Below are 125,797 nucleotides of genomic sequence, written 5' to 3'. Positions count from 1 at the left end.
ATTACTGTAGCGGAAGACAAATACAAATACAAACACCGGGAGAAACCATTAAAACAATAAGCACAAAAGGCTGCCCACAAGGCTCGATACTCGGACCCTTAATGTGGGATGTTACACTACAGCCATGTTTAATTCACTTAAATAATATGCAAGAAACAATCGGTGTTGTGGGTTATGCTGATGATCTGGCAGTTGTATTTTCAGCATCATCAAGAAATGAAATAGAAACAAAAGGGAAAATAGTATTAACAGAATTAGATAATTGGTGCAAAGAAAATAAGTTAAATTTATCAGCAAGTAAAACTAAATACACGGTCTTTGGTCAAATCTTAAAGAGGGATCCAATAATAAAAATTAATGATAAAAAAATTGAACACGTAAATGAATTCAAATATCTTGGAGTATGGATCGATAAAAAATTAAACTTTCATAAACATATAACAGAAATAACAGAAAAAGCAAAAAAGGTAGCCAACAAATTACCAACAGTTGCAACAAAGGACTTTAGATTGGACAAGAAGATTTTCAAATTATATAACAAGACAATTTTAATGGCAATCTTACAGTACTGCGTGGGCATATAGGGACACCGAATTTTTATGAACATTAAACTAAAAGAAACATTGACAAGAGTACAGAGACTTATTTTAATAAGGGCAAACAACATAATGAAGACAATCCCAGCCGAAGTACTGCAATTACTTACATATGAAGAACCGATACATCTCCAAATATTAAGAAAATGTATCAAGACTTGGATCCAAAATAAAGAAATGACAAAGATATTAGAAATCACAGGAGAAATACCAAGCTGCGATGACGATATTGAAAGAATCATTCGAACAAAATGGGAAGAAGAATGGAAAAATTCCAGGAAAGGTGCCAGGACTAGAAATATTATACCAGATTTAAAAACAAGAGAAAGGATGGGAAATATAAGTAAAGATGTGATAGAATATATATCAGGACATGGACCATTTAAAACACATTTTAAAAGACTAAACTTACAAAACGATGATAAATGCTTTTGTGATCTTCACACTCCGGAACATATTTTCTGGTCTTGCGACAGATATATAACAAACAATACAATAAAAGAAATAAGGAATGAACTGAAAGAAAATAGCATAAAAACGATCATAGAAGAAGAACATAAACTAGAAAAATTTAGTACTCTGGCAAGGCATGTTTTGGAAAACCTTTGGAAAGAAAGACGAGAAGAAAGAAGAAGAAGATAAATTTTGTGTGATACACTAAAAATAAAAATAAAATTAAATAGATTTGATATCAAATAAAACAATCAGCTCTGAGGAAGCCAAGAGCTAAACACTTTATCTGCTTAGTGTTTTAGTGTTAGTGTAGTGTTGTAGTGTAGAATGTGTAGTGTTTGTGTTCTGTCAAGAGGCAAAATTCAAATCTAGATAAACAATAAAGATAAGTTAATATGAGAAAATTTTTGGGAAATCTGGAGTACCGATTTCCTAACAAACAAGAAGAAAACTTTAGGAAGTCTGGAGTACCGATTTCCTAATAAACGAGAAGGAAATTTTTGTGTTTTTACTATCATAACTATCACTTTTATATATTATATTAATCATTTTTTATTTTTAGTATCTTTTCAGCTCTGTCTCTTTTCAGGTTTTATGTCTGTGATCGTCTGTGTATGTACTTTTGTAAAAAAAAATAATAATAATAATTGTAATAAATATAAATAGTAATTTTAAAAAAAGAAGAAAATAAGGCATGGTTTATATAATTAGGTACCATGCCATAAAACAGAGCCTCACCTCAAATCTGTCGAGGACGAAAGCCGAATAGCAGAGAGAGAAAAACTGAAATAAAAGAGTATATGAGAGAGAAAAAAAGGCAGAGGCAAGTTGCGACTGCCCTATAATAAGACCGTAAGAAATCGGCCAAGGCAGGGGGAAGTGGAGACTTTAAAAAAAAAAACAGAAGTCGGCCCTGGATCCGCCCCTGTCTCGTTATAATCGATACTTCTTTGGGAAGCCTAAATAGAATGTGGATTTCTTCTTCGGAGAAAAGATTCTGCAATTTCCAAGAACTTTTAACGGAAAGTGAACCTATGTGCGTGTTAAGATCGAGCTCTGCCCGATATATGAAACAAATGTCTCGGGAGAATTGTGAGTGAATTGTTTCAAGTAACAAGACAAAGAAAATTAAATTACTTAAAGATGAAACTGCACTTTTATAACTATGTTTCTTCCCCGCTTTAAATATACCCCGATTACATCTCTGAAAATAGGGGAAAATTTATAATTATTTTTAATGTGTTGTACTGTAGTTTAAGTACATACTTGTGAAACAAAATCAACGACTTGAAAAACATACCATGCTAATCTCTTTAAAACCTAAGAAAAAAGCAGATGTAAACAAACCCGGTTGACTATTGTCCGTTCACTCTAGGAGGGAAAATTGTTTACAAACAACAATTGTAGAGCGAGCGTCAACACCTTGCTTCTCACCCCTACATGGTTAATTCATGGTTGCCAGGCACATGAACCGCCGAACCGAATGTACCTGCTTCTGCACAGTCATAGAACAATTATTATTACTACATAAATTGTTGCTTTTGTGATGACTGAGATATTAATGTTATGACAAATCGAGTTAGTTATTATGTAATACAATCTTACATATAATGCACACTCAATTTTGTACAAGTGTTCTTGTTCGAAAGTGTGCGAAAACCTTGTACGTCTGGCAATATTGAGAGAATACAATTTGTGTTGCAAACAATAAACAGAGACACCAAAGACCGTTAGGTTCGCTGGACAGCATTGTTTTTATCATAAGGCGACAGAAACGTATTGTACTGATTGTAAACAGGGGCTGGGAATTTCGATGCGAGTATAGGTGGAAATATTCTCGCCACATATTGCCAGTTGGTTAAGGCTTGCAGTGTTGCTAACTGCTGAGTCTAGAATTTCATACTAATTGAACAAGCTTTGAGAAGGATTAGCATGATGCAATAATTATAATTACTAACAACCATAGACTTAAAGTATTAGGAAATAAAGCATGCTGCTATAAAAAGAATATAATACATATTGAATTACGTGTTCAAAGTACAGTATAAAGCCCCCAGGATCCGCCACTGCTGTATGGCCAGAATTGGGCCAAACACTGAGGCCCCAGAATTGGCGGGAAATATATTCCGCCAGAATATTATGTTGCCAACACGGCCCAAGGTTTAAAGAGACCAACCTGATATAGTTAACTATTAGCAGAACTGTACCAATAAATTCACATTAGAGACAGCGCCGTAACTTAGATTTTTTTCCTGGGGAGCAAGCATTAATACGTCTATTTGGGCCTCCTAGAAAAAGTTTTTTCTCATTCTTGGGCCCTCCTCTTTCTATTTTTCTCTTACTATTTATGTCCCCCCGGAGCCTGTGGGCCCTCCCTAACGGCAAGGGTTGCGGGGCCGTTACTTACGCCCCTTCCATACATGACAAATTAATTCAGGAGACAATATTGACAAATCTCAAACCATACGAATAAATGTTATTTCTAGGGCCCCTAATAGTAGACGTTTTTTACTGAAGTGGGCCCACGACTCACTTTTGTTTTATTTACCTTTTGTGCGCTGCTTTATGTAATGTAGTGAAACTGTTTGATGCTTCATTTATAATTTCATGTTCGTATCGTATATGGATTAAGAAAATTTTGTCTCAAAATGGGCCCCTTCGAACGGCGGGGAACTTCCCTGGGGATAGTTGCCCCTCCCCTGCCCCACACAAGTTACGGCCCTGATTAGAGAAGAAGTAAACTGTTTAGAAATTTACGCAACTTGCAAACACCAAACCCTACTAGTGCTAAAGTTGATGAGTTAGTGCCACTGTTACCACTGCGATGAGGGGAAAGAAGGGGAAGGACTGCTAAGATTCGCTAGCCAGATTTTGTGTCAAAACACAACGCCAAGCTACAGTAAACGGACTATACCAGTGGGTCGATGACCAGTGATTGGTTGTTGTTCTCACTGCACTAGTATCCTACCGCAATATAATCCCTACTAAAATAATAACTTCAAATAAAGATTCTGAATTTATCCTGCATTTTGTGATAAGAAACGCAATATATACAGGGTGTTTGAAAAAGAACTCCCTAGTTTTAAGTATAAATTTAATTGGGAAATGAATGAAAACTTACATCAATGAGTACATATCATGAAAGAGAATTCCTTCAAGTTTTGTTTAATGTTGGTAGACATCAACGTGGGATCCATTTGTGGCCCTGCACACGTCGAGACGATATTCCATTTCTCGCCACGTATTCACCAATATTTCAGGTGTAACTGTCCCAACCGCCGCGACGATTCTTTCCCGTAAATGATTGATGTCCTCTCTGATCTTTTCACTGTACACAACATATTTTATGTGGCCCCAAAAGAAAAAATCCAGTGGGGTTAAGTCTGGGCTTCGTGGTGGCCATGGTATTGGGACAGCCCTGCCTATCCACCTTCCTGAAAAGCAAATGTCAAGAGCCGCACGCATAGTTACTGTAATGAGGTGGGGCGCCATCTTGTTGGAAAAACACAAGCTCATTTCCCGCCTCAATATCGTCCATTTGGGGAAAGACGTACTCTATCAGCATGTCATAGTAAACGTCCCCGTTTTTTCTACAAAAATGAAAGGACCAATCACACTATCTTAAGTTTGGGAGAGTCACGTTGATTATGAATAACTTCATGTGGATGCTCTGCCCCCCAAATTCTGCAGTTATGACGATTAACTGTTCCACTGACATGAAATGTAGCCTCATCAGAAAATAGAATCTTTTTTAAAAAATTGACATCATCACCAATTCTGTGTAGAAAGTCAGCAGTAAACTCATACCTTTCGATTTGATCAGTAGGTTTAATTTCATGTAGCAGTTGCAATTTGTAGGAGCACAATTTAAGTCTTTTACGCACATCATACACAGTACCTTTAGGCACTCCTAATTGTAGACTACGTCTCGCCGATGACTTCTTCGGGCTCCGAACACAAGAAACACAGATCTGTTCAACAATATCTTCATAAGTTCTCGGTCTACCTGGTGGTTTTGCTTTTAAAACACTACCGGTTTCCTTGAAAGACTTAAGCCAATGACGGATAGTTTTTGCTGTAGGTGGTTCACCACCATACTGACGTCTAAAATTACGTTGCACTGTTATAAAAGACTCAGTTTTCACAAGCCAAATAACACAATGCGCTTTCTGTTGAGGAGTACACATTGTTGTTGAGTTGCTCTGTACTGCACGCCTGCCTGGATTGAACTGAGGAAACAGAGAGAAAAAAACAGCACTGGTGCCGTCTCAAGGTCAAGCAGACCTGCCAACTGCTGGGGAGCCCAACTTGGAGAGTTGATAAATCAAACACCACAAACTAGAATAGTGTATGTCACTTTGTTCAGATTCTAGGACATATTAAAACAAGGGCGTTCTTTTTCAAATACACATAAATTTAACAACAGATGTAGCTTTATTTCAACCTCACCGTATTCGGACATACTGCGCATCCGTATGCGTTCGCGAGCTAACCCCGCTCATTTGAAATCGTAGAATGCAGAGTTTCATGGCAACGATGAGTGACAATAACCCATCTTCGTCTCGAGTTACAAAACACACACACACACAAAAAAAAGACAACAGAACAGAGGCAATCTCGTTTATATAACGATTTAAGAAAATACATATTTCCAACATAGCAGTAGTCAGTGTCAGTGCGTTAAAACCAACCGTAGCCTTACACTTTGGAAATTATGCGACTACAGTAAGCTAGCAGACTGCAATCTTGATGTTCACGTCTCTCGCTGCCGAAGCACGTGTGAACCGCGGAGTAATACATCTCGCTTTGTTTACATTTACTTTGTTCTAAGTCTGGAAAGACTTTGTCCAATTACAACTTCTTCTAACAGATTGCCAAAATGCATTAAATTAAAACATTCAATATAATTTATATATTCATACCTAAGTGTTTAATATTTTTTGGTCTACTGTATAAACTAGTAAGAAAGAAGTAAGTTATTTATTAGGTATGCATGAAAAGAAAAGGAAATGAAATCTTTAAGTTTTACGTCCCACGGTTATGCCGGTTAGGCTAAAGGAGACGGTGATAATGAGAGATGAGTGAAATGGTGGAATGAAGGAAGTGGGAGGAAACGGGAGAACCCCGAGAAAACCCACGAGCACGGTGTTCGTCCACCACAAAGTTCACTTGGCGGGGGCTGGGAACGAACCCGGGACCCCAAGCACCAGAGGTGAACGCTCTACCACTGAGCCACTGTATGAAAAGAATTTCATTGTCTTTTCTTTAAAAGATTTTTTTATAAACTACCATAAAAATGTTTCTAGGTTTGTTTGAATACTGTTCATAGTCTAAATTCAGTTTTTGCAAGTCATTGACTGTTTATGTTCATTATTGTAGATTAGATTTGAAATCCAATTTTTTGAATTTATTAGTGTCAGTTCCAAACATTCCCGGAACAAACTAAATTTGGTTGTTCGTATGAGAAAGTGGAAAAGGAGGTGGGTTAAGTGAGTAGTTGACTCTCAAAGTAAGGTCATAGTCTCAGAGATATGTGGGGTACCAAGGGAAATAAGGAAACTGCTATAGGTAAGAAGCTAGAAAGCCTCCTAATTATGCATTATTTGGTATTGCTTTCCTCGTGTCGTTAATCTTGACTCACAATTGGGCGGTGTTATGCAACAACCATTCAACCCACAAGGATTCAGTTTTGGGGAAATCGCAGTTAGAGGTTTCTCGACGCCATAAGATATTAGCGTATCTGGGTTGACTTTTCTCTTCATAGATAGCAGACCGATCGCAAACGCGTTACCAGGATTTTTTCAGTATGTTCCTTACATATGTTCGAACCCTCCAGCAGGGTTAACTATTTTTTTTTAATTTTGTGGGTTGACTAGTTGTTGCATAACACCGCCCAATTATCTTTTCCATTACGTTTTCTGGATATTAGAAAAAGGAAAATAACTTTGAGGTCCAACATAACAGAATAATTACAGCAGGTATTACTTTTATTATTCTATACAGTAGTTGTTAACATGTTAATTTAGTAATTTCATAAACCGAATAAATAAATATAACTCATTTTAGTAACCTAACAGAAAAAGGTTCTCTGTGATTAAAACAATTTAAACAACATTTTGTATTGCCATATCAGTGTATTGGCTTGAAGATCTGTAAGTCCATTATGGAATAGAAATTCCAGTTGTTTCTGAGATCCAGTCCAAGTAAGGAGTGGTTTTAGTAAATCCATTGGGAGTCAGAACAGGACATCCTCCACCAAATGACGTTACAGCTATTTGAACGAGTTCACCGTCATTCTCAAATAAAAGAGGGCTACCACTGTCACCCTGAAAAAAGTATATTTAAAAAAACATATATGGTAGTTTAGTTAGTAGTAAAAATATATTATTTCGCAGTTACTAGTTCTGTAGTTAAGAGGCCTCATCCCGGCGAAATTAAAATACTGCTAATTTTACAGTAATTATATGATATCTTCAAATAGATAAAAGATAATCGAAATGTGGAACAAGAGCGCCCTAGACAATATCATTTAACATGAGATACCGTTATCACGACTCACTTATCTGCTTTCGATTTCGAGCCATTTTGAAAATCGGCATTTATTTTCGCGTTTCTAAACGGCTGAAAACGGAAAGCCAATAGGTGACTTGTTATAACGGTACCTCACGCAAAATAATATTATCTAGAGCGCTCTTGTTTCACACTTCAATTATCTTTTATCTATTTGAAGATATCACATAATCACTGTAAAATTAGCGTTATTTTAATTTCGTCATGATGAGGCCTCTTAAGAATCAATATTGGCTTTATGGGATGTGACACCGGTGAAAATTTAAGCTTCATCGCTACCAACCTAAGACAATGATTCCTCATCTTTTTTACGACACACTTTACACAGATTCACGATATCGCGATACAGTTATTAGATTTATTTATTAATCTACAAAAAAAAAGCTCTTGGTGTAACAGAATATTTTATGGGCTCAAGCATGCTCTAGCGCCATCCTGTTCTAGCAATCAGCTGAACTATGTCTCGCGTAGCGGCTAGCACGTGGTTAGCACGCTGCGATGCCCTGTCGCTAACGGGGGCATCAGTAGCTTTCTAGACTTACTGGCCGTCACGTCTTGTTTTCACCTGACTCCCCACTTTGCGTCACGATGCTGGGTAAACGCGAAAACAATTCGGAAGCATCGACCGGGGATCACACAGACGTGAGACCAACGCTGTAACCACTCCACTAGGCTGTAACCATTTGAAACGTCCTACTTTTACGTTACTTCAGAATTTTGGCTGGTATCGCCAGCTTGAAAAGAGCTAATTTTCCCCTTAAAATCCTGGCTGCGAGAGCCAGCTTAAAACGTAACATCCCAGGCTACGGGAAGCCAGCTTGAAAAGAAAGGAAGAAAAAAAAGAAAAACTATTTATCTTAAGATGTATCCGTAGCCGACGTTTAGGGAAAGGGAAAGGAAAGAAGAAAGGGAAAAAAAAGTTTGGGTCGCCGATATTATTCCTTTCTTACGCTATAATTATAGACCAGTAAACACAACGCTATTCAACCCCAGACTCTTGCACACTAATGGCATCGCCGATTATGAGGAAGAAGAGGAAAGAGAAAAAAAACATTCAGGACAACACCACATATCTTGCAACTCTGTTTATTTAACTCTCCTGTAATAACGTATAATATTGAAACTCTCGTTAAAATTAATGAACATGGACAGCTAGACTCAGTTGAAAAAAAAATCATCTGTATTCAGTTAAAGGACTCTACAAACTTCCAACGCCAACACAACTCAAAGACGAGTAATAACAAGGTTTAAACAGTACCCTTAATAACAGTGAGAGAGTTGTTTACATTTTTCCAATTTAATATTAGCACAAGATCCTCGGTAGGTTACTTCACAGAGAGGAAATTACCAATTACATTACTGCTCGTAAACATCTCATTGCAGAGAGAGAGTAGACCTACGGCTGTGTCGATTGACCTCCCCCCCTTTTGTACATAACATTTCCACTTCGTCCGCACCCAGCTGTTTGGAGGGCATGTCCCTCAACATAATTTACAATCAACAGCGGCGGTAATAACAATACACACTGTAGGAACATTATGGGAAGTACAAGACCAGCCAATGAAATTTAGACTCAACTCCTGACACTATCGCATCGAAGTACGAGCGGTATCGTATACCCACCGTCTTGTCGAGCCTCACTGAACTAGTGAGCAGCATTATAGCTAAACATAACACGAAGACAACTCGAGGATTTACACAAAATTTATAGTGCGGCGACTTAATACTTGAATTGTGATATATATATATATATATATATATATATATATATATATATATATATATATATATATATATTAATAGACAATATGGAATGCCCGCTACTGGACAGACATGAGCTAGCCATCACTAATCTCTCTTTACTTTATCAAACGGAGCATTTAAGAAAATAGACAATACGGAATGCCCGCTACTGGACGAACATGAGCTAGATGGTAGCGAGTAATACATTATATACCTAGGCAACTCTGGGAAATGATTTTATTCAAAGCAAGAAAGAAACGGTGTTGATATCAGACTACCCCGCCGGCGTATGATTCGACTTACTGGATAGAGACTCACTTTCGTTTACTCGGACATGTTACTGACAAGACTCATTTTTGACAATATTATAGACATTGTGAATTGACGCAGATAATATGTGAATACACTGGAGAACCAAGAAATTTATAATGTATATTATTGTTTGCTTATAACGATCTGTAGCAAAAAAATGAACACACGAAGATAATAATATTATGACATTAGATATTGTGATCAAAAGCGACTTGAACAAATGTATAAACGGTGGACAAATTTCTTTCACAACTTCCTGGACGATATCGGTTTCTTCACAGGACGGAATAAAGAATAGTAAACATAGTTACCTGGAAACAGTGACCAAAGCTCACCCGACCTCATTCCCACTCTACGAGTAGGAATGCTGCAGAAACATTGTGGAACAATGTCCTAGGGCGGCAACCGGTCCCGACAACTTCTCCAACGTCCCACCATATAGCAGTCATGACCATGGCTTCGGCGCAGGTTGACCAAAGGATGAAACCTCCTTAGTTAATGCCAAGTAAGCACATTTCACCGCTACTTTCACCAGATAGACAGAAGTTCGCTACAAAGCTGCCACAACACTGTTGGTGAGTGAATAGGCGACGAATCACTCAAGAAACTTCAACAAAATTGGAGGAGGACCGTTTGTCCATTGGCAGTCCAGGAACGTTTAAATTCCACAGAAGCAGGTATGACCAATAACCAGTAACATAGGACGGAGTCCCTTATTAAGAAATTTGATGCCACAGAATCACTACGTCAAAGGACGAGGCTACGCACGACTAAATGTAGTCCTAGAGACGAACTTGGAAAGCTCACTGAACTTCAACTCTCATCACAGCAGTGATTAACAAGTATTACACCAATCCCAGTAATACGTCAGACACGCACATGCTGAGCAGGTTTAGATGAAGTCTTTATAATCCACTACATGTTCACTCCCCCAACACACTACTCGACCACAGCAATGCTTAAGAGGGCATTGATAATAAAAAGAACGACCGCTTACTGCACAATTCGCTGTAAATTTATGTCCAAAGACATGGACAAATTATGCTTCTCACTAAACTTCCGCCATGTTCGTTACAAGAAGCTAAGACAAAAGAGGGAGGGCTCCGCAGCCCGCTCGCTTCCTGATTGGTCATTCCATACTGCGCATCAGAGCATAGTATGGAAACACAACTTTAATAATAAAACAGATATAACTAAGTGGGAATAAAAATTATATAAATAAACGTTTATATATGTATGTTTATAATTAATCCCTCTGTTTAAACAAACACAAAATTCAAATTATTTTTAAACAGTCAGAGCTATTCTCAAAAGCCGCTCAACGCAAAACATAGACATACAAAGAAAAGTAGCACACTATAGCTACACACACTGGCCCAATTGTCGACCATCTTGAATCCTTCATCAGAGTCGAGAATTGAGAAATATAAAAGAAATAACATTAACTAAGAGCTGATTAAACATTTCCACAAATAATCTCTTTGAGAAAATGTAACGCTCAAAGAGGAACGTTACACATTTATTACTCTAATATAAATTATAATTTCTCTAACGTATCTAAGTATCCGCAAATAGAACTGACGATTGTTCTTGACTGATACACACTGTCTCAAAAGTGATTTTAACTCCTATTAAAGGCATCGTAGTAAAAATAACGTGTCATGTAAAGTCTAAAGGTATTATGAATGACAATACCATATTAATTTTTTGAAAGCTCTAAAGTTTCGCGCGACACGCGCAAAACATACATCCACTTTGTGTATTAGTCCAAGTTATTACAAATTAACTATCTTCAAAGATTTTTATGTATGTAATAAAATATATAAAAATGTTAACACTTATCTTCTCAAGGGCTGCACGAGAGGACCTCGCGAGCCGCATGCGGCAAGTTGGCCCGTAGTTGGCCATCGCTGGTCCAGGACGCTCCTGTTCCACATTTCAATTATCTTTTATCTATTTGAAGATATCACATAATTACTATAAAAATTAGCGGTATTTTAATTTCGCAGTGATTAGGTCTCTTAAAGGAAAACGTTTGGAAACCATTTCTGACATTAAGAGGGCCCGACAGAGCAGCTGAATGTGCTTCCAAAAGAAACCTTCCAGAAATGCTTCCAGTCATGGATTCAACGTTGGGATAATTGCATTGCTAGCCAAGGACAGTACTTTGAAGGAGATTAAATCAAATTGCATGTAAGCTTATTATTTGGTTTTTAATAAAAATTATTCGCCCTATTATTTGCTCATACCTCGTACTTCAGAAAGCTGCATCAAGAATTAGCATTTAGGGAAGATTTCTTATCTTAGTTGAAAGGGATAACATTTTAATTTTCACCGACGTAACTTCATTCCAGAACTGCCACTGTTAAGGATTTAAAGATGTAAAATGCAGAAAAGGTAAGTTGTAGATGATTAACATTACTAAGCAACACTAAATCGCATGAGTAAACAGAGCCACAGAATATTTATATCTTTATAAACAGAGCCACAGAATATTTATATTTTTATAAACAGAGCCACAGAATATAGGACTAGCTCAGGAGAGTAATGCTCCCGGAAGTAGGAACGGAAAACACAGTTCTGATTGGTTGGCGTTATCTATGTCTTGCCACGTTGCATTCAAATAGCAGAATTCAGACGATTGTTATTGTCGGTCCTCGTGGCCGAGTGGGCTAGCGCTATATGCTAGTTACGAACTCTCTTTTGGCTCTAGTTCAAACCCGGCCCGAGGAAAGTTTTTTTAAACATTTTTTTTACATTTTTATAACACTTTTTAAATTAAAATAATACGAAAATAATACTCGAAAATGTGATTTACTTACTTTTGTGCAGATAAGTAGTAGTAGTAGTAGGAACGGGTTAGAAGTCCGCAGGGCTCGTTTTGTTGCCCTTGTACTCCATGATATAAGGCTCGTTTTGTTCCCCTTGTACTAAATGATATAGATTTTGTGACCCACTTAAAACAACTGACTAGGATAGCGCGTAAAACAGCTGGCTAGAGTAGCGCGCGAAAAAACGTACTTCCGGGAGTATTACTCTCCCGAGCGGGTCGTCAGAATATTTATATATTTATAAACAGAGCCACAAAATATTTATGTCATCATAAACAGAGCCACAGAATATTTATATCATTATAAACAGAGCCACAGAATATATTACTTAATTATTAAGGTTATTGACTATATTTTATGTTTATTGATTTAATATGAAGAAGCAGCGGGGTACGCAGAATTTTGTCAAGGGAGGTTCAAGTACTCAATTACATTTTCTTTTAGTACAAGCGTAGTTTCTGTATCTATATCTTAATATATTAAATATTTCTCTTTCCTAATAACTTGTTCAAGGGGGAGGGATGAACCCCCTTGTGTATGCCACTGTGGGATTTTGAAAAAATACATGTTTCTAAATCCTGTGCTACTCACGTAATAATTTTTAGAGCGATAGTTTGGCTACATGCATATAATTTGAAGTACTCACCAACTACCTCTATAAAAATAATTGCAGAAGTACCGCAGGATTCTGAAACTTGAATATTTGGATAGGCCACATATTAGTTCCTAAGTGAAATCTTGACCCGACTATGTTAGGTCCCATAGTTTTAGAGCTATCGACATTCAAAGTTTATTTATTTATTTATCATGTTTTCGGCAGCCTATAAGTCTGAAAGGAAACATTTGTGCACCCAGGTTGGTCTATACTTTTTTGTTTTATGTTTGGTGTCGGTGCTGCTTTGAAACACCTTCTATAAATATTTATCGCTAAAAATTTTTTTATCTCTGAGAAATCTGACAACCATAAAACCGGAACACTTGGTAAATAGTCGTACAGTGTGGAAGTTCAATATAAGAATGACCGTTTTACTACATCCAACCTTGATAGAGAATTGTAAAAAAAAAATAACTGGTTAGTTCAGTTAGCATACCTTTCAAGACCAAAACTGTATGAGACAAAAACCTATGATTGGAGGTGAAACCGAGCCTACGTAATATATTAGAATTTCAAGGCTCTCCACCGGGAATCGAACTCAAGACTCTGTGTAAAATAAGAGATTATAACGAGAATTCTAGTTATAGTCCCAACGAATTGTTTCTATTATTCCAAGATAAGAATTCCTCTAGAATTCTTATCTTGGAATAATAGAAACAATTCGTTGGGACTATAACTAGACTACCAAGAGGTTTTCCTCATTCATACCAGGGAAATGCCGAGATGATACTTCACATAATGGTCCCAGTCCGGGTTATTTTTTTCCCGTTTTCTCTCTTCCTCTCCCAATTTTCCGGACAGTGTGCTCGCCGAGGGACATAATCCCTCGTACGCAGTGGCGTGTTTTCGATTTTGTTTCGGGAGGGGCTTTGCTAACTTTCGGGGGGGGGGGGCTTTGCCTGAAAATGTGAAAATTCTGCAAGATATTTCATATACTTTACTATAGTAAGTAAGATTTCGGGGGGCTTAAGCCCGGAAGCCCCCCCTAAACACGCCACTGCTCGTACGTGACAGGCTAACATGACCATATATGCTCAGAGTCCAAAAATCTAATTCCTAATCCTTTTTTTTTTTTTTAAAAAAAAAACAATCTTATTATCATTGTATAGTTCTGTTAAACGCTGGTTCCTGTTTAATATAAGTTCCGTTAAACATAACTATCATTGCATTTCCGAAAATAAAATGTTTCTGAGACGTGTTTACACAGAAACTAATACTCTCTGGCATTGTTAGATAACACTCTGTTATGTTTATTTCGGAAGTACAATACTTACACTACATGGACTTTTGCCATCTCCTGGTTCTGTACACATCTGCGTTTCATCCGTTGATGGCCAAGCTTCGTGGCAGTCGTCAAATGGTGCTGCTATCAAGTTCACCCATTTCAAGTAAGAATCGTTGCTCATGTCATCTGCATAGTACATGGAAAATTGTCTTAAATTATACAAAATTATGTTGACAAAAACAAAGCATTACGGGATGATTTGGCTCATTTATGACGTGGATAATCCGGCTAGAGTTGCAAGATCTTACGTTGTATCCATTAAGTTTTACATTTTTCTGTTACGTTTTACTATGTGTAACTATTTATAAATATATCGCAAAAAATTCCTTTTTATCTCTAAGAAATCCATTAAGCTTCTTTATATCTAAATACTTAAAATTTAGATATTTTTTTCTAAATATCTAACTCCTAACGTAATTGGTATAAATATCATATATAAATTAAGCTTCTTTAAAACAGGAAAGGAGTTCATTTTCGTAACATTTAAAAAAATATACACTACTGCAATTGGTACGAATGAAGAGTAATCGACAGATATTTGTAAAATTTCTTAAAAATAATCCAAACCATACTTATTTCCGGTTATTACTTGGCAAAACTGGTGCCAAAGAAGCCAAAAAGTCTAAGATGGCGCTAATACACGCCCAAAATATCCAGAACGTTTGTTGGTAATCTATATTGAAAGGATAGAAATGAAATGTTTTGTTATTGTCTGCAAAATAGAGATTTGTCATACAAGCTGTAATATTCTCATCTGTAATTGCTGTACAAAGATAATTTATACGTCATTCTTTTTCCTTAAGGAACAGTTTTTAACGTCATGTCGACGTTATAAAGGCGTACGATCGGAAGGTATCAAACATTATTATTAATCCATGTAGCAGGGAGTGATGGAATGGAGTAATATCAATAAGACGCCTCCGTTGCACTAGGTTACTTATTTGTGCAATCGTTTACCTTTTTAGTATCAAAGAATATTTTTGAAGTGTTAGAACACTGTTAAAACTCCTAGTTTCTTCCATGTAGCGAGAATGGAAGAAAGTAGGAAGGCTTTCAGAATTTTAACAGGAAACCTAATCTAAGAAAGGCCATTGCGAAGATATAGGTGTAGATGGAAGGACAGTATTAAGATTGATCTGGTAAAGATAGGAATACAAAGTAAAAACTGAATCCAATCGGCTAAGAACAGAAATCAATGAAGAGCTTTCGAGAATGTGGCCTTGATCCATCGCATTCCATATGCCATTGAGCTACAATGAGAAAAAAAAAGGAATTATATTTGTGGTTGCACCTTTTACCCTTTACACCCTTTACATATTTGTGGTTGCATGTGCGCTGCAACCGCGCCCAGTAATATTAAGCATATTGGAGGGGTTCTTATTGTTTGGACGTGGAAAAGCAAACCTGTATCGACATTATCATCTCATGGCAAGTGGTTGCAGCCACTTGAGAGTCAGGCACTAGAGTCTACTTCCATAAAGTTGCCAATTTCTCCACTTAGCACTGGTTGACTAATTTTTAATTAACCCCTTGTGGTCAGGCGTTGGAGAAGAAAACATAGCATTAACGACTGAGAAACATGTTTGACAGAAACTAATATAAGCGTGATTGTGGTGCATAGAATTGGATTTGAGCTATTTACACGAGCGCAGAGAAAGTGTTGTTCCAAATGCTCCGATCGAGTCTGATTTTTTAATGCTCTTGTAAGAAGTTGAGTACCATGTATTGTTGTATTATTTTGTTGTCTCGAGAATGTGATAATGCTTTCAATTCTGTAAATGAAATGTAATATATATAATTACGGAAACATACTTTAAGTCTTACAATGCTTGCTACATTTCAGTTAACAAGTGTTTTATCAGGCTGACGTAGTACTTTTGTACAAAAATAGTTTTTAAACTTACATTGAATGGAAATTGTTCCTTATGTTTCAAAGTAGCTGAAAGTAGCTGAATATTATAGCTGTAGCTGAAAGAAGCTGAATATTATAGCTGTAGCTGAAAGTAGCTCAATATTATAGCTGTAGCTGAAAGTAGCTCAATATTATAGCTGTAGCTGGAAGTAGCTGAATAGTATAGCTGTAGCTGAAAGAAGCTGAATATTATAGCTGTAGCTGAAAGTAGCTGAATATTATAGTTGTAGCTGAAAGTAGCTGAATATTATAGCTGTAGCTGAAAGTAGCTCAATATTATAGCTGTAGCTGGAAGTAGCTGAATAGTATAGCTGTAGCTGAAAGAAGCTGAATATTATAGCTGTAGCTGAAAGTAGCTGAATATTATAGCTGTAGCTGAAAGTAGCTGAATATTATAGCTGTAGCTGAAAGTAGCGGAATATTATAGCTGTAGCTGAAAGTAGCGGAATATTATAGCTGTAGCTGAAAGTAGCTCAATATTATAGCTGTAGCTGAAAGTAGCTGAATATTATAGCTGTAGCTGGAAGTAGCTGAATAGTATAGCTGTAGCTGAAAGTAGCTGAATATTATAGTAATAATGTAAATGCAATAAATATGAGAATAGAAAAGATATTTTCGTGTCTGAATTTTCTAAATTTTAAAGTAACATTTGGAAGCAGGAGCAACCATTGCTTTCAAAGGTTACCTACCGCTACTGCTGCCGATATTGTAAAATTTCTTACGTGTGTCTTTCATTTAGCATCTAAAGTACTACGTACATTCATATCCAAAATTAATGCCGCATGCCTATAAATGTGTTGTTGTAGGAATATAATTTGATAACGAATTCTCCCGTATTTCTTAAAACGTTAGTATGTGTATAATCGGCAAAGACATGTACAATATGTGGCAAATTTCATGTCAAAAGAGCAGTAAATAAGAACAATAAAACGAAAATAAAACTTTCTTGTCCATTTAGCAACAATTTGTTTTACTCATTCTAATTTTCGTATTTATAATTCTTTTCCTATGAAATTTACCACAAATATACATTTCTTTATTATACATATACCGTACTTTCTCCGTAAAAAAAAAATACAAAAACTTGATTTTAGGGGCCGTTCAAAAATTTTGTGGCCCTTGATCCAAAAAATCCAATATATTTAATTCCATCAAACATTTTCTTGTACGACCCATATCTGGAGAACTACGGGTCGTACTGGACCTTATAGACTCTGGACCAGATATTCTTCTTCATTCTCACTGAAGGAAGTGAATGATGCACTGCATGATATATATTGTACTACAATACTATTCGGAGAATTATTCATGATATAAATGCCTTTATTCCGCGACAGATCAGAGCTTTTCTTTAGCAGGTTGACGGTAGTTCCATGCAGTATTAAGTATAATTAAATTTTTTAGGTGTTTCCATTATTTTGATTGCTGTTTGTATATATAAAATATTTTCCGATAATTTTATTATATGCTTTGCGAAGAAATATGGATACCAGCTACTTTAATAATAAACTGATAGAAAGTTACAAACAAGACAGAATACTTACCATCAGCATCTAATCCCCATCCAACAGCTGTAACTGTTTGACCTGCTATATCTTCGTCTGCTAAGGATCGAGGTGGAAGCTTCACCGGCTGAATGACATCTGGTAAAAGAAGATAGATTTACGACACAATTCAATTTTTTATAGATCTCTTTCTGTATATTGTAAAACTTTGTCCCATATAGGTATAGGTAGAGCGTTAATAAAAGGAGTGTCCGGAATCGATCTCCCACTACCAATTTTATTAAAAAATTTCCTTATAAAAGTATTTTCACAAAATACTGTACAAATTAATCTTTCTAATATCAAAGGTTAGATATAGGCTGTCTTTGACCGTAAGGTCGCAGACAGGATCTCCAACAGAGCCCCGAAGCAGGTAAGAGGAGTGGATTTTAGGTGCCCAAAGCTCCGAAGCAAGCAGTGGGTAGGTTAGATGGCCAACAGAGCCCCGAAGCAGGCTAAGCGGCTGAGGTTAGGATTCCCAGTAGGAGCCCCGAAGCAAGGCTAAGCCAGGAGATAGGATAGGCGTAGTCCCGAAGCAGACTAGAGGCCCTGGGATTAGGTTAATCCTAAAGTCCCGAAGCAGACTAGAGGAGGGTCATTAGAAAACTGGTACTGAATTGCCTTTGCCCATCCAATTTATAGGGTCCTTAGGGTGATGGTGGCGCTGCTGCTCCGATGTCGTCTTCTGGTTCGTGGGAGGGGCTAGAAGCCGTCGTCTGCAAGTGATTGTAGGTCCTTCTGTTGTGAAGTCTTCTTGCCGAACCACGTGGTGGTGTTTGTAAACACTGACATGTGGAATTGTTTGTTTACATCACATGGGATATTACAATATATATTATTTCTTACACAATTATTAGTTACTATCAGCCGCACGAAGTCGAATTTGTTAATGAATTTTATCACGGCATATTTCATGTTCCTTCACATTTAAGCGTGAAACAAAACATTGCAGCAGGCGTTAATCCGAACACTAGGAACCGTGGTGCTGGCGGTCCCTAACACTTCGGATTTTCCACCAAAGCATTCCATGCTGACTGTTCTCAACGCTATATATGAATTTTCAGTTTCAAAGTACTGTGTATAAGAATAGATATTAATAGGCACCGACGCATCGACAAACAGCAAATTCAGAGAGAACCACTCTATTCCTGCATAGCTGATTTGCAGGAAATGACCTTATTCACTGTACCACACAAATTAGAAAAAAGTGTAATTAGCGTATGTATTAGTCCATTGATGGAAACTATAAACCAATTCATGACCACCTAATCTCTTATGAATGAAGTATTTAGCTCATATTCAAAATTTCTAATGTTATTAGTTTATCTCGTAATTTTCGTCTTAATTGCTATTATTATTATCTATGATGTATTATAATTACACAAAATTTATGTTAATATATGATAATGTTCTACAAGTATGAAATAAAAATATTTATGTGGTCCATTGATGGTAACTTTTACTTAAATCTGAAAAAATCTTATTCCTCATATATGACTAAAATACGAGGGGCATACCGGAATTGAAAGTCGTGAGCAACATTTTTTCACAACCGTAATCTTTATTTGTAAGTGAAACCGAATATATGATCTCAATCTACAGACCTTTCTTTCACTTTTCCACATAGTCTCCGTTCTCTCGCGCACATTTTTCATATCGTTCTGCAAGTTTGAAAAGTACCCTTGCGATAAAATTCCGTTCCAGCTGTCCGTAGGCACTGACGCACTGCTTGCCGAATATTCTCCAGTGTCTCGTAGCGATGGCCTCGCATCTGTTTCTTTACAAAACCGAAAAGACGATAGTCGGAGGGTGCCATGTCGGGGCTGTAGGGAGGATGTGGAAGTGTTTCCTACCCAAATTTCCTTATCTGCTCCATTGTGGCACGTGCAGTATGCGAACGCACATTATCCCGTTGAAGGATGATCTTCTTTCCAGGACGTTTATCACACAAGGTACGACGGAGCTTCAAAAGTGTCTGGATGTAGCGGACAGAATTTATGGTTTGTACAGGCTCAAGAAAATCAACCACTATGCAACTCTGTGCATCCCAGAAGACGCTTCCCATAACTTTCCCTACTGATTGCACTACCTTCGCTTTCTTCTTCGATGGCGAAGTCAAGAAGTGCCATTCCATATTATGTTGTTTTGTTTCAGGTTCATAATGATGGAACCGGCTTTCATTTCCAGTCACAATACTACTCAAAACTCATCACCTACATGTCGAAATCTCTGAAGAAGAGTTTGGGCACTGGTTAGTCTCTGAGGTTTGTGGTCCTCGGTTAATAAACGTGGAACCTAACGGGCACAAATCTTCTGATAATCAACCTAAGCTGTGAATCATTTCTTTCACCGCACTATGTCCAACACCAAGTTTTGCAACGATTTAATTCAGAGCGATACGTCTAGCTTCCCTAATCAGCCCATCAAGCCTTACCTTGTTGCGTTCGGTGGAGGCAGTTCGAGGGAGTCCGCTGCAAGGCTTACCTCCAATACTCGTGTTTCCATTCTTAAAATGTTTCACTCACTTCCTAACACTGCTGGCACCTTTACACACATTTCCATGGGCACGCTGCAGTCTACGGTAAATTTCAGAAGCAGATTCGTCCTCTTTAACAAGAAAATCAATCACAGCATACTGTCGAAACGAAACATTCTTGCCCGCCATTTTGGAAATCCTGCCTGTGGTCGCGTGCTAGCAACAAAAACCGTCAACGTCTGGAAAGAAAGAAAGGTCCGTAGATTAAGATGATATACTTGGTTTCACTTACAACTAAAGATTACGGTTGTGAAAACATGTTGCTCATGACTTTCTCTGTGCTCCTCGTATGATTAGCACTATACGCTACACGTTTACACTATTTTGTTATGCATACAAAATACACAACTTCACAACTTCACTGCTCTCTCTTTACAAACTCATAATTAATCAGAAAAAATACTATATATATACTATAAATATTTAAAATATATAATACTACCTGTTAATTCAATTGGTGTTTCCAATTCAACAAGAGCAATATCGTTATATAACCACACATCATCAAATTCAGGATGGACAACTTTATTTGTGGAATGACCTTGTCTCCTGTCAGGATCAGTCTGATTCGTGGGATCTAAAGCTCCAAAAAAGGCAAAAAATTCGTTGGTACCCCTATAAATATGAAAATAGTTGCAGTAAGTGTTTTGTTATTTTATTTAATTGAATATTATTAACACAAATTCAAAAATTGAAATTAAAGCGTACATCCCAGTAAAGTACGTGAATAAATTGTTGGGAAGGTTTCGTCTCGAGTAACGAATTGGATAATTTGATAAGAATGGGAAGGCTCTTTTCCTTAGAAATCTTGAGAAATATACCGAGATAGAAATGGTTCCACTTTCCTTAAACGAGAGTTCAGTAAAATAGAACAGAAAACTGTTTGGTTACAACAGTATGGTTTACTTATGTTAGGTATATACTGTATATACACAATATCGCTTATGAAATTGGAACAATTTATCTCCGGATTAATGTCGTTTTGCACTGAGAATGAAATATAACTCTTTGAGTACGGGTCTGAGACAAGAAAAAGTTCTCAGTGTCATAATAGCTAGTCTCTTTGACCAAAGAAGGCTGAAATGAGCAAATTGAAGATGAAATCAACGCTGATTGTTCTTTCTAAGCTAACAGTAAGACTGGTCCAATAGATACAAGTGCGCATTTAAGTAAGCTTATTTCCGGAACTAACGTCACCTACTGTGCGTCAAAATTTCCAAGTTCACAAGTCTGGGAGTGCATGGTGCGTAGTGTGCGAGGATGTACACTACGTTAACAGGAGTGACGTTAAGGGGGTGTAAGGGGTGGAGCCTCCCCCCCCCCGAAGTTATCAATTTCTAGGCAAGTTGGCAAATTTAAATATCTAGTTGGCAATTTGAAGAATGCCGTTCTGTTCAATTGACTTATTTCGTTTAACATTTTCTTAGCTATCGAGTTGCTGTAAATTATCAGTTCTTTTTATAGATTTGCAATACATTTTATGTAGTTTCCTATCTTGAAATAAATTGATATATTCGTTTAAAGCTTCTTTACTTGTTGCAAGTGAAGTGATCACACTTTACTTTTGTTCATTTGATATTCCTAAACATTTTGAAGAATCTTTAATGAAAAATCGAGAAATTGTACCACTGACAAAAATAGAATAGAGGTGGTGTGCAAGATTAAAGCAAAGACAGAAAAGGCGTTTCGGTAACAGGTACGTTGGACGCAAAAGCATTTGATACAAGAGCGCATACAAGACAATAGCCAGATTGTGGAGATTAATAAGAGAATAATAAAAACTGATATTAATGAAACAAGAACAAGGCAGTGATTGATTAGTATAAACTTTTTACTGAGTATAGTTCGCAAATTTGACAAATTTAAGAGCTTTTTCTAACAGTAAAATGTTAAAGTGTAGTAGATTTTGATACCAGAGTGAATATATTGTGTCTGCTTTGTGTGTAAATAAACCTTTCGCTTTGAAACAAAAGATGATCATATTAATATAGAGGGCAACAATAGCTTATTTCTAGGGATGTGCACGAGCGAGTTCGAGCGAGTTTTCTTTGAAACTCGTCTCGATTCGAAACAGACATGTCTGAGCTCGACTCGGCTCGAAAATTTTCCTCCAACTCGACTCGAATTTGGATCGAGTTTCGAGTCGAGTCGAGCCAAAACAAGCTGATTCGAGCTAAACCCTCTGTGTAGTTCCAAATATTCTCTTCAACTATCCTACATAGACAATAATTATCAATGATACTACTACTACAACGTATTATTATTATTATTATTATTATTATTATTATTATTATTATTATTATTATTATTATTATTATTATTATAACAGCGTGTATAACCATGAAAGGTAGGCGGTTTGTATCTTTGAAAATTAATTGACTGTCGATCTCTGTCATCGAGAAGTCTTTAGGAGGCAAGGACATCGGTCATGAGGTTCTTGGTTTGAGTTCCGGAGAAGGAAATATGCGGGCTCAAGCCAAAAATTGTTAAATGTAATAGGGCGCACGCCAAACATGTTCAAAACTGCTCGGCCCGGGCTTAGGTCTTGTCAATGGCTCGAGCGGTTCGTCTCACAGCTCATTCACTATCGAGCCGAACCGAGAAGTGACCCGAGGCAACAGCTCACCCAACTTAGCTGGCTCGAACCGATGGCTCATCCGAACCGAACCGAACTGAGCTGATTTCTCACCCAACTGAGCCGGTTTGAGCCGTCGACACAGTTGAGCTGTGAAGCCTGTGAAATGTTACTTTTTTTTCTCAGGCATCCTTAACTCTTATCATCGGCTTGCATCACACTCGTGGCCAGGGGGAGCTCACTTCCTCTGAAACTCTTCAGTTATTTCTTGATATGTGTGTACTCCCGTCCTCATCAAAAAAAAAATATTTTCCTCGTTTTAGTGTGCTGGCGACGGACCTGCCTCGCAAACAGAGTTGTTACAGATAAGGACATGAATGATTCTCTTGTTACCTGGCTAGTCTGCTTATTCGACGAAACTTGCATATCGAACGACTATACTTTTAGTGTCAATAGTGATCTAATTTAACTAACGTCACATCATAAAACTAAAGTAAATAAAGTAAAAATAAACACTTCCTTTTGTTTACTTTGTGTTTACTTCAATTTTAACGAGTTTGCGTGACCATAACTTTATAATATTTACCCTGTCCGTCTCCGTCCAGACGACTAAAAATGTCAAGAACTACTTCTGAAGAATCAGCACGAATTGGGCAGAGTATAGAAGATGAATGAGCTCGTTCATGGAGTCAATATTCAAACCGGAAGTGGTAGAAATGAGTCACTTCCGGTTTTTACGTTCACAACTATAAAACAAAAACAGTATTATATAACAAAAGGCCGTTTCTTGCAATCGATTAAGCGTCCCAAGACTACATTTCACCCCACCCTTAATTCTCTACTAAAACCAAAAGTTATAGAAATCCGCTAAAACTTCCGGTTTCAATATTGATCAACAAAGAGCAAAAACGATAAGAGTTAGCGACAAGCGTTTGTTTCTCGAATCGATATAGCGTTCTACTGAGAATACTTACCATTATCTCTTAATCTTTATTAAAACCGGAAGTGACAGAAATCAACCAGTTCCTGCTTTAACGGTAATCGTTATGGAGTAAAAATCATAACAGATAGAAAGAAGTGGCTTAGTGCAGTCAGTTAAGCGTCCCAGAAATGTATTCCATCTCCACTCAAATCGCCCTACCAAAACCAGAAGTGATATAAATCTACTACCAGTTCCAGTTTCAATATGAATTGAGAAAATGGCATGTTATACAAAGCAAACTACTTCATCTGTGTACACATGACACTATTACTTGTTTAACATTGAACGGTGGAAAATGCATGTTTATACAAAATTCCTTAACCCCTTTGGGATCCTATGGTACAATTTGTACCATACGCATTTTTCATGGTACATTGCGTTATTTCTCTTCTATTTGAACTTTTTCGTCCGTTTTTTTTTCAAGTCTAGAGGCCTTGTAGAAGACATTACGTATGGTTTCAGACCGTCTTGCGTCCAGACATAGGAGGTGATGACGTCATAAGTCAAAAATTTATTTTCTCATTTTCTAAGCCTATGTTCAATATTTTTTGGCGGGCTTATTTTTCTACGTAGAAGATTGAAATTTTGCACAAACATTCAGTCCACCGAGTAGTATCCTGATTTTTTGTTCCGATGTCAGTGCTAAAACAGGGGGGAACCAGAGGGGCAAAGGGGTAAAAAAAAAGATTTTTTAACCCCCAAAATCCCGTTTTTCGTGATTTTCCCACCTTACATACATGATAGGACCACGTGAGTCATACCGTCTGAAAGGCAGTTCCATTCTGAAGAGGACGACGGTCGAATTATTATCCTAGGGCAATTAGGAATGTCTCAGGGAATTTTTAAAAAATATACTTCTATATAGGGAAAAATGGGGCATTGTCGGTATATATATATTTTTGGCGGGCTTATTTTTGAACGTAGAAGACTGAAATTTTGCACAAACATTCAGTTCACCGAGTAGTATTTACCAGATTTTTTGTTCCGATGTCAGTGCTAAAACAGGGGGGAACCAGAGGGGCAAAGGGTTAAAAAAGGGATTTTTTACCCCAAAAATCCCGTTTTTCGTCATTTTCTCGCCTCACATACATGATAGGACCACGTGAGTCATACCGTCTGAAAGGCCGTTCCATTCTGAAGAGAACGACGGTCGAATTATTATTCTAGGGTAATTAGGGCCGTCTCAGTGAATTTTTATCCAAATATACTTCTGTATAGGGTAAAAGTGGGGCATGGTAGGGAATTTTTTTCTGGCTGGCCAATTTTTTCACGTAGAAGATTGAAATTTTGCACAAACATTCAGTCCACCGAGTAGTATTTACCAGAAGTTTTTTCCGATTTCTGCGTAAAAACAGGGGGGCCCAGAGGGGCAAAAGTTGAAAAAAGGGAAATTGTGCCCCAAAAATCCCTTTTTCAGGAATTTCCCGCCTTAGATACATGATGGAGACATGTGAATGGTACCGCCTGAAAGACAGTTCTATTCTGAAGAGAATAATGGGCGAAACATGACCCTAGGGTAATTAGGGATGGCTCAGGAAATTTTTTCCCTGAGATCATAGTGTTTTATGGTCATTTGGGGCATTGTGGGAATTTTTGGTACAAATTCTCTCGCCCTTACTATTCAAGATAGAAACTTGAAATTTGGCACACACATTCAGTATACCAAGTACTATTTATCAGATTTTTTTAGATGGCTACGTTCACACAGGGGGGTCCAGGGGGGGGGGCAAAGTTCGAGAAAAAAAATTTGCCCTCCGAAATTTTCACTTTGACATTTTTTCCCGCTTCTGGTATATGGTATGGGCATGCAAGTGATACCATTTGAAAGCCAGCTTTATTCTGAAGAGAACGAGGTATGGACCATGATCCTAGGATAAATAATGACGATGCAGTAGCTGCTTGACTGAAAGTCTAAAAAATAGCCCAAAATGCCAGGATTCTAAAAGGGTTAACAGTTCACTCAATACGCGTGGTTCGGAATTAGGAAATGTAAAATTAAAGCTGAAAAATACGTTGTCCCAATATAGACAGTCGTTTAAAATGAATGTTGACTATCAAACTATTTGATGCCGTTTGACCAACAGACTTGATCTCACACTCCCAACTGTAATTCTACTTCCTTCGTAAGAGCTACGTTGGCGAATTGTCGGCAAACTGGACAATTAAAACATAGACTCGATTGTTGGCATTTGATTGACCCACGGTTCCCCACTGTTGAGCCCACTGTCTGCGCTGCTAGGGTTCAAAGTATTTAAATTAATTCAATGAATATGTTCTGCTAGTAAATTTCCTTATTGTGTAAAAAAAAAGTAATTCGTTAGTTTTTCTACACAAACTTTTACAGATCCATATTTATAACATACCGTACGTCAGGAATCTTCAACCCATGAGACAGTGCGGGTCACATTAACGATTTCAGTGATGCTCGTGAAACGCTAAGATATACTGTGGTTCGGGAATAAATTTAAAGAATATACTTTTAGAAAATACTTAACATCCTTTACAGAACAAACACAACTAGAAGGCCTCATTCAGGGCCGTCGCGTGTGCGGAGCGACCGGGGCGATTGCCCCAGGCGCCGCTATAAGTGGCGCCGGAACGACAAATCAACAAAATTCAAGGAATTCAGTTTTAAAAAAATAATGTCAAACATCGTCTAGGATTATTCAATTGGAACCCTCTCCAACCCTCTTTGAGAACAAGTTATTTTTTTATCTTGGAATTTAATATTTGTATATTCTATGATATTACTATGTTGATGTGTATCAAGTTCAAAATAAACCGGGTACTCATGTCTTATGTAGTTTAGATGTGGAATCCCTGTAACGTATTTCAATTTTTATCTAAGAAAAGAATTTTTCAAAATGTAATGTAACGCACACATAATTGGGGTACTGTCACGGGACCTTGTAACGGGATAGACAAACAGGATAGAGTCAGCGTTGCCAACTCATAACTTTTTATCAAAACTTTCCAGGATTGGATAGGCTTTATAATATTTATGAAACTTTATATCTAAGAACTACACTTAACTTATATTTAATCTACAACTAACTTATATCTAATACTATATCTACTTCCCTTCTATCTTATAATGTCCCCAAGCTAAAGTATTTACACCATCCTCTAGTATATATCTTTTATCATCACTCGGATATAACGCTAACTTATTAACAGCTATAGTATATAAATTATGCTTATGACTGCGAATAAGATTTATATCTTTATATGCTTTCATATTATGGAATAGAGTTTTCTTGTAATCATCCAACTTTAACTCTTTTGCTACTACACATTTAGTTATTCCTTTTGCTTTTTTCTTTTCTTTATTTTTCTATTCTAAAGGCATACATCTTAGATCGTAATCCAATAAATTCAGTCATTATTTTGCCATTGTTTTCGTCTTTCATTTTGCCTAATACTTTTTTTTTGTTTATTAGTGGTATTCCATATTTATTGTCCGTTCCGTATTCGCTTGTATCAAATAGACCAACCATTTCTTTTTAAGTCTTTGTAGAAGTCATCTGTTTCTATCTCATATATAAAACTATCAGTATCCATGTAACATAAATCTATATTGATTCCATATTTAGGTTTCATAGTGTTGTAATGGAAATCGTACATTAATAGTCTTGATAATTTTAATACACTCATTCCAACATATATTGGTTTATTGAATGTTAATTTCTCCTTCTTCATATGTATCGCACGCAAATCTTCAGTAAATATTGTTCTGTAATTGAAGTTCGATTTCGCTATTAATTTCTCTACCTTCTTCGGATCACATTCAAAGGTAATACATGGTGTCTTTCTAATATTTTCCATTTTCTTCTCGAACACGCTTGCTTTGACGCAAACCGCTACGAAATGAACCCCAGAGTGTCCTTCGGACTGACTTTTTTTAATGAATCAAATGAAGGATGAAAATAATCTGGAGTAGTTTTGAAAAAGATGGTTTCTATTTAATGGAGAAGAATCTGAATTTTGTTGAGAAATAGGAACTACATCCTAATCCCGTTTGTAGTTAATAGCTAACAATGTCTCACCATTATAGGTTCCTCCAAACAATTATCAATTCTGTTTTCATAAAATATTATGAAGACCTACCCGTCCGCACAATGAGCCGCCGTGAGCAACCATTTTTCGTTTAGTAAACTGCAGCCACAAACAATCCAATAATCAGAGCCTGAGTCATGATATAGTCGTCCCATAAAAGGAAATTGGCCTCGAGTTGCTAATTGGCCTCCTGCTATTCTATTTCCAAATGGGTGGACCAACTTCTTAAAATTTTTGTCTACAGAAAACGTATGTATATATATAATATCGAAAGAAAGAAAAAAGATTATACATGTGAAGAAGCAAAAATACAATTTAAATCATAGAAACAGAATTAAAATATTAGTAGTATAAATATTTAAAAAATCAAAAAAGTCTCCAGTATAGGTTCAAAATTTATAGAGATATTTCTTACTCAATTGTTATTCCATACATAATTCCTCTTCAAAATATTATTATTGAGAATACGCAAATATACAGACATAGGATAACAGAACTTAAGATTTAGAACTGATGAAACCAACTGATTGAAATTCTTACAAGCTCTAACTATGAATGACTCCTGGTGGATTGTAATATGAGATCTCGTTATGTTAAATACTAAATTCTGACGCAATGATCGTTTTGGTATATTGAAATTAATATATCGAAGTAAATTACAATTGTCTGTCATTGAGTCTACCGTCTTGTACAAATATATTTCTTGAATAAAAAAGCATCTACTTTAAAGATAGTGCATATCAAATTTAAGTAAAAGAGAAGAATAAAATATCTTATTTTTAGTTGCTGATACATGATGCATTTTGAAATAAAGATGTTTCAAACAATTTAAATTGAACTTGTTCTATGTTATTTGCTTGTAATTTATGAATAGGATCTCAAAAAACACAACAGTATTACAACTTATTCCTAATCATCGCTATAAAGAGATGTTTTAAAGCTAGGATATTATGTAGGTCTCTTGTACTCATTAAAAATCCTGGGGCCCTGTACGATTCTGCAATAATTTTATTTATGTGACATTTGAATGTAAACTTGTAATATAGTAATGCACATAAGCCATTAACAGAATATATTGTTTATAACTTTTCATTATTAATCTTATACTCAAAACACGGATAATTAATTTTATTTGAAAACATTACATTTTTATACTAAAATAATTTGTTTCTCATACACCATTGCATACAAAAAATAATATCTCTTTGTAGTCCATGGAGATCATTATTCAATTCTATAGCTTTAAATATTTTCATGTCATCGACATATAATAAACAATTACTATATTTTACAACACTTGGTAAATCATTAATTAATAATGAAAAAAGCAATGGGCCCAAATTTGAACCTTGTGGTATACCTGAATTAACTATATAAATAAAATACTACAAAATTATAATTGACAAACTATTTTCTACCTCGTAAATAAGAGATCATAATATTTATCAGAGTTTGAAATCCCCATAGCCAGAAGCTTATTTATTAAAACCGTATAATTTAACTTAACAAATTCGTTTTTGAAAATCCGTATAAATTACATCAATGTAATACACATCATTCATAGTATTTGTAATAAATTGAGAAAAAGAAGTTAAATTAGTCAAATTCGAGCGTTCCTGAATGAAGACTATGCTGAAGAGACGAAGTAACTAAGGACAAGCTTGGGATAGGTACAGTGTAAGGTTCCCATGACAAGGAAATAAGCTTGCTATCAAGCTTGTCAGAACAGATCTATTTAACCTTATATCAAGGTTGATTCAAGGAAACTACGTAGTTACTATTTGACAAGCTCATTCTGACTTGTGATTTAAGATTGTAAGTAGTAAGTGCGTTACTGTTAGGATTATATACATCGCTGTTAGAAGAGATCTAAATACAATACATACAATCTGGTACTTAACAGTGTGTTTTCCATAGACGGTAAATAAACTATTCCAGCAGCATAAAGAGTATCAACTACATCACACTGGCTACGAACGACTTACATTTTAACGCCAGAAAAATCGTTACTTTTGTTTTGTCGAAAGCTATGAACGAGAATGTACTCTTAAGCGCGCAATGCAGCTTAAGGGGTCGTCCCCATATTACGTGAAACGGCAAGGAGGGAAGAGGGTTCGGCCTTGCCTTACAAAGTGTGACAAGGAGTGAAGGGGATTTACGTCTGCGTTATGTAACGTTTTTCAGTAATTTTCATGTCTATTCTCAGTTTTACATGCAATCTTGTAAACAAATAATTTTATTCAGTTCTTTTATTTTCTAATTTTCTATTTCCTATTTTCTGTAAATAAATATTTCTGTTGTTTTGGGAAATTGCGGATATTAGTCTATATAAAATTAATCATGCAAAAGGAATTCGACGACGCTACTAGACACAAGCATGACTGGTGACAAACCCTGCGTGTATTATAATACAATAAAACTCCGTTTAGTGGCTATCAGCTCATTGCATTTACGGCACACGAAGATTTTCCGTAGTTAGTTGTTAGCGATCGTAACCACCACTTAAAAATACCCTTCCGTTCCCACTCGTATTGCTGTTACTGAGAATATGAATCTTCTAAGGACTTTTGCACGTGAAACAGAAGAAACTCTTTTTGGTAAAATACTTTTATCCGCGACGGAATCATCCGCGATTTGCAGCAAAACAAGATATTCGAAAACCAAATTCGTCGGACATTCATCTCGTACTGAATTTTTTGCTCTTTGAATTTGGATTTTCCTGGAGAAATCGAGTTTATTCGCTTCTGACACTGATTTAGGGCAAGAAGAATTTGAAAAAGCGTGAACTAAAGTCCAAAGAAGATACTCGAGAGATTGCTCACAAACGAAATGCCCCTGCTCCTCCACGTGTGCAGCCACGTCGAATCTGTAGTCGACGAAATAGATAACTCTTTTCCATTGTCGACACTAGTGACTTCAAGTACAGAAAGCTTCCTGGATCCCGGAGAAAGAAGTCAATATCAGTTCTTTAGATCCTGCTTCACCGGCATCTTCCGGCAGTATTTCTTCCTTCTCAATCACCGGTGATGTAAAAGAATGAATTGATCTACGCTTATAATCATAACAGTTGCGCACGTCCTCCTAACAGAGGATCACACAATCATAACGATTACGCACATACTTTTAATACAGGTGCAAATAATGCTAGCAGTTACACATACTATTTGTAAAAAATAATTTTACAAGAGTAAAGTGGAACTTAAAGAAAATAACATAATCTTCATTAGATATGTCACCCTGTTACTTACTCGTTTTTCCAAGTGTAGACACAGACTCAAGAAGACGCTTACAGTAATAATGGGTCTTAGACACAAGACCATCATATTGCTTGCTTTTATGAATATATTGTTTTTCGATTTTGGTAAAGTAATTATTCAAACTTGATTGCTTCGGTCATTAATAATTTAATATAAATAAGTTAAATAAAGATACTTACCCATAGTTGTTATATTCCATGGAATTGTGGATTGATGCGGTAGGGCCTGTGCAGATAAGAATTTATAACTTTTAGGAACATACCAGAAAGTAATTTTAGTAATCATACGCTTGAACCATTGATATTGATCGTAGATCTATTAGGATGACGGAAATCACTGAAGCGTTTGGAATTAACTTTGAACCCTTTGTTACAGTAATTTTAACCCCTCCCCTTGGCAATATACACTATGCCATCAAAAGTATCCGGACACCTGGCTGAAAATGACTTAGAAGTTCGTGGCGCCCTCCATCGGTACTGCTGGGATTCAATATGGTATTGGTCCACCCTTAGCCTTGATGACAGCTTCCACTCTCACAGGCATACTTTTAATCAGGTGCTGGAAGGTTTCTAGGGGAATGACAGCTCATTCTTCACGAAGTGCTGAACTGAGGTGAGGTATCGATGTAGGTCGGTGAGGCCTGGCATGAACTCGGCGTTCCAAAACATCCTACAGGTGTTCTATAGGATAAAGTCAGGACTCCGTGCAGGCCAGTCCATTACAGAGATGTTATGGTTGTGTAACCACTCCCGCCAAAGGCTGTGCAGTATGAACAGATGCTCGATCGTGTTGAAAGATGCAATCGCCATCCCTCAATTGCTCTTCAACAGTGGGAAACAAGAAGGTGCTTAAAACATCAATGTAGGCCTGCGCTGTGACAGTGCCACGCAAAACAACAAGGGGTGCAAGCTCCCTCCAAGAAAAACACGACCACACCATAACACCACCACCTCCGAATTTTACTGTCGGCACTACACACGCTGACAGATGACGTTCACCGGGCATTCGCCATACCCACACCCTGCCATCGCATTGCCACATTGTGTACCGTGATTCGTCACTCCACACAACGTTTTCCCACTGTTCAATCGTCCAATGTTTACGCTCCTTACACCAAGCGAGGCCTCGTTTGGCATTTAGCTGCGTGATGTGTGGCTTATGAGAAGTCGCTCGACCATGAAATCCAAGTTTTCTTACCTCACGCCTAACTGTCATAGTATTTGAAGCGGATCCTGATGCAGTTTGGAATTCCTGTGTGATGGTCTGGATAGATATCTGCTTATTACACTTTACGACCATCTTCAACTGTCGGCGGTCTCTGTCAGTCAACAGACGAGGTCGGCTTGTACACTTTTGTGCTGCACTTGTCCCTTCACGTTTCCACTTCACTATCACATCAGACACAGTGGAGCTAGGGATGTTTAAGCGTGTGGAAATCTCGCGTACAGACTTCTGACACAAGTGACACCCAATCACCTGACCACGTTCGAAGTCCGTGAGTTCCGAGGAGCGCCCCATTCTGCTTTCTCACGATGTCTAATGACTACTGAGGTCGCTGGTAATGAATACCTGGCAGTAGGTGGCAGCACAATGCACCTAATATGAAAAACGTATGTTTTGGGAGGTGTTCGGATACTGTTGATCACATAGTGTACGTATAATGAAAAATAAATATTCACGCCATATACTTACGTAGTCTATGTATACAAACAGCTGAAATGATATGAAATGACACTCATTATGCCTAGTTAATGCTTGTCATCGTGTCCTCATACCCGTTAGTTCGTCGTCGGAGATGAATTTGGATGACGAACGACGTTATACGAACCACGTATAACGAAGTCAAATATGGATTTGCAAACGTCTTACATTACGTACATATAAAGATGTACAACTCCTTCGGAGAAGTAATACTCCCAAAAGTAGGAAATAAATACACGGTTCTGGTTGGTTGCCTTTATTCGTTTCTCGTAATGTAGCAGATATATAGCAGAAAGCAAACGCCAGATGCTGTCACCCCTCGTAGGCGAACGGACTAGTAATGAAAGTCGCTTTTGGAGCAGCTTCAAACCTGGCCCAAGGAAAGTTTTTTTTTAAAATGTTTATAACACTTTTGTCATTATAATAAGATGAAAATAACACTCAAAAAAGATGATTTACTTACGTTACGGAACATAGCTGAGCGAGCGTCAGAGAGCGAAAGGGGTTAAAAGCCCCGCATGACTCGTTTTGTTCCATCTTGACCCCCATGATAATCGATGTAAATTTAATCTCAGCTGCTTCCTTGTGACCAATTTAAAACAGCTAGCTAGGATAGCGCGCGAAAAAAAAGCAATACTTCCCTGAGTATTACTTCCCGGAAACGGTCGTATAAAATGTAAGATACTTTCAATCTTTAAAAGTTAAGTTCGGGCATCTTAGGTAAAATAAATTATTCATAGTTAGGCTTTTGTTGTTAATTTTAATGATTTAATATGATTTTTTAAATTACTTTTGTCAGATAATCATTGTTTATGTTTGCGTTTGTGGAAGAGAGCGTTATCATTTTATTTTGAATATTACAATATCAGACCTCCGTATTCTGTTGGATCTCATTTTGTCTCCCTCAATATCAATAATCTATTTCGCACACTGCCACATTTGTGCATTATTCTCTTTCCTAGATAACCTTGGTGAATTGTTCTGTCAGTTTCATAATGCCGTCGGCATAGACTTGGACTGGATTGAAAGTGATAAACTCATCGATATGCTGTTTGATATCATTAGACTCACGGAATGACTTTCCGTTCAAATAGTACTGTAAGTTAAAGGCCAGAATAAGTAGAAGTCGAATGACGCAATATCTAGTGAATATGAACAGTGGTGTTTGACGTCTGAGTCAAACTTGTTTATACGAGCGACCAACGACATATGAAGTCTCCAGTTAATTTAGTGGAACACAATGGCCCTGCTATTGAGTATTTCTAATTTCTTCTGCTGGAAGTTTTAATTCAATTTCTCCGACTGGGCGGAGTATAATCCCGTTTGATTCTGTATACTTTTATGAGAGCAGCCTATAGCGCAGAAATTCTACTAGACAATGCACTTTGAATGAATGTTTAACTTCCGTGTTTGTTTCAATGTTTAGCCAATTTGACCCAATAACCTCTTTCCTTTTTTCGCATAACGTTATCATATAGCGTCCACTTGTTATCACCTGTGACCATTCGTTTAAAACAAAAAAGATCTTTTATTGCTTTTGAGAATCATATCAGAAGTGGAATAACAATCAAAGGTGTTTTTCCCTGATTGTGTGTATGGGGCTCAGATATTGTAGCAAGAGGTGTAACCAAGTTTCATCAATGCGTAAAGAGTGAGGCATATGTTTAGGTTTGGAGGGCCAGCCTTTTATGTTAAAATTATGCTAATTTCAGGTTGTCTTCGGGTTAGGTTTAACCAGTACGCTTCCGGTAACTATAAATAGTCCCTACAGCCTTTCGCATATTTGACTTCTATATAATGTGTTTTTATTCCATTGACCTCTGAAGTTACACAGGAATCAATTACCCTTACGCAACATCAACTCATTTCTTCTGTAAATCTTCTGTCTGTTACTTACTTTTGGTCTCGCACAACTAAATATAACACAAACAGTGCTTTTAGAAAGCTTCAGCGTCTCAACTTCGTTGGTCGACGGTCTTGGGTTAGGCTCACTACGTGTCCTAAGTTGGTCGTCATTCCTTGTTGAAAATTGGCTAATATGAATCTGGTCTTCTAGGCTGAAATTTCCTGCTTTGAATTTGGACAACTGTGCGTATCTTTCTATTCTGGAATCACCTGTAGTGTGTCCCCATTAACATCACAAATGTGCTTGCTCGTCTATGCAAGGTTTTCACTCTTTTTGTAAAGAAATAATATGTTTCGCAAATGCAACTTTAGACCACTCAAGTTTAATGGTATAAAGACGAGCTTCTGTCGAAAACGCTCTGAGTTTTCCGCAAAACCTAACAACAGTTCTATAATAACTAAGTACATACAGGTAGTGAACACTGAAAATGAAACACCTGCGCATATAGCATAGGATGTTGGCGGGGATCATCAGAGCCATCTGGTAGTTTATATCGTACTTTTAGGCCATGAGTTACGTGTGCAGGTATTTGGTAGTCACTCCAGTAGAAGAGGATCGTCAGTGAAAGTCAAATCATGTGTATAAAGCGGTATAATGGGGGACATATCCAACTTCAAAAGAGAGCAGATCGTAGGGTGTGTCTAGCAGGTGCATCTGTGTCCGAAACAGCAATACTTTGTGACGTCTTACGAGCTACAGTATTTAAGGTGATATATGCATGTGAACGGGAAAGACGAACCATATCCAGGAGGAGCAATTTCAGGGTGAAACGGAAGTTGTCTGAAAAGGTCGTTAGGACATTGTCTAGGACTATTGCACGAAAACCACCGCATCAGCAATTACCGCAAAAAGGAATATACATCTCATAGAACCTGTGTATACGAAAATAACCCGTCGATACTAACATAACGCCAATATGCATGGCAGGGTTGCGATATCGAAGCCTTTCATCAGTAGCACAAATGACGCATAGCAGGTTCAGTGGTGCCAGAAGCATAAAACCTGGAGGTTGGATGAGCTAAAATGCGTCATACTGTCGGATCAGTCCAGTTACACTGATTTCCAAACAGAAGGAGAGTGTTCATCTGGAGAGGCCCCTCTGATGCATACAACCCACAGTCAACCATAGAGGCGGATCCGTGATCGTTTGGGGTCCAATATCGTGGCAGACTTTGGTCCCCCTAATTGTTCTAGAAGGTCGTGTCACTGCCAAGGACTAGGACCATTTACACTTTATGGTTCGAACACTCCTTCCGGACGGTGGTGCAGTGTTCCAGGATGATAACTGCCCCATTCACACTGTTAAACTTATCACAAAGTAGTTCGATGAGCATAACAGTGAGGTTAAACTCTGCCATGGCCAGCTTAATCGCCGGATCTCAAAATTATTGAGCCTGTATGGGATTTGTTAGAAGATCGAGTGAGAAAAGTTTCCCTCCACTACATGCACGTGTTTAACTTGTCCCTATGCTTCAAGAGAAATGGCTGAAAATAGCTCTGGAAACGGTACAGGACCACTATCGATCCTTCCCAAATCGTGTTGCTGCTGTACTGGTCGCCAAAGGTGGCCCAACACCTTATTAAATACAAATTATGGCTTTCTACCAGGTGTTTCAATTTCAATGTCCACTGCCTTATTAGAAGTCATATTCATTAATCCTCTGCACTCCATTTTTATGACACAGAAAGAGCCTCAAGTATTACCAATTGTTTTACGGAAATCTCGATTGTAAAATGTTCCAATTGCAAACAAATGTTAGACACTATTGCAAGTTCTTGTGGAAATAAAGAACTATAAGAAGAATGAAAAATAAATCAATTGAGATAAGACATAGGGTTGGAAACGATGGAAAGTTGCAGTATCAGCCAAGGGCGCCGATTTCTCTGTATTTTGGGGGGGGGGGACATTCAGATGCAGAAGGTATATATTTGAAGATTTTAAGACACATTGCACTTAAATTATGCCAAATATTGTATACTCATAAATAAAATAGGGAGCCCATATGAGGTTTGGGGGGCATGGCCCCCTCGGCTCCCCCAGGATCTGCGCCCTTGGTATCAGTCCACAGTCGATACTTGGGTGCAAAGGTTTAATGTACTGCACATGACCGAAACAAAATGTTACAAAGTGACATAGAATGACACTCCATGCTTTGTTTTCCTAAATAGTTAATGATTAATGAAACCAACACACTTCATAACATGTAAACAAATTTTAGTATCTGTTTTGACTACATGAGGCGTCCAGAAGGCAAAACCGATTAACTCCATTTTTTGTTTTTTAGTTCTACACATTTTTGATTTGGAAAAGATACATTCTTTCCAGAGACAAAATCGATTAACCCCATAGTTTAACGATTTGCCATTAAAACTCGTAAACGTTCGGACCACTCTCATTTAAATACATTGGACCTTATGCATTGTCGTTTTAATGTATGATTAACGTCATACTAAAGGAATGACTACTGCAGGAAACATATTTTAGTCGAACTCTAGTATGACACTAATCACGCTTCAGAACGACTCTGCATAAGGCCTATTGTATATAAGTTACTAAAATACTCTCTACTGAAAAATCTTGTTTGATGGAGTTAATCGATTTGGCATCTGAACGGTTCAAATATATGGTTAACTTTATAGAATATTTGTGTTATTTTTATAATCTTTTTCAGTAACTATTAGATCAACAAAGTCAGATATGCGGTAATAACCAAGTGAAAAAATGTATCTCAAGATTATTTACCTGAGCCGCGGTTACAAGAAGAAAAAGTAATCCAACCGTATTCATTTCGAAGAAAATTACGTTTGTATGCTTTGTTGTTTTAAATGTCATATATATCTATTCACCTGACCACCATGATAAACATTTTGAATTCCCAGAGACACAATACTAATACAAATCAAATCATTCTCATTATCTCCATAGTACACTTCGTAATCTTGCGGCTGATAATGATTTTCAAGATTATACAATGGCTCTATGTACGATAGTCCTTTTTTAAAATAACACTTGTCTTCATTTGGGTATTTACGCGTTTATCTTTCTTATAAGAAAGGAAATTACACGTCAGTAAACTAGGCATTTGACTTCAGTTCGAAGAACTCAATATTGATATATCGCGGGATACTAATAGAAGGAATGGATGATGTTATGTACTCTCAAGAACTGTCGTCATTTCCTCTCGTTTTTTTTTCTTTTATTATTATTTTTAAAATCTATCTTTTCTTTCATAATACGATGAGCATCCTTATCGTTTCTGAGAAACACATAAAGAAGGTAAAAGCAAGTACGTATTTCTAAGCATCCATAACCTTTGGTAGACTCAAACATTATTATAGTTTAGCATTACTTGCAGGTCAGCTTTATACTACGCGTTCTTTTGATGTATGTGGTCCTGGGTTCTAGGTTAATATTAACGGAACCAGTAGTAGGCGAATATGGCTCCTACTGGACTTTGGTTTTCCGAGAACACGATACCCAGTGCCGAACCGAAACAATTTTCTGGATTTCAAATAATAATAATAATAATAATAATAATAATAATAATAATAATAATAATAATAATAATAATAATAATAATAATAATAATAATAATAATAAGACAGTACTGAAACCAATTTTCCGAGAAAATTGGTTGTGGTTCTGGAACGGAAACCGATATTGAAATGAACGCGAATTTGCAGAGAAAAAGGGTTTTGTAATGTATTGCAGATGGTTTCTTCGATGTATCATTTCATAAATAAATAAAGTTCAACATTGTCAAACGTACAGGGTGACCCAAAAGTAAGTATACAGTCCCATACTGATCTGCTCATTGTATTTCATATCATTTCTTATTGTTATCAAACAGGTAGACCTAACTTCTTTATTATTTGTCCTTAACGTCTTTTTACTTATAGGAAAGACTGGGCTGGTTGATACACTGCTAATTAGATCCATGTTCAGCGGTTGGTACCCAGGGCCGTATCCAGGGGGTCTAGGGAGGCCGCCCCCCTAAATTTTTGCTGTCCCCCCTAAAATTTTCACGGTAGGCTTGCAGATGAACTATAATATGGTGATAAACTAAGATATGGTTGGATCGGGCCCCCCTAACTTCAGCCGCCCCCCTACATTTTAGGGCTACCTACCGGCCTGTCCGATACTTATGTCATAAGAGTGGCTACGTACGAGGCAATTGCTGCTGTACTTTCATGGATGTATGAGAGCTCTTTCAAGAGTTGAGAAGAGAAAAAACATTTTTAGAGGTACAGTATAAGTAAATTATTATAATTCTAGTTTTTATGTGATTCGAGATAGCAATTTATTAGTAAAGAAAACAACGAACGATGGACTTCAAAGATTACTATTTCGCATTCGCCTACAATAAACTTTGAGATAAACAGTGTATGACTCATATTCATTTTTTACAGACGCAAATGAGCTGACATGGCACGATGGGGCTGGTCGACACAAAAGGTTGGGGTAGATTGACACGTGTGCCGGCCAACCCCGTGCGGTAATGAAAGATATTTTGAATGTATTTTGTTAAGTCTTATGGTGAATGATGTTTCATTTTCAGAAGTTTGACATTTCCTTCTTTCAGTTTGGTACTGTAGACCTATACTTATTGATCGGAACTTCACTTCGCTTTACGTCAACCAGCACTTCCTTACCCAACTCACCCCTTCCCAAACGCTTCCGATTTAGCATATCTATTTTGTTGTCTAAGAGAACATTATTTTCTTTATTTATTTCAGTGGCTAAGCTTTAATGATAATAAAGGAAGTGGGAGGAACTTCGAAGGCGTGTTTGCTGCATATTTGTCTTGCATTTCTGAGCATTGAGACGAAGTACAATGTTTCTTGCATTCCTAAAGCAGCAGAAGAGTTAGAAAGAAAGAAATGCCACGCGGAAGAATATGAGTTTTTAATATAAGATGGAGCCAGGGACGGTGAAATGGATTTTTCTATTGTAATATGGATAGGTGGAGACCTACTGTTGTTTTTTGTTTTTTTAGAAATACTCAATGAAGAACAGGGGGAAGTAAAATGGGAGTGGAGGGGAAGAAGTAAACATATTTAAACAATCAATTTTCTTTTGTGTACGTCATTAGATCTATAATAGGCTACCACAAGAAGTACAGATTGCAACATGTCGTTATCTTTACCAATAAACCAAACGAACCGTGGATACAATGCTCGCCTTGCAAGAACTGGGTTCACAATGCATGTATTGACAGAAGCAAAATCTATTTGTGCTATAATTGTAATTCAATTGACGATATGTCTGAAACGTTTTATGATTTGGTGTAGCTAAGCCTACTTTGTTGTGAAACAGCTACTAGGTATACGTTAGCTATAGGTAAAAATATTTTGCATCTTGTTCTGCTTTATTGTAGGCCTATTCCATTCGCACAAGCTGAATTGCGAAGCAACTACAAATCACGGGACTATATGCTATAATTTGCATATTTTATATTAATCCAGTTATTTATTTCATTCCTTGTTTAAAGGTGATTAATACACTCCTAATAACGTATTAATTAATTAATTAATTTCTCTCAGAGAAGTGACTACTTAAAAACTTAATATTTTATGGGAAATACTTTTTGTTCTAATAGTGTATTCATACGCCTTCATTGTGTGAGAGCAGATTGACGCTTACACAAAGCGCAAAAAGTGGGTCTTGAGATGTGATGAGATAGAAACGACTGTGTTAAGTGTCTTATATAAAACTCACTCATAAGTGATATCAGTGCAACGAATATATCACACAACTAATGTTATTAATATTTTAAAATGTGGTAATTTTATTTGTTATCGTTAGTTTATTTTAAAATTCATCCTGGGAAAAATGTCTGGAAAGCGTAAAAAAAAAGTGATACATTTTATGAACTTGTACTTTTCCGACCCATGGTAGAATGAGAATCTACAAGGAGAAACCAGCTACAAGGAAAATGGAATCCAAACTTCTTGCAACGAATGGATAAGTTTGCCAAGGTGGATAGTGTCTACGGGCCTTATGCAGAGTCGTTTTGAAGTCTGATTAACGCCTTACTACATGGTTGACTAAAGGATGGTTATCTAAATTGTATTCAGAGTGTCTGATTAGGACGTAGTATGTGACGAAGTTAATCACATCTGATGAATTAATCTAGAGCAGAGGCTAATCTTTTACCCATGGTTTAGCGTGCGACACAACATTTCGTATTTCATGTATTTTCATTTTTACAGACTATGCATGCGCACATCTACTTTTCCGTAGTTGCCACATTTATTTTTCTCACCCGATGCATTTAAGTTATATTAGTTAATGATACTCTAATCAACGTTTTAGTAGTACTGAAAGTAGACTTTGAATACCAAAAACTGCATCTTCCTTAGTCAAGAGCTAGAATGACTTTAACTAGTCTGTGACTAAACTTCGATTAACGCATTCTCTCTGAATACCGCCCCACATCTTTGGATCACCAACCCTCAATTCCGTAATTACATACGCGACGCGAACAGTGCGACCGGTAACAGTATTCGCGCCTGATTGTCAAATCGCCAGTAATTAATATTACCCACATAGTGCATAATTATAGTGCAGAATCATATTTATGTTTATAAATTAAAAGGGCCTTATGCAAAGTCGTTTTGACGTCTGATTAATGCCTTACTATAGGTTTGACTAAAAGATGGTTATCAAAAGTGTATTCAGAGTCTCTGATTAGGACGTAGTAAACAACTGAGTTCATCACATGTGACTAATTAATCTAGAGCAGAGGATACCCTTTTAGCCACGGTTTAGCTTGTGCGACACATTCGGACTTCGGACGCATGCGCACATCTCTTTTCCGTAGTTGCCACATTTATTTTTCTCACCTAATGCATTGGGGTTATATTAGTTAATCACACCCAAATCAACGTTTTTAGTTGTACTCAAAGTAGACTCTGAATACCAAAAAGTACCCCTTCCTTAGTGAATTAGTATGCCACTAACTAGGCGGTGACTAAATATTGATTAACGAATTCTCTCTGAATACCGCCCAAAGTGTTTACAATAAATCGATAGCTTTTACCTTAGTTTGATTTTATGGTCCTATTAAAATCAATATTTACGGTAAAATCAACACGGCTAAATTCAATAAGTTATGTAAATAGTGTTATCAATGTTTGTTTGGTTTGTTATTTAGTAATTATCGCAATCTGTTCATGATATTCTATTAATGAAAGGAAAAAGTCAGGTAAAATTTCAATATGCTTGTGTAAATTTTGATGCAGTACAGTACAACATTGCGCTTGTTTCCTATATAAATGTAGAGTGCTCAAGTTATTTACGTTCTAATTCTGTGGATTTCTCCTCGAGCTTATGAGAGACATAATCAGTACTCGTAACAAGGCTATACGAGACTTTTATACAACGAAATTTAATGCTGTTGTTACGGTACTGTGAAGTCCCGTTAGTGACGGTGGGTACACGGTGGAAAACCTTGTCTTCTTCATATATTGACGTTCCCGCAGAGAAACAGATTGGTTTGAATCCTAGTCTTTTAATATAACTTGACACCCGAACCTGAGCTACCGTCTATCTTGGCGAAGTCCTCTCAGGGACATTCAGGTAACGAACCTACATACTCGTATAAAATGGGGTTCCCTCACAGGGACTGATACCATTATATCTTGGTGCCCGAACCAGTGTGACCACTCAGCAAAAATATTTCGTACTAACCTTTGCAGGGAAAAGTACTAAAATTTTACCTGCTCCCGTTTCACCCTATTTGTGACATTTTACGATATTAATATCTTCTTAGAAGTTTTCCGGCAGCTCCCCCTCTCCTATGGGCAGGGAAGTGATTTCCCACATTCTTGAAAAACCTCCAACTTTCAATTTTTTACAGTCGGAATTCGATACAAACCGTGCAAACAATTTACCCCCTCCCAATTTTGATTTTACACCCACAAACTAAAAATGTTGGCGGACCTGCTTAATTGTCGTATTAGAACTCACTGTAAAACCACTTAAGTAACACAAGTATGAGAAATATAGAGGATGTCGGAAGAAAATAAGAAATATCATAAAATGGGCTTATTGAGGAAATCGAGATTTAATTTCTTAATAACCTACTGTTTAAACGGATCTCCAAATATGTAATATTGTTTACTGTGGTCAATTATTGATTGGAGCAGGTGATCGGACGGCATCTATGTCCCACTTCCGCTCTTGTAAATACCACTGTTAAAAGAAAAAAAGGCAGAAAAAAGTTAGCAGGAACAGGGAAATTTTCGTACATTGTCAAATTTTCATGATATTCCTTTTTCTCTTCCAAATGTATTTATGAGAAAGGAAGAGTAAGGGAAAAGTACTAGCTTTGTTGGTGAAGTACCAGAACACTAAAATATTATAAAAGGTACTAGATCTAGTACGAAAGTACTAGCGGTGGTCACACTGGCCCGAACAACGGACTTGAAACCACCGCTACAATTATAATATGAGGTATAGTTGTACTAAATTGTATCGTTCTACTTCTCGTAGCCGTAATTGTTTCTCAATTTAGCATGCTTTGCTTTTCTGTCGTTACTTGGTGATTAGTAGTTGAATGTTCTTAAGTCTGCAGAGTACATAAGCCATTTTTGTTTTTTTATTTTTTTTAGCCCATTCATTGATATTTGGAATTATTTTCTTTTAAGTGAACTCAAGCCTTAATGATTTTATTTTACTGATTTCTACTTCAAATCTACCTAAATGAAATTAAACGTTTTAAGTTTTTACGTCCCACGATTATGCCGGCTAGGCTAAAAGAGACGGTGGTGAGAGTAATGAATGAAATGGTGGAATGAAGAGAGTGGGAGGAAACGGGAGAACCCCGAGGAAACTTACACACGCGGTGTTTGACCATCACAAAGTTCACTTGGCGTGAGCTGGGATCGAACCAAAGACCCCATGGACCAGATGTGAACGCTCTACCACTGAGCCACCGCGGTCTTCAAATCCACCTAAATGTCCATTGCTTTGTGAAAATTAAATTTCATTATATATACACGTAAGTTTGATTATTAAATAATGAATTTAAGTACGTTAAAAAAAAAGAAAGAAAGAAAGAAAGAAAAAGAAAAATTCCCCATGTAAATAAACGAACTAAAAGACAGTGCAGGCATTCAACAACTTTAAGTGCAAAGACAAAGCGGGGCGTGTCGATACGTAACAAAAAAGAAAGAAAAAAGTGTCTCATTCTTTGTTGTTTATTTTCATATTAATGATATTCTCGAAAGACGACACATATGGAAATAGAGCAAATAATCTTGTCAATGCATTTTATTGACATCCTACATATACGTGTAATGAACAGAAAATAATCACTACTTTCCGTTTTCAATGAAACTTCTATCATTAACATTATTATTATTATTATTATTATTATTATTATTATTATTATTATTATTATTATTATTATTATTATCTATTTTCCAAGATAATACAGGGTGAGACGGAAAGATGTTAACAATAAATGGGTGTTCTTTTTGTGTTTTGCAGTTTAAACCATTAAAGTGCTGATATTCCACTGAGGAATATGATGCGCATGGAGACGGACATTCTGTACATGTTTCCTAACGAAGCAACATTGCACATCAGCGCTCGTGTAAACAAACACAACTGTGTCATCTGGGCGACCGAACACATGAGGGATTCCCCTAAGATGAACGTTTGGTGTACAGTGAGCAAATTTGGAGTAATTGGACCAAAGAAGAGACCGTCAGGGGAGGGGCAATTACCTTGCCATGCTCAGCGCGTTCATGGAGGAGAACGCGTCACTTGCCATTCTCCAGAGAGGGTACTTTCAGCAAGACGGCGCCCCTGCCCGTTACAGTTAGATGGTACAGGATTACGTGAACGACACATTCGGTAAACGTTGGACTCGTAGAGGTGGTCCTCTCCCATGGCCAGCACTTTCCCCCAACCTGACTCCATGTTATTTTTGGTTGTATGGCATGGTCAAGGATCTTGTGTATGCCAGCAACTTACCAACCTGGACAACCTAAAGCACCGTATTACTCAGGTCATCGCTGCTATCCTTGCCCAAATGACCCAGAGGGCCATACACAAGATCCTTGACAGACCCCAACAATGGACAGACTCCATAAATTCATTGAACGGGATGCGTGCCAAATTGAAACCCTGCAACCAGATCCTTGCCTTGTAATTTCATGTGAGTAATCCCCCACTTAATGTTAAAACCTTTTTGCCTCACCCTGTATAATACTGCTGTAAAAACGTGTCCAACAGTGTCTCATCTCTCAAATCTCTAAACGTTTTCAAGGAAGTGTCATAATTCCTCTTACTTGCTGACTACATGATGCCAACGTTTAAAACTAACTTTTTTCTTCTGAAGGTTTGTTCTTTTTATAAGTTTTAATTCCACTTTGAAGCATCTTTCATCTAGAGCAGTGAGAGCAAATTTATAACGGCCAGAACAAAATAGGAACTATACTTGGAAGAAATTTTCAATTTTCCTCCCACTTTCGGCAACGATTCGCTAATGTATGTGAACGATACATTTTATAATAAAACTTAGTTCTGTATGGCAATTCTGCTTCAGTATTTTTTTGTTTCATGTATCTCGCGAATTACCGCTAAGAACATTTGAACAGTAACGATAGGAAATCGCAAATTTTCCAAAAATCAGTCCGTACCAACGGCCTTACCTTGCAGAACAGTTTTGGTGAACAAACAGTTAAAGAAAATGTAGGACCGGCTCAGGCATATGTGCAACACGTGCATTTGTACGGGGCGGCAAAATTTGTCATAAGCATACTATTTAAAATAAACATTTCTTTTCGGAAACAGACTTCATGATGATTGTAGTTAAATGTACCAAGCTGACCTTCTATTTGAATACTACATTCATAAATAATGATTAGATCGCATTAGTTTAAGATCACACGGACAGTGCTAAAGCAAATGGTCAAACAAATCCCAGCACGAATTGCTTGATTGTTGTCAAATACATGAGGACAATTCTCGAACAGTATCGAAGACTTGTTCCATTTAGTTAGCTATCACAGTTTTGATACGAAAACTAGTGCTGCCTTTGTCACAAACAAGTTTTAAAAAATAACAGATGTAGAATGAAAATCAAGAAATAAAGATAAAAGTGCTAGTTGCACTAGAATTGCAAGCTCATATATTGACATTGAAACTCGATACTGAATTCTTATAAAAGGATTACCATCCTTCCTCTGCAGGTGTATTTGCTTTATCTTTCACTTAACATGATATATTATTATTTAAATAAAAAAAAAAGATACAACGAGATTGTATTTGTAGTGTTTAGGCTTTCTGAGTGCGAGTGCTTTCCCCTTCCCCTTCGTTGTTCATGATGGAGTAGCATATTTAAAATCGTGGCTTTTAAGATTTGTTCTTTCTGGAGAAAGGGGGCGGCAAACGATGCATTCTGAGTAGTAAGGACGAACTAAACATCGGGTGATTTTTTCTTTAATTTACCCAAAGTGACTGTGGGGTAAACAACACTAATAATAATAATAATAATAATAATAACTAACAACTAACTGATAGTGGAACGTTTCGTTGTATTTGAAGGAAGTTTAAAATACATTTTTTCAAAAAATAAGCCTTTCGTTGAATTCGTCCTTAGTATCCACAACGCCTTGTATTTTCACAGTTGAGGTATATTTCTGTTACACATGGGTTTTTACCGGGTGTGATTGAAAAGTACCGGAACTTTTTTTTTTTTTTTTTAGAACAACAGGTTTATTGAACTTTTTTACAAAAACTGTTAAAATTCTTCAAAATACATTCCTTTTACGTCAATACAACGCCGGTAGCGGTCTTTCCAGTGTTCAAAACAATTTTTGTAGTCGTTTTCCGGAATGGCTGTAAGCTCCGCGGTTACACTCTTTTGTATCGCATCAACCGACGCGAAACGCTTTCCCTTCATCTTCCCTTTGATGCGAGGGAACAAAAAAAAGTCTGGGGGAGACAAGTCTGGACTATAGGGGGGGTGGGGAAGCACTGAGATGCCATGCTTGGCCAGGTAGGAGCGAGGCTTTTTGCTCCTCGGTCAACACCTTGGGGACCAGTTTGGCGCACACCTTCCGCATGTTCAATTCTTCAGTCACAATTTTTTGCACTGCATAGTATGTCAAATTAGGTTCTTCGCTGATCTCCCGGAAGGTTGTCCGACGGTCCAGGTTCAGGTATTCGCGAACTCGGTCGACGTTTTCATTGGTTTTCGACGTCGACGGCCTCCCAGAGCATGGTTCGTCATCGGCGTCCTCCCGGCCTTCCCTGAAGGCCTTGTGCCACTCAAAGATCCGAGTACGGGACATCACATCTTCCCCAAAGGCTTCCTTGAGCAGGTCCTGGGTCTCGGTAAACGTCTTTTTTAGATTGACACAAAACTTGATGCCGTAGCGTTGGTCAATCTTTGACTCCATTTTCGGCGCTCAAAAAACGTAACCGACGACCAAAACGACGTTCGCGCGGACAGCGATGCTTTCTCAACCGCTGCTCGCAGCGCACTGGGCCAAGTTCCGCTTGAAAGAGGAAGGTCCCGCGCACATTTTTCCCCATCCCTCACATTTTTCGAATGCCAGGGAGCCGCGCGGCGGGAAAAGTTCCGGTACTTTTCAATCACACCCTGTAAAAAAGGAACAGATCATTCATTTTGTTACTTTTATTCGCGGGCCTCACTGATTCAGAGTTATGTGTACGTTAATAAAATTTAGAATGTCAAAAATGGCAAGCTGCGTCATGGACTGTAACAAACCTTTGATGAGCTTTTTGATTTACCAAAATCTTTGATGAGGTTTTTGATTTACCGAACTTTTCAACCACATTAACAAACATAAGAATTCAACATGATTAAGAACATAGGAATTCAACATGGTGTGTAACTTGCAATAAATAACTAAAGTCCATTATTTTTCCTCATTAACATGTTTATTTTCTTCACAAATTCTTGAAAGATGGATTCCTTCGATGTTACCAGTAACAAATCAACAACTTGGTAATATAAATCCAGTCTTTCTTCCAAAAAGTGTCTATTTTTTCTGAGCATCTTCTTTCAAACTCACTGTTCGATTAAATACGATCTGAAAGAAAAATATATATTAGTGATATTACACATCATATTATAATATCTTAAATATTGAAGATACAAAAAAATCTCTCTTTAATTATTTACGGGAACTCACTGTGTTACACTAAATATTGCAATATTTACACTAAAATTTATTCTAGACTAACACAACCGAGACTAATACACATTGCTGGAAACGCATTTAACATCATCTCGTACGCATCGTCCGATTTAAAGGAATTCACTCCACAGAATGTGTATCTGAGGAGGAACTTGTGTTCTTAGTTTGAAGATCCAAGGATACTGCAGAGCGAAGACCGATCCTAGAACTGTACGGCAAGCTGTTAGTAGTTCGAGGGTCGTCCCACGCCACGACTTATAAGGTGTGTGTAAAGCACTCTTTCAAATACCACTACGACAGGCGCAATTATGTGTCTTCAAACGGACCAGGTGGCCGCTCCGCAGAATTGTGACTCGCGTGTGTCGTGACGTGTTTCTGGTCCATCGGTGGTGTTCACAATGGGAACTAGAGAATCCCTACAACAGATGTACCTCCGGGACGCATTGGGGAAAGCCTGGACAGAAGGATAGTCTAGACCACTCTAGCTCGCAAGACAGGACCATCAATGCAATCAAAGCCATCTTTTAACTATGTAAGCGCAAGAATAGTTAACAATTGATTGTTGATGGAAGGTACATGTTCCTCTCGAATCTCTGATTCTTTCTTATCGTCGAGAATGTCTTCTTCACTGGTGCACTGACGGAGCTAATGGAGAACGGTAGTATTTAGCAAAGAGGTGTTTCTGTTTCGGATATAGTAAACGACCGTACGCGCGTCTCTAGAACGTAGGTAAGTGGGAAAATCCAGTGTGTGTTTACACTCGTCATATACGACCCATACGTGACATTCAGGTGCGGAGACAATAAGCTCGTCTCAGGAGAGTATTATTGGCGTGTCGAACATTCGTAACGTTGTCAATCTTGTTCTTCGAACATATTTGGATAATTTACGAGACCCCTCTTGCAGTAGACATCGCGCGTTCCCATACCACTAGGGCAACCCAGTATGCTACTTGCTATATGTCTTCTATTCTGGACTCCTCGGTCTCCGAATCAAAGCTGTAATGGGTATGTACGAGGAATGGTGAGACGGTTCCTGAATTCCAAACTCTACAGTAAGTGTTTGGCATACATTCACCATCCACACGACTCGTTACCTGCTGATCGTCGCTCGGAGTCCTATTAAGTTAAGCACTATCTGTGTTTGAATACTCTTCAAGATATGTCAGGGACACCATATTGGGAACACTACCACCTACCATGACATTCTTTTTGTTTACTAATTTTAGATAAGACCGAATCATCGTACGGAGTATTATAAAATGGGTTTTCATCAATGTATATTAGGGTGGAGCGAAAAATTTTTTTTTTCGAAATGCGAGTTTGGATAGGGTGCAAAAGTTGCATCATATCATAATACTTTACCATAGAAAATTTCAGCTCTTTGAAATAATTTTTAGCCGGGGCGCAAGGGGCCTTAAGTTTGCGATTTTGTAAATCAATTTCCATTTACTATGTAACTATTTAGCAGATGTTCGCTGGAAGCAGACTGTAAGTTTTAGTGTAGATAGAGTGCAAAAGATGCATCCTGTATCAGTAGATAACAACAATAACTTTTAATTCACTAAAATTATTTTTAGCCGGGGTGAAATGGCCCTGAAATTTGGGAATAATTAGACGAAAACTGATCAACTAAAAGCAATTTGCTAGTTTGCCATAAAGAAAGTTTTTTTTTTTTTTTTTTTCTATTTAGTAACAGTCATTTTCTGGTATAATCAACTTGTTGGCAGTACTAAGTCACTAGTATAATAGTTTGGTGAGTGGAGGGAGATAAGAGGGTACAGAACGAAATCAGGGCGCGCTCATGCAGGTGCTAAAGTCTTGTGCAACTGTTTGGAAGCTTGACAATTGTTATTAGTGTGTTGTACGAGTGCTCGGGATACGTGTCTGGTTAGAGGCCGTGTTGCTACGTAAGTGATTTGATTAGTTTTGCGCTTTTGTAGTTACTGATGGGCTTATTATCTACCACTGTATTACAGCCTAACATCTGGTGTTTTAGTTTTGTGCTATAAAGAAGAAGAAAGATAGCAAAATCAACCAGGTGGAATATGTCAAGAACAGAAGAGATGTTTCGTAGTGCCAAAGGTCGCGACTGGAGAACGCTTCCAACTTACTAAGACGTTATGGCATGTTATTTATTTACGCGTCAGCAGCTGAAGGGGGCGGAAGTAGAGAACTAGCAAAGAATTTTGTTTCCACGAAGGTAGCAGAAAGGGTGGAAGACATTTGGTAACGTGTTTCAATTCTTGTTGTTTCGCTCGGCTGTGTATCAATAGTGATCAACAATTACCACAGGAAACTGAAAATATTTTTGAAATTGGCAGTAAGAGGGAGCATGAAAGAAGAAATAAATTACAAGAATTGAAGAAACAGAGCAATAAACCATTTGATATAGCAGCTTGTAAGTGTTTAGATTTTACGGTATGTCGTTGCACAGGACACTCAAAATGCCTGAATCAGAGAGTGTGTTTTATCAGACCAAAGGATAAGTAGAAAAATGTTAATCGGTGGTATTGATGTTACTTGGACAAAGAAAAGAGAAAAAAGGAAAGCCAAAAAGCAACTTGCGGTCAAACTTTCAACCAAAACAGTACCAGTTACATTATTGAATCTGTAGACTCCTCGTCATCTTTGGAAACAAAAAACGGAGGCAATAAAGAACACGCTAAAGCTGGAGGAGATCCTGATTTTAGTTGGAAGTATCCTTTAAAGACATGAAAGCAATCACAGATTAGATGCATAGAAATGAGAAAATTCCTCCCAACATTAGCAAAAGTGAAGGAGAAAACCGGCATGACTGGAAGAAAAGTTGCAGCTATTGCTACTAAAGGTTTGGAAGATTTTAATATTGTGAGTCCAGAGCACCTGCAAAACATAATTTATAGAAGTAAAATACAAACAGAGATTGCGAAAAATCGTAAAAGTGTAAGAACTTAAGTGACTGTTAATAAAGAGAAACCTTGTACCATCTATTTTGATGGGAAGAAAGATTAAACACTCGCAATGTCCGGCTCCGGAAGTCAGAGATATGAAGAGGAAAGATTATTATTGTGTTCTTGAAGAACCGGGTAATAAATTTCTCAGCCATGCTTCTTTGACCGTTTCAGCATTAGCAAAGAATACTGCTAGTTCCATCTGCCGGGAATTACAAGAAAATAATGTGGACCTATGAGATATGGTAGCTATCGGCTGCAATGGTATTAATACTAATGTTGGCTCACAAGGATGATGATTAGAGTACTCGGAAACCATTTAGAGAGGCTTTTGAAGAGATGCATACGTTTATTGCACATCATTGAACTACTACTTCGTCATTTACTGAAAGAAATCGATGATGTGACTACTGGTACTTTGTCTGGTCCTATAAGTAGATCATAGGTGAATTGTGAGACAAATCCAGTGTGCAGCTTCGGAAAGATTACTTCAGAACTCCCTACATACCTAAGCGTGCGTCATCTCAGTTATGATCAAAGATATTTGTATGAAATATGTCAATCTGTCGTAAGAGTAGGCTGTGATAAAAACCTAGCAGATAAGAAACCTAGAAAACTTGCGCATACTCGCTGGTTAACAATGGCTTGTAGACTTTCGCGTCTATATATATCAATGCCAAATTCTTCAGAGGAGCTCTAAACTCTCATAAAGTTCGTAGTAAAAGTATATGTACCACTGTGGTTCAGCATAAAAGTGAAACCTCTTGCCAAATACGGAGCTAAACATTTGTTCTTGACCATAAGACTTTCGAGATGTATACAAGAACCATACAAGACTTTTGTCAACAAAGTAATTTCGAGAAATGCATTCTATGCGAATTCTGAAAATATTCTTATTGCCATGATTAGTGACTAGCCTACAGATCAGCTACGTGAATCCTTGTAACCGATAAAATCCTCCAATCCAGAAAACAATGTAAACGTGAAACTCGTTCCTTCCAACTGCCAGTGTTAAACTTTGAATTACACAGAAATGAACTAAATTGGGTGTAACAACAGAACCGCCAATACTGACTCATATCACGGATGACAAATTGCGAGAATTTGTTCTTGAGAATGTACAAGTATAGATATCCCTGAGTTTCCATGTTAAACGCAAGCAGTGGAAAGATTGGTGAAAATACTTAGTGAAGGTTCTTCGTCAGTATGTGAGCCGGGAGAGATTTCTTTATTCGTTCCAAATTTGACTTAAGAAAATACATGACTACTTTTCAGATAAAGTCGCAGTATTTTGCTTGAAGACGTGAATGAAATTGAAGAAACATTCAATCTAATACTAGTGGGTAAGTGGAATGGAACTCAACGGTAGCCACCTCCATGTTGTGAGTTCTGGGTTGATGTAGCCTGTAACATAGAATATGAACTTCGATAGCTTTAGAAATCCACCTGGACACACAACAAATCATAATACCTTCAAATTACAGTCTCCTTCAAGCGAAGAGCTGCCTAATAATTATACAAATGAACAATAAACGTATATTTATTTACAAAACCTATCAAACTTAAGGCCCATTGCACTCCTGCTAAAGAATATTTTAGTGAATTGAAATTTCCGGTGGTAAAGTGCTACAATATGATGCAACTTTTGCCATATATCCGACTTCGAATTTAAAAAAAATAAAAATTTGGGCTATTTTTACTCATTTATAAAATCTATCAAACTTAAGGCCCATTGCGCCCCGGCTAAAATTTTTTTTAGAGAATTGAAATTTTGCATGGTAAAGGACTACGATATGATGCAACTTTTGCCCCCTATCCAAAATCGAATTTCGAAAAAAAAATTTTTTTCGCCTCTTTTCACTCCACCCTACTGTATATGTTGTAACAAAGGAAGTGTAGCTTGGGAAACAATTACTTTCCACAACATAATGAAAACCCATTCCATTCCGATATAATTTCCAACTACGATTCTCTATTCTTTAATTCTTCTTACTTTGCTTCTTCCACTCTCTGCCCAAATAGAGTTTAACAAAACAACGCACAATGCACTTTCTTTAATGATGTGTACAGTTTTGGGCATTATCTAGTAAGTAAACCAAGATGAGCATGTAGCAGAAACAAAGATAAATATCACTCCACGCTTACGGCAAATTAGGGTACACTATGTTTTAGTGTAGAGTAAATTTTAGTGTAAATTTTAATAATCATTGTATCACTTTATGTCATCTACAGGGTAGTTGTAAATTCAATAACTGTTTTTAATTTAGATTATCTTAGAAATTAGCATCAGCTCTAGTCGGCGTGTAACTACTTATTAATGTGAGGTTTACCATTAATGATTTCAGAAGATGATCCAGTGAAAACCGCAAAATGGCTGGTGTATATAGCGTAGAAAACAGAGCTAAGATTGCCGCCAAATATGAAGTTTGGAGGTCGGTGGTACAAATGCAGAGATGGTGGAGGCAAGAGCGAGGTAGGAATACAACGTTTAACCCTAAGACAATTAAAAAAAAAAATTTCAAGAATTAATGACAACTTGTAGTGTGTTAGATGCAATTCGATAAAAATGTAACCGTGGAAAAAATGCAATCAAGACCAAAGGTAACCATCTGGTGTAGAATGACGCCTTCAAGATCCATTGATCAATATGTGCTACGCAACACTATGAATGGTGCACGATGCTTGCGAGATGCTTCAAACGTACGTATGGCTTGTGATTCAAGAATGGGAAAATTGAAGTGAATTGCTGTTCATGTAAAATGTAGCTCTGCCTCACTTCGCAATTCTAGTGAGAGCATGGCTTGATGACAATTTCCGTGGCAGATGGATTACCCGCTGGGGACAAATAGAATGGCCTTCACGCAGCCCTGATCTAACACCATGCGACTTCTTCCTTTGGGATTGGGCTAAGTAACACGTGTACAAGTTAAAACCAAGAAATATTAACAGTCTTGAACAAAATATCCCTGAAGTGTTTGCAAATATTCCAGTTGAGATACTAACATGTTAAGAAGAGCCATGGATTCTGTTCCTAAAGCACTCCAGAAGTATGTGGACTCCAGAAGTATTTCAGCGGGTGCATACGCTGAAATGTAACTTCCAAAATGTAATGTAAATAACCAAATGGTACACTCCAATAATGTATTCAATGAAAATAAAACTGTGGTATGTTATTTACTTTTTGAAATATTCACTGTTACAAATAGGTACTGACTTTACAACCACCTTGTAGAAAAATGAAATTCTTAAGTAAATCAACGTCTCCACAACAAGAATATAAGAAATCAAAATAATTGGTATCTAGAAAAAACACATAGACATTGAAAGCACTACACGTCCATGAACTTTCGGAACAAAATAGTTAACATAGAAGAGAAAGCTGTTGATGTTTGAAAGCAAAGGCTGTCACAGAATTTTGCTCATGCATGAAACGTAACAAAAATGAATAATTTGGTGAACTTGTTATCATCGAGTTGATCTGAAAAGCCTTTGCATATGGACTAAGGAATACTCCGTAGTACTTTGTCTGACCTGCGAAGTACCCCAGGTTTAAATCCAACTGAAAATCTGTGGGACTAATTCCAGCAGCGAGTATAAAATATTGCAAAAAAGCTTTTCCATAATTTGCTGGAACTATGGGACCTACTGATGAGCAAGTAAGGATTCACAGCATCTGACAAACCTGCAGAACACTTCGAGGAGTCACTTGCAAACGTAATACAGACTAAAGGCGGTTAAAAGGTACTAGAGACTGGGAAGGGGTGACTCGAGAGAGTGGGAAAGGTTGACTTAATTCTTCGTCTGATGTACTTATATTATTGGATGCGAGAGGAAAATTACAGCTGTGCAACGCAGTAATTTATTTGGGATGTCAGTGAACCCTGAATCAATGCGGTGTAATGAAAATAATCAATGCAATTGAGAGAAGAACAGAACTTTCTAGGTATTATGAAGTTAATAGAGGCACGAAATGAAATGAAATCCTTGAGTTTTACGTCCCACGGTTATGCCGGTTAGGCTAAAGGAGACGGTGATGATGAGTGATGAATGAAATGGTGGAATGAAGAAAGTGGGAGGAAACGGGAGAACCCCAAGAAAACCCACGCACACGGTGTTTGTCCACCACAAAGTCCACTTGGCGGAGGCTGGGATCGAACCCGGGACCCCAAGCACCAGAGGTGAGCGCTCTACCACTGAGCCACCGTGGCCCCAATAGAGGCACGAGTTTTTTGCAATGCGCGATAAAACGAAATCCATCATAATTAAGTAATTTTCAGTTTCTTGACGTTTTATGATATTGTATGTGTATTTTCATTGGTTTCCGTTGCGCGATAAAACACGAAATTGACAGTTTTTTTCTAACTACGCGAAATTAAAAAAAAAAATATTTTTTATTAATTTAAAAACGCCAGTTTCCCGCTGACGGAATGGTAGAACAATTGTAAAAATGTCAGGGAATACCTTTTCCACAAGACCTACAAAATGCGAAACTTTATTTGGAAAATGGGACAAAACGCGAAATAATAACCTAGACGATGCACAGATAAAACAACGGAGATCACTGAAGTACACATATACCTCTACATATCTGTATTTATAATTGTACCAGTTATTTTCGCCAAACTAAGCTTTAACTAATTCTTGAATTGGTATTCTATTTAGATATTTTGTATAGGCCGAGTTGTTACTAGACAATCAAGTGAAGTATATATTGTGCTTAGAAAACGAAAAACGGATAACAATTAATTCGTGTTTGAAGCTATGAACAATGAAAAACCTGTTCGCAATTTAAGCCTTTACAGTAATTACTTATTTTCAACTCTCAATAATAAAGCTTCTACGGAATATAGTAATTTCTTATGCAAGTGAACTTGTAAAACCAAACGACAACGTAGCTAATCTCCCACAATGTTTCGAGGTAGTAGATATTGTTATTCTGTCTATTACTTTGTGCTGATATATCACTTCACATCACAGCATGTCAGAAGCAAGGTTTACTTACCTTATTCGGTGTACTGTCTGGGTCAACAGAGAAGAAACCAGTCCTCTCAAACTGAAACTTATCGTATACTCGGGCGTTTTTCACTGAAAGATCAGCATATGCTGTCAAAACCTGTAACGAGTTCTTATTGCAATCGGACAGAAATCCACCAGGCACTTCGTTAGGATCTTCTGGGTTTTTGTGTTGAAATCTGAAAAGAAATTTAAACGAGTGAATTAATTATTTTTGAGTATTGCTACTATATATAGGCATGGATGCTAACGACGAATTAGGAAGATTATGTTGAAAATAAAGTATCATACTGATTTTTGTAATTCTACTTGTGTAATGACGAATTTCAAAAAATGAAAACTTGGACTTAGTCGAGAAACGAATGCAGGTCTATACCCTATCAAGCTATGATAGACCCATTACACTAGGTCCTTCCCCAAATCAGCTACAAACGTGAGTAATATGGTTAGAGTACCCACTTGTGGCGCGGCTGACCCGGGCTTGACTCCCGGTGGAAGCTCATGTGGTTTGGACCCCACGTTAAGCTGTAGGCCTATGTTCATATAGTCTCGATGCTGAACGGAAAATCAGCTCAAATCAGTCATATTTTCACTCTCCATGTAAGGTGTTCTGTAATTTAGACCACATGAACTGTACCACAACTTAGAACTTGTGTTTAAAACATGTTTCTATTATATTTATCAATATGTGCGATAACTAACTAACTAACTAACTCTATGGCCTATGGAACCCGGAGGTTCAATGCCGCGTTCACAAAAGCTCTCCACTGACTTCTATCCTTAGCTAAATGCATCCAGTTTCTACTTTGTATTCCAATTTCTGCGAGATCTATCTTAATATTGTCCTCCCATCTGCGCCTAGGTCTTCCTAATGGTCGTTTTCCTATTGGTCTTCCAGTCAAGACTTTGAAAGCGTTTCTACTTTCTTCCATCCTAGCTACATGACCCGCCCATCTAAGCCTCCTAGACTTGACGACCCTAACAATGTTGGGTAAACTATATAAATTATGTAGTTCCTCGTTATGAAGTTTCCGCCATTCTCCATTCCCGTTCCTCTTGGATCCGAATATTCGTCTCAGGATCTTGTTCTCAAATACTTTCAGTCTATGTTCTTGCCTCAGAGTAAGTGACCATGTTCGCACCCATACAGAACAACAGGCATGATTACCGTTTTGTATATTTTAAGCTTCAAATTCCTCGACAGAATTCGCGACAAAAAGAGATTTTGAAACGAATAGTAACACGAATTCCCTGCTTTTAGTCGACATTTAATTTCTCCGTAATAATGATTTTCGTCTGTTAATATTGATCCTAGATATTTGAAAGTATCTACTTTATCAAAAGTATTATTTATTATTTTAACGCATCCATAATTTGCTGTATTCCGGTCCCGACGTACTTCCATGTATTTAGTTTTCTCTGCATTTACTTCTAAACCCATGTCCCTGCAAGCGTTTAATAAGATCTCTGCATTTCTTTCTATTGTTCTCCTATCATCCCCTATTAAATTTACATCATCAGCATATGCCATAACCTGGGAATACCATTCAACTGTAGGCCCTGGTTGCTATCTTTGATTTTCCTTATAGCGTATTCCAGAACGAAGTTAAATAATAATGGCGACAACGCATCTCCTTGTTTCAGGCCATTTTCGACGTGAAAGCTCGTGGCCAAAAATTTTCCTATCCGGACTTTATTTTGGGATTTATTTAAACATACTTTAATTGATCTAATTAGCTTTTCCGGCATTCCAAATTCTGTAAGAACGTTGTACAATGTTTCTCTCCTAACCTAGTCGTAAGCCTTTCTAAAATCAATAAATAGTTGATGTACCGGGGTATTGTATTCCCACTTTTTTTCGAGTATTTGGCGAATGGTAAATATTTGGTCGATAGTTGATCGATTTCGTCTAAATCCGCACTGATAATCTCCAATAATTTCATCTGCGTATGGGGTCAGTCTTGCTAATAGAATATTTGAAAGGATTTTATAGGGTGTTGACAGAAGAGAAATGCCTCGATAATTATTACAGTTAGTTTTGTCGCCTTTCTTGTGAATTGGAACAATGATTGATTCTTTCCACTGTTGTGGCAATTCTTCCTTGTTCCAGGTACGGAGAATGAGTTTGTGTATCTTGTTCCACAATTTTTCGCCTCCAGCTAAAATTAACTCAACCCGAATTTCATCTACACCCGGAGACTTGTTTTTCTTTAAGATTTTTAAAATAATATAGTAAACGCTCAAATTAACGAACTTCGCATTTAACGAAAGAATTGGACTAAAATAGCGAATGTAGTTGTGAAAAAGAAACTATTGGCGCTAAATATTTCAGGCAGTTTAGATCTTTGATTATTAAAAAACAACGTTCAGTAGGAAAGCAAATGACGACTGAGACTTCTTACCCTTCTAATTACACTGTGATTTATGGGAATCCTTTTGCACCAATTAATCCATTAAGTGGAGGGTTAAATGTATTTAGCAAGGAATTCTTTGTATGCACAGATTATACAGAACACCAATATGAAGAGGGAAGACTGTCATTGGTTTGAGAAAGAACTGTGGTTGGCGTAGTGGGTGGTTAGTGCACCAGCAAGATAAGCTGGAGACTTGGGTTATTCGCACTTATTACAAATAACGGAGTCACTAAATCAAAACAAAACTATCAACCAACGAATGGCTTGTCAACAGAGGGTAAGTGTTTCTCTCGACCATTTCGAACACTGATAGTATTCAAATGACTAATACTGGCACATGAGTGTCAGCTATACGAGTTACTAATATTATTTTTGCTTTACCGTACACTCTGATGTCAGACAGTTCAGGTTTGAAAGTTGTTTTTATTTATGACCTTCAGTGTATATGGTTATTGTTTGTATATTTGATAGTTTATTCCATGTTAAGCAACAAAATCACATGAGCCATGGACCTAGAATTTCACACGGTATCTGAGCCACCACATTTACTCCAACTGGGGATGGAAGCCTGATCTCCCACCCAAATGGCGAGGATTTTTACCAGGAAAGAACAAATTTATTGTGTGTGAGTTTTTGCTAACATATACTTCTGAACACTCCCTTATACTAGTAAACACGATAAATAAGTAAAACAGAACATATTAAACATAAATACTGATTCCAGACTATCAAATGGACAGTTCTAGTCAATTTACTAGATGGTCGAAGAGTAACGTAATGAAAAAAAATAGCACTAGCATCACTAGAAAAAAAAAAAACGACACAATGTACGCACAATTACTGCATCGTCTCATCTATACAGGGTGTAACATAAATGCATGGCCAAAGGTGACGAGGTGATTGCGGACATCCAAATAAGTAAAAATGTTCCTATAAATATGGGTCCGATGCCGCTTCATTTCCGAGATACAGGGTGTTCAAATATCGAGTCCCTCCACTGGTTCACTATAGGAAAGTGACTACAGATGTTCAATATTACAGGAATAATACAATCAAGTGGAATTATGCCCGTGCAAATACATTTATACTAACATAGACAATGAAACTAATCAACTTTTCAGATTATTGGGTTGTCAGTGTTGCCAACTTGGTACAAAATGTTATGTTTTCAAATAGCACTAGACGTCCACATGAAGTGGGCAACATTGTTACCCAATAACATTACTTTGTGACTTTTAACATTTAATTACTTTGTGGATTCATACGTACGTTATTCTTATGTGCATTTATTTGTAGCAACACAATAACACTTTCATGCAAGAGTTGTGATCTATGAACTGTTGTTTTCTATTGTGCACCGTTAATTGACTTCACACTTGGATGCCTTGTCTTTTGAAAACGTAGGGAAATCTGCCCCATGTTTAGGAACGTTTTGATGTCAGCAATCATATGCTAAAGTATAAACGCCTAGTGCTAGTTGAAAACATAACACTTTGTACCAGGTTGGCAACACTGACAACCCAATAACCTCAAATGTTGATTAGTTTCATTCTCTATATTAGTGTAAAAGTATTTGCATAGGCATAATTACACTTGATTGTATTATTGCTGTAATATTGAACATTTCCATTCACTTTCCCATAGTGAGCCATTGGAGAGACTCGACATTTCAACACCCTGTATCTCGGAAATGAAGCGGCATCGGACCCATGTTTATAGGAACATTTTTACTTATTTGGATGTCCGCAATCTCCTCGTCACTTTTGGCCATGCATTTATGTTACACTCTGTATAAGAAAAATCTTCGGACCATACTATTTTCGTTTATTGCTTTATGCTATTTATGTATTTTATTCCTGCCATCATTATTAGATAATGGACTGTCAATAAAACTATATACTGAATATCATTGACATTAGATGCGTAATGAAGGAGACGGCTCAGGGGACTTGAGCTGCCTTACATACATTTACAACTATACCAGAATTTTCAACAATATCGTATATTAATAGTTTTGTCTATTTCAAACGAAAGTTGCACATACATAACCAGTTCAATATACAAGGTGTTTCAAAAGAACATCGACAACGTTTGGGAGATGATTCCTGACACCAAGATAAGACAAAAAATATTGACTAACCTGGGTACACAAATGCTTCCTTTCGGAGTTACAGGCTGCCGAAAACATGCAACAGTGAACTTCAGTGGTCCATAAGTCCAAAACAGTGGGATCTACCGTAGTCGGGTCAAGACTTCACTTAGGAACTAATAGGTGTGCTATCCAAAAATACTTGTTTCAGAATCCTAAGGTACTTCCGCAACAATTTTTATAGAGGGAGTTTGGCTACGAGAATATAATTTGAAGTACTCACCAACTACCTCTATAAAAATTGTTGCGGAAGTACCGCAGGATCGTGAAACTTTGATATTAGGATAGGGCACATACTAGTTCCCACGTGAAGTCTTGACCCGACTACGGTAGGTCCCATAGTATTGGGGGTATAGACGTTTAAAGTTCATTTTTTCATGTTTTCGGCAGCCTATAAATCGGAAAGAAAGCATTTGTGCACCCAGGTAGGTCTATATATATATATATATATTGAAATTTAAAAGAAAACAGTAAATTTTCTTTTATTTACATCTAAGTTTTAATAAATTGAAAATTAAGGATAATAAAATATAAGCAACATATTAATAAACACGAAAAAAATTTAAAATACTTACAATCGTTCATACAATCTCACTTCCACTTCCAACGGATGAGACACCCAATGAATGAACGCTTTGGGCTTCGGCGATGCAGCACTTGGAGCACACGTTACTTCTAACTCAATAACATTACCCTCAGAGTCTTTGACTGCACGAGACAGTGTAATCACATAGCCAGCATGTCGCAATCCAACTGACTGATTAGGAGTCAATCTCTTGTATCCTTTTTCATCTTCCTGTTTGCAATAAAAACGTTATTTTAACTCGAATTGCACCACAAAAACTACGATTTAAATTTTTAAAAGTCAAATTCTTGTGACATTTTATTCAATAAAGGAATATTTTAAGGAATAACGCATTTAATAGTGTAATATCCCGCACATAGTTCTGTTTACAAACAGGCAATACGTGCTTATATTTACAAAGAATACCATGTGCGTCCTACTACGAACTACTACAGTGACAGACGACAGGAACGTCATCGTCACCGCCATACTGGAGCAGGTATACACCCAGGACTTCTACATTTGATATCAGTCCTTGATTGGTCACCTCCACTTCCTTAGCTTGCTCGGAGCTCTAGGACTTGTTTCCAGACCATTTAGTTTCCTCGGAACTCTGCAGGATTCCTAAACTCAGCCACCCAGCTTGCGTGAAGCTTTGTGGCTTTCAAAGGCCCCCCGCTCCCTCTACTTGCGTGGAGCATTCGAGAACCTAAATCCACTCCACGTAGCTTGCTCGCAGCTCTAGAAGCTATCTAATCCTAAAGTCTCTAGCTTGCTCAGAGCTCTAGGACTTCTTTCCAGACCACTTAGTTTTCTCGGAACTCTGCGGGATTCCTAAACTCAGCCACCCAGCTTGCGTGAAGCTTTGTGGCTTTCAAACGCCCCCCGCTCCCTCTACTTGCGTGGAGCATTCGAGAACCTAAATCCACTCCACGTAGCTTGCTTGGAGCTCTAGAAGCTACCTAATCCTAAAGTATCTAGCTTGCTCGGAGCTCTAGGACTCCTTTCCAGACCACTTAGTTTCCTCGGAACTCTGCGGGATTCCTAAACTCAGCCACCCAGCTTGCGTGAATCTTTGTGGCTTTCAAACGCCCCCCGCTCCCTCTACTTGCGTGGAGCATTCGAGAACCTAAATCCACTCCACGTAGTTTGCTCGGAGCTCTAGAAGCTATCTAATCCTAAAGTCTCTAGCTTGCTTGGAGCTCTAGAAGCTACCTAATCCTAAAGTATCTAGCTTGCTCGGAGCTCTAGGACTCCTTTCCAGCCCACTTAGTTTCCTCGGAACTCTGTGGGATCCCTAAACTCAGCCCCCAGCTTGCGTGGAGCATTGGAGAACCTAAATCCACTCCATCTGGCTTGCTCGGAGCTCTGCGGAGATCCTTTCCTGGGCTGCTCCGGCCTTGAGATACCTACCTTCATCCAGTATTAGTGAAATATTTACATTAGAGTCATTTTGTATTACATCATTTATAATAAGTAGAAATTTTTATTTTAAAAAATCGGTAGTGGAAGAAACGTTCCAATGTATAATTTAGCTCTACCCATGCTCTACTTATACCTGCTTAAGCAGAACTTCACAATACGATCCAAGAAACGTCCACGTTATGGAAACTACGTTGTTTAAGAACTATTTACAATTCATTTAAGTGAAATTTTTGTTTAAAAATGAAAAAAAAATATTTATATAAACTAAATAATGCAGCAAGTCCTTTAAAATATTTATTTTTTATAAATTAGATGATACCAAAAAATTTATCGTCATATAGTAAGTTGTAAAAAAAATCCTATATTGTGAATTAAAATTGAACTCTTTCAATTTTACGTCTTACGATTATGACCTATAGGATAAGGAAAATGGATGGTTAATAAAAGTTGGAGTGATAATGTGGGAGGAAACGGCAGAATCTCCCGAAAACAGTCCAAACATGATACTGTGCACCGAAAACTCTCATGGCCTGTGCTCGGTCCAGTGATCTCTTACACCAGAGATGAGGATCCTACCACTAGGCCACCGTGCCTCACTCTTCACCTACACTGAAACACGGTTATATCACAAGTCAATGCTACACTTGAGTTACAAAACACTTCCGCCTACGCATGCACACATGTTATATGCTTTCATTACTTAACATATTTACTTTAATTTATATTCATTACTTTTATACAAGTTATTTACATGTCATTTAAGCAGAAAGAACAATTATCGAAGACGACGCAAGTTGATGACATTCACGTCCAGTTATAACGATAACATTTATATATATATATATATATATATATATATATATATATATTAACAGTGGCGGATCCAGGATATGATCAAGGGAGGGGCTAAACCATAGTTTGCCGCTTTATCCAGTGTATACTGAGGGTCAAGGGTGGGGGTTAAAGCCCCTATAGCCCCCCCTTGTATTATATACCGGTATATATATATATGTTGATATGGACAACAGTCAGTATCGTATATCATTTTTCTCTATGGCCAGACATGTATTAACATGTTTCTTTAGACAGTTCTGATATACTACATAGAGAAGGCATTAATAGTGGATGTATTTTCATTTATAAAGAAGGAATTTTGTAAAAAATAAAAAGGTAAATGCAAAAAAAAATCTTGGGAAAATACACCAATTTACATATATTTTATCTTGAGTGTTATCACTGAACATTTAGTGAGTTTAACTACGTTATAATTAATTACAGAAATTCTAATATAACGAACTTAATGCTAATATATAGATGTTACAAGGTTTTGCCTCGACGAAGACGGTAGTTCCTTGAAAACCATATCAAAACGAAACTTAAGTCTATGACTACGACGCTGAAACAAAGGCATTGTCGTCCCAATGGGCTTATTATTTTCAATTACTTTTGTAGTGTTATTCATTAGGAATACGTCCCACGTGGTCAAACCATCAATAAAGAGTATTATTTGGAAGTGATGAGGCGTTTGAGGGAGACTGTGAAGAAGAAGAAATCAGAAGCTTCGAAAAATGGAATATGGACGCTGCACCATGACAATGCTTCTAGCTATTCGGTTCTCCTCATTACGTTATTTTTGACAAACAACACAACTGCTTGTATTCCAACCACCCTATTCGTCTGATTTGGCGTCTGCAGACTTCCTTCTATTCCCTACGTAGAAATCTCCTCTGAAAGCTCGCAGTTTCTTATCCATAGAATAGAGAACACAAACATCGCTACAACACCTTTAGACTATTCCAAAAAGTGCGTTCCAGTTGTGGAAGACGTGCTAGGAACGATGTACTAAAAGTACAGAGAATTATTTGAAGGAGATAAATCTGAATAACTTCCACAAACGGTAAGTACCATTACATCCAGTAAGTTCGGCAACTTTCTGAACAGGGGCTGCGCTGGCTTAGTGGTACAGAGTTCACCTCTAGTGCGTGGGGTCCCTGGTTCAATCAAGGTCATGCCAAATGGGCTTTGAGGTGAACAAACACTATGTGTATGGATTTTCTCCGGGTTCTCCTGTTTCTTCCCACTGTTCTTCATTCCACCATTTCATTCATTTCTCATCATCACCGTCCCTTTTAGCCTACACGGTTTTAACCGTGGGACGTAAACTGTAAGACTTCATTTCCTTTCTGAACAGTCCTTGTAAAAGAAAATATCTGAAAAACTGAGACTTGAACATAGCTAAATCTAATGACGCTAGCCCACCAAATGTTAGACCCGGCCAAATGTCACTCGTTTCACTGAGTGATCCGTAATCAATGAATCGGATTCTAAAATGATTATTTGTGGCTCTTTCTCTCTCATTACAAGACGTTGGCTAAACAAAGAAAATTACCATGTTTTACCTGGAATCGAATCTGAGATCAAGTACATTTCAGGTAAGCACATTATCAGATCACACAGAAAAATTAGATTATATAGGAAAGCACACAAAATATAATTCCCACGTTTAATTAACACAGGAACTGTGTATATGCACAGTTTGAATCTAACGTTCTCATATAATTTCTAAAAGGTGCCATCAAATTAAAAGGTACATTTCAAAATATCCCGTCATCCGTGTTACATGAGACAGTCACTTCGCGCACTGTGTATGTTCACAGAGTATGTGACATTCCTGTAGCGAAGCATCAGCGCATGTGCACTGTCGTCCACGTGGCGATGATTAAGCACCTCTGCTTTCTTCCCCCGGACGCAGCATGATGTTGTGTCACAGAACAATGAAGGTAGCGCTAACCGACGTGATCATGGTACGCTAAAGGTACCGATCCATCGTACACTTAGAGGAGAATGCAGACTGTATTCGATGACAAATATGAATCGAACAAAACAGGTTATCGCGTTTTCGCGCTGTACGGAACACACTGAAGGACGATTAGAGGGTAGAATAATTGATGTGACAGTGGCTATTATAGACAATTTCATTCACGACGTCGAGCAGAAAGAGTCTCACACTCAGAAGTTCTTTAGCGGCACATTTATTGTCCAGTTACACATCATGTTGCGTCCGGAGGGAAGACAGTTAAAGGGCTTAGTCAACAATCCATTGCCATTTGGACAATGCATATGCGCTGTTGGCCCGCCACATGAATGTTACGTACACCTGTGGGTACACATAAAATAACTTTTGCCGTAACACGGACGTCGGAATATTTTGAAATGGATCTTTTCGTTTGATGGCACCTTATAATATTTCAGGCACTTCATAAAGTCAATTGACATCGTAATGTACTGTAATTTCAGCTTCCACTTTATTACAACACATTAAGCAGCAACATTTTAAAATCAACATGCAACTGAATACTTATATATCACATTATCTCCAATGCAATACAAATGAAAGTGCTTCCTGTACTCAAAATTTTAAAAAAAATCAATTTAAGGTCTTTATTTTGAAAGACAACGTTTATCTTATTCCTAGAAGAACTTTGTTTGGGAATTTAGCGTATTGATCCGGACCAAAGCTATTTCAAATGTGGACCTAGTGCTTAACAGAATACTAACGACAAAAACTCCCACAAGAAATGAAACTGAGTTTTCTTACCAAAAGCGTTATATTTCATCCCAAACCCAAAAGCATAAATAGAGGTATGAAAAGCGTTTAGTTTTCCGTTCCCTAAACATTTTCGTGTCATAAGAATAAATGAAAATTTGAGAGAAATCAAGTTTACATGGAATGAGAAAAACACCTAAGCTACTGGAAAAGTTAACTCACCTCCTTGAAATCACTTCGTTCAATGTACAATGTTTTATCAAAAGGTACAAAATGATAGCCTTTTTGTGGATCATTAGGGAAATTGGGCACTTGTATATCTGTAACACCTGGCAGCGGATAATTCACTATCGTAACTTTCAATGGTTCTAATACCACCATAGCCCTATGACAAAAGCAAAACGAAAGAATTATATTAACAATACACTCATCTCTTATTTATTTCATTTCACTAAAGCTTTAATACTGATGGGATAATGATTCTTTCTTGATACCTACTATCTCGTACCTTACGTAAATCTAATGATTAACAGCATTTTTAATTTTCATGACAGGTTTTACAAAATAGCATAATATGTCATACAGTGAAAACTGCGTAATCGCATTCTTTGGTTCTACAGAAAACTTCAGCAACTGGTCAACTCACAGGGTAAAAATATAGTATGGTTGTTTCTGCAGATTCTCACAACATGGTACAAAAAGTGAAAACTGTCAGTTTAAAAATTTTACTGTACGAGAGATATTAGAAAATTGGAATTCCTGGATACAACAATTGAGAATATAGTATACCTTTTAGACTATTGGCTCAAAAAGTATTATTTTTCTCATAGAATGCGTTAAAAAGATATGAAATGAAAGTGCCTATCCGGTTTGTCATAAGGACCACATTGTGCCACATGATCAGGTCAGAAGTCACGTTACGTGCTAAATCGAGTCTGAAGATTCCAAATGCAGATTTGAGGTATTTGAAGCACGTAATTTCCACGTGGGCTACCCTGTGTAATTCGCAGATGTGTATATATTTTATCATTATTATTGATTTTCCTCAATCAATTTGACTTTTGACAATGTTCTATTTATATTTATTTTATGTGCTATACATCGTTTTTAAGCTCTTTATTACTTCCTTGAAATAAGCTTTCAATTAACCATCTCCTTATTATAGTTTGTGAGATATGTAGACGACTTCATTTTTTTCTTTATTTCTTTTCTTTCTTTTTTTTATTATTATTATTTCGTTGATTTTCGATTGAAGTTAATGTTTCATGATTTTTTATTAGACTCCGTTCATTTTAGGACAATTTGCTTTTAGAATATAGAATCTACATAGCTTTTTCTATATTTAAGCTGAATTTCAGCCACAGGGTGTCGACTAAAATTTCAGAATGAAATTTCGTGACGTTTTTGCGACCTTTTCTTTACCAAACCATAAAATTTCGTAACATTCTCAAGTGCGAATTTTGGTATGAATTAGGCCGAATTTTCATGTATCCGATAGAAGCGTGCTTTGCTTGCGATTTGGTAGCATCTAAAGCCGACCATAGGCATTTTTGATTGTAACTTTTGACGTTTTATAGAACAAAATTTTCCAGTCTGTACTTATATTTGTACAGATAAAAAAATTCGTGACCCAAAAGCTAAATTTCGTGACTATTTCTTGACTTTCATGACCGCTTTCTGATTTCGTGATTTTTTTTCGTGACTTTCGTGACCGATAGACACCCTAAGACATTTCCCTCGTTTGGTTTTTGAGATAAATGGAGAAATCATTTGTTTTTCATTGATTTTCCATTGACTTTAATGTTTATGTTTCGTGCTTTTTTTGACCATGTTCCATTCATTTTAGAACAACTTGCTTTTGGAATATAGAATTTACATAGTCTCTTCTACATTGGAGCTGAATTTCAGCCATCTCTCTCTCTCTCTTGGTTTTAGAGATAAGTGGAGAAATTATTTGTTTTTCATTGATTTTCCATTGACATTAATGTTAATGTTTCGTGCTTTTTGACTATGTTCCATCCATTTTAGGACAATTTGCTTCTGGAATATAGAATCTACATTGTCTATTCTACATTGGAGCTGAATTTCAGCCATCGCTCTCTGTTGGTTTTAGAGATAAGTGGAGAAATTGTTTGTTTTTCATTGATTTTCCATTGACATTAGTGTTGATGTTTCGTGCTTTTTGACTACGTTCCATCCATTTTAGGACAATTTGCTTCTGGAATATAGAATCTACATAGTCTCTTCTACATTGGAGCTGAATTTCAGCCATCTCTCTCTCTCTCTTGGTTTTAGAGATAAGTGGAGAAATTATTTGTTTTTCATTGATTTTCCATTGACATTAATGTTAATGTTTCGTGCTTTTTGACTATGTTCCATCCATTTTAGGACAATTTGCTTCTGCAATATAGAATCTACATTGTCTATTCTACATTGGAGCTGAATTTCAGCCATCGCTCTCTGTTGGTTTTAGAGATAAGTGGAGAAATTATTTGTTTTTCATTGATTTTCCATTGACATTAATGTTAATGTTTCGTGCTTTTTGACTATGTTCCATCCATTTTAGGACAATTTGCTTCTGCAATATAGAATCTACATTGTCTATTCTACATTGGAGCTGAATTTCAGCCATCGCTCTCTGTTGGTTTTAGAGATAAGTGGAGAAATTATTTGTTTTTCATTGATTTTCCATTGACATTAGTGTTGATGTTTCGTGCTTTTTGACTACGTTCCATCCATTTTAGGACAATTTGCTTCTGGAATATAGAATCTACATAGTCTCTTCTACATTGGAGCTGAATTTCAGCCATCTCTCTCTCTCTCTTGGTTTTAGAGATAAGTGGAGAAATTATTTGTTTTTCATTGATTTTCCATTGACATTAATGTTAATGTTTCGTGCTTTTTGACTATGTTCCATCCATTTTAGAACAATTTGCTTCTGCAATATAGAATCTACATTGTCTATTCTACATTGGAGCTGAATTTCAGCCATCGCTCTCTGTTGGTTTTAGAGATAAGTGGAGAAATTATTTGTTTTTCATTGATTTTCCATTGACATTAATGTTAATGTTTCGTGCTTTTTGACTACGTTCCATCCATTTTAGGACAATTTGCTTCTGGAATATAGAATCTACATAGTCTCTTCTACATTGGAGCTGAATTTCAGCCATCTCTCTCTCTCTCTTGGTTTTAGAGATAAGTGGAGAAATTATTTGTTTTTCATTGATTTTCCATTGACATTAATGTTAATGTTTCGTGCTTTTTGACTATGTTCCATCCATTTTAGGACAATTTGCTTCTGCAATATAGAATCTACATTGTCTATTCTACATTGGAGCTGAATTTCAGCCATCGCTCTCTGTTGGTTTTAGAGATAAGTGGAGAAATTATTTGTTTTTCATTGATTTTCCATTGACATTAATGTTAATGTTTCGTGCTTTTTTTGACCATGTTCCATTCATTTTAGAACAAATTGCTTTTGGAATATAGAATTTACATAGTCTCTTCTACATCTGAACTGAATTTCAACAATCCCCCCCAAAGTCTGTTCGCATCATTGCATCTGGATAGGCCCTTAGTTTTATATATGAAAGTTAGTAAATATCTCACAAACAGATTTCTAATACCTGTAAACAAAATGCAAATGAAATAAAAATCTTCAATTTAACTTCCTACGATTACGTTCTTTACGCCAAAGAAGACGAAATATTAACAAAACTACATGATTATGAAACCATTGGTAGAATCTGGGAAGAAAAAGAGAGTCCCACGAAAACTCATGGACACAATATTATCCACCACACTCACACAACCTGGGATTGAACCAGGGACTCTTCATACCAGAATAAGCGTGCTGCCATTGAGCAGGCTTTCCAATGCTAATGAAAAAAAATATAGGAAATCACGACGAAAAAATATAGGAGCTTTCGTGAAACTATGAAAAAGAAAAATTTCAATTATCCAATAGATAGAAAAAAATAATTAAAAAAAAAATCGCAAGAAAATTACATCTTTCCTTATAAAGTCAACCCTGTACGCTCAATAGAGGTCACTGAAACAGAAAACTGGATATCAGAATAGAAATGGCAGAGCAGAAAACGCAGAAATGACAATGGAATACTGAAAATGCTACGGGGAAGACACAGAAACCAATTCACCCCTCCTGAAACAGCTATCTGAAATGTAAAATAAAATCTAAAATGTAAACATTCTGCAGCTGGCGCTTTTAAGGTAAGATTTGACTATGTGCAACATATTCTACAATTATTTGCCTACAGTTAGTGCAAAAAGTATTGATACACCTAAATAAATTATTTGTAAGTCTTTAAAATCACTACTGTATAGAACTTTTTAATGAATATAACGAAACTAGTTTATTTTTTGTTCCATTTTGTACTTTTTGCACTAACTGTATATTGTTTGGTATAATTATCTTTAGACAAGGAACAGGAAAGGACGAAACACAAAAGAGTCTCCATTCAATCATCCTACTGTGGAGACAAAAGGCCCTCCAACCACCCACACCTTATTTCCTTATGCTATTTTCACAAGTGCACGTAGCAATGCCACAAAAATATAGGTTTCGTTAAAATGTAGGAAATATAGGAGTTTATAGGAAGAGACGCAAATATATATAGGAAAAATAGGAAATATAGGAGCACTGGAAAGCCTGCATTGAGGTACCATCTTCCCAGAACAAAATACATGAAATGGTTTCTACATATGACAATAAACATTGGTATAATTCAAGTTGATGACAAGTGGAGAACAAATTATAGAGCTGTTATAAAACCCTTGCTATAAAACAAATGCTTATAACTTTCTAAAAAATAATGATATTGCAGTGAAATACATTTTAAATTGCGCGATGATCTGCAAATTTTTGGTTGGCAACACTTATCACAATGATGAGGATGGCAACACTAGCAACAACAAAGAAAATCAAAATAGCGATGGTTCAAGAGAAAGCATAATGTCTGTGTTGGTATGCAGAACTGAAATCAGGTATGTTGGTACAGCGAAACTTCACACGAGAGTACAAAAAAGTACCTCCTGATGTCAGGAGTATAGAGAGTTGGTACGGGAAGTTTCTGGCTACTGCAAGGGTTGCCAACAGCCTGGAGAGAAGTCCAAGAAAATCAATTCCGCGGCGGCAATGGAGTTGGGAATCCCTCAATCAACAACGCGTAAGAAAATGCGTAAACATTGGAAAACTAAAGGACTTGGAAGACCTGAAAGCTAAGATTAGTGAAACAATTCATGACATTTCTGACGACGCCAGACGGAAAGCATTCACGGATTTCGCTGAAAGTTGCACGAATGTATGGGTCAACGGAGCCAAGCTGGAGGTGTGGTGATGACGGTGGTGGTTTATGGATAATGATACAAAATTTAAGTCTCAATAAAGACCTTAACCAGGGTGTCTATTAAAATTCCAAAATGAAATTTCGTGACTTTTTCGTGACCTTTTCTTTACCAAATCATAAAATTTCCTAACATTTTCAAGAGCGAATTTGGCCGAATTTTCATCCATGCGATAGAAACGTACTTTGCTTGCGATTTGGTAGCGTCTAAAGCCGACCATAGACATTTTTGGTGGTGAATTTTGACGTTTTATACAACAAAATTTTCCACTCTGTACTTACATTCATACAGTTTTAAAAAAATTCGTGACCCAAAAGCTAAATTTCGTGACTTTTTCGTGACATTCGTGACCGATAGACATCCTGTTAACATTTGTTTCACTGCAATATCATTGTTTTAAAAAAAGTTATACGCATTTGTTTTACAACAGGACTTTATAACAGCCCCGTACAGTCGGTAGCGCCAAAATAACAGCGATAGATAGTGGCTATGGTATTTAGTTTAACGTCCGACGAGTACCCACTGACACTAGGGAAGACGGTGATGAAATGGATGATACTGGTATAATGATGGAAGTTGGAGCAAACGGAAGAAACCCGAAAAAGCCCACGCGCACGGTGTTTGTCCAACACAAAACCCTCTTGGCAGCAGCTGGCATGGAACAAATGACGCCATATGGCTCTGAAGTTAGGTAAACAGCTTGCACTGCTTCCGTATATAAACGTAAATGGATAGCTGTTATCTGACTGAAAATTTAAATTTCTCGGAAACTGTCATAATTCAAATTGACCCAAGGCTGCCCGAAACGTACACTTTGGTAGAATAATTACTTTTTAAAATGAAATGAAATCTTTAAGTTTTACGTCCCATGGTTATGCCGGTTAGGCTAAAGGAGACGGTGATGATGAGAGATGAGTGAAATGGTGGAATGAAGAAAGGGGGAGGAAACGGGAGAACCCCGAGAAAACCCACGAGCACGGTGTTTGTCCACCACAAAGTCCACACGGCGCGAGCTGGGATCGAACCAGGGACCCCAAGCACCGGAGGTGAACGCTCTACCACAGCCCCCCCCCCCCCCCAATTACTTTTTAAGTTACACAGAAAGGTATCAGGCTTAAGTGTTCTAAGAACACACACAACAAATAAAGTATACACATGCAGAAACTCACACACCCAAGAATGTGATGCTTCAGGTTTCAAGGTACAGAATAAACCAAGTGGATCAGGATAGATATACAGGCATCATAAATATGAGCATGTATTATATAAAATATTTTAATGTCTACTTATCTGTTCAACGATTCTCCTTATACTACGGAATATCTCGAAAATAATGAAACTAGCTTTCATCAAAACTTTTCATGTTCACTTTTCTGGGATCATGGTCGTAATTCATGTATCTGTCAACCTAAAATACTGGAATTTATTTAATGAGATCATAAGTATCTGAATGGTTGTCTGCAACCAGAATAACAACTTAAGGTACAAAATTGACGCACTGAATACAAATATTTAATTGAACTAATCTTGGAACTCCCGTCTTGCTCATCGGTTCCCATTGAAAATTTCGTCAATTACTACATGGCATACATACATAATGAAATACCAAGATTAGTCTAACTGAACCTAAATAACAGTTAAGAATGTTAACTACTAACCCTTTCCGGATCCTGGCATTTTGGGCTATTTTTTAGACTTTCAGTCAAGCAGCTACTGCATCGTCACTATTTATCCTAGTATCATGGTTCATACCTCATTCTCTTCAGAATAGAGCAGGCTTTCAAATGGTATCACTTCCATGCCCATACCATATACCAGGAGAGGGAAAATTGATGTCAAAGGGAAAATTTTGATGGGAAAATTTTTTGTCCAACTTTGGGGGAAATTTTTGACTTATGAGGTCATCACCTCCTACGTCTGGACGCAGGACGGTCTGAAACCATATGTAATGTCTTCTACAATGTCTCTGGACTTGAAAAAAAAAAAAAAAAAAAAAAAAAAAAAAAAAAAAAAAAAAAAAAAAAACCGGACGAAAAAGCTCAAATAGCAGAGAAATAACGCAATGTACCATGAAAAGTCCATATGGTACAAATTGTACCATAAGATCCTGAAGGGGCTAAACGAATCATTTGAATTCTGAGGTAATATTAGAGTATATGAATAGTAGATAGTATTGATTCACGAATGTATCATAGGAGACATTTCAAATGTCCGAAGAACAAACTGCAAATTTCTTAAGAGCACCTTACAAGAAACAATATGCGTAATTGCATATTAAGCATTGTTAAGCAAACTTGCTGTCTCGCAAGACAGTGTAAACCCACTGTCTCATTTGTAAAGTTGAAAGAGTTGAGTTGAGTTGATTTTAGTTTAGCGTCCCTTTCAGCAACAAGGCTATATGAGACGTGGACCTGCTGATTAACGTGGAATCCGAACCACATGAGCTCCCGCCGGGAATCGAACCCGGGTCTCCCACGCCAAAGACGCGTACGCTAACCGCTTAGCCACGAGAGAGCTCATAAACCTGAAAGATATTCAACCATGTTGTTCTGTATCCTGCTCCGGATTTGTCTTTAAAAATCATACTAAACATCAACTTTTCTTGCTTGAAAGCCTCAAGAAATGTGCTGCTGGTGTTGAATTACGAGATTAGTGTCTTTTTCAGCACCGAAGTCTCCACCTTAATGTGGTATCTAAACCACATGAGCTCCCGCCGGCAATCGAACCCGGTTTTCCAGCGCCAAAGACCCATACGTTAACCATGCAGCCATGGAGGAGTTCTCAAAAATGTGAAAATGAGAATGAAACGATATTTTCCAGTTTAACGTCCCATAATTATGCCCTAAAAGCTAAGGGAGACGGATGATTACGGCAAGTGAATGATAATAGAAGAAATGGTGGAACCAAATGTGGGAGGAAACACAAGTACCACAAGAAAACCAACAGACACAATACTGTCCACCACAAACTTACTTAGGGATCGAACCAAGGACCCCACGCACCTAACGTTCCATGAATACGCCCTCTAGGAATCGGAGGATTAGTCAAAGTGAATGATTATGAAAGAATCGATAGAATGATAATGTGAGAGGAAACGACAGAACTTTAAAAAAAAACTCATCTTCACCACAATTTCTCACGGTTAGGAATCGAACCAGGTATCCCTCGCACTAGAAACGAGCGATCTTCCACCGAGCCACCGTATCTCTAGTGTTTAGTAGTGCAGTTATGTCAATCTCTATTCTCTCTAAACCTCTATTTTCTTATCTATGTATTGGAAATGAAACTGCAAGCAGCTGAAATTCGATGTTTAAGGTTGGTTTAAAGGGACAAGTTTTGCCGATAGATGGCACTAAAGTCTTCGTCTCTCTCCCATGTATTTTTACCTTTCCCGAAAATTTACAATTTCTCTTACAAACTTCAACCTAAAGACTTCAAATTTTTAGAGAAGGAACTTCATAACTTATTAAAGAGAACAATCCGTGCCGATTTTTTTATTTAGAATTTTCTTCCTTGTTGAAATGGCTTGATTGTTGAAATGGATACCCAAACCTTTAACAATGGAACTGTTTCAATAGTGAAGAAAATTCTAAATAAGAAATCGGCACGGATTGTTCCCTTTAATAGGTTATGAAGTTCCTTCTCTAAAAATTTGAAGTCTCTAGATTGAAATTTATAAGAGAAATTGTAAATTTTCGTGAAATGTAAAATATACATGGGAGAGATACGAAGACTGTAGCGACATCTATCGGCAAAACTTGTCCCTTTACACTAACCTTAATATGAACTTTAACGAATCCTCTACAGGAAAAAAAGAAGTGAGCTTCTTTTTCTCAGTTCATGCACATTTAGCATTTTAATTTGCTGATTTGTTTCTTACCTGGGAGCAGTAATATTAAGCACATCCCTAACTGTTGCTTCAAGCATCTGTGGATCAACGACTACTAGCGCTCCGGTGACTCCCATTTGAGCACAGAACATATTAATAGCTTCTGGAGGATAGCCTCGACGACGAAGGGCAGTCAAAGTGAACAGTCGAGGATCATCCCAATCTGTCAAACAAAATATCACAATCAATTTTCCCACTTACAGAATCGAACAGTCAATTCAATTTATCTCAGTTACGATAAATATTTTCAAATATTTAACGGTCAAACAAAAGATTTGCACGTTTAAAAATATATGTACGAGAGGGGATCAAATGAAAACCTTAAAAATGCAATCAAATGGACGACTGCTTCGATACGTGGCAGTAATATGCCTTGGGTTGCACTTAATGATCGACAGGTGGCGCAGTGTTACTGGAAGAACGACGAACGCGGCAGTTGCAGTATCAAGATGGCGTTTCAACGACGAGGGTGATGTGGTTCTGGACAGGATTGTTACAGGCGATGAGACCTGGGTTCACTATCATCAACCAGAAACCAAAAAAGCGAGCAAGGAATGACGGCATACCAGAGGTAAACGCTGTATCACTGAGCCACCGTGGTCCGAGAAATTAATGAAGTGGTGGAATGAATAAAGTGGGAGCAAACGGGAGAACCTCGAGAAAATCCACACACACAATGTTTGTCCACTGCAAAATTCACTTGGCGTAAGCGGAATGCGAACTAGAGACCCCACGCACCAGAGGTGAACACTCTACCAATGGGCCACCACGATTTCTTTTTAAAAGGGAACATTTCTAATATTTTCATATATGTTGAGGACCATTCGATCTCAAACTAGAAAATCCTCTCACCATGTCAGAAATTCGTTTATATACAAAAAGTCGTTTCGAAAGAACTTCAGAATTGACGCCTTTCACTTATTTCTTATCGGGATTTAATTGTTCGGTATATCAAAACAAACGACAATCCATCCCCACGTTTCAATCAACCATCATCTAAGTACGCCATTCAATTCTTAAAGACAAGCAGGTCAGAAATTTCTAAAATATAATATGGCGTCTTCACTTCCGTATGACGCCCAATGGCTGTTAGTTACTACAAATTGTACGATGTCATTTCCTTTCTTAAATACGCAAGTTATACACAAAATACCACGCAAAGCAGCGAGTGAAACTGTGTATATGCATATACGAGTGTAGTCCAGAAAGTAAAGAAAGTTCAATGTCGATGTTATACTCATCTGCAGCGATGACTTTTTCATTGCACTATCACTAGAAACATTCTTTATTTGCCTATAAATTTCAATAGGTTTAACTTTTTCCTTCAGTTCTTCTGTAACAAGTGATGGCCTCCTACTCCGATCTTTATCATGCACACTGATCTTTCCTTGATTAAACATAATGCACCATTTCCTCACTCAACACTCGTTCATTGCACTATCAGAAACATTATTTATTTGCCTATAAATTTCAATAGGCTTAACATTTTGATCGTTCAGAAAACGCATAACATTCCGTACTTCACATTTGGCGGAATTTTCGATTGGCGCCGCTATTTTGAGTCGCTGTAAAAACAAATAGAGTGACCGCACAGCATTGAGACTCGGCTCACACTGAGGCGAAGGAAGGAGCTAACTGCCGTGTACGCGATCGCAATGGTGGAGGGTCGGCGCCGCGCGCGATGCGCAATTGTTCTTTACTTTCTGGACGGCCCTTGTAATTAAATTAAGTAAGGTGTGCTGTTTCAATATTATTCTAACAAGACTCAATATGCTAATTGTACTATATGTGTGCTTACTCCCTATTTAGTCTAAATTTCAATGTTCTTTCTTCTACTTACCTCTAACAATACCTTCGGTTATAAGTTTTGCAATTTTCCTTTTAGATACAACGGTATAGTTCATATTCAACCTTCCATATTCCCACTGTACCGGACAGTAGATATCTAATGCATTGCACAACCAGTAATACGACGATCTCCTGTTAAGAGAAGATTATAATACACATAAGTCTCACTTCTACAACATTTAAAGGGATTTTTTAATTTATGTCCATTACACTAACATAATTAAACACAATCTCAAAAAAATAGATTTTTTTTTTTGTTTAACTCTTGGTTCATCAATATTCAAGGCTTAATAAATGCTGGTACTTTCAGACGCAATGAGTCATTCTTTCTAAAGAAGGAAAAAAGACGAAATGTTTAAAAGTATGCTAGGTTTCGCAGATTGAGGTCTATCATATCTTTAATATGAGGTCTATCATATTAAGTGTAAAATTGAACCTTTTTTTAAAAAAATCAAAAGAATTATACTATCCTTACCTTGATTGGAACTCTTTCGTACATAAAGAGTGTGTGATATGTTCAATTGAATCACATAAACAATGCGTATAATCGTACGTTGGATAAATACACCATTTGTCACCCGTTCGGTGGTGAGGAAGAAATTTGATTCTATAGGCAACAGGGTCCTGCTTTCCTTCCTCCAAAGTAACTTTCATCCGTAGCGTTGCTTCTCCCTCTCCAATTTTTCCATTTTTCATATCCTAGAAATAAAAGACTGCTTTATACACAATAAAGAAATATACAGTATTCACAACCTTCAAAGCTTAATGAGCAAGAATATTATTAACGTTGTGTTTCTAGACTCTTGGTACAAAGAAATGAGTCTAGCATTGTAGGACAGAAACCAGCGAGATTTACAACGGCAATCTACCTTAGTAATCTATTTCCTACTGATATCCATGGTGTTTCAAAACACCGACAATCTTTGGGAAGTGATTCCTGATACCAAGGTAAGACAAAAAGTATAGACCAACCTGGGTGCACAAACACTTCCTTTCGGAGTTATAGGCTGCCGAAAACGCGAAAAAATGAAATTTAAAGATCCATAGCTCCAATACTATGGGACCTATCGTAGTCGGGTCAAGGCTTCACTTAGGAACTAGTATGTGCCCTATCCAAATATCCATGTTTGAGAATCCTGCGGTACTTCCGCAACAATTTTTATAGGTGTTGGTGAGTACTTCAAATTATATGCCCATAGCCAAACTCCCTCTATAAAAATTGCTTCGTGAGTATCTTAGGATTCTGAAACATGTATTTTTGGATAGCGCATATATTAGTTCCTAAGTGAAGTCTTGTTCCAACTATCGTAGGTCCCATAGTTTTGGAGCTATGGACCTTTAAAGTTCATTTTTCCATGTTTTCGGCAGCCTATAACTCCGAAAGGAAGCATTTGTGCATCCAGATTAATTTATACTTTTTGTCTTATCTTGGTGTCAGGAATCACCTCCCAAATGTTGTTGTGTTGTTTCGAAACACCCTGCATCGTTTTTCCTGTATCGGTGGACGATACCACCTTATTCTGAATCCATCGCTTAGTTTTCTGTGGTATTTTTTTTAAAAATGTTTTCTCCCGTCTTTGTTACTTGTAATACGTATATCAAGAGGTGAATACATAATTAGGAAATCTGATAATATGGTGTCTAGCTTTAGATACGGAGACGTGTTAAGACTATCGCCAGTTGATTAGAACGAAATTAAACACAGAAAGGACACAGAAAATAACGATGCTTAAATTCTGAAACAGTAAAACAAATGAACAAGATATGTTTATAGTTAAATGTATAATAGACGCTAAACTTGAAGCAGATAGAAATGTGTACATTATATCAATGAACGCACGTTACCACGATTTTTTTATTAATATTATTATTATTATTTTAATTGTCCGTATGCAATACATGTGTAAATAGCGTAAAGTTTTAACTCTTTTCAGATTTATACAAATCATAGGAAGCGTTAATATTACTACAGTAAAAATACAGTAAAAGCACCTAAACTACACATGTGCTTAATTCGACCGCAATATGCAGCAATGAAGGTATGAGTATGGTATTACTGGTTGGTACAATTGAAATGTTCCCCTATGGTGTACTTTTTCATGATCCTGTTCAACAACACATTGTATCTTGTCTAATTGAGCACCCCAGCCTGTTTTCTGAACATTACGGGGATTGTGATGTCGTACGCGTGGCCTCAGGCCATTAATTGGCTAATTTAGAGAACGTGGTTTCCCACTGTGGAAAATTGGACATTTCAATCAATTTAACGCAATTTCGAGAATTAAACATTTTAATTACAATTTTAAAATACGTTTTCACAGTTCAATAAACTCGATATTTTCTGTGGAATGAAGGCTGACTAGTTCGAGATCCTGATGACGCGGCCGCAACAGGATAATAAGATGATTGAAATACACTGTGTCCACTCTCGTTTAACGCAATAAAAGTAACAAATTATTTGCTAATGGACGCTATAGGATATACAATATTAATTCAAAAACAGCTGCTAGCCTTGTACCTTAAAAGAATGTTTCTTTATATTATATTATTTCGATCCCCTCTGGGGTCGTCATAAGTAACTGTTCTGCTACTGTTATGTTTTTTACTTGATTACACATTCAAGTGGGAAAACATATTGAACCACCAACCCCAGAGGGAATCGAAATAATACATAAAGAAACATGCTTTTGCAACATATGGTTAGTACTTATTTTTAAAAGCAACAAAGCTTTATTTCAATTCGTATTACCTTTAACGCATTACTTTCCGTTAGAGGAAGACATGTTTTCAGTTTAACGTCCCACGTTTATGCCCTTTAAGGCTACGGGAGATGATGATCAAGTCAAGCAAATGATGACGGAAGAATTGGTGGAATGAAAAAGTGGGAGGAAACGGGTGCACTCCGAGAAAAAAAACACGGGCATGATGCTGTCCCTCACAAACTTACTTGGCCGGGGACTGAACCTGGAATCCCACGCACCAGAGGTAAGCACTCTACCAATGAGCCACCGTGGCCCTCGAATACATGTTTTCTGAATTCATTTCCCCTTTCGTGTATGTGACTAATGAACAGAGCAACCCACATTATGCTTTATTTTTTTTCCAAATTATACTTTATTGTTAATTTCAATCATTGTTTTACATTAATCGTGTATAATGTATAATATTTACTTTACATTAAATGTTCTAAATATCTTGATCTATTTATTTATATTTTATGCAACCAGTTTCTTTCATATTTAATGAACTTTCTACTTAATGCACTGTAAAGAGATATGCTTTACTCAAGTCAGTTTTTTTTTATCTCTTGTGTGCGCCTTACAGGTGCATATATACAGACAGGGAAAGTAAAAAATGCCACCAAAAAGTACAGAAAGTGCCGAACTTCAAGAGATACACATAACAATATAGTGTAGAGTTCTTGTGTACTTTTCATTGTTGGAGGAAAGTTTTTTTCTTCTTTTCCTTTTTTCTTTTCTGCATACCAAAGGGTTACATCGAAAAGTTTACAGAAATAAAAATAAGCTTTTCATTGTTACATTGTTATGTTCTCAATGATTTTACATTGTAAATATATATATTTTTAAAAAATATTAAGACAATAATGTTAAACTTGCAGTTAAACAGCATTTTCCAAGAATTGTGCCATATATTTTAAATTATGCTTTATTTTCTAAAATTATGCTTTTAAAATTAGTTTCTTTTGGACCCTTAAATAACCACAACCATGTTCAAGGTACCAACCATATGTCTAAATTGCTATTATGCTTTTTATACTTTTGGGTTGCCCTACTAATGAAGGAAGATGCAATTTTCTGAAATACTTCAGCAAAATATTAAAGGTGCAACCTGATTAAAAGATTTACCACACACACTCCTTAATATTATAGCAACTACCACGCTTTAATTAAACACTGAAGTATACTACAAGCGAGATTTTTAGACAGGAAAAGGATGTTGAATACACAAATATTACCTCGAATAATTGGAGACTTTCTTCTATTGGACGATCTCTCCACGGGGACGGAGGGGGGTTATAACCTTGAATTTCTTCTTTCCTTTGATGGCAGACATAGGCCAAACCTTTTTTGATTAGCACCTTCGCCCACTCGTACAGTTGGTCGAAATTATCTGACGAATGGGTGATTTTGTATGGTTTGTAACCTATATTAAAACAACATGAAAATTAACAATAGTTTAATCAGTACATCTTTTACCATTAATAAAAGAAATCTGACTGATAAATTTTAATTCAATCAACATTTATTATTTTGCCAAAATTAGATACAGTAAAACCTGTCAACTTCGCCACCTCTCTAAGTTGGCCACCTGCTCATCTTAGCCCAGTTCGTCCTGAACCTGAATTTTCCCATAAGACATTCGTTATTTATTATTTTGTAAGTTGGCCACCTGTCTATCTTGGAAGTTGGCCACATTGAAGCAATGTTTATCCTATGATGATAATGATAAATTTACCTGCGTATCTTGGCCACGCAAAATACAGTTTTGTTGTTTTTCTTAACTCTTTCGTATTCCCATATGAGAAGCAGATGTTCTGCATTTGTTACTGGAGAAGAAGCATAGATTCCCACGATTTGTTCTTGGAGGTCAACAGCCAAAACACTACCCTGATAAAAGGGTGATGAAGGAAGAAGTGAATGACAAAAAGTACGTACAGAAATTCAGGAAATGGTTGTACGTATTTGTCTACTCTGTCCGTTTTGGTAAAACTATGGACTATATCGGCTCTTTTCATCAGTGAGGAGCTTTAGTAATTCCAGAAAATTCTCAAGGTTGAAGCTAACCATCTCAATTGTCAACTATTGGCACCTGACGGCTTGTTAAAAGGTAGCGGAGTTTCTGAGATATGAATTCCTTTAAGATTTTCTCAAAACATCTTTTGCTCCGAGGGAAGCACTTGTAGCTCATTAACAAGAAGTAGACGATAATATACAAGAACTACAAAATTAAATCTCCATATGTGCCAAAGAGATTAAATAAATAAATAAATAGAGTCCAGAATGAACCACCATAAAATACGTAATTTTTTTCTAGTACTGTATATTGTTATGATTACTCTATATACATTATTTAAAAGTAGCTGTCGTGCCATTGCTTATTAAAATTTTATGATCAATAATACTAGAAATCCTATTCTAAAAATACACCAATCACACTTATTTTCTGTAAGTTGGCCACTTTTCAATGGAACCGATGGCGGCCAACATAGACAGGTTTCACTGTATATATCTGTCTACTATAGTGGCTAAATAAAAGTACTTGTGGCAATTCTCTGGAATTTACAAAGATAAACTGCTCTGCCTTTTTAAAACTGAGCTACGACTTTTAACTTCTATTGTTTCCTTGCTGAATGTCACTTTCGCAATACATGAAGCATTTTCGTTTGCAAAACAACTGATTTAGACTTTACCATGTTTGCTTTCCTATCTTTACTATCACCCATTTTAACTCACGAAAATCTTATAAATGAAACTAAAGATTGGAAAGCGAACACGGTTAAGTCTAAATCAGTTGTTTTGCAAACTTGGAAATGAAATCATTAGCCACAACTCCCACGCCCTTAACTAAGTTACAAGGGTGATAAATGAAAATGAAATATACGAAGGAATTGGTGATACTACAGAAGGTTGTTTGGCTTACATAAGATCGAATCAGGAACGCCACTATCACCTGGGAAATGACGACGGAGAAACACGCTTGCTGTCATCAACAGAAATGAGTCTGAAGTTATGGGTGAATAAGTGTCGTTAAATGGCGCCTAACAAGTAAGTTTAACCGTTATTCAGAAGTGTATGCCATGACTTTTTTCCGTGCTCGTTCTTACTACACATACTGTACATAGTGAAAGTGTCGGGAGAATGGGTTCACACTCAGACTGACTACAGCAAAAATTACTATGGCCCGTTATACAAACAGGAGCCTGTAGCGGATGATTCTCCCACGAAAAGTACCAACGAAAGGGCTCCAAAGAAAGTGACATCAGCAGTGCTGCTGGAGGTTCGCTAATTGCCTGAAAATTGCAGAGAACCAATGTGCGACGGGCCAGTGATTAAATTTGGCACCTTCAACTGTCAGCACAGAAATTCGTAAGTAGTTCTGATTGAAAGGATTAGTTAAGGCACGCGTGCACTACCTTCTTCCGCGCCACATTGCAGAGCGAAAACTCAAAAAAAGTACGAAAAATACCTAAACGCCTAACGAAGTCAAAATGGCATACAGTCATCAAACAGATAAAGTACACATATATCCAGCTAATTGCTGGTTGTCACATTCAGATGCTGACTTTCGTGATGGTGTTGTCAAAGGTCGCTCCAACTTCTTCGTCACTGTCGGGAAAGTTTTTCGCATGGATTCATGGTTGTTAAGAGATTCAGTTATGAGGTTGGGTTGATAAAAACATAGAAGTGAATAACATAAAGATACTTCAGGGAATCCATTACGACACACATCTTTCGGATTTCATCTCATAATTCTACGGTGTGGATGCCATCCACGTAAAGATCCATATGAACTACGCTTCAAGTTATATCGCGTACGTCTTTATGAGAAATGGAACGGAAATGGATTGGGTAGCGTAGTGGTTAATATATCGGCACGATACGCCGAAGGTCCTGGGTTCGTGTCTCGGTCCTGTTATTCACTTTTTCACTCTTTGTGTATCAATGAATTCGCACCTATAGAGACAATGGCGTGTTAAAATTCGGCTGTTTCCTTCATTCGTTAATATAATGATAATACAACCGTTAGATGTATTCTAAAGGTGGAAACACTGGATCGTTCAAGCCGACAGGAAGTTGTGGTACACTTCTGGTCACAAAAGCTTTAACTGCCTTCCTGAAACTAAGTCCAAAAGTTTTAACCTAGATCCTTACGTTCCTTGGATCTGTGTTTACAGCGAAATTCATTTTTCCCGCCATTCTGACAGGCTTACAAGAGCGATAGATCATCTGCGCGCTGGCATGAAGTAAATTGGCATATAGGATACAATAATATCATATATAGATATACATATAGATAAAAGTCAAAACATAACATACTGAGTAATACGAAATGATTCAAGTCTGTAAGGGACATGATCACCAAGAACGATATTAGAGACAATTCGGTCATCTGATTCACTATGCTGGTTACATCGTTAGGATTAATAACTTGTTAAGAGGATGGGGTTTGGCTGAGAATCTGTGCTGGAGGTTGCTATATTTGTTGAGGTAAACCGGAAGTTGACTGAGGAGGAGGAACGTTTTTTTATAATGGTGGCGCAGAGGGCAGAGGTTCTGAATTTGGACTCTCAGCCTACAGCAGCCGAGCAGATATAAGGATCTCTGGCTCACAACACCCGGAGAAGATATAAGGATTTCTATAGCCCACAGAAGTCAAAAAGGTAAAAGGATCTCTTTAGCCCACAGCAGCAGGAGGTTTGAGAAGCTTCTCCTGCCCTCACCAGCCGGAAAAATTGAGTTGATTTTGAGTTTAACGTCCCGTTCAGCAGCGAGGCTATATGAGACGTGGACCTACTGATTAACGTGGAATCCGAACCACTTGAGCTCCCACCGGGAATCGAACCCGGATCTCTCACACCAAAGATGCGTACGCTAACCGCTTAGCCACGAAGGAGCTCTACCAGCCAGAAAAAGTAAGCAAGGCTGACTGATATGAATAGATGTTCAGCAAATCCTTTTAACCTTTTGGTTTAGCTACGTCCATCTTTGTAAGTGGTGGAACTGGTGCTTCTCTTCGGGTTACACGCTGGATGAAGCGTTGTTGTTAACACTATTCTCGTGTTAGCCATATTCATGTGGAGAGTAATTTGCAATATGTTACAAATATCAAACAAAGTAACGTATAACGTTAATGGTTCTAAATTAGTAAAAAAAACACTCACCTAACCATTCTACCATGTCTCGAATACCAACAAAAAACTTTTCTTCTTCCTTTTCTGGATTCGTGTCATCGTACCTTAGAAAGCACACTCCCTCATGAGCAGCGGCGTAACCAAAATTTATGTTGATTGCTTTCGCGTGTCCTATGTGTAAAATTCCATTCGGTTCAGGAGGAAATCGCGTCCTTACCTGGAACAAAAAATGAAATATTACTCATTTCAATTCTATAAATCTTCAACTTTTTTCTTTTTTATTATTTTTATACGGTAAAAATTATTACTTCAGCTCTTTAAAGTCTAAACTAGGTAGCTTAGTGTGTCTTGGCTCTTCTGAGAGTTGATGAACTGCACATAGAACACTATAATATGGACCAATGGTAGCCGCTTTGTTCCTGTTCTGAAAAATAGTCCAGTAACATTGAACCACATGAATGTTCTTTTGGACGTTTACTTAACGTACTAACAAATACACAAACACACAGTTATATCGAACTGAACACGACGAAATTGTTTTGTATCGTCTTATGTGAGCAATATAATGCTTGTTGTGAAATTCGTGCTATTAATATGTATACAGGGTGTTACAAAAAAATTGTCTCAATATTTTGGGAACTAGCTGAACCTGCGCTCTCTACACACAGCATTATTCGCATATGAGCATAAATCTCCTTCTCATCCCTCACAACATATGTACATGTCCCTTTACAGACACAAGTGAAAGACGTCTTGATTAAAAAAAAGAAAAAATCGGCAAGGGGTATGATAAAGGGGAGATTTTTTTCGATTATTTTTTCTCAATATCTCGCACCGTTTGCAAGATTTGAGCCTACTTCCGGTTGGAGTTTCTAATTCATGTATGACCAGTGTTTTCTTTCTTCTTGCATGCAGTATGTAATAAGCAAATACATTACATATACAATTAATTATAATGTCAGTTATATATGGTGTTCATTGGGCAAAACACTCAAAAAATAAAGATTTATCTTAGACTCGAGAAATGGTTATCCTTCCTTTTTCACTATTATTTGGCCATGGAACAAACGCCTGAGACATATACAACCCCAATATACAACATTGTGGTGTTGGAAGGTATAACACATAGGATATGATGCTTTAGTGTTTTTTTTTTATTTCAACGCTTCCAGTGTACCCTAAAAAAAATGCAATAAAGAAACAATGGCCATGTTTTTTTAAAAAATATTCAATTAGAACTGGACAATCTACGCAAAATTTCCAATCGATCAGTGAAAACGTCATCTTTCTAGAGCCTGTAGTTTCCGAGATCTCATTGTCGAAAGGATTGGCCACAAACATATAAACATAGTTTAAAAGAACTCGGAAGATGGCAGCACAATTCACTTGCATTTATTTCGGAGAAGGCTTATTAAAATGCAAAGGCTTTGAACAATAATTTAAAAAGATAAACATTGTGAAAAATATCTCTTTAAGTAATTTATTTAAAGTACGCCTTTTTAAATATATTTGTCTTTGTTATAAACGTGAACTCACAAATAAGCGTAAATCAAAGATTTGAAAGCTAAAGTTATAGGTTGGAGCTCGGTCGCTCGTAATTGGTATCGTAGCATTTTAATAGATCGATAGATTCCTCACATCAAAGAAAGAAAAAAAAAGTTCATATAGACCTGTGCTCAAAAGTGGATAGTTTTGTAGTAACAGGGTGCCGAAAACGTGAAAAAATTAACTTTAAATGTCTATAGTTCCACTACACTACTATAGGACCGATCGTAGTCGGGTCAAGACATCACTGAAGAACTAGTATGTGAAGTATTTAAATATCTATACTTCAGAATCTCCGGTACATGCACAATAATTTTTAGAGAGGCTGTTTGGAAGTACTTGATCACTCTCCACCTACCTCTCTAAAAATTGGTGTGCAAGTACCGGAGGTTCTGAAACATGGATATTTGCAGTTCACATACTAGTTCCTCAGTGATGTCCTCACCCAACTACGATAGGTCCCATAGGAGTGGAGCTATGAACTTTTAAAGTTCACTTATTTCATATTTTCGGCACCCTATAACTCCGAAACTATCCACTTTTTAGCACAGCTCTACATGAACTTTTTTTGTTATTTTGATGTAAGAAATCTGTTCCCAAAATAATGTCACAATTTTTTGTAACACCCTGTATATAAACACAGATTGAGAGAACTTTTTTTTATTATTATTATTTCTGTTCACAGAACGTACATACAAACTTACAATCATCTACAAATGTACCTAGCGCGGTATAGATCTGAGTTCGACTCCTGGCGGAAGCTCATCTCATTCCTATCCAACGAGAAACTCTAGGTCCATGCCTCATATAGCTTCGGTACTGAAGGGAACGCTAAATCCAATCCAGCCAACCATAAATGTACATTGGGAATCTTGAAAAGATTGTTACATTCCTAATATTGGTTCGTCAACCATTGTTGTTGCCTCTAACAACAAGATAGTAATGAAGAATTTCGGCTTCACAAATGTTTCTTCTTTCTTGAATACAAAATAGTAAAATCAGTAATATGTTAGTTATTGAAATGTTGACAGATCACTAACACAGTTTGTTTTTACTTTGGTGCCGCTAAATTATGAGTACGTGTGTTAAGTGACAATATCGATAACTTACTGTGGTTTTAATATTTGGTGTGGAAAAAAGGACTAAGATGAATAAAATATATTCATGAAGCTAAAGATTACTGTGAGGCCGTTGGAGGCAACAGGATTAGTTGGCAAATATACTAAGAAAGCAACAATCCTTTTAGAATTCTCACAGGACATTTACAGATAAGAGTTAATCTTAACACAATGTGCCAGACTGTACCTGTGCTAAGAACATACAAATATTTACAAATACTCCACTTGGAAAGAATAACAGAACTCTATATTAAACATTTTGACATTTCATGGATAAGAAAATACGAGGGAGGATCAAAAACTAAGGTTACAAGACCGATATTTCTGGAGTTTTGTCTATTACAGAGAAATGAGGAATGTGTGGTAATTTTAATACATGGAGTTGGTAACTGTGCAGTTTCAGCCAACCGCAACTTACGGCGCTAGTTGTACGTAAACACAAATGGCGACTCATTTGGAAAACTGGTCTCGCAAAGAAGTCAGCTCAGTTATTCGATTTCTGTGAGCGAAACATGCAACTACGGCTGAAATTCACCGGCAGCTGGTAGAGGTTTACGGAGACGGTATGTCTCGTCAGCATATCGCAGAATAATGTCAGAAGTTCGCGGCTGATAAGAGTAAACGTCACCGACGAGGAGCGCAGTGGCCGACCCAGCACAGCATTAACAGATTTGAACACAGCTTGCGTGGAAGTGATTCAGGACAACAGGACGATCACATTACGGCATCTGATGGTAGAATTGGGAATGTCGTTCGGAAGCGTTCGTCACATTGTGCATGATATTCTGCAGTACAGGAAAGTGGCAACGTGGGTGAACACGCATGAGCAGGCTTTTTACCAGGAGGGAATCTTTAAACTCATCCCATGATGCGACAAGTGCCTCCACAGATATGGAGGCTATGTCGGAAAACAACCTAATGTTTGTACTTTCTGTTGGCTGTATTGGTTGTATGAAATAATACATACACGTTTCACTGCAGGCTTTGTAACCTTACTTTCCGATCACCCCTCGTATGTACTTTCTGTTGGCTGTATTGGTTGTATGAAATAATACATACACGTTTCACTGCAGGCTTTGTAACCTTACTTTTCGATCACCTCCCCTATAATATTCAATAAGAAAATGAAATATATTGTTTTAATGTTCTGCTTACCTTACCACCAGTTATTTTCAAATGTTCCTTAAGCAATGTCATGGTATTTGGGGTTACAACGTATCCATCACTCTTGAAATTCTCACCGGGTTTGTGAAAATTCAACTTCCTCATTAGCTCTCCAATAGAGACGGGACCCTGAGCAGCTGGATCAACTAGAATTCAAATGAATTTAAGTTTGAAGATCCGATATACCCCCAGGGCTAAAAAAGTATCCAATACACGCAAATGAATCACATAAGCAATATAAATTGGTATTATCCTGCTAATATTCACATGCAAATAGTGTTTGTAGGATTGTCTTACCAAAGTTCAGAAATACAAAAACAACTTAAAGGGTGTCTTCATTATTGCATAGCAGGGTTGGCTGGTTTAAACCAAAAAACGAAAAATATTTGTAAAAGTGTAAGTGTTCGTAAAATCTTGATGAACACACACTTGTGGGTTATCACGTTTCACTCCCGTATATTATTTGTATTATATTCAGACCTAAATTCCCCATTCATTACTGAAAGAGATTATACTACAAAAGCAACTTTTATTCTTATAAGATTATGATGTGATTTTTTTCTAATTTATTATTATAGTTATGCAATTGCAATCAAAGAAAAATTCTAAACATTGTTTCGTTTTAAGAATGTTTACTATTGATAAATACATGGAAATATCGTACTTTTTGGGGGGCATACAAACCGCACGAGTCATTTATTGAAACCAGAAGTATCTTTGGTATCTATTTATGTATAAATGGGTCAGAGCCAAACTAGACTTAAAAGATTCGTATCTTTATTCACTTTTCTTACTGATATGCAAATTACGTTGTTGTATTTCTTTAACTTGGACTATTAAAAGTCGTAGTGAACTAAGTTGGACTAAATTAGTTCTTCTGTACTCTGCAATATTTTGAAATTATCCATATGTAATTCTGTATAATGGTGTCACTTGTGCAACTGTTTATTTTTTGTCTTTCTAAAATGACTCTTGACAATTATATACACAAGTATATAAAGATCAGTACAACGTATTTTTATCAGGAGTCCTTCTTTAGTGGGTCGGCACACGTATCGCATTTGTGGCCAATTTGTGGCGCAATTGTGTGTATCGAGTTCAAATGTAGGACAATTTCTCTCGGCTGTAAGCCGAGAAGCGGTTTGGATTCCGCTTTAAGCTTATGTGACCCCTTCCAGCATAACCTGGTTGTTGCATAATAACACCACGCCGAAACAAACTTATTTCTGTCCATGCTAACGTTGTGTCCATCTTCTTCATTTGCCTTTACTTACACATTGGCGGGGGGATGTAGTATGGTTCTTATGTTTATCTTATGTGATATAAATACATAGAGCAAATTATTTAAACTGGTTATTATTTTTTTTTTTAAAAAATGGTTTCAACCAAAAAACTTTTTTTTTTTCAATAAAAACCATGGTTTTCGCCAACCCTGTTGCATAGTAATACAAAGTAGAACTTAACAATTACAGAGTGTATCAAAAAGGATGTTACAACTTTGAAAACTCATATTGATTTAGTCATTTACCTTACAGACATGGTTTCTGTGTCATTTTGTAGCAAAATACATCAAGTTTTGACTCACGTAGTACACTAGTTCAGAAACAAGCCACCGAAAGCGCAGCAGCAGTTGGAGTAAAGATGGTTGCATTTTCCGGTCCAGAGTATGCGTGCTAACTGTGTGTTTTGGTTTGAAGATTCTACAACAAGTATGCAACGTAACTTTGGTATCAAGTGTGGTAAAGATCCTCCAGTAGGCCTACTATTCATCAGTGACATAAATGTTTTATTGAAACTTGATGTTCGGTGAGAGACAACAAATCTTCAGATCGTCCCCGTACTTCTTGTACAGCAAATGAGACAAAGCTTTATGAACAGTCCTACAAAATCGACCCGGCGTGCTTCTCGAGAGCTGGGCGTCCCACACATGACAGTTTGGTGTGTGTTGAGAAAACGGTTGCATCTCAAAACCATACAAATTACAAATGGTGCAAGGATTAAAAGACACTGATAGATTTGCTGATAAGGAATTTTGTATGCTCGCAAGAAATGGGACGAAATCGACTTCAGATGGGATGTATGTCGTATCACCAGTGGAAGCAACATTAAACCTCTTTAGGTATAATGTTATAAAAAAAAAAAAAAAAAAAAAAAAAACCTACAAAATAACACCAAAATCATGTCTGTAAGCTAAATAAAAAAAAATCAATGAGTTTTCAAAGTTGTAGAAGCCTTTTTGATACACCCTGTATTTACTGCTTGTTCAATTTAATCGAAGCTTTCTACTTACTGAGAGCTTCACATGAATTTACAACTTTACCAATACCTTAAGAATTATATTACGTTACCTTCTTACTTCTTCTGGAGACTTCTTTAGCTTTAAAAGGAAGGGAGGAAACAAGTTGATGAAGAAATGGAATCGGTAGTATTTAAGTATGTTTATTATATGCCCTAAATGCCATCGATTTTAAACAGAAATTCATCTACTTCATATTTTCATATATTTCGAAGCTGTATTTTATTGGACGTAATCAGAAGGTCTCTCACAACTAATTTCTACGTAGATATTACTGTGTTTTTGTTTTTGAGATATAAAATCAATAATGTGATATCGATTTTAAGTGAATGAGTGAGAGTGAACGCGTAAGAATGAGATAGAGAGAGGGAGGGGAAGAGAGATTGTTTATTTGTTATATAGTTTGTTAGTTAAAACTTGAAATAGGTGAAAAGTATATCTTCTTGCTTATAATTTAGAACTACTTAACGTAAGAGCACTGTCTGCGTTGTCAATATTACAATACACCAGAAAAAGCAGTCTTCATTTTCAGAATCCCCGATATGTTATTCAGGGTGGGGACAAAATTTACGAAAAAGAAGTCCCCGATTTTTCCTAGTTTTCCAAAACATTTTATAATACTTTCCCTAATATGTAATTAAGCCACACAGTTGTTTCCATGTTCATGGGAAAAAAAAAAAGGCCAAGACAACATGACAACGATGACACACATACTCAAGGCATAATGTTGAAATGTTATTTTATCAGCAGATTTCGTAAACTTATAAGTACTTTTCAAATAAACCTCACTACGAATTAAAATACATAATAATGAAAATAAAAAACCTAAAATTCACGTAATTGTATTCCAAAATCTTTTCATTTGCATGATTAACTACCTCTACTTGGCAGGAAACTGATAACAATCGGAACTATTGGGAACGAAAACAGAAAAAAAAGTTGGAATTTTGGGTGCATCGAAAATGAATTTACCATTGGCTCGTTGATCCAACTGCATTTTGTAAATGATTCATCAATACGATATTCCATTGCACAAGCGAAAGCAACAATCAGTGCGCAAAACAAAGTTTGTTACACATCATTAGTGCAAAACACAAGTAGTTGCTATGTTTGAAGCTAGTACTTAAAAAACACTCAACCACATCTGAATCATCTTAGAATTTTCATTTTAAATATTTATAAAAATCTCATTTTTCGAAATTCCCTCACTCTTTGAGGTCTTCTTAAATTTTGTGACTTTTCCCGGTTTTCCAGGTTTGGTGTCATCATGGTTATTCTGCCCTGGAATGTAAAATTAATATTGCATTCCGATTAAAATATTTATTGAAAACTTAAGATGTTCTAGTTCATCTAATACATCCTTAGGTACAGTTCATTTTACTTTTGTTGGGATCGATGATATGGCCATATAACCCAGTGTTCGTGAAGGCGAGATACTGTGATCGGGAACGGCCTCTACTGTAAGGGTTGCCCTTGCATGATGATGTGTGCACCCACCAACTTCACCAGATGTAAGTCCCGGTCGTGGTTCGCAGCCCTGTCCTTCATTACCTCGCGTAAGACTGAAAAAGTCAAAAAGGTCAACCATTCCACTTCTGTCCCCTTTCCCATTACTTTCCAACTGAAAAAGTTCCCTGAAGTAGAGATATATACCTTACACAGTTCTTAAGTTCTTATATATTTGAGAATTTTAGTAATGATCTGAGGAAACCATACTTCATATAATATTATAGTATTATATCTAGATATATATAAAACTGGCTGTCTTTGTAATTTCATCACTCTTGAACCACCCGACCGATTTCGGTCAAATTTTCAACATACATGAGGTTCGGGCCTGGGATGGCTTTTATCATTTTACTTTGACGGTGCAACACAGGGGGAGGGAGAGAGGGATATAAAAAGATCGAAAATGACGGATATTAGTGTTGAATTCATAGTTTTCTGGTCGCTGAGTGATACTTACGATGCCGTTTAAATCAAATTTAGCCCTGTAGCTTGGGGGATGGGGAGATATATAAAAATGATCGAAAATGACTATTAGTGTCGAATTCATGGTTTTCGAGGTCGCTGAGACAAACAGTGACACTTCCGATGGTGTCTAAATCCAAATTCAGCCCCCATTAATACTCCTAAGGAGACATGCTGATATGTAGAAATAATTGAAAATGATCTATATTAGTATTGAATTCATAGTTTTTGGGGTTTCTAAGTAGTTTTGGTGCCCTTTATGTCCAAAATGAAAGGTATTCTTCCCGTGCGAAGAACGAACATTTTGCTAGTTTATACTATATATTACCTCTCTCGTGGTTAAGCGGTAAGCATACGTGCCTCTGGCCTGGGATACTCAAAGTTGAATTCCCGGTGGGAGCTCCTGTGGTTCGGATCCCACGTTAAGATAAAGGTTCACGTCTCATATAGCCTCGCTGCTGAAAGGGGCGCTAAAATGAAAATCAAATCAACAAATACTACAGCACTGTAACAGGCAGTTTAAAAAATACTGAACCTTCTGCGCACGAGATGGCATTAGTGTCCCAAATCTCAGGGTATATATGAATCACAGCGAGTCAGGCGTTACGTCATTTGACAGCTGAAAGTTGGAGCTAGTAGATGTGCAAAAAAAAAAAAAATGGCATTCTTCTAATCAGACAGAAGGCAATGTGACGTGAAAATGAGTGAGCTTTCTGGGAAACGGCGCCGCTATAGTTTACAATTGTATTTCATTAAAATTACAAATGCTGCAGACGCGTTATCAAAAGCAACAGCCACAATATGCCTCATCGTTTTCCTTTTGGAAATGTCGACGTCCCTCGCAGTGGGCGACCAATCACAACCAAATGGATGATATTCTGGCAAAAGTCGAGCAGGACCTCTATGTAAGCAGTCATGACGTCTTTAAGGAGCTAAACATCCATCAGTAAACGGCGTTAAACCAGTTAAAGAAAGCTGGCTACAAAAAGAAGCTCCACGTTTAGGTGGCACATGATTCGACTCAGAAACATTTTCTCGATTTAATGTCTATCTGGGGATCTCTACTCAAAACGTAACAAACTCAAGCGATTTCTGAAGTGGCTCATCACGAGTGACGGAAAGTGGACAACTTACGAAAACAATGAAATGAAATCTTTCAGTTTAACGTCCCACACTTATGATCTTTAGGCTATGGGAGATGATGATTAAGGCAAGTGAATGATGGCGGAATAATTGGTGGAATGAGAAAGTGGGAGGAAACGGGAATATCCAGAGAAAACCCACTATGTTCACCACAAACTTACTTGGGCTGCGGTGGCTCAGTGGTAAAGCGTTCAGCTCTGGTGAATGGGGTCCTTGGTTCGATCCCAGCTCGGTCCTGTTTCCTTCCACTTTCTTCATTCTACCATTGCATTCTTTTCTCATCATCACTGTCTCTTTAGCCTAATCGGCATAACTATGGGACGTAAAACTTAAATACTTCATTTCATTATCACATACTTGGGCCAGGATCGAGTCAGGAACCGCTCGTACCAGAGGTAACTGCTCTACCACTGTATCTCTCTAGAAATAAACTAAGATATCCACCAAACAAATACAGTTTTCATTTACTACACGCCCAAATTCGGGATCCTACGCTCAAAAAATGACCATTCAATTGCCGGTTCATCGTCTCTTTCCGATAAGTGATCTCCGTACTTATCGTTAACGCCCGACCAAAAGACACAGCACAGGAAAACTTATTTTGATACTATAGCACTGAAAACGAACACAACATTTCGTTACCTCCATTGATGGTCACTGGTTTCTCTGTCTCCTGTTTTGTCTCTTTCTTCTCTTCTTTCTTTCCACCTTTGCCTTTCTTTTCCTGTTTCACTGGGGCCAGATCCTCTTCTGTCTTGGGTCCAAGGAGGTCAAGGACCTGAAGATCCACTTCGTTCTTAATAGCTTTCCCATCAGCCCACTTCAACATAGACCGGGCATCTTGCATTACGAGTCCCACATTAAAACGGTATCTATAAAAACAATGAAACGGAATGAAATTCAATAATTAGTCTTTCAGTCGTGGCATAAATCTTAGACAATATATTTATTTATGGCAGTTATTGGATGCATATTTAATATTGGAAATAAAATGACATGAAATCTTTGAGTTTAACGTCCCACGATTATGCCGTTTAGTCTAAGGGAGACGATGATTAAAGCATGTCAATGATGGAAGAATTAGTGGAATGAGAAAATGGTATGAAACGGGAGTACAACGTGAAAACCCCACGGGTACGATGTTGTCCACCATCAGTGGCGTATTTCGGGGAGGGGGGCTTCCGGGCTTAGCACCCCCCCGAAATCTATCTTACTATAATAAAGTAGATGAAATAGCTTGCAGAATTTTCACATTTTCAGGCAAAGTCCCCCCCCCCCCGAAACAAAATCATAAATACGCCACTGTCCACCATAAACTTACTTGTCCGGGGATCGAATCAGGGACTTCACGCAGCAAAAGTAAGCGCTCTACCACTAGCAGCTGTGCTACTTTAACATTGGAAAAGAATATTCCTACCTTGCATCTCAGACATGAGAATCATAAAATATGATTTCAGTACTTTTCTGGTCCCTTTATTAATTTATCATCCACTGCTACACTGCCCATTAAAATATGGTTATAGGTTTTGGCCATCCATAAAAACACATGATTTAACGCAAAATTTATGTAAAGAGGGGGGGCGGGGAAGTTCAATCCACACTTGGCTGAAAATTTTTTTGGGTTAAGGGTATACATAATGCATCACATGAAAAGTAGTTTTTAGGCAGTAATAAGATTCACATCTTGAAGTAAGTACCGTATTCTCTTCTAAAGTTGCAACAACTACGAAAAAGCAGCCTGGAACTTGCATTATCTAGATTCAAAAAATATTAATCTAAAAACGAATGACACAAAAAAATTAATCTCGTTTCTCTTTGCCAAATTTTCTTTTTGTCAAGAACAATTTAAACTAAAGCTGGAATAAAATTTTCAGTTAAATCTTGTATCAGTTACGAAAGACCACTTTCGAGAAACAAGAATTACTACAAAGATTCTTTCAGATAAACAGAAATCTATAAAGACACATGTTCCTATCAATATTTCTATCCAGGCATGACCAAAAGATACATTTCCATGAGGATAAAAGAGCACATAAAGGATTTTAATGGGAATGAAATACCTACTTCAGACCTTTTACTACATTATAGGAGACAAATCATCACCTTGTCAACATCGAAGTGTTATATCAGTTATCAATAGAAATCGTTCTTCATTAGGAGTACAGACCCTCTGTTAAATTTGGACAAAGGAAACTTGAAGTGGAGAAAGGATGGTATTATGAATTCAGAAATTACACTAAAGCTCTTAATCCACTATTAATTTTGCTTTTGCTTCTACTTTTACTACATTCTTATGAGTCTTATTATACAAAATCTTCTCTGATCAGCAGCTTTAGTGGATTTTAATTGTTCTAACGGTTAGAGTAACAGTAAATTATAGCTTATAATTTCAATTTAATAACATCAAGTATTAAATAATTTACGAGTTAAACAAATACCTTTTCGCCAACAATTCCTGACGGTGTTTGGCAACTGCCTTTTCTACAGCTTGTTCAATCTGTTCCGGAGTAACAACTACTCCAACGCCACACGCTTCTTCGAAGTCTTTGATATTTACATTCACCACATGAGACAGCAGATACTCCAACGCAGCTGAAGGAAGGAAAAAAAGACATAGAAACAAATACTGCAACTAATGGCGTAGCTGAGGAGGACCATTTATATACGAAGGGTATCAAAAAGAACTTTTACAACTTTGAAAACTCGTATTGATCTACTAATTTATCTTACAAACATGGTTTTGGTGTCATTTTGTAGTAAAACACATCAAGTTTGACTCACGTAGTACACTAGTTCAGAAACAAGCCACAACAAGCGCTAGCGGCAGTTGCAGCAAATATGGCACCGTTTACTGGTCCCGAACGTATTAGATTTGTATTTTAGTTTGAAGAATCCAAACACCTTACACCTCCTGATTTCTTCTTTTGGGGGGTTGATCAAGGATACCGTATTTGTTCCACCCTTACCGGCTCCTCTACCAGTGCCCATAGCTAGGATCTACCTTGCAATTAAACAAGTCACACTTGACAAGTTGCAAAGGGTTTGGCAAGAAATCGACTTCAGATGGCATTATGCGACATCACCAATGGAGCCACATTAAACCTTAGGTATACGGTAAAGAACTTAATGTATTTTGCTACAAAATAACACTAAATAAACAAATTAATATGAATTTTCAAAGGCCCTATATATATATATATATATATATATATATATATATATATTACAGCTTCTTCATGAAATCACACATATGAAATTACTAACGTCACTGCATTTACTTAAGAACAACTGCTAACGGTATCATTTCAGCAAGTCTGAAAACTGAAGTCAAAATAGATTCGTTTAAAGAAGTTGCAGTACAAATGAATAGAATTTCTTACCTTTAATTTTAGGTTCAACGAATTGTTATTAACTCATTTCAACATACTCTGATGTTTACTTTAGTAATTCATGATTTCTTTACACACCAGATTCAATAAAAGGATCTCTTTATGTTGCAATATCCTACAGGTGTTGTACATCATCGGAAAGAAATTTGCTGAACTCTCCCTCCCTTCCCCCCCAAAAAAAACTCATTTTTTAAAACTTAATCCCTCCTTTCTTAAAAAAAATGCCTCCACTTGAGCATCACTAATTGAGATTATACTAATAACAGGAAGTAACAACCGATTTTTAGGTATAGGGACACAAGGGTATACGATTATCCAATCGCAGCAGGGGGCTGTGGTACGACCTATGTGGTCCGGGGTGAGAGCATCGACCTCAAAGTGAGAAAGTGAGTGGCTGTTCTGGAAAGTAAACTGAGTGTCGTAGTGGTAAACACATCGGGATACGATACCGAAGGTCCCGGGTTCAACTCCCGGTCAAATCAGTCACTTTTTCTCTTTGTGTTTTAATTGAGATTCATGGAAAAGTATTATTCTAATGTTAATAATTAGTTTCTAACACAATGTTAAGACAATTTGAAACTGACTTCGCACGGAAACATTAGGAGTGAGTTGATAAGTAGGTCTATTTCTGGCTATCACAATAATTAAAAAAAATTATTAACATTAGACACTGTAGAATTCATCTGGATTAGTGAAGCTCAAATGAAGACAATCTTCCAAGTAAAAAGCTTCTTAAATGTAGAAAGTGATTACTGAGTTTTTCTGGAATTTTTGTTGTGTGCTGAAGTGGCACTGTATTCTACTGGTTTAATGAGAATGGTAGAGTGAAAGAGAGTTCCAGACACTTTCTCAAGAAGAAAAAAAGTGATCATTAGTTTTTCTGTAAGTTTGTTTCAGATAACGTTTCATTTAATTGCTCTAAGATAATTCAACATAAAGAAGATCCTTTTAGTAAGTCTGGCGTGTAACTACGTTATGTATTACTTAAGAAGACTTCGCAGTATGTTGAAATGATCTAATAACAGTTCTTTGAATCCGATACTGAAGGTTATAAATTCTATTCCTTTATTTAATATGTATCCTATAGCATCAGTAAACAAACTGTGAACTATTGCTTTTTCTTCTTACGCCAAAACTGTATTAGCAAAATAGTTCGTTGAGCTTACAATATTAACATTAAAACGTTCAGTTAAAAGACAAATTCTGACCAAAGCATATACAGTAGAGCGTCGATTATCCGAACGTCGGTCAACCGAACGACCGCTTAACCGAACTGTGTACTCGCTCGCACCTGTTACTCTCCCACCCTACCGTTCATCATCCCCCTCACTCCCAAACCAAGTTTCCCACAGTAGTCGCCGCACTGAGCCACCGCTGGCGGAACATTGCTTCTAATGGGGCCTTCATAAGGCGCTGCTGACCGGCCAAGCCGCCAGTCGCTGTGTTTCAACAATCAGCACACTTCTTTTTATGAATAAATTTACTGTACAGTACTTCTTTTTGGCAAATAAACATGTACAGTTCGATTATCCGAACAAACCAGTTTTCCGAACACCCATGTCCCCCAATTACTTCGGATAATCGACGCTCTACTGTACTATTTAATAATATCGTTGCAGTTTCGGCAAAATAGCTTTGCCTTTATCAGACACATTATAAACTGCAATTTCTAAGCCTACAGCTTATATATATCAGAAAACGAGAGGTCATATCTAGGAATCAATAAGATTCGCCCTTTCAGTTTTAACAATTTTTAATTAATTATACATATTTTCAACTTTTAATGATATAACTTTCATTTGAAATCCTAACATTTAATTGGCACACCTGTTCTATTTTAATGAACAACTTTCACTTTTGAGAATCGCAAACTTTTAATTGGCATCTGCTATTAAATAAACCTGTCTTACCTTTTGTTGCTTCTGTTCTTTATAAGATATCCTTCTCCATGCATTATGTATATTTAGTTCACTATCCCAGTTCATAAGTTCATCGCTTTCTTCCTTCGTATACATTCTGCTTCTTTACATTTTCTTCCAATGCTTCTCTTCTCCCTTTCCAGCCCCTCTACACTTTCCCAGTCTATTTTATGTCCTTATGAACTGGAATAGTGGACTAAATATACATAATGTATGGAGAAGGATATTTAATAAAGAAGAAAGTAACAAAACATAACACAAATTTATTTAATAACATATAGCCAATTAAAAGTTTAAGATTCTCAAAAGTAAAAGTTGTTCATTAAAATAGAACATGTGTGACAATTAAATGTTAAGATTTCAAATCAAAGTTCTGTCATTAAAAGTTGCAAGTATGTAATCAACTAAAAATTTTTAAAAATGAAAGCACGTAGGTTATTGATTCCTAGATGTGACCTCTCATTTTTTGAGATATATAAGCTGCAGTCTTAGAAATTGCAGTTTATAATGTCTGATGAAAGCAAAGCTACTTTGCCGAAACTGTAACAATAATATTTATTAAATAGTCTATGCTTTGGTCAGAATTGTCTTTTATTTTATACAAGACGTTTCAAAGTTAGAATGAGTGGTGTTCAAATAAAACGTTGAGCTTTCACTGGGATTCGAATTCACAAGTATACAAACCAAATAAGAACGAATCTCCAATTCCCCTATACATTGACCTTCTAACTCAATACAAAGACTATAAAATAAGCTACAATGACCACAAGCTTAAATGGTACAATATTTGAGATTTTTTTACTTTAATAGTAGAGCATTTTACATTCACAAACACACCTTTCAATTAAACAGTAAAATAAAAAAAAATAAAAAATCAATCTTACCATCTATTCTCAAAGTAGAATCAAGTTTCCCTGTTGCCACATACCGTACCAATAGTGGTATGTGGTGAATTATTTGAGGTTTTATCTTCGTGGCAATATGGTAAAGAAGCATCCCAGAGCCTGCATTGGTGTCCCCATATTTATTTATCTACAGAAAAAGAAAAAGAACAGCAATAATAACTACATGAATTATATGTTAGACTTCGAAAAACCAAAAGTAATTTATTAAAAAGGTACTTTATATATGACCATCTTGGAAAGTGTGCCATTTAAAACTTGAAAAGTACTATTTTAAAAAACTAATACTTGTTCTCTCAGACCCAATGTATAATGCCTTTTGAGTGACCGATAATTCTGACGACATTCACCATGCCAGGAAGGTTCTAGAACGCAGGTCCTCCTTTGTAAAACTAATGAAATATATTTTACGTGCCTTGTTTTGGTTCCTTTTCGTTCCTTATTCTTTCTTTTTTCTTTTAATCGTTGAAATATATTATTACCGACTCTAGAAACACTAAACTTAAAAATTTTTGAACAGTCCACTTCTATGTTTGTTTACTTATTCCAAAATCCATTCAGTTTCGTTTTCGTATCCACAGTCAATGTTGAATTGTTCATTGGCGGTAGACGTAGTATGTGATTGTATTGTGTGAATCTGTCGAAGCATTTTTATACTGCAATATACTGCTTTACACCTCTTGTGTTCTGTGTGCATTTTATAGTTTATTTTAGCGTTCTATTTCTTGATGCATGTGAGTTTGGGTTTTATGGGTTTAGAATTTTTTTTTTTTTTTTTTTTTTTGTGACATACAGTGTGGTGTTTTTAAAAATTAATTGTTCGCAATGGATATATTGTTTTGCATTGTTTAAAGTTATTGATTTTTCTGGTTAGTTTTATTTTTTAGGGCAAATTGGATGGATTACGACAAGATAAATTATTCGAAATTATTAACCAGAATTCCACTTGCATTGAAGGATTTCTTCTAATAACATACATTGTAAACTAATACACGTTTGGTGTGTGGGGGAAGGGGAGGAAAGGCTCTGCGTCCCACTATTATTTCATTATGTAGATTACTGGAAAAAATCCTTTTATGCAAGTGGTATTTTGGTTAGTTAATAGTTTGAAATAGTTTACTTTGTCGTACCGGTAATTCGTCTCACTTGGCCTCTGGGTCGTGGACCTGTGTTCTAGAACCTTGCCAACTATGCCCTCTCCCCATTTCTGGTCTACAAGAAAATACCTGAAAACAGCCACCTCAAGTCTGGATTCTTAGTAATAATTACGAATAACGTGAATAATAACATTCTTTTTTCTTTTTCTTTTTTTTTTTTTTTTTTCTGTATTCCAACCTAATATTTCCAGTCGTTCCCACGAATACTCTTCGTCAGAGCTAAGGCTTGAAACTGGTCTTCACATAATTTATGTTGTAACAACAATGAAGTATATTGTAATGTTCCACGTGCTTCTGTTTACAAACATCCAACATGTGTTCTTATTTATAAACAACTACGTGCACCTTACTATAGAGTACTATAGCTGCATACGACGGAGACAACAGTAATACCATGACTGACATGACAACGAGGAAACAGCAGCACCACCGCCTTACCTGGAGCGCTTATATAACCAAGATGATTTCAATAACAGCTACCAGTTTTAATTGTTCAGCCTTCCTTTAGCTTCTTTTGGTGCTTCAGGAAATACTTAACCCAAAAGCTCCTAATTAGCTATTAGAACTCTAGGCTTCGCTTAGCTTCAGAGCTTTATCAGAATTCCTAATTTCCGTTACCTATTTTGCTTCGGAGCTCTGTAACTTTTTACTTGCACGGAGCATTCGGGATTTTTTAATCCACTCCACCTAACTTCCTTTAAAGCTCTATGAAAATCCTGCTCTAGGCTGCTTCGGCCTTCAGTCACTTCTTTTTTACCTTATATTAAAAAATTTACATTGTTATACGTTTTCTCTAAAACACTGTTCATAAAAAAAAAACTATAATAAAAATTGATAATAAAAAATACAATTCCAAAGTGTAATATGCCCTATCTATGCTCTACCTACTTCAGCACAAGCAAAACTTTCTAATATATACAAATTTCTTAGTTGGAAGACACATGCATCGCAGAAGATTTCAGGACTAAATACTAAATATATATAGAGATGCAAAAAAGCCGGCTTTTTTGAATCGATGGTTTTTTCACATAAAAAGCCGGCTTTTTTGGAAAAAAACGAGAATTTTGGAAATTTTGGCTTTTTTCATTTTCATGATTTTTCTATCTAAATAGCTTTCTTATAGTATATTCTATAGTTAGATAAGAATTCCATGACCTAAATGCGATATTTCGCTCTGAAATTCACCATCAAGATGGATGGAGCACATGTTTAAGAATTAAAGCTAACATGAAGAATGTAGTATTTGAGGGCAATTTTAGAGGCTATTTAACTTTATTTTAATTTTTGAGTTATCGACATTTTTATTCTTCTCTAGATCATTTTAGTTTGTCATCCGTGTTTCATTTCTAAGAGCTTAGTACTCTAGCTTCTAGCGCCAAAGTTAAACTTGCCCGTTTTTCTATTTATCCGTCAAAGTGTACGTTTTTCAATATATCCGTCAAACCGTACTTCCACAATTCTGTTATACTGTAGTTGTGAAGTGATTTAGCAATAATTTTCCGGACACAACCTTGAATATCAATTTATACAAATAATCAGAAGCGGATTTAGAAAAGTACTTTAGGAGGGTTTTTTCTGATTGTTTAGTTTCCTAAAAAACTCCTAATTTTATTTGGGGGGGTGCTTGAAGTTTATGAGTACAGGCATAACTAATATTTCGTTTCGTTTATATTTTTAGCAATAATCTTCCGGATACAACCTTAAAGATCATTTTATACTGAGAATCAGTGGCGGATTTAGAAAAGTATTTTGGGAAGGGTTTTTCTTACTAATGTTTAGTTTTTCTAAACATTTGTAATTTTTATTTGACGGTAGCTTAAAGTTTATGAGTAAAGGCATAACTAATAGATATTTCATTTGTTGCAGACATTCCGTAACTTTGGGGTACAGGCTTCAGTCCGAAAGACCGCCCCCCTAACCTTCGCAAAACTGTCACTGCTGGTAATTAGTAATAATAACGATTTAAAACAATAAGAAAGGAAGTCGGCCAACTCACAGTACACGCACTATTTCTACTTCACAGATGGAATGAAGAAAAGCTTTGTCAGAATGATCGAATGCTGAATTGAATTCCGGACTTCCCGATAGAAGCGCAAAAGCTAATCACTCACTCATGTTTGTTGTGCAGTTGTATTTAGCTTAACTTAAATATATTCCGTAGTCTTTTTTTTTGGGGGGGGGGGGGAGGGAGTTCCATAATGATATGTTGAATCCCTCTTGTTAAAAATTCAGAAAACTTGAGGATTGGGTAAACCATGATGGTGGTTATGTAAAACTTAACTGTAGAATTTCAAGAATATACAGAACCAAAAGCTCTAGATGTGCCAGCTTTTAAGTGTAACATATAAATCTAAGTATTTCTCTTATGTTTTATTTTAATTTTATTTTGTTTCAAAAAGAGGGTATGGAATATTTTGAAGTAAAAATACTACATACAATTTTGCTAGTTATTTGTGTATTTTTTAAAAAGAAGTGTTTACTTTTAGGATTGGCTGGTTCACCCCAACTTTTTTTTAATAACTGGTTTAAACCAAAAAAATAAAATTAAAACGAAAAACTGGTTTAAACGAAAAATGCGAATCGTGTGAACTTCATGGTGACGTTTCCAGATATCAAACCACCTGCAATAGTTTTATTTCCCTTTCACCTTTTAATCAAGGTGTCCCATGTTCAATTCTCGGTCGAACCATAACCCTTCTTTCATGCGTAAACCAAGTAGCGGTTCAGATGTCAGTTTAAGCGAAAGTCTTCTCCTTGATAACCTCGGTATTTCGTAAGGATGTTAATCCTAAACATACGAAACGAAACCAAATTGTATATTCCTGCATGCCTAAATGCCTGTTGTTTTATAAAGAAGCCAAGATTGCTTAAATATATTGATAGAAATTGGCAAAATTTATCGATTGCCTACGTAGCTTCAAACATTAGCTTGGATTGTACTTTCAATGATATGTACGCACTAAATTTGTAATTTAATACCTCAGTTTTAGCGTACTGATTATGATACGTTGACCTTTAAATTTTATATGCAAAGCAATAACAGGATTTTTCCGTTATTGTCTTACATTTCAAGTAATGACGGGATTTTCCCGATGGTTAGGACAGGAGCTTCTCAATTTAAGAAATTTATTTTGGCCGGACTTCTTTAAGCTTATGGGAGTTCTTCCGGCATAACCCCGCTGTTGCATAATAACACCAAGGCGAAACAAACTTATTTCTATGAATATGTAATACAAATACATAAAGCAAAGAATCTAAATTAAAAAAAAAAAACCTGGTTTAAGCCAAAAAAGCCTGGTTTAAACATCCCCCCAAAACGGGTTTTTGGCATTTTCAAAAACAACCATGGTTCTTACCAACTCTGCTTACTTTTGTATATAGGAGGTTAAAAAATTCTTATTATATACATTGATTAATCCTTTGGAATTCATAATGTAAATATGTTGAAGAAAAATCGTTTGAAATATCTTTTCGAAATTCATAGTTTATTTTCGAGGTTTTATATTATCAACATTAACCACTAATTAAATGACTTTTTGTGTTGTAGAGAAGCGAAACAAAGTCTGCTTTATCAATTTAAAGCAGAAATTTGAAAAAAGCCCAAAATTTCCCAAGCAAAAAAGCGAAGCAGAGAAAACCGAGTTTTTTTCCAAAAAGCCGTTTTTTTTCCGAGCCCTTGCATCTCTAAATATATATATAGAATAAGTTTGATTTTGGGTTAAAATTTGTATATATTTTTACTCCAGTGCTGTTACAATAAAAACTATTATGTGAAGACTAGCATAAAAAATAGTTTTAATCGTTATCTCCGACGAAGAGTATCCGCTGGAAATACTTAAAAAGGAGCATTACACAGGTTAGTTATTATTACTGTGTGTTCCATACGCTTAGTAACTAATTCTGAAAATTTATTTATTTTATTTATTTATTTTTTTTTTTTTTTCACTCACTTTCCTGTACCATCAAATCTTTCAAGTCTCTCATTTTACGGGCTCTAAGAGCCAAATTAAATAATTATCATTCTAAGCCCTAAATGTGAGTACGGGATATTGTCTTACCCTTCCTACGAAGAAAAAAAAAATTCATAAATTGAACCTTTAACGATAAAAAATGAAAAGAAAACGGTTGAACAATCCTTATTTGGAAGTTGGTAAATGATTTGGGTGAAAGATGCAATTGGAGAACAGTAACTTAACAATCTGTTAGGTTATAAGGGCATTACCCGAGAAGACGGTTCTACCAAATTTTGACACATTTCTTACATTTTCAGATTAGGTTGGAGCTCTGTATATCTTTTAGCAGAGCATGCATTAAATAAGGAGCTCCATTACTACTTGCAGATTGCTTTCAGGAATGTTCAGTATAAATACAATGTGGACAAATGGCATAAAAACCACAGTGCATAAAGCACGAATCAACTTATGCTAGGTAGTCACTGAAAAGCACGAATGCTATCTAACCGAGTGAGAGGAGGAAGGCAGCAAAAGGGCCCGAGAGATAGTGAGGGGTGCATCTGTAGGGAGCAGGCGCGTCAGCGACGGGGGGATACGCATAAACGACAATGTTATTGATTTTGAATTTAACGTCCCGTTCAGCAGCGAGGCTAAATGAGACGTGAACCTACTGATTAACGTGAAATCCGAACCACATTAGCTCCCGCCGGGAATCAAACCCGGGTATCCAACGCCAAAGGCGCGCACTTTTACCCATTAGCCACAGAGGAGCTCTGGATACGCATAAACGAGGATAGTGAAAGAGTACACTTACAAATACAATACTTTCACGATCACTCAAAATCCGATTCAATATGTTGCGCACTGACAGTAATTACTTCTATTCCACTCTCATTCCTTCACGAAAAATGTTTCACATAGGCCCTACTACTTTACCTATCGTCTTTTTTATTTGGTACAACCGTCTGCTCGAGTCAACACAAAATTTGGTGTACCTAAACTTAATTTGCAGTAGCGAATTATCGACGGTGAGAATGTGCATACAGAAAAAAGGTTTCATTCTCTAATCCGACGGTTTGTTCTCATGGCTAATAATAGTGTCACCTTTCGTGTCGTGTCAGGCAGAAGCCCTGATTCCACTGTAACCTTGACCCAAAACTTAAAATACCCTTTATAGTTATAACGCGATCATAGGTTACCATTTTACATCGCAATTGAGAGGTTCTGGAGTCAAACCCTGCGGCCGGTCGTCCTGGAAGGTTTTCTACAGTGCCATCACGCAAAAGTCATTGTCATTTTTCAAATACATGCATTCGCCGACCTCCTTTCACTTCCTTTACCATCAATATTAATTGTTGTTACTTGTATTGTAAAGTGTCCCGGTTGAAGAGGAACCTTAAATTTTCACGTAAATTCACGAATACGTACCAATTATCAATGCAAGTAATACAGTAAACGAGCAATGAAGCAAGATTACAGCCAAATGCACCGAACTTTAATTGTAATTTATACATAAAATATGTATTTTATCTTAATTTTCTTAAAATTCCATATGGTTGATTGGATGTAAAGACAAGTTAATATTTATTTACTTACCTCTTCGAGAGCTAGCTTTATGTTTTTTGTAACATTTTCATTTTTTAGTGTTTCTTCTGCCTTCTGTTTGCTCAGGCCAATTCTATTTACTAATAATTCAACATCTCCCATTTCTGTTTATCGCTGTAAGTCAGAACTGCCCTCCCTTTCTTTACACATGCCAACCACTTGGGGTTGCATAGTTGCTAGGGTTTGATTACATCACTACACGCAGCCATTGCTTACTGTCATAACACACTCTCTTGCTTCTCAGACATCTATTCGAATTTCAACGATTGTCGATTAAATTATCCACGGGAATTTAAAGAAGAGAAATTAATACAAATTACAAGGAAATAAATACATGAAAGTAGTTACGAAATGTCAGGATCATTTATTTTGGATTTAAAAGCGTTCCTGGATATTTATCGACGGCAGAAGCTCATTGCATGGGTAGAAACCATAATATTCCATTATAATTTGTATCTATTTCTTCGTGTAGCTGAAACATCACGTATTTGTTTTTTTTTTTTTTTTTTTCATCCCAAGTGAACACAACACACTGAACACGAAGCAAACAAAGTAATTTGTCGTTGGCGAAGTAGTGATTGAAAACAAAATTTAGATAGCAAAACCGTTTGTCTTTAGGCTAGCCATTCGTGCAATCATGCCTATAAAATGTTTAACTATGTAGTTGGCAGTGGTGCTATTCAGCCGATTCGCGAGAACCGGTTGTTAAAATATTTCGAGTTCGCAGAACCGTTTGTTATACCCAGACAAACACACACACGCAAGACCTAGCCAAGAGTGAAAGAAAGAAGCCAAACAAATTAGTGAAAATTCCTCTACTTTTCCGGCTCGCTTGTATTGTTGTGAAAACAAACAACTTTCAATTGTTTCAATTCAATGGGCATACAGAAATATGAATGGGCAGTTAGAAATTTGAATATGAATTCTGGGATTTTGTCCGGGATACTGGGATATGTGAGTGTAATGAATGTGAATTATATCTAAGGGGTCATCCACATATTACGTAACGCGGTTACGGGGCTAGAGGGGGTTCGACCTTATGTTACGAAGTATTACACGAAGGAGGAGAGGTTAACATCTTCGTTATGCAACGTGTTTTTTGTCTGTAATCTTTATTTTTATACTCAGGTTTATATGCAATCTTTTAAATAAATAATTTTATTCATTTCTTTTCTTTTTTATAAATAAATATTTGTATTGCTGTGGAAAATTGAGAGCATCCAGCCTGTATAAATTGAATCATGTAGAAGGGATTTGAAGACGCTACTAGACACCAGCATGACTGGTGATGAATTACAATACAATAAACCTCTGTTTTGTGGTTATCGCCGCAATGCATTGACGGTACACGCTTTTCTGAAGTTAGGTGTTAGCGATCGCTTGAAAATGCTCCCGCGTTCCCAATCGTATCGCTGTTTCTGAGAACAGATTTAAAACTTTTTATCTGAATCCTTATCCATTCTATTCTTCCAAGGGGTTTCACTTGTGAAACAGAAGAAACTCTTTTTCGTGAAATAATATTTTCCGCGACAGAACGATCCAAGCAAAATCAGATATTAAAAACAGAATTCGTCGGATATTCATCTCATACTAATTTTTTTTATCTTTAGATTTGAATTTTCTAAGAGAAATCGAGTTTATTCGCGTTCTGGCACTGATTTAGTACAAGAAGAATTTGAAAAGGGGTAAACTGAAGTCCAAAGATGATGGCCGATAGCCTGTTCACAAACGAGATGTCCCTGCTCCTTCACGTGTGCAGCCACGCCAAATATGTGATCTACGGAGAAAAGAATTTCTTTGTATTGTCGATACTGGGAAACTTCAAATACAGGAAGCATCCTAGATTAAAGAAAAAAAGAGGTCAATGTCAATTCTCTAGATCCTGTTACATCTGCATTTAACTGCAGCACTTCCTCCTTGCCAATCATCGGTGACCTAAGAGGTTGGATACGATCTCCTTGTGGAAACGACAGTATAGAATTTCGAAGAATTAAGACTGATTAATTAAACAACCTTATGGGAATAAAATACTATTATTACGATATTACCATTTTCTAGTACTTTGATTTGTTTGCGAAAAACACTACAAATACACTATGTGATCAAAAGTATCTGGACACCCTCAAAAATATACGTTTTTCATATTAAGTGCATTGTGCTGCCATCTACTGCCAGGTACTCATTATCAGCGACCTCAGTAGTCATTAAACATTGTAAGAAAGCAGAATGGAGCGCTCCGCGGAACTCACGAACTTCGAACGTGGTTAGGTGATTGGGTGTCACTTATGTCAGAAGTCTGTACGCGAGATTTCCACACTCCTAAACATCGCTAGGTCCACTGTGTCTGACGTGATAGTGAAGTGGAAACGCGAAGGGACACGTACAGCACAAAAGCGTACAGGCCGACCTCGTCTATTGACTGACAGAGACCGCCGACAGTTGAAGAGGGTCGTAAAGTGTAATAGGCAACATCTATCCAGACCATCACACAGGAATTCCAAATTGCATCAGGATCTACTCCAAGTACTATGACAATTAGGCGTGACGTGAGAAAACTTGGATTTCATGGTCGAGCGGCTACTCATAAGCAACACATCACGCAGGTAAATGCCAAACGACGCCTTACTTGGTTTAAGGAGCGTAAACATTGCACGATTGAACAGTGGAAAAACGTTGTGTGGAGTGACAAATCACGGTACACAATGTGGCGATCCGATGGTAGGGTGTGGGTGTGGCAAATGCCCGGTGAACGTCATCCGGCAGCGTGTGTAGTGCCAACAGTAAAATTCGGAGGAGGTGGTGTTATGGTGTGGTCGTATTTTTCTTGGAAGGGGTTTGCACCCCTTGTTGTTTTGCGTGGTACTCTCACAGCGCAGGCCTACATTGATGTGCCTGCACAGAGTCCTGACTTGAATCCTATATAACACCTTTGGGATGTTTTGGAACGCCGACTTCGTGCCAGGCCTCACCGACCTACATCGATACTTCTACTCAGTTCAAGAAACCTTCTAGCCATTCCCCAAGAAACCTTCCAGCACCTGATTGAAAGTATGCCTGCGAGAGTGGAAGCTGTCATCAATGCTAAGGGTCGGCCAACACCATATTGAATTCTAGCAGTACCGATGGAGGGCGCCGCGAGCTTGTGTCAGTTTCAGCCACTTGTGCGGATACTTTTGATCACATAGTGTATATTCAAAATACACATTTTCTATAATAAAAAGTCCTGCCATTAAAATATTTTTTTATTGTGATAACCCCAAAAATAAGCAAAATTGGAGCAAAAACAATAATCAAAAAGGGGGAGGGATTCAGGCTTGCATTACGAAGTATGACACGGGAGAGGGGGTAAAATTAATAAAAAAAAACAGTGTTACGTAATAGCCTATGTGAACGGCCCCTAATGCCTAAATGCCTATTACATGTGCTACCTATTTGCAACATGTTTTTGAATGACTCCAAAGTCTTCATTAGTTCTCGAGATATGTACTTTCGAAACAATGTGTACAAAATAAAGTGATCTTTTCGTCGATATCTCGGTCATCATGACCAATACCATCATTCCTATATATTAATAGCAAACAATATACTAGCCAACATCAAATGTTGGCGCTACATTCTAATTGTAATGAGTATTTTTCTAGGATTATTTTGTGATTAATTTAAAATACTTCATGGCTTTCTTTTACTTTTCTTATACTGCAAGTCTGTACCCAAAGTGAACTTGTTTTGGAACCTTAACCAATATTCTCTTTACAGCTCTGTAGTTTCCATTTGATGGACAGCAGAATCCGTGGTTCAACCACTATTTTAATCAGTTAATGCAAACGAGGCTTCAGTCAAACAAACTTAGTGTTGAGAAAGATAAGAAAAACATTGCAACTCAAAATAAAACATTTTTTTTACCGTGTAGATAAAATTGACATTAATCGAATGCTGTATATGAGAACCATGGTTACGCTCATTGCCATGGTAAAAATAAAAAATTTAAAAAAATGGTTTCCGCTGTGAACTGAAGCTCTTCTTACATGTAAATTCTAGACGAAGCCCTGTATGCATGTAATTTCATTTAATTATTATTTTTGCTCTTTTTAATCACAAAGCTGTGTTAAGATGTGTGTGTGTGTGTTTTTTTAACCAGGTCCCAGACGTTGCTGGTTTACCAACCGAATGGGACGAAATCAATAGTTATTGCCACTAACAGATAATATATATATATATATATATATATATATATATATATATATATATATATATATATATAATTCTCCATGTAGAAAGGACTTCAGTCACTGATTTAAGCCCATACTGCATAGAGTAATCAAAGTTGACATCTCTTTATAAGATGTTAAACCAATGAAACTGGAGCCTTTATGTATAGAAACATAGCAGGCCCGTATTCAGGGATCTAGGGGGGGAGATAAATTTTTGCTGTCCCCCTAAAATTTTGATGGCGTGTTGTTTGCCACGACACGATTTTGGTGTTTGCCACGATTTTGCCACAGTATTTGCATTCCGATCTTATCACATTCTATTATCGTGAAAATTCACGACCCGCTCGGGAGAGTAATACTCCCGGAAGTACGTTTTTCGCGCGCTACTCTAGCCAGCTGTTTTACGCGCTATCCTAGTCAGTTGTTTTAAGTTGGTCAAAATCTATATCATTTAGTACAAGGGGAACAAAACGAGCCTTATATCATGGAGTAGAAGGGCAAGAAAATGCCTGCGGGGCTTCTAACCCGTTTCTACTACTACTACTACTTATCTGCACAAAAGTAAGTAAATCACATTTTTGAGTATTATTTTCGTATTATTTTAATTTAAAAAGTAGTATAAAAATGTAAAAAAAAATGTTTAAAAAAACTTTCCTCGGGCCGGGTTTGAACTCACGCCAAAAGAGGTCTTCGTTACTAGCATATAGCGCTAGCCCACTGGGTCACGAGGACCGACAACAACAAGCGTCTGAATTCTGCTATTTGAATGCAACGTGGCAAGACATAGATAACGCCAAAAAATCAGAAGTGTGTTTTCCGTTCCTACTTCCGGGAGCATTACTCTCCTGAGCAAGTCCTGAAAATTCACACACATCTGTAGTAAAAAGAAGGGTTGCCAGGCACCTCTGTTTTTGATCCTCTAGAACAAATGGAAAATGTTCTCGCCCTTGAGACGAGAGAGGACTCATTAGACTCGCTCCTGAAAGAGCACATTAAGTTCCAAACAAATGAACACAAAACATCATTAATATCATAATAGTTTAGTAAATTGATATAATTGCATTTTCTCTTTTAACGGAGTTCTTAATCGTCTGATGTTATATAATGTTCTGTTTTCCGTTATGTTACGCGACTAAACAACTAGGTTTTATATACCGTACTTAAGAAAAATTATATGAAACATTTCAATGCCGTGTATATGAAATATTTCTCACGATTATGTTGTGTAAGCTAAAGAATATGGTGATGATAAGAATGAATGAAAAACAGTGTAATTTGATCTCTACAAAGGGTATGATTCGCCATTTGCCGGGATTGCTACCCCCCCCCCCTTATGGGTAATCCTGATGATATGCCTAGATTTAATGTTGACTACATGGTCGAACACAAAAACAAATTGTTCGCCATATTAATATTATTTTGAAAATGCATTTGGAGAGTTTCTAAGCAAACTAATTAAGTTATTATCTCGGGTGCTTGAATTTACTTTCAATAAATTTAACTGTGGCGTTAATAGCCGATAGCGCAGTAACCCAATAACGTGCCTGGAGAGTTTACATTGTATGTATTATATTTATAAATACTGTATAATAGATTTGATTGTTATAATATGGTCAACTGGCAACCCTCAGCATATGAATAGATTTTGTATAAATCTTCACTATTGTGATATAAGATAAGCCAGAGAGAACAATACCGTGGCAAACAATACCAAAATCGAGTCGTGGCAAACAACACAGAATCAAAATTTTCACGAAGGGTTGCAAATGAAATATAATATGGTGATGAACTATAATATGGTTGGATCGGGCCCCCCTAACTTCACCCCCTTTACATTTTTGGGCTGGCTACCGGCCTGAAATATAGGTGTACCCAATAGGAACAAAAAACCGATGTTAACTCAATTTCGGTATTTTGGTCACTGGAGCCCCTTTTCATTAACTAATTCATCTGGTAGAGGGGGTTACTTAAGATTTTCCCCTCTCTATATGTGTTTATTTACTGTATGGCACCATATATTTTTTAAAACATTGTTTACGTCATATGGCTGCCTCTAATTAAAAAATAACGAGTGATAATGTTAACCGAGAATATCATTACCACAAGGTAAAAGGCGATAAACGCACGAAGGGAGGAGAAAAGAGATATGTGAGCAATTTTCTGAAGTTAATCATCTCGTTCTGCTAATATATTCTGTCTTCATTGGCGGCGATTAAGGGGGGGGGCAGTTGCCCTCCAGTTTTTTGAAATGACCCATTAATGTATAGAGTTTCATTTGGAAATATAAAGTTTTGTATATATTATTGATTTATAGAATAAAAATGTCGCCATTAAAAATTTGCCATTCCGTGAGTACGTATTGGTTGTCTTCCCGTGGGGTTAAGAAAGCTACAGGAATTGTGTTTTAATTTCCGCGAAAAAGTGGCCCAAAAATTAACCTATTGGAGCGCCACAATTCGAGCGTACTTTCATTTCTTCTTACAAGGGCTCGATATGTTAGTCAGCCGATTTGGAACTAATTGAGATAACATTTCGCAAAAAAAAAAAAAAAAAAAAAGTCCTTCACAAAGTTATTCTTTAATTGCACGAAAATCTACAGTTCCTATAAGATGTCTTTTCTACTTTCTAATAGTACGGAATATTTTGATTTGATTTTTTTAAAACTGAACTTTTGAGTTGAGTTTAACATCCCGTTCAACAGCGAGACTATATGAGAGGTGGACCTAATGATTAACGTGGAATCCGAACAATATGAGCTCCTGCCGGGAATCGAACCCGGGTCTCCCACGTCAAAGGTGCGTACGCTTACCGCTTAGCAACGAAGGAGCTCACTAAGGAACATTAATTGAAAAGAGAGTAATAAGAAGCAACTTCTACCTTTTCCATTGTTTTGCAATGTAATATACGAGTTTAGGGGGTTTATATATACCATTTTGTATATACAATTAAATTTAATGAATTTAACATAATTCTAGGTTTCAGAATTATTTTGTATACCTAACTGGAATGTGGAGTTACTCTGAGTATTGTTGAATTTTTAAGTATTCCACGAAAGTGAAAACTGGGACCTAATGGCAACGAACATGTTTCGGGAAGTATTTCTATAAATGTCGTAGCATATAATAGCATGCGTGGAATTAAAAATATAGGTTGTTTATTAATTCCCAGTTTCAATAGACCTTAAAACTTTTGCAAAACAAGCCTCATTATTCATTACTATGCTTATTTGATTAATATTATCCTTTTTATTTATTTGTTTTGCAAATTTGTTATTAAATAGGCCCCTACTCTGATCACACAATTTTGCAGACATAATTTTAAGATGTTCATGAGCAAGGAATCAAACCCTAATAGCATGTTGGTTTGCAGCAAGTCTTTCACTATATTTGATTTTAACTTGCTAGACTTTCCGTGCACTGTACACCTGCTGCAGGCGTTTTGAAAGAGTTACCCGCAAATTTCGTAGTTTGATTTTCACTTGCTAGATTTCACTTGCCTCGGAGGCTTGCTGCAACTTTGCAGCAAGTGTGTCAGTTCTAGTTTCTACCAACAGGTGGCACAAAAGTCTAATCTTAGAAATCTCCCCGCCAGGCCGACATTTGTAGTAGGTGCAAAGTGTATGAAGCATTAAAACAAGTGGATAATTAAGATAATTACGTAAGTATTCAGTATGTAGAGATAATTTTTTATTTAAATGTGTATTGTTTGACAAAGTTGTTGAGAAAAATATACTTTGTGATTGTTCGTATACAGTAAATGTTCGGTTTGTAAAAGGCATGCAATGCAATGCAAGTATATACCTGCAGAAGACTTACTACATTCACTTGCTGAAGACCTGCTGTAGACTTGCAATGCAAGTATATACTTGCAGAAGACTTACTACAAACTTGCTGTAGACTTGCAGTGCAAGTGTTATCCTTGCAGATACTTGCATCAAACTTGCACTAACTTGCTGCCGACTTGCTGCAGTGCAAGTGGAAACTTGCAGTAGGCTTGCTGTGCAAGTAAACCCCTTGCAGAAACTTGCTTTGCAAACTTACCATACACTTGCACTGCAGGCGTGCTGCAAGTTCGAAGAGCGTCAACTAGGAAGTTTGCATTAAACTTGCATCACAAGTCTGCTGCAAATTTGCCAGACTTGAATTGCAAATCTGCTGCAAGTTTGTTGCAAGTCATTTTTGCTATCTGAGAATCTCTTTTTAAGAGTACAAAGGGCTAGTATCTACTTGCGTTGCTCTTGTCAATTTACTTAATAAAATATGAAACACGATACACGGTATTTTAACAGAAAAAGATAATAAATACCCCATTAGTTATACATCCTTTTGTCAAACAAAGTGTTACAAACAACCAGAAAAACTAACAATGATAAACAAATATTCAAATCATGTCTTGCCCCCTCCCCCACTTTTAACACCCAACCGTCGCCACTGTCTGTCTTGATGTTTCTGATCTGGAACACTGAAATAAATAGGATAGCACTATCTTGTAAATACAGGGTGCCCGAAACAGTCCCAGGTTTCAAATTAGTGTAAATTTAATATGCGAAGGAATATTTTGCTGAAATTTTGAACAGTGGTACATAAACACAAGAAGTTTTTGTAGCAATAATTGAAATCACAAACACTCGATGTGCGCGCCACCTATAACGCGGGAAATATCGAGGCGGTAATCTAGCTCCAACCACACGTTGTGAAGCATATCCGGTGTAATGGAGTTAACAGCATCACTGATGCGTTCTTGGAGATCGTTCAGAGTTGCGGGTAGTGGAGGTGCAAACACTTTGTCCTTCACAAATCCCCACAGAAAGAAGTCACAAACAGTGAGGTCAGGTGATCTTGGAGGCCACTTGCAAAGAACTTGATCATTGACTTCAGAGCGCCCTATCCATCGGTTTGGGAGGTTCTTGTTTAGAAACTTGCGTACAGCACGATGCCAGTGTGGCGGCGCTCCATCTTGTTGTAGAACGAAGTCGTCTATCTCTGCATTACTAAGTTGCGGAATCAACACGTTACGTAGCAATGCTAAGTAACTTTCACCTGTAATTGTTTGTTGCTGAAAGAAGAACGGACTGTGCACCCGACGCTCTGATACTGCACAAAAAAACATTGATTTTCGGTGAGTCACGTTCCACTTTACAGTTGCATGAGGATTCTGGGTTCCCCATATCCTTACATTGTGTCTATTCACCTTTCCACTTAAGTGAAATGTCGCCTCATCGCTGAAAATGATCTTCGTCAAAAAATTTTCGTCGTCCTCCATGAAATGTTGCATAGTCTCACAGAACTCACGGCGCTTTACCTTGTCTTGTGGGTATAACTTCTGAACCAACTGCAGTCGTTACGGGTAACACCGCTGAGTTTACTGAGCTCTGTACAAAATTCCATGTAAATATTCAATTAAATGTTAATTATATGGCACTTTAAAATCAGGTACTGTTTCTGTGCTCACGCTGTATCTTTTATCGTGCCAAGTAACGTCTACCTGGCTGACTGTAATTGTACGTCATCAATTAACACTTATTTTCTAACGTATTTTGCAATTACTACGTAAATTCTTTGGTGTTATTTCTTTTTCTCTGTTAAAATTAATGTTTTTGCTTTCATTTGCAAAATGGCGTGATCAATACACAAGGAAAATAAGTCCATTGTTTGGTCATTTTGGACATATTTAATTTTTAAGATCTCTCTTCTCTGAAGCTTAAAAATCCCTATTCCAGGTTTTAAAATGTTAACTTTTCCATGTTCCTAAGAATTCCGTACAAACTATGTGTCTCTTTTTCTCATAACTTTTGAAATGTTATTTTATTCATTTCTGCTCTGAACACCTCATATGTGTCTGACAGAGTAAAGTGTTTTAAATACGCCATACAAAATGTTTTTTGCTTTCCCTTCGAAAAGGGGAAGACAACTTCCATTATTTTCAATAAGAAAGTCTTTTCTCATCTATATTTGTTCTAAAAGTGACTCTAGTCCTTATGGAAGCAAATAGTGCGCATATGCAAGGGCGCCGATCCTGAGGGGGCCGGGGGACCCGGGACCCCCAAAGTTCATGTGGGACCCCTGCATTGGACTTATGAATATACAATATTTAGCATAATTTGAATGCAATTTGTCTTAAAATCTTCATATGTCTTCTGCACCTGAATGGGCCCCACCAAATTTACAGAGAAATCAGCGCCCTTGCGCATATGCCTCGAGCCCCATCATGGACACACTTCAGCAATATGCATTTACACGTGAATTCCCTCTTGACTATATAGTTAGCGCACGCGCCTTTACTACGGGAACCTGGGTTCGATTCCCTGTTGAAGCTTTTTTGGTTCGACTCCAACGTTAAACTGTAGGCTCACATTTCATATAGTCTCGGTGCTGAACGGGACGTTTTAAATTAACCAACCAACTCGTTTACAATTGCTTTCATACTTAACTTTTTGATTCGAGGAAAGGAGGTAAACACATTTTTTTTTATTATGGAGAAATAAGTGAAATTTCATTCTTTCATGACCCTGAGAAAACACTTTGTTAAAACAAAAACTATTACAAGTTCTGAATAACTGATTCATTCAGCGATTAGCACCTTTGGTTCCATAGCTCTAGGGCGGCTAAAGACAGGCCTATAGATAACTGCAAAACCCTTAACATATACGGTATCCCAAAACTAAATCTCCTTTATACATATTTTTAAATGGACATCTATATGATGTACGTAACCTGCAGGTACAATTCACCAAAACTTCCATCGTCTTCTGTCCTTAGCAAACTGAATCTAGTTTCTACTTGTTAGTTATTTCTTAGATATCTATCTTAATACAGGATTTGTCCAAAACGCAATTAGTCTGGCCGCCGTGCAGCGCTCCAGTCACTACCAGAGCGCTCTCAATGAGTGGTATCGTGGAAGGGGTCTTACTTGTGCATCGCAAAGCACGGCAGTCGCTTCTGAGCAGTGAGAGATTGAGGATCGATCGTTGGCAAAAGTGTTGTTTAATTTTGGCCACGGGATAAAAAGCGAAAAATGGAGCTGACGATAGAGCAGCGATACGCCATCAAATTCTGATTTCGATTGGGCAAAACTCCTTCAGATACTCTTGCCTTGATTGAACAGGCCTACGGACATAATGCCATGTAGAAAGCGCAGGTTTACCGCTGGTATAAGGACTTGAAAGACGGGCGGGAGACAGTTGAGGACAAAGATCGATCTGGACGCCTTCGACTTCTTCGGATGAAAACGTGTCAAAGGTGAAATAATTGTTGGCTCTGACCGTCTGTTGAGTCTGCGATTAACAGCAGAAGAACTTAACGTGTGCAAGTCAACGGTACACAACATTGTAACCGAGAATTTGAACATGAAAAAAGTGTGCAAAAGTAATACCAAAAGTGTTGAGTGATGAACAAAAGCAACAACGAGTTGACGTGTGCCGTGAAATGGTGGAGGTTATGGAAGATAAAGCAGACTTTTTCCTTTTCCCCAAAGTGAAAACCGCCCTGAAAGATCACCGTTTTGATGATGTTGCCGCCATCCGGAAGGCCGTAACCAAATCTTTAAAAGACATTTCGGAAGCTGACTTCCAGGGAGCGCATGAATCATGGAAATCGCGCTGGCAGCGGTGCATCAATGCTCATGGGGACTATTTTGGAGAATAGCGAGTTTTAAAATCGGATGAATAAATTCCTGTTTATAGATTCAGTCTCACTACTTCTTGCAAAAACTCTGTATTGTCCTCCCATATGCCCTTAGACTTTGTAATGATGTTTTCCCAATTGAGTTTCTACCAGTGTTGTCAATTTGGGGGAAAAGTCGCTAAATCTAGGGGATTCGACTTCCAGGCTAGCGTCAAAAAATATTTTTTCCGATTAGCGACTTTTTTTTTGTGATTTTTGAATGACAATTTGGCAATTTACAAATCTAGCAACTTTTGTGCTGTGAACAACTTGTCCTGTAATCAAGTACTATTCGCTCAAATTAGTACGTACGTACGTACGTACGTACGTACGTACACACACACACACACACACACACACACACACACACACACACACACACACACACACACACACACACACACACAGACACACACACACACACACACACACACACAGCTTATTTGAATCAGCACAGGCGTTGACGGGCTGGGATAATACATATAGCATTTATCTCCACACTCCAGCTTCGATTGCTGTTATTTCTTGCCCTCCAACGCCGACCAACTCCATACTTTAATGTACTCTAGTTCGCAGAGCTTCCGTTTGGAGGCACAAATAATATATTAAAGATAGCAAGCTGATTATCTGTAGAAGTGAAGTGCGTAAGATTTTTTTCGTTGTACTTATTTTTTTTTCGTTTTTCTAAACTCATTTTTGATTTTGTTGAAGTGAAATTGATCACAAAGTTAAAAATACATACTGTATTGTATTAAAAATGAAATTATTGTTAGTAATAACCAGTGGCGTATTTAGGGGGGTGGCTTCCGGGCTTAAGCCCCCCCGAAATCTTACTTAGTATAGTAAAGTAAATGAAATATCTTGCAGAATTTTCACATTTCCAGGCAAAGCCTCCCCCTAAAGTTAGCAAAGCCCCTCCCGAAACAAAATCGTAAATACGCCACTGGTAATAACTATATGATTCTTTCATTTACGTTTTCGTAGCGTAGATAGGCTGAATTCATCAAATCTTTGTATCTCTCTCTCTCTCTCTCTCTCTCTCTCTCTCTCTATATATATATATATATATATATATATATATATATATATATATATATATATATATATATAGGCCTATATACAGGGTGTTAATGAACAATATCGACAAACTGTAAGAGGTGATTCCTCACATCAAAATAAGTAAAAATTTTCCTATGGACCTGTGAGAAAAAGTGCACAGTTTCAGAGCTAGGGCTGTCCAAAATCGCGAAAAAGCCAAATTTCAAGAGCCCTATTTCGAATTCGAGAAATCGTGGAGTGGTGGTCCTTATCAGCGTAAAGGAAGTCACTCATACACAATCCAAAAATGCATATTTCATTAATGTTCAATGGGTGTGCAGAGTATTCCCTGAGGGTGAAATTCCCAGACATGCCATCAACCGAATTTCGAGATACGCTCCGACTTTATGATTGGTTCAAAGTAAGCAAACGATAAGCCTTGAAAGCAGTACGGAATCCTTTGGCGCGATGTAGGAAGTGTTAAGGATCGTCAAGAGCACAGTTTCTCGTACTCGGGAAAAAGCATGCTGCGATGTTTTCTTTCACGCTTATAAGTGAAAACGTGGAATATACCGTGATGAAATACATCGCATAACATTTATTCCGAACACACACACACAAAATGGAGCTGCTTGTTCCTAACACTTCCGACTTCCCTCCGAAGCACTGGATGTTGATTGTAGTCAAGGCTTACCTCCTATCTACTTTGGACCCTCCTTGAAATCAGGATATATCTGAAAATTCTACTAAGAGCATATTTGAGAATTGTACCCTGTACAAAATACCTTGCACACGCATTGAAAATTGATGTAATATGCACTTTTGGATTGAGTATGCGTGGCTTCCTTTACGCTGATAAGGACCACCATCCATAGTTTTTGGAATTCGAAATTAGGGCCTGTTGAAATTTAGCTTTTTCGCGATTTTGAACAGCCCTAGCTGTGAAACTATGCACTTTTCACAATAGGTCCATATGAACTTTTTCTCTTATTTTGATGTGAGCAATCCTCTTACAGTTTGTCGGTGTAGTTCACTAACACACACACACACACACACACACACACACACACATATATATATATATATATATATATATATATATATATATATATATATATATATATATTGTTGAGGCATGTCATTGATTTTATTCAAAAGATATTATTTTGGTAAAGGAAAGTATATTTAATAAAATTGAATGTTAAGAAACTAAGTGTTATCACGTAACGTAAACACGTGTGTGTGTTTATGTGTTGACATCAATGTTGTGTGTATGTAATGAATGTTCTACGGCTAGACGCTTGCTCGTCAATTCGTAAGATATTGTAATTTGTATTTGTAATGTTTTGAATTGTCATCAGATTGTCACATTGTAACATTGACACACTTTGACTGTGATATAATCGTTGAGTTCGCAGAAATTTGTGAGTCTGAGAATTTGATCACGATGTAATTCGGGTGAAACCAACGTTTTACCAATAGCTGAGATATACAGAAAGTCGACGAGAATGAATTCCAAGATGTCTGGAATCTTCGTATAAAACCTTATAGTTTTTAGAGATGGGGATCAGTCGGAGGAGTCTCGAGGAGCCGTCTTTGAGGATCAGTCTTCGAGCATTAGTCTCTGAGTTGAGTCTAAGAGATTAGTATACGTCGAGCAGTAACATAGTCGCTCATGTCGCAGTAGTCACTTCTCTGTGATTCTAAAGTCCAGTATTAGATCAGGAGATCTAATAGTTCATCAGACCATTATAGTAGATAATGGTACACAATAGTCGACCATTCTAGACTATTGGCAGCAATACAGAGATCGTCCAGAACATCGATAGCAGTTCCAGTCATCAGCCGGATAAAGGTACGTGTATCTCAGCTATGTTTGAGTTCATCGTGGTTATCTTCCTAGCTGCTTAAAGATATGTGATCTTGCGATTATATTCAGTCGACGATCAATCACAATAATACACAAGCTTAATGAAAATACAAAGTTTTAGTTCAAAGTCATTTAATGTGGTTTCTGTCCGTCATCCTGTACCTACTCATACTAGATGGTGAGTAGCAGCGATCTTCGACCGTCATTTTACATTTCATCCCCATGCTATATAGGCACGACGGTGGAAGGTTGTTATGGTGGAGATGCGTTCGGTTCGAGACCCGGGATGTGTATTTTAGAGTAGTTCGCACCAGTTTTATGGTGGAGATGCGTTCGGTTCGAGACCCGGGATGTGTATTTTAGAGTAGTTCGCACCAGTTTTATGGTGGAGATATTTTGGGTTCGATTCCCGAACAGTGCTAAAAGTAAGTCGCACCAAACTTATGGTGAAAATAGCGATTCCGAGATGGAATAATTTTAGTGTTAAGAATATATTTTATTAGGTTATGGTTAAATTCGGTTTGGATTTAAGTTATTTAGTATGTTAAGAGTTTGTATTATAATCGTTCACCACTCAAAGACGAGATATGGTTCGGATCTCGAATGACTAAAGGCAATTGACTCAAGTAGAATAAGTAATACGTTAACCCTCACCACCCACCCTCACTTCGTAAATTAAAGTTGAATTTAAGTATTAAGTTAAATGAATGAAAGAACTGTGTTGACTAGAGCACAGAAAGCGAGTAAGGGAATAAATATTGATGTGAATTTATTTGGTGTGAGGACACCAGAAAGACATAATACTGCTTGTAGTTACGATAAAGTCGCGAGTCCTAAAATTGTTTTGAGTAAAGAACCAGTGTTTAATTTCCCAAGTAGTCCGGTGACGAAATCTGTATCGGAAGACTTTCCTTCAATCATAACTTTAGATCCGAAATTAGTAAATAGTGAAAATAAGAAGTTTACTATGGCGTCTAACATTACGTTTTACGCAGATATTAATAAATTGCCTAAATTCGATCTCAAGAACGATAATGACATCGTGTCGGTTTTCGATGAATTCGACGATGCTTGTCAAATGGCAGGCATCGCCGAAAGCAAACGAAAGGAGTTACTGCCTAATATTTTCAAAGGAGTAGGGAGGCAATGGATAAAGTTGTTCCTGAAACGGAGAAACATGGCAGAAATACAGTATAAACAATTGCAGGCTGAAATAGTAGACGAGTTTACGAAATCTAATGTAACTATAGACATTGAAGAGAGAATTAAGGAGCGGTTACAGCATGAAGACGAAGCTGTAATTAATTACGTTTATGACATGCTCGTTCTTTGTGAACGACTAGATTCAAAAATGAATGATATCAAGAAGATAGGTATTATAGTTGGAGGTCTACATCCATACTATATGGAAAAGGTAGGAACGCGTGAATATTCAAGCTTAGACAAATTCGTGGAGGATTTGCAAAAGATAGAAAAGAATAAGTGTAAAATAGCAAAGCGTGTGAAAAAGGAATCCGGCAAAGTTACAATTAAAGATCTTGTAAAGAAAATTAGAGAGCAGGTAGAAGATGAGGAGAGCGGATCTGATTCAGATCATGTCGTTGTAAGAAAACATAAAGAAGAAAGTAAGATTAAAAAGGAACCTCCGAGTATTACACAAATCGCGGAATTAGAAAAGAAAATAGACAAATTACAGTTAGCATTGTCGGCAAAAACACAAGATGACGAGAAACAAGAGAATAACGCGAGAAAACAAGGGAAAAATCAGTATTATAGTAATAATAAGCAGAATAGAGGTGGTTATCGAAATAATTACCGTGGAAATGGAAATAGAAATAAGAATTGGCACAGTAATAGTGATAGGAATCAAAACAACAATAGAGGTAATAACCGTTATTACAGTAAGCGTGGTAATCGAGGAAATTTTTGGAGAAACAATAGAGGACGTGGTCAGCAAGGAAACTGGCAAGGGAATTGTCAGAATTCGTGTTGTCACCAGTCTTATAATTTCGAAAACCCGAATCAGCAGAGATTTGTGCAAGTGGTACCAGCACAAGTAAATGGTACTACTTATTATCAAACACCAGGCTCGAGTACTTTAAACGGAACACATCTGTAAATGGGAGAGGCGCATTTACAGGCAATCGAAATGTCCGAATAAGAGAAATAATTGCCTCAGTTAATTTAGACAACAACATGGTATATTTACCATTAGAAATAGATGATAGAAAGATCAAAGCGTTACTCGATAGTGGGTCGCAAATTTCAATTATAAACGAGAAATTAGTGCCACCGAGTGCAAAAATAATTCCACAACAAACTAAGATCAAAGGGATCACGCAGAACACGCTGGTAATTAACAAATTAGCCATAGTTAAGTTCAAAATATTAAATCAAACGTTTCATCAGGCTTTTAGAATAATAAAAGACTTCCCCTATCAAATGTTGATTGGGAATGACTTTTTGCAAACACAAAATTGTAGAATTGATTATGGAGCTAGTAAAATTATTGTTCAAAGATTTGGGAAACCAATTAAACATTGTCGAAACGATCAGGAAACCAGAACAGTTTCTGATAATGTCGCAATTAGCATTAAATCAAGTTTAAAGCCAAAATGGGTTCTTGGTCATAGGGTGAAGTTGTTACCAAGAACTAGGACAACTGTCGAGGTTAACCTAGTTAATTCTTGGGAGAACAATGAAGTTCTATTAGAGCCAGATAAGCTATTAGAGTCTCAATATAACATATTTGTACCTAGAGTAATTTTGTCGAGTGAAAATAAGTGTTTAGAAGGTATCAATCCGTCAAATAAGACGATCATGTTGACAAAAAATTTAAAAATTGGTGATGCAGAAGCATGCATGAATGAATCGGAATTAAGGAAAGAAGGATTATCAGAGGATGAAATTGAAGAGGTGTTAGAGGCAAGAAAAAACTACGATAAATCACGGTTAAAATTTGGCAATAATACTAAACCAGAAATCAGAAAGAAATTAGAGAAATTGTGCTACGATTACGCAGATGTTTTTGCGTGGCGAGAAAACGAATTAGGAAAAGTCAAGGGAGTAGAACACAAGATAGAGTTGGAAACGGAAGTTCCGTTTCGACGTCAACAATATCCAATACCGATAGCAATGAAAGATAAAGTGAAAGAACAGATAAACATTTTACTCGAACAAAACATCATCGAGGAAAGTAATAGCTCGTATAACTCACCTATGTTGTTCGTAAAGAAGCCAAACGGATCGATTAGGGCCTGTTTGGACTGTAGAATGCTGAATCGGCATGTACGGTTCCATTCCGTGGCGTTGCCGCCTATCCATCAAATTCTTACAAGTATGGGTGGTCACAAATACTTTAGTGTGTTGGACATTAAGAGTGCCTATCATACGGTATCAATTTCTAAGGATTCTAGGAAGTATACTGCATTCAATATCCCTGGCGTAGGAGCGTATCAATACTCGAAATTACCAATGGGTTACATTCAGTCGCCCGCTATATATACGAAAATCATGGCAATGACATTAGCTAACGTTCATCCGGAGGCGGTGTCATTTTACATGGATGATATATTTATATATTTAAATAATCAGGAGAAAATGGTATCTGTGTTACACTCAGTCTTTCAAAGGTTAAGGAAATATGGGTTAAAGTTATCAGTAGAGAAGTGTCACGTCATGGAAGAGAATGTAATGGCTTTAGGTCACATTGTGAGCGAAGCTGGTTACGAAATCAGTCC

The 125,797-nt window shown here is 37.0% G+C and overlaps 2 protein-coding genes across 3 annotated transcripts; both read right to left on the bottom strand.

The window, feature by feature from the left end:
* Window positions 1-7,024: 7,024 nt before the first annotated feature.
* LOC145680193 (brachyurin-like) lies at window positions 7,025-37,792 on the bottom strand. Of its 2 annotated transcripts, XM_081750444.1 has the most exons (7): window positions 37,658-37,761; window positions 31,487-31,532; window positions 28,102-28,288; window positions 20,880-21,052; window positions 17,902-18,000; window positions 14,435-14,571; window positions 7,025-7,375 (listed from the first exon to the last, which is right to left on the bottom strand). In XM_081750444.1, the coding sequence occupies exons 1-7, from the start codon at window positions 37,745-37,747 to the stop codon at window positions 7,211-7,213; spliced, it is 897 nt and encodes a 298-aa protein (XP_081606570.1). In that variant the 5' UTR covers window positions 37,748-37,761; the 3' UTR covers window positions 7,025-7,210. The 2 variants fall into 2 exon arrangements, with proteins under 2 accessions (XP_081606570.1, XP_081606571.1); XM_081750445.1 differs by lacking the exon at window positions 28,102-28,288 and having other exon boundaries at window positions 37,658-37,792.
* A 10,022-nt stretch (window positions 37,793-47,814) lies between these two features.
* On the bottom strand, window positions 47,815-107,459 carry GlnRS (Glutaminyl-tRNA synthetase). Its single transcript, XM_081750443.1, has 14 exons — window positions 107,269-107,459; window positions 100,545-100,692; window positions 96,791-96,944; window positions 94,995-95,224; window positions 88,934-89,088; window positions 85,146-85,332; window positions 81,219-81,406; window positions 77,718-77,941; window positions 77,235-77,374; window positions 75,386-75,557; window positions 66,364-66,526; window positions 61,180-61,400; window positions 56,031-56,220; window positions 47,815-47,988 (listed from the first exon to the last, which is right to left on the bottom strand). Exons 1-14 carry the CDS (start codon window positions 107,377-107,379, stop codon window positions 47,938-47,940), a joined length of 2,334 nt encoding a protein of 777 aa, XP_081606569.1. The 5' UTR covers window positions 107,380-107,459; the 3' UTR covers window positions 47,815-47,937.
* Between the last annotated feature and the right edge of the window lie 18,338 nt (window positions 107,460-125,797).

This window comes from Thermobia domestica, chromosome 3, assembly GCF_964235325.1.
Source record: "Thermobia domestica chromosome 3, izTheDome1.hap1.1, whole genome shotgun sequence".
NCBI lineage: Eukaryota > Metazoa > Arthropoda > Insecta > Zygentoma > Lepismatidae > Thermobia > Thermobia domestica.
Note: the sequence above shows the minus strand (reverse complement) of the source record. Positions and strands in the feature narration are given on the sequence as shown.

Excerpts from the sequence above, each read along its gene's own strand:
- LOC145680193 (XM_081750444.1), bottom strand. The coding sequence starts at position 37,747 with ATGACATTTAAAACAACAAAGCATACAAACGTAATTTTCTTCGAAATG. Across the intron at positions 31,533-37,657 it reads TTCTTGTAACCGCGGCTCAG|GCCCTACCGCATCAATCCAC; the intron begins GTAAATAATCTT and ends TTATCTGCACAG. Across the intron at positions 7,376-14,434 it reads ATGGCAAAAGTCCATGTAGT|GGTGACAGTGGTAGCCCTCT; the intron begins GTAAGTATTGTA and ends TACTTTTTTCAG.
- GlnRS (XM_081750443.1), bottom strand. The coding sequence starts at position 107,379 with ATGGGAGATGTTGAATTATTAGTAAATAGAATTGGCCTGAGCAAACAG. Across the intron at positions 100,693-107,268 it reads TAAAGCTAGCTCTCGAAGAG|ATAAATAAATATGGGGACAC; the intron begins GTAAGTAAATAA and ends CTTTTTCTGTAG. Across the intron at positions 66,527-75,385 it reads CTTAATATTACTGCTCCCAG|GGCTATGGTGGTATTAGAAC; the intron begins GTAAGAAACAAA and ends CTTTTGTCATAG.